At 46.6% G+C, this 118,656-nt stretch overlaps 1 protein-coding gene and 1 non-coding gene across 2 annotated transcripts; one reads left to right on the forward strand and one right to left on the reverse strand.

The window, feature by feature from the left end:
* Positions 1-34,483: 34,483 nt before the first annotated feature.
* On the forward strand, positions 34,484-96,401 carry TMEM51 (transmembrane protein 51). The gene is made up of 4 exons (XM_045165683.1): positions 34,484-34,765; positions 86,673-86,735; positions 91,632-92,153; positions 95,265-96,401. The coding sequence occupies exons 3-4, from the start codon at positions 91,816-91,818 to the stop codon at positions 95,671-95,673; spliced, it is 747 nt and encodes a 248-aa protein (XP_045021618.1). The 5' UTR covers positions 34,484-34,765; positions 86,673-86,735; positions 91,632-91,815; the 3' UTR covers positions 95,674-96,401.
* On the reverse strand, positions 74,030-74,102 carry TRNAG-CCC. The gene has a single exon. It is a non-coding gene; the product is annotated as a tRNA-Gly (tRNA).
* Positions 96,402-118,656: the final 22,255 nt, after the last annotated feature.

Genomic DNA, 118,656 nt, shown 5'->3' on the forward strand with positions numbered 1-118,656 from the left:
CCCACACATCACAACTAAGAATCCACATGCCAAAGCTAAAAAAGATCCCGCATGCTGCAAGGAAGACTGAAGATCCACGTGCCACAGCTAAGACCCGGGACAGCCAAATAAGTAAATATTTTTAAAAAATAATGTTTAAAAACGTGGACATAAAAGAAACAACATGAAAGCAGGGTCTGTGAGGAAAACAAACAATCCAGGAAGGGGAGAAACTTGCACGAGATGCCCGCTAGGTGGGCAGGGGGCCAAGCAGGCAGGTTCATCGGCACCTTCGTACTCCGGAACTGTCCAGGGTTGTGGTTTTGCAGGCATTTAACCGAATGAACTCCAGCACTGAGGGGGTCAGCAGTGCCAGGCTGACTTGCTAAAGATGGTCCCCCTTTCACAGATGCAGCCCCTTGGGTATGTGGAATCATGGGGTGCAGTGTACATTCATGGGAAAGCAGCCAGGAGCATCACCGAGGTCCACCTCCAAACCCGAGCGGACAGGTCCTCTGAGGCCAGGTTACCCAACACCACTCGGACTGTGCCTGCCACACCCTCAGACCAGCTCTACATTAGTGATGTCACGTCTTACCAAGCACCCCAGACAGGGGTGAGGAGGGCTTCAAAACAACAGAAATATGTTTCTCCGAGTTCTGAAGGCTGGAAATGTAAGATCAGGGTGGTGATGCAGCCAGGCTCTGGTGTGAGCCCTCTTCCAGGTGGAAGACAAGTGTCTTCTCATTGAGTCCTTGTCAGGCAGAAGGGGCGAGGGAGCTCTCTGGGGTCTCTTTTATAATGAGGGCACTAATCCCATTCATGAAGGCTCCACCCCCATGACCTAATCATCTCCCAAAGGCCCCACTGCCAAATACCAAGACACTGGGATTAGGCTGGGGGTGCAAACATTCAGTCTGTAACATATAAATATGTATTTTAAATATGGCTCAGGCCCCACATTGCTACTTATCTCTGTGAAACCACAGCCCTGGGATTTTTTTTTTTAAGATTTTTTTCATTTAGATCATTTATAAAGACTTTATTGAATTTGTTACAATATTGCTTCTGTTTTATGTTTTGGTTTTTTGGCCTCGAGGTATTTGGGATCTTATCTCCACGACCAGGGATTGAACCCACACTCCCTGCATTGGAAGACAAAGTCTTAACCACTGAACCAGCAGGGAAGTCCTGCCCTGGGATGTTGACTTTATTTTTTCTAATATATCAACATACATACATGTACACATGTACATACAATGTATACGTTCCTATATGTAACAAGCGTGCCATAACTATGTAAATGGCTGTCACAACAAATGTTTGCCTGTGTTTCCCCCATGGTTAGATCACACTCCATGAGGGGTACAGGTGAGGCACTGGGAACCACTCATGTTCTACTGCACAAGAGTTCTCACTCAGCGACTGAAGATTTCCGTGACAGCAACCTGGTGATTATTATGCACACCCCCATTTTGCTCCCCAAGACCTCTGCCTCCCAGATACAGACCCCCAAGCCTTCCCCTTGGTTCTTCCTCAAGGTCTCCTCTCCTCTCACTTCCATCTCCTCCTCTTCTGGACATCCCTTTCATAAATATGTCACTGAAATGAAACTCCCAACAGATCTAAGCCATCTGTCCAGTAGACTGTTAACACAGGGCCCATTTCCTAAGGGCCAAGTGGAACTAATGGTAAAGAACCCGCCTGCCAATGCAGGAGACTTAAGAGACACAAGTTGGATGCCTGAGTTGGAAAGATACCCTGGAGGAGGGCATGGCAACCCACTCCAGTGTTCTTGCCTGGAGAATCCCATGGACAGAGAGCCTGTAGGTCTCTAGTCCATAGAGTCGCATAGAGTCAGACACCACTGAAGTGACTTAGCACATACACAGGCCCTGTGCTAAGTGCTCTGTACATTATTTATCGTATCAAGTCTTCCAACAAATGACAGACAAGACATTGGCCTAAGGTCACAAAAGCAGCAACAGTAAAAGTAGGACACGAACCTAGATGCTTTCAACTACTATATTATATCCTTGTTTAATCTAGATGGTATGTTTCTAATAACATGGCTGAATAGAACATTGGGGGGTTTGGGGTTTTTTTTTTTCTTTTTTTAAGGTCCACATCCCACAGTTGGCTCACTTATCTTATGAGCTGCTGAATCAGTGGTGTTCAAGTCAAGTTGTCACTGGAAAAGTCTGGTTAAGAATTCAGATTCCGAGGACTTATTCCAAACCTAGTAATTTAGAATTTAGAGGTAGGGCTTGGGGATCTATACTCCAAAGCTAAATGGCAAGTTTTCTGATGGAGGTGTGGAGTGGGGCTCGAGCAGATGTATTTTTCAAAACCTCTTTGTGTGATTCTGTGGCACCGCCAGAAGTTGGGACCACTGCCCTGGGTTAAAAGCCAGGGTAGATGCTGGGCTTCCCTGGTTCGGTTCGGTTCAGTTCAGTTCAGTCGCTCAGCCGTGTCCTACTTCTTTGCGACCCCATGAACCGCAGCACGCCAGGCCTCCCTGGTGGTACATTGGTAAAGAATTTACCTGCCAATGCAGGAGACACAGGCTCGATTTCTGGGTCAGAAAGATCCCCTGGAGGAGGAAATGGCAATCCATTCCAGTATTGCCTGGAGAATCCCATGGACAGAGCAGCCTGGCAGGCTATATACAGTCTGTGGTGCCGTAAAGAGTCGACTGAGCCAGAGATAGTGTTTGGGCCATTATGACCTGCAGTCCCACAACTCGCCACCAGATGGCAAGATGATACACTCCTCACCACAGCCCCGCCCAAACCAGGAAAGAGCAAACCAGCACAGACTGCCCAGCAATCCAGGCCCAACAAGCCAGCTGCAGGGGGATCCCTGCCCCCTCCTGCAGCCCGAAAAGGTCCGCTCTTCTTTCCACACAGAAGACAAGGAACACATCTTCAGTGGGATAAGCAAAATTTGGAAGCTGGCCTCAGGATAAATTTGCCACCTGTTGATCCACCCAGATCCGCTCCCACCCAGGAGACCACCACCACCCTCCCCCCGCCCCCACTCCCCAGCAGAAGTACAGCTGCAGTAAGGGGCCAATGCCAACCAGGAGGCCTGCCTCTGTGATGCAACTTCAACAGGAGGCACCAGCTGTTTCCCTTCTCCGAGAAAGTCCCAGGTGGGTGGCCTCCAGGAGCAGGACACAGTGGTGAACATGTGGGGAGCAGCCATCCATTGTTCCCAGGGTGAGAGGGATAAAAACAGCCTCTGGCGACTGTGTGAGCAGCCTGGAGGGAATTAGACACACGGCTGTGGTGCCTGAGGAATGTCCATAAACTTCACCTTGTCCAGCACCTGCCTCCTCCTCATGTTCCTGCAGAATGAATAGGCCTTCCTCCTGGCCTCTGGGTGTGCCAAGGAGGACCTCTCCCTCTTGGGTGCCAGGATGCCACAGGGACAATCAGGCAGCTGTGTATGGGGTGTGGGGTGTGGGGAGGGAGACACCTCGGGACAAATGAAGACAGGACTGTGGAAGGACTATAGGAGAATTTATGGCCCCCAAACCTCCTAATCCCTAGAACATGTGACTGTGTTACCTTATGTGACAAATAAGGAATCAAGATTGCTGGTGGAACCGATTGCTAATCAGGAAACCTTAAAACTGGGAGATTATCCTATTTTAGGATTGTCCAGTTGGACCCACTGTAATCCTGTGGGGCCTTAAAAGATGATGAGAGAGACAGAAAAGGAGAGCTGACGCATTGGAAAAGACCCTGATACTGGGAAAGACTGAGGGCTAGAGAAGGGGCAACAGAGGATAAGATGGTTGGATGGCATCACTGACTCAATGGACATGAATTTGAGCAAACTCCAGGAGATAGTGAAAGACAGCCTGGTGTGCTTCAGTTCTTGGGGTTGCGAAGAGTCAGACACAACTTAGCGACTGAACAACAACAAAGACCCATGTCAGACTTCTGCCCTACAGAACTCTGAGTGTGTTAGTCACTCAGTCGTGTCCAACTCTTTGTGACCCCATGGACTGGAGCCCACCAGGCTCTTCTGTCCATGAAGTTCTCTAGGCAAGAATACTGGAGTGGGTTGCCATTCCCTTTTCCAGGGATCTTCCCAACTTGGGGATTGAACCTGTGTGTCCTGTATTACAGGCAGATTCTTTATTGACTGAGCCACCAGAGAAGAACTCTAAAATGATGCATTTTAGTTGTTTAAACTGCTAAATTTGGGAACTGATACACCAGCCCTAGGAATCTAGTACACTGAGCAAGGCAGCATACCACAGTGGATCACACTTGATTCACATTTCAGGCAAGTGGGGCAGGTGAAACGGCCTCCAGTTTACAGATGAGGTGCAGTGAGGTTGAGAACTGTGCTAGTTTTACATCACAGATAAAGAGGAAAAGCTGGCATCAAACTGTTTCTGCCTCACTCCAAGCCTGTGTTCTTTCTAATGCACCTGATCTCAAATCGATGCCCAGGTGCAGCAGGCAGCTCCTATAATGGCTCCAATGGCCCCACTTCCTGGTGTTCATGCTCTCATCAAATCCCCTTCCCAGGAGACTTCCTGGTGTTCATGCTCTCATCAAATCCCCTTCCCAGGAGACTTCCTGGTGTTCATGCTCTCATCAAATCCCCTTCCCAGGAGACTTCCTGGTGTTCATGCTCTCATCAAATCCCCTTCCCAGGAGACTTTCTGGTGTTCATGCTCTCATCAAATCCCCTTCCCAGGAGAGTGCCTTGCTTCTAAGAATATCGTTGTTGTTCAGTCACTCAGTCATGTCCAACTCTTTGCGACCCCATGGACTGTAGCACACCAGGCTCCTCTGTCCTTCACTAACTCCCAGTGTTTGCTCAAATTCATGTCCATTGAGTTGGTGATGCTATCTAACCATCTCATCCAGCAAAAAGGATGGGATGTCACTCCTGAGGCTAGGTTATAGAAGACTGAACTCACTCACTCTCCACCTCTCTTCTCATTCTCTGTCCCTTCTTTGCTCTCATCGACGATGCCACCTGCCAAGTTGTCAGCTGAGCTACAGACAGACTCATATGGCAAGGAACTGAGTTCAGTCTCAGACCAACAGCCAGCAGGGACCTGAATCCTACCAATGAATGAGCCTGGAGATGGCTCTTGCCTCATGGAGACCTGAGCTGAAGCGGCCTCAGCTGGCGCCTTCATTGCAGCCTGTGAGTGAACTTGAGCCAATGTCCCCCAGCTAAGCCGCACCTGGATCCTGACCCTTAGAAACTATGAGATAGTGACTGCTGTTTTTCCCAGAACCACCAAGTTTGGAGAAACTTCGTTACACAGCAGTAGATAACTAATACACCAAGGGAATAATGATTTACAGGAACACAGCACTTCCTTTCCAAAATGTACTTAAAAGTTTGATAAAAACTGATAAATGGCATCTAATTGGTGTGTGTGTGTGTGGGTGCTCAGTCACTCAGTCGTGTCTGACTCTTTGCAGCCCCGTGGACTGTAGCTTGCCAGGCTCCACTCTCCTTGGAATTTTCCAGGCAAGAATACTGGAGCAGGTTGCCATTTCCTACTCCAACTGGTAGCTAACAGAAATTTATTATTATTATTTAACACCAAAAACATTTTGTATTGAAGTATAGCCAATTAACAATGTTGTGAGCATTTCAGGTGAACAGTGAAGGGACTCAGCCATACACATACGTGTTTCCATTCTCCCCAAACCACCCCTCCCATCCAGACTGGCACATAACATTGAGCAGAGTTCCGTGTGCTGTACAATAGGTTTTTGTTGGTTATCCATCTTAAATAGAGCAGCGTGTACATGACCTTCCCAAAGTCCTCAACTGTCGCTTTTCCCAGGCAATCATGAGTTTGTTTTCTAAGTCTGTGAGTCTCTTTCTGTTTTGTGTAGCTAAGTCCATTTGTGTCATTTAACAGAAATTAAAAACAATAGCTCATCTTATATAGTGCTTACTAGGTGCCAGGCACTTTTCTAAGTTCTTTAAATATAATAAAATTCATTCAGTCCTCACAGCATACCCACAAGCAAGTATTCTTAGTATCACATTTTACAGATGAAGAAACTGAGGCATGGAAAAGTTAGTTTGTACTGTATATATTAAAGCAAATGTGAGCGCATTGCCATTCAGATCATCATTATTGTGAAAATGTTAAAACAGACGTTGTGAAAGAATTCGATAACAAGCATAGGTATACTTGTCATCTGGATTGTACTATTTACCTTTTTTCTATACTTTCTCTATCACATATCTATCTCTTATGCCTGTACCAATCCATCAATACATCTGATTTTTTAAAATTAATTCATTTATTTGGCTGTGCTGGGTCTTAGTTGCGGCCTGTGGGGGTCTAATTCCCCTGACCGGTGCTCAAACTTGGGCCCCCTGCACTGGGAGCGCAGAGTCTTAGCCACAAGACCATCAGGGAAGTCTCGATATTTTATGCACTCAAATGTGAGTGTCTAATTGAGAAGACTGTAAAAGTTGCATGAATCTGTTTAAGATAAACCGCAGTATTGCACAGCAAGTCTGTGCCTGCCAGGCTGTGGCTCCAGCTCTGCCCCTTGTCCCGGGGGCACCCATCCTTCTCTGGGCCCCGCCTTGTTCCTGGCAGGGCAGAGTCTGAGACATGGCATCACACGGAGCCTGGGGTTTCCAGCCACAAGTGAGCTGGTGTGCCTGTGCGAAAATGTTGCCCAGGACAGAGGCCACCAACCCTCACAGCGCAAGGCTGGGGACACAAGCACCCCAGGCTTGAAACACAGGGACATTCGAGGGAGCCTGGGGCAGGTCGCAGAGCTCCAGGCTAACATCTCAGCACCTGACCCGAGAAAACCCGCACACCATGCTGCATGCCCTGTGTTTAATGTTAAAGAGGCATCCTCCTCCCTCAGGAAAGACTGGCCAACATCTGTCAGTCACTTCCGTCATGCCAGGCACTGTGATGGGCACTGGCCTTTCATCGAGAGAATAAGAGTGACCTGGCTGCTGCCCTCATGGAGCTGACAATGGAGGCAACAGGTAACAAAGGTTTTAATCTTCCTCAAGCTTTCAAATTTATTATTTTAAAAAAATTGTTATTGGAGTATAGTTAGTTTACAACATTGTATTAGCTTCAGGTGTGCAGTGAATCGGCTGTACATACACATATATGCACTCTTTCTTAGAATCTTTGCCCACGTAGGTCATTACAGAGTGTTGGGTAGAGTTCCCTGTGCTCTACAGTAGGTCCTTATTGGTTATCTATTTTATAGTTATGTTTTCTATGTAGTCATGTATCTAAGTCACTCCTAATCTCCCAATTCATCCAAATGACATTTGGGATAAATGTCACCAAGGCACAACCCAGCAGGTTTGAACTCCACCTTTCAAAAAGGAAAAAATATTTTCCATTCTTTTCTTGATTTCTGCCCCGAACTCTTGCCAGGTGAACCACTTGCAAATGATGGTCGGGAGCGCAGTTAGCAGTGACGGGTCCCAAGGCTATGCAGGCACAGAGATCATTTTCCCTGCCCCAGCCGGGCATATGCAGCCGCTGGAGCACATCCTCTGAATTGCAACTTCTGGTTGTAGGTCTGATTCTGACGGAAATGAGACTCTCCTTAGAGGATTTGTGGCAACTAAGACCCTGCCCATGAGCCTGCCTGCCTGCCTTCAAATATCCGTGCAGCCTCTTACCAACTGTGAGACCCTGGACATGTATGTTACCTCTCTGGGCCTCAGTCTGCTCATCTGTAAAATGGGGTGGCAATAACCCTTCCTTCCTGGGTTGTCATGAGGATGAAATGGCAAGGGACCCATAGGCCCTGGGACACGGTCTCCCCCAGGTGGTTGTTAAGGTCTATCAGTTACAGATCTTGTAATTTTTCTTCTCACCCTTGTACTGTTGTCCGAGTGAGCCCTTGTAACCAGCTGGGAGATTCCTGCCTCTGGGGCTATGGGGGTCATCTCCAGGCTGAGGCCAAAGAGCTGGAGCAAGGTGAAAACAAGATGCTATTCTCTGAGCCCCTCAGGAAGGACTGTGACGAGAGGAGGTGGGATGCAGGTCGACTGGGAGGAGCAGGGCCTGGGAGGCGGCCCTGGGGTGGCCCTGCCAACACTCCTCACCTAGGCCTCCTGCCCTGTCTTCAGCACATCTGTGCTCCTGGCTCCTCTCCAGCTGCACCCTGAGCCTCTGAGCCCCTCAGCCGAAGTGGCCTTGTCAGGGAGCCGCTGCAGGCATAGAACCAATGCTCTTCAGGAATCTTCCAGAATCATCCAACACAGGAAGACCCCTCACCAGCCAAAGCAGCAGAGGGTCCTGGGACCAGCTCTTTGTCTCTTGTCTGGGCCAGCCCCGGGACGTGGGAGATGGCTAGTGGGGCCCCTGCCTTTCTCATGGACAGTGGGGCATGTGGTCTGACAAGCTGACATCACAGGTGAGGGGATTGAGGTCCACAGAGGAGACATGGCTTGGCCAAGGTCACACAGCTTGCACGAGTCAAAGCCAGGTATTAAAAAAAAAAAAAAAAAAAAGCCAGGACTAGAATGAAAACTTTGGTCCTTACTCTTCTTAGTCCTGGCAGAGAGAACAGCTCTACAATCATCACTTAAGGAAGAAATCCCTAAAGCAGTGGTGGTCACACTGTGCTCCACAGAACCCCAGAGGGCTCTGAGGAAACCCACAAGCACAGCTAGGAACATGCGATCCACAACTCACCCGACCAGGAGGTACTTTTAGACAGTCCATGGAGGCTCAGTGACAGCTGAAAGGGGATGGGATTCAGCACCCAGGGACCTGCCTTCACCCCTTACCTCCTGCATGGCCTTGACGTAGAGGAGAACCCAAGCTCAGTTGCCTCATCTGGAAGGCATTTAAGAATAGTCGTATCTTTCTCTCCCTGGGTTGTGGGGGGATGAGCTCACCTAAAGGAGAATTATGAGCAGCAAAGCCTTTAAATCCCAGCATAAAATAATCACAGCTGAGTTCACCGTGTACCCACCCATGCACTAGAGTTCAGAGTGGGGAGTGGTTCTAGCTGAGAAGGGGGCAGATGGAGGCAGAGGAATAGTTTGGAATTCTATTTGGAATGAAAGTAGGTCACGCTGTGATGAGGCTTCCCGGGTGGCTCAGTGGTACAGAATCCACCTGCCAATGCAGGATACGTGGGTTTGATCCCTGGGTCAGGAATATCCCCTGGAGGAGGAAATGACAACCCACTCCAGTATTCTTGCTTGGGAAATCCCACAGACAGAGAAGCTACAGTCCATGGGGTCACATAGAGTCAGACATGACTGAGCACGCATGCACACACACATACTATGACACACACATCCATTCATCAAATGCTTATCAGATGTCCTTCTCTGGGTGGGATCTCAAGCTTGTCATGGGCAATAAGGAAACCCATGGGATGCAGTCCCTCCCTGCTCAAGGAGTTTATGTTCTACCAGAGAAAGACCTGTGGGCAAATCAATTCCCTGGAGAGTAATGGACACTCTCCTAGGGCCCCAAGGCTCAGAAAAGGACAAAAAAAGAGAGATGCCCTGGCCTTCTGGGGCTCGCCAGTGTGCCTCATATGCATGTCTGGGATGACAGAACAGCTGTTTTCTTTAACCAGAATTTGAGAAACATACAGGCAAGAGGAGAGGGGTGTCAGGGCCAAGTAGAAAGGGCCATGCACTGGTGGTCAGAGCAGGTAAGTTCAAGTCCAGCACCGCCTCTGATCGGCTGGGTGACCCTGAGCACAGGAGCTGCAGCCTTTGCTGGCCTCAGCTTTTCACCCAGAAATGAGAGCATCTGGACAATGCAGCCCTTCCAGCCCCGACTATGGGGATTCAAGAAAAGATGGTGTTGTTACAATTAGGACGCTCGGCCAAATGGACTCGATGGCTCAGCTGGACTGCATTCCTTAGGGAGACAGTGGTGGTGGGGGTGAGGGGCAGCCCCTCCCTCAGCTCTCTGCCTTTGTCCCAGAGGTGTCCTCTGCCCCGCACAAGCTCATCCCCAACATCTCCTTGTAGCTCTTCTTGAGAAGCGGTGGCCCCGTAATTAATGTTTATAACACACAGCACGTGGGGCTGCCAGGTTACTTAGCACAGTCAGGAGTGGGCAGAAATGACCTGCATGTGGTTGCCACCTTGGGTTCAGCTGAGGGTAAACAGTTGGGCTGCAGATTGTGGGCCCCGTTATGCATGTCAGCCACGAGGGATGGTCATTATCAGGATGGTACCCCTCCCTGCCACCTGATAAATGTGCTTGTCACACACAACTCATTTGCTGTTCTAATATTATCCTAGTTTGGGAAATAAAATGGACGCGAAGACAGAACATGGAAAAACAAAAAAGATAAACGCATTATATGCCCAAAACTTATGGATTAGGAAAGAGATGTAGATGTTTTTCTAATGACACAGATTCTATTAACTCTGAATCAGTATTTTTTTTCCTACCTAAAATGTTAGATGAGTTATGTAAGTGATAAGTGATACCTGTTATTCCATTTCAGCACTTTCTACAATTATTCATAGGACTTGAATAGATCTTTGTGAGCTAGCTTAGAAAATCACCTTGGTTTTAATAACATGGTTGCTGTAAGAAAATAAATTTGATTCCCAGTCACCCACCTATCAAGGAATCTTTGGAATAGAACTAGCTCCCATAAAACTTTCTTGGATATTACAATCAAGAGAATTCAGTGTACAGTTGTGACTAGTATCATTGGGTGAATAAGGACAGAATAACTTTTCCTCCCTCAGGTAGCCGTTCTGTTAAAGAAGGTCCACATCTGGGAGAGGAGAAATAATTCTCACGTCAATGCAGAGGCAAAGTCTAATTTAAAACCTTCCAGGGAAGACGCTGTTAGTTTCATAGGAACGTGAGACTATCAAATAGTTAAACTGGGGTCCTTCTACAGGGGGTTACGGCAATTTCAAAGATTCACAGATGCATAAAAGAGAACTTGGATCTGGTTCGCACTGCAGAATGGTAAAACAGTGCCTGTGATATTCATTCACACAGCCTTCAGGTGGCCCGCAGGTGTGCCCAGCCGCTCGCCTCTGCCCAGGAGCAAGCAGCCTTCTCTGTCGACTCCAGGGTGCCAAGCTATGATGGAAAGCAGGGGACCCTCAAGCCAAAATAAGCATAGGAAATGCCTGGCTGGTTGTTAGACCTGCAGATGCCTAACTCGAGACACACTGAAGTAACCGAGTGGTTCTTAGTCCTGGAGGCTAGGTGCAGGAGAAACACCTGGAGAGGTTTTTATTTTAACCCTAATATTAGGGTCCCAAACTCACAGATTCTCAATTGGTCTGCGGTGGGGCCCATAGTTACTCTTTAAAAGATGATCAAAACATCCAGTCAGAGTTGGACACCACTGATTTTTCAATCCAAACTCCCTCTCAATGTAAGAGTTTCCTAAGACGCCTTCACAGGTATATGTAGCCGAGTTCCCAGACATCCTGCCTCTTTCTTGCCACTGAGACCAGATTAAGTCCTCTGTAAATGCTGGCTGCTATTGTTATCATCATTGTTTGGTCATAGCTGCAAGTTCAACCCACCTGGCCCCATATCCCAGGTGCCATGACCCTGTGGTTTGGATGGAACATGGGAGCTAGGCTAAGCCAATCAGAATATTGTTCCATTCTCCTACCTGCACTCCCCCCATCCACTCCCAGTGACTGGTTCAGCAATGAGCATCTGGCCCAATCAAAGCGAAAAAGATTTATATTGACACTGTTGGCCAAGAGAATCTCTCTTTCTCCCCCTTGTACCTGGGAAGATGTCAGCCCTAGAGCAACCAGGGACACCATGATGAAAGAGAGATAAAGGCAACACAGAAAGCAGGAGAGCTAAGAGACGGAGACCTTATCTAGATGATGTCATTTATGCCCTGGATCCAGCCATACCGGAAGCAGGTTATAGTCACAGACTTTACCTTTCATTTTCTGTTTAAGTCATTTTGTGATTGGTTTTCTAAGACTTGAAATGACATAGATATCCTATTGCATTACCTAACATCCCAGCTCACTCACCGGACCATTCCCAGACTGGTATCAGCCTAGAAGGGGGCTTCTGCCCCTGAGCCTCCTATTGGTGAATAAAGCATTTCTACATGATTACAAGCATCTCAGGTGCTAACTACCTGCCAAGCTACACTTCTTCTCCATTGCTGTGCTCAGCTCACATGTCAGGACACCTCTGGGTCATCTTGAATTATGATGATCAATTGTTCCAACCTGCCCAGCACTAAGGGAGGGTCCCAGGATACAGGACTTGAAGTGCTAAAACTGGGGAAGTCCCAGACAAATCAAGGAGGGTTGGCCACCTAATTTGTATTGGACAGAAACTGCTGGGGCCACTGGATGTTGGGCTCTAACAGCTGCCAACACAGCTGGGGCTGCCCCCACAGGGCTGACCCATACCAGAGGGAAGAGAAATTCTACCAGACCTTTCATCCTGCCAGCCTGCACCCCAAACACCCACCAAACCCTGACACAGCCACCTCTAAGACAGCAAGCCCAATACAAATAGCACACAAATGCATCCTTCCCACTGAGGGGAAACTCACTTCCTCACAAGGCAATCTATTTTTGGTTGGGAAATGTAAGGTGTTAAAAATAACAAGATCATGTATATAGATATTTTAGCACATCTGTAACTCTATTTCTGTTTTGTAGATAAGTTCATTTGTACCCTTTTAAGATATCTCACATATAAGAGATATCACATAGAGTTAAAGATAAAGAAAGCAACTTGTTACTGAGGAGTAAGGGGGGAGAGATAAATTGGAAGATTGGGTTTGACAAACACACAATACTATATCTCAAGTAGATAACTGATAAGGACCTTCTATACAGCACAGGGAACTCTATTCAATAATCCGTAATGGCCTGTATGGGACAAAAATCTAAAAATGAGTGGATATATGTATATGTATAACTGGTTCACTTTGCTGTATACTAACAGCAACGTGTTTGAAAATTGTTTGAAACTAACAAACACAGCATTGTAAATCAACTATACTCCAATACTAACAATACTAACAATAATAAAAAATTTTTTGAAGATTTTAGAACAGTATCTGGTATGCTGTGAACGTTAAATAATGACGGTAGCTGATACTCCTGCTCAAAACAAAAACTGATTATCTGTTTTCCCAGTTAGCAATAATTTTATGGTGCTTCCTATATGCCAGGTCTTATGCTAAATACTTGCATGATATTGACTTATTTAATCCTCACAGTAACTTCAGGAGGTAGGTATTGGCATTGTCCTAATTTTACAGGACAGGAAACCCCGAGACTTACCTCATGAAGACTGACTCTGTCAGCCATTATCCTGGAGTCAGCCTCCCCTTCAGGCCTGACTATTGTATACTCATTCAGCAAACATTTAATTGAGCTCTTGCTCCATGCTCGGCACTGTGTTAGACACTGGGGATATTTCACTGAATCTAAAAGTCCCTGGAGCTTACAGTCTAATGGAAAAGACAACAATAAAGTAGGAAATCAATTGCAGAAGCTGCTGTCCGCAGGTTCCATGGGTAGAATTTTGCTTCATCAGAGAAGCCTCAGCTCTGCTTATATTCTCTTCAACTGATTGAATCAGACCCACCCAAACTATTTAGGATAATCTCTTTTACTTCAGGGGCCTTGCTGGTGGTTCATACAGTAAAGAATCTGCCTGTAATGCAGGAGACATAGGTTCAGTCCCTGGGTCAGGAAGATCCCCTGGAGAAGGAAATGGCAACCCACTCCAGTATTCTTGCCTGGGAAATCCCATGGACAGAGGAGCCTGAGGTCACAAAGGATTAGACATGACTGAGCGACTAACACACTTTTATTTAAAGTCAATCATTGTGAACTTTGATAACATCTATAAACATGCCTGCAGCAGCACCTATATTAGCATTTGATTGAATAACTGGGGGTAGAACCTGGCCAGGTTGACACACAGAAGTGACTTCACCAAGCCTCTGAGAAGGTGTGGCATGTTTAGGGTTGCCAGATAAAATAGAGGAAAACTTAGGACCCAGTTAAATTTTAATTTCAGATAAACAATGAATAATTTTTTTGTGTGTATGTATGAAAGAGACAGAGAGGAAGGAAGGAGAGGAGGGAGGGAGGAAGGAAAGAAGGGGGAAGAAATAGCCTTTAAGCCTACCTGCACATAAAGGCTTGGAACTCTGAAGCAACCCTGGGAAGGAGTGTGGCATATAAGGACTGGTGCGTGCGTGCTAAGTCACTTCAGTCATGTTCTATTCTTTGTGGCCCTATGAACTGTAACCCTCCAGGCTCTTCTGTCCATGGGATTCTCCAGGAAAGAATACTGGAGTGGGTTGCCATTTCCTTCTCCAGGGCATCTTCCCAACCCAGGGATCGATCCCAGGTCTCTTATTCTCCTGCACTGGCAGGTGGGTTCTTTAACCACTAGCTCCACCTCAGAAGCTCCAAGGACTGGTGGCCCCTCTCATTCATCAGACAGCCATGAGTTTGGAGAATGTTTATTGAGCACCTATTATATGCTAAGTTCCAAAAGCTGCAGCTAACACTCACAAAGTGTTTCCATGTGCCAGGCACTCTTCTAGCTGCCTTTTAAGTTAATTCATTAAATATACACAACAAAATAGGGGTAGGTGTAATTCCCATTTTATAATGAGGCAATCAAAGCAAAAAAACTAAAACAGTATCCACAGTCCCAGAGTAGGTAACTGGTAGACCTGGGCTTTGAACCCAGATAGTTTGGCATTAAGACCCATATCCTTGATGGCCTATGTACCAGTCAGGATTCAGAGAAGCTGAACCAGTAAGAGATTATATATACAATATATAACATATATATTACATGTGTGTATGCATGTATGTACATACAGACAGACCAGGGTGGAAGGAGGGGATGGTTTCAATTTTGCCAGCCACTCATCTCCTTCCATGCCCAGTTCATTACAGGCCATGGACTGGGAACATGGTCCAGGAGTTGGGGACCCCTGCTTTAAATATACATATACATGTATTCGGCAGGGAAGGTACATGCTGTCCTTCCCAGTGCTGTCCTCCACCATCCCCCCACTGTCGGTCACACAGGGTCAGCCCTCTCTCATGTCCAGGAAATGGCCCAAGGGCGGTGGATGCCATGAAGAGGGGTCACTCAGGCCATCCCAGAGGCTCTGCTACACTTTCCTGCTAATCTGCCCTCTAGGTCCTGAGCTTGGTACTTGAGGAACTGATAGTCAACAAGTCACTTGACTTGTTGTTCAAGTGACTTCTCCACCCAAACACACACACACACACACACACACACACACACACACACACACACTGACATTTACTTGGCTGAAGGGCTCTATCCCATGTTGGAAGGAGACACAGTAAGACTTTCCTTGCTGACTATAGGAAAGGGAAACTGAAAAAAGGATCTAGAAGAATGAGAAAGACCTTGTACCTGAAACTCAGTAGTAGCCTTCTGTGCAAAGTGCATATGCTCTGCATTTAAGGTGCAAAGGTCTCTTGCCAGGACCAACGCTCACCTGCTGGAAGTCCTGTTGGTGTGACATCAAAACATTACCAGGACCTGTCTCCCTCCACTGTCCCTGCCTGGCCAAGCCCCATCATCTGTCACTGAACTATCGTCATAGCCTCCTAAATGGTGTCTCCCTGCTTCTGTCCTTGTTTTCATCTATATTCTCCACGCAGAAGAATATAGATGTTTGCGACCTCATGGACTGCACCACACCAGGCTCCTCTGTCCTTCACTGTCTCCTGGAGTTTGCTCAAACTCATGTCCATTGAGTCAGTGACCATCTTATCCTCTGTCATCTCCTTCTCCTCCTGCCCTAAATCTTTCCCAGCATCAGAGTCTTTTCCAATGAGTCAGCTCTTTGCATCTGGTGGCCAAAGTATTGGAGCTTCAGCATCAGTCTTTCCAATGAATATTCACGGTTGATTTCCTTTAGAATTGACTGGTTTGATCTCCTTGCAGTCCTGAATATAATCCCTTTCTCTCAATTTATAGATGAGGCCCCTAGAGGCCAGAAGTCATGTTCTGGGCCCTTTAATTTACCGGTTGTGAGGTTTTCATCACTTCCCTGGGCATCAGTTTCCCTACCTGTAAAATAGGAAGGAGAGATTTGATCATCTCTGAAGACTACAGGACAGTCAACACTTCAACAGGCACCATCAGGAGGGGAAAGGGGATACTTTCTTCCAAGATTCAGAGAATCTCTCATGCACATTGCCAGGAAAGATCAGATGAGATATTGAAAGGGGAAATGCTGTTGGCAAGTAACCAACATCTTGTCAAATCTTCTAAATGGGATTGCTGTGGTGGGGTGCCCTCTCTCTCCTTTCTGCTTCTCAGACCCTCACACCTGCAACCCCAGAGTACCTATGTCAGGGGAGGGAGTGGGAGGGAAGCACAGTAGTGCCTTTTCCCTTATTTTGAAGCATTTTCAAACAGAATGTCTATAAGGCCTGGAATCACTCCAGAGTATATGCCTGACAGAAATGAGAGCTTCTATGCACCAAAAAATAGGTACAAAATGGATCATAGCTGTTTTATTCTTAATTGCCCCAAGTTAGAAAAAACCTAAAGTCTATCAACAGAAGAATGAAATATCAATTATAGTATAATCAGACCATGGAACACTATACAGCAATGAAAAAGAAATAAAGTACACCCCTACAAAAACCTTACCTGGATCTCCCAGACACAATACTGAATAAAAGAAGTCAGGCAAAAAAGAGGACATACTATATAATTCTGTTTATTTGAAGTTCAAAAACAGGCAAAATTTATTTACAGTGATGAAGGTTAGAATTAAAGTTGCTTGGGGCTGTTTGGACTGGGACAGGGTAAAAAGGTAGCCTTCTTGGGTTCTGGAACTGCTCTCGATTTTGATCTGGGTTGTTGGTCCATGGACATGAACTTAAGTAAAATCTCTGAGTTTTACTTAAAAATTTAAGAGTTTTACACCCCCACTGAATATAAATTATGCTTCAGTGAAAAAAAAAGAAGAAATAAATATAAGCAACCCATCTCAGGGATCAAACCCAGGTCTCTTGCATTGCAGGCGGATTCTTTACCAGCTGAGCCACAAGCAAAGCCCAAGAACACTGGAGTGGGTAGCCTACCCCTTCTCCAGCAGATCTTCCCAACCCAGGAATTGAACTGGAGTCTCCTGCATTGCAGGCAGATTCTTTACCAACTGAGCTATCAGGGAAGCCCAAGAAGAAATAAATATAAGTAAAAAGCCTGGAACAAAGGAGGGTTCCAGAACAAGGAGATTCTTGGCCACCCATCTGTAGGGGATTTCCACAGATTGGGTGGCAATTTCCACCACCCTTGTCAGCTCATAGGGTCACTGACTCAGAACTCAGCATATCTGGTCACTGCTTCCCCCTTCTGAGAAGCCTGGTCCCCAGAAGCCAAGAGGGCATAGGAGACAGCTGCTTCTGGGTCTAGGCTGCGTCACTTACCCACTACACTCCTACTCTTTCCCATCCCCCACCCTCCTTCCTGAGGGCCAAAGCCTTAGAGAGGGCCCCCTTCTTCCATCTTTTGCTGGTTTCCCTCCTCTCCACCTCCCCTCACAGTATTCCATAATCCTGGATGAGATGGAGAGAAAATCCCAGCCTGGCACTCCCCTCCTGGACTTTGCGCGTCTCTGGGTGAATTCTCCAGAGCATCTACAGTTGGTTCTCCAGTACCAACCAAGACACTTGAGAGGGACTTCCCTGCTGGTCCAGTAGTTAAGAATCCCCCTTGCAATGCCAGTGGGCAGCTAAGCCCACGTACCCAAACTACTGAAGCCCACATATTCTGGAGTCCACCACTATAACTAGAGTCTATGTGCCACAACGAAAGTTCCTGCATAACGTCCCAAAGATCTGGAGTTCCACCACTAAGACCCAACACAGCCAATTAAATGAAAAAATAAGACTGGAGAGTTGAATTCAACTACCAGGACGAGGTCTTTGGTACTCAAATCAGAGGTCTGCTGGGACCAGTGACTCCTGCCTCAGGGCAGAGACCCCATTGACTCACCCCCTTTCTGACCCAGAATGGTTTCATTCACATTGGGAATTTCTCTCCAATAACAGCCTCTTTGTACAGAACAACTTTTCATTGCTTGCTGCTTCATTTCACAGGCATCATCTTGTCAGGATTGTTACTGACCCCATTTTACAGATGAGGAAGTTGAGACTCCAAAAGGATAGATGACTCACCCAAGGAACTGCAGTCAGTAACTGTAGAGCCAGGACTTGAACTCAGGCAGCTCAACTACAGGGCCATGTGCCCAGCACCAAGCTAGACTACCTCACACAGGCACGAGTCTAAATATAAGTGCTGGGAAATTCATGGACAGAGGAGTCTGGCGGGCTACAGTCCATAGGGTCTCAAAAGAGTCAGACATGATTTAGTGACTAAACAACAATATAAGGTGAAAGAAATGGGTACATTTCTAACAGGAAAAGATCATGATCCCAATTAAAAGAAAATTTGAAACTCTGAATTACATTGAATTGTGTAGAGAAAACCACTTTCTCCCTTTCTGGCCAGAGGACAAGTTAGCCTGATGGTGCTGTCCAAACCAGGTCCACATGCCAAGCTAGCAGAATGCAACCTCTGGGAAAATCCAAAGCTATGGGGTAGGTCTGTCTTTTCCCAGGGTTGCATGGACTCATTGTCCCCAGCCCACTGGCTGCAGAAAGCCTCAGAGCAGAGCCCCTGGCTGAGTGGAGGGCTGGAGGTACAGACAGTTTATCAGGTGCTCCTGTGCATCAGAGATGAGGAAGGAATGAATGCCTTCCTGCCCAAGCGCTTAGAGAAAACAGCTGCCCTCTGAGCCCCAGTGACTAGCAAGCTCTTGGATTGCTCAGGGCCCTTTGACAGGTGACAGCCAAGGGACATGGGGTGAAGCTCTGCAGAGAGCTGAGCAGAAACCCAGGGCACCTTCTAGGCTCTGCATTATAATTGGATTTTCCAAGAAATGGCTTTGTCCAGCTTTTCAAGCTGCTGATTTACAAACTGACCTCAGCCACCATTTACTCTTCCCTGTAACTGGATCTGCCAACTCTCAGACTCGGTCTCTTGTTTCAGCCTTCCATTTTTATCCCTGCTCTTCTCCAGGGGGTTGAGCTGCCTCTGTTGTCTGGACTCTCACTGCGGTTAAAGCGGCGCGACGAGGGTCAATATACTTCTCTATGTCAATAACGGCCTCCTGTCAGTCACAGACATTCTGCCAATCGTCTAGGGGATAGGCGGGCCTTGGAAAAGTTCGACCAATGGCCTTTCACTTTGGCCCAGGTGCGCTTGTGACTGGCCGTGACCCTGTGCAGAAGGGCAGGGACACGGGGTGCAGTAAGCAGGAAAGGTGTTGGTGAAATAAAGGCATACCTTTGTGATAACTGAGTGGCTAAGAGGATAGGCTCTGGCTTCAAGTTCCAGCTCTGCCCCCCACGAGCTGTTGACTTTAGACAAACACTCCTTTTCCAATTTGAGGTTGAAATGAGATAATGCATGTAAAGTGTTTAGCACAGCACCTGGCCTATACAAAGATGATGAAGGGTTACGTTTTAACGGATGGTATTCTTCAGTCCCAGTTTTTCTTATTGTTTCAAGATCCTCTCCACCCATAAAATTCAGGCAGCTGGTATCATAGGTCTGCAGGAAGCGATGACACAGTGAAAAAAGAGAGCTAAAACAGTCCTTGCTTTTGAATTTTGAAAGCCTAGGAAGTCAGGGAAACAGAATGGACAAGTGTGTGCAGACAGCAGAATAGCTTGAGGGGAGGGGCGGGGGGACAACGCAAAGGCTGGACTAGCAAGGCTTCCTGCCTCTTAAGACAAAAATAAAGCTTCCCAGAGCAGGAGGAAGACGAGACTGAAAGCAAGCAAGACAAACCGAGAATAAGGGCCCTGGGGCTGTGTCCCATGGTGTCCCACAGGGAAAGACCCTGTGGAGCCAGGGAGGGCAGTAGAACCTTAGAATAGTAGGTTTTATCTGGCAGGTATATCTGAGTTCCATAATGTTTCTCTGCACCAGAAAGGGCAGGAGAAAAATCGTCCCGGGGGACCCAAAAGTGGCAGAAGTATGGAAGAGTGCGGGTTGCCATCTCATGTGTTTACACGGACCAGCAGTTTTTATAAATGAGTGAATCCAGACTGGATGCATAATAGGAAATCTGCAGTGAATCACATGCCGGGTCTAAAGGGGCAGCTGCGACAGTTCCAAGATTGTTGCCGTATTGGGACCAGTGCTCAGAGCCCTCAGCTCCAGATGGCTAGATCCTTATGTGAAAACTCCTAGATTTTCAAAGACTGGCAACTAATTTTTTTGTAAAAACATTTTTGAAAATGTGCTATTTCTTTCTTTTTTTTCCCTTCTACTTGTATTCAGATACAATTGACAGGGACTTCCCTGGTTGTCCAGGGGCTAAGACTTTGCCTTCTAATGTAAGGAGTGTGGGAGCTAAGATCCCACATGACTTGGGGCCAAAACACCAAAAGAAAGCAGAAGCAATATTATAACAAATTCAATAAAGATTTTTTAAATGATCTACATCAAAAAACCAACAAACTTTAAGAAAAAAATTTTTAAAAAGATACAATTGACATACAGCAATGGATAAGTTTAAGGTGTACAGCATAATGATTTGATTTACATAATCATGGACTGATGCCCACAGTAAGTTTAAGGAACATCCATCATCTCATATAGACACCAGGAAATACATTTTTAAAAAATACTATATAGGCCAAATCAAACCTATCCGTGGACTACAATATGAATCAGAAGATGCCAGGTAGGGGCTGGTCTCCCTGCCAGGTTTTCCCTGGGCCCAGCATGGGGTGGGAGTTGGGATGAGGAATGGCTCAGTGGGGTTTGCAGGGACCAACATCCAGCAGCCAGTCTAGGTTGAAGGCATTGGCCCCCGATATGCTCCTAGAGTGGGGCGAGTGGGGCAGCGCTACACAAGGCTCTCAGAACTTAGAAGCAACCCCAGCAAAGAGGGGAGGTGAACATGTCTGCACCTGGCAGAACAGGGGCTTGTAAAATAAATTAGACTGAGTCATGGAAAAATAGTTACATTTCCTGCCAGCTCCAGTTTGCGGTCTGAGTCTCATCTCCTCTGGTGATTTGGATTGGCCAACCAGAGGTATAGATTGGTATAGAATTTAAAGACTCAAGACACAGTTTTCTATAACAGGTTAACCTGGGGCATGCTCTAATGCACATTAATGAAGTTTCCTTTATGTACATTTGGGAAGGTCCCCTGGAGGAGGAAATGGCAACCCCCTCCAGTATTTTTGCCTAGAGAATCCCATGGACAGAGGAGCCTGGTGGGCTACAGTCCATGGGGTTGCAGAAAGTCAGACACTACTGACCAACTAATATGAATACTATACTGTTTGTGGGGTTTTTTTGAGAATTCTTTTCTTCCTTATGTCTCTATATATTAATTTATTTTACTTATATATTATTTGGGCTAAAATCTTTATTTCAAAATAACTAGATTCACAGGAAATTTTTTAAAAATATTTGTATTTAATTAATTATTTATTTATTTGGCTGCTCTGGGTCTTAGTTGTGGCATGTGGGATTTTTAGTTACAACATGTGGGATCTGGTTCCCTGACCAGGGATTGATCCTGGACCTCTTGCATTAGGAGCGTGGAGTCTTAGCCACTGGGCCGCCAGGAAGTCTCAGAAAGTTTGTGTGTGTGTGTTTTTTATGTACAGGAAGATCTTGTGTGTTCTTCACCCAGCTTTCCCCAATGGTAACCTTTTGCATAATTATGGTATAATAGCATAGTCAGGGGAGAAGGCAATGGCACCCCACTCCTGTACTCTTGCCTGGAAAATCCCATGGATGGAGGAGCCTGGTAGGCTGCAGTCCATGGGGTCGCTAAGAGTCGGACACGACTGAGTGACTTCACTTTCACTTTTCACTTTCATGCATTGGAGAAGGAAATGGCAACCCACTCCAGTGTTCTTGCCTGGAGAATCCCAGGGACAGGGGAGCCTGGTGGGCTGCCATCTATGGCGTTGCACAGAGTCGGACACGACTGAAGAGACTTAGCAGCAGCCGCAGCAGCAGCATAATCAGGAAGGTGACATTGGTACATGTTTTACATGTATTTATGTGTGTGTGATTCTACAGTTTTATCACACATGTAAATAAATATGATCACATGGGATCAATCAAGATCTAGAAGTCTTTCATCACCAGAAGCTCCTTTACACAACCATTCCCTCATCCTCTCCCCTCAGTTTAGTTCAGTTGCTCAGTCGTGTCTGACTCTTTGTGACCTCATGGACTGCAGCACGCCAGTCTTCCCTGTCCATCACCAACTCCTGGAGCTTGCTCAAATTCATGTCCATCGAGTTGGTGATGCCATCCAACCGTCTCATCCTCTGTCGTCCCCTTCTCCCCCTTCTCCTCTTTCCTATCCCCTGCCAATGATTTTCATCTGTAATTTAGTTATTTTAAGAATATTATATCAATGAAATCGTATAGTATGTAACCTTTTGAGACTGGCTGTTTCTACTCAACATGATTCCTTCAGTTCTGTCCAAATTGTTGCATATATTGACAATTTGTTCATTTTAATTGCTGCATGGCATTCCATGGTATAGATACACTACAGTTTAACCATTCCCCTATTGAAAAACATTTAGATTGTCTCCAGTTTGGGGTTACTATGGATCCTTAATGAATTTAAAGCTAGTTTAGGAAATGTCAGCCAGGGCAACTGTGTTCTGAGTTTGGACAGGGTACAATGTTTTCTCTGGCCCCTTAGTCATAGAATTTTGCACAGACTTTCATTGGAAGCCCTAGGAGGAAGTCAGGGCAGAGATTCATTCAATAGACACAATTTTCTTGAACACTTACTATATACCATACATCATTCTAGATATTGGAGTTACAGTAGTGAATGAAACCAGTTAAAACCCCTCTCCTTATATATTATTCCCACTACACATAGATGAAAACTGTGATCTGTTCACGGTCACACAGGTAAGAAATGTCAGAACTGGACTTAAACCCAGGTCTTCTGATTTCTGGGCCACTGCTTTTCTGATTATATTTCTCTGTTATCAGACATCAATATCAGGGCAAAAAGCACATGCTGGAAATCTTGTATGTAATGTTCTAAACAGCAGTTCTTAACTGGGGTCGATCTACCTGCTGGGACATTTGACACTAGAGTCATTTTTGGTTGTCACAGCTTGAGAGAGGGTAGCTACTGGCATCTAGTGGATAGAGTCTCAGGGAGGCAGCTAAACATCCTACAATGCCCAGGACAGCGCAAAACTCTGGTCTAAAGAGCCATAAGAGTCATGGACAAAGATAACGGTCACCCAGGCAACAGCGTCATATTGAATTTCCACCCAAGCAGACACAATTATGTACTTGACAAGCATGGTTATAGCAGGTTGGAGGGTGATGGGGGGATGCCTTATGAAGTAGCTACAAAGAACCATCACCTCCACTATCTCAGTACTAGGACGCTTTTCTGCAGGAAATGAGGGTGCAGTGAGAGCTGAAATGGTGAAAGACAGAGACTGCTAGGTGGGCTGCCTAAAAGAGGATGCAGAAGGACTTCCCTGGTGGTCCAGTGGCTAAGACTCCACAGTCCTAATGCAGGGGCCCGGGTTCGATCCCTGGTCAGAGAACTAGACTTCGCATGCCACAACTAAGAGTTTACATGCCACAATTAAAGATTCCGTGTGCTGCAACTAAGACCCAGCACAGCCAAATAAGTACATTAATTAAATACATACATTTTTTAAAAAGATGGACTTCCTTGGTGGTCCAGTGGTTAAGAATCTGCCCTCCAATGCAGGGATACATGTTCTATCCCTGGTCTGGGGACATCCCACGTGCTGTGGGGCAACTAAGCCTGGCGCCACAATGAAACCTGAGCACCAGAGCCCATGCTCTTCAGTAAGAGAAACCACCACAATGAGAAGCCTTCGAACTGCAGCTAGAGAGTACCCTCTGCTCACTGAACTAGAGAAAGCCTGTGAGTAGCAACAAATACCCAGCACAGTCAAAAATAAATAAATAAAAAAAGGATACAGAAAGGGCAGGAGTATTATTTCTCTGCTCCACACTCTGCCTCCTCTATGTCTCCTGAAGACCCTTGTTACCCTCCTTCACATAGAAATATACAAGAGGGCAGAGCTCAACCATACAGCCCTTTGAGGGACAGCAGCTCTCACGAAGGACCAGGCCTGGGCAGCGGGCAGCGGCGATCTCATCTTCTCTGGCACCTGCTGAAATGGCCTTGTTTCTGTCTCGCAGAAGACCGTTGTTCCCTCCTAGGCCTCCTGGAAGCCGTCTCTGGGCCCAGCTTCTCTCTCTTCTCTCTGCTTCTTCTGCCCTCTTGGGCACACTGGAGGCATTGGCGGGGCCTGGCAACCCCCTGCAAGGCTGTCTTGGCCCCTCTGCCAATCACTCCATGTGACCACCCCGCTGCTCCATTGCCATATAGGGTAAGCGGAGACATTCTCCCAGAATGTCTCGACCCCAACCCACACTCTCTCATCCAGACAGCACAGGGTCGCTGTTTCAGCCACTGCTCACTTCTCTGGAGACCCAGATAGAGCTCTGTCCCGCTACCTGAGCCCCCAGCCCACAGACCCTTGACCTTATCTGGGTTGGGGGAAATGGCTCTAGGGTCTCAGTCTCCAAACCTTTTGTTAAAAACATAAATATTATTCCCAGGGACCTCCAGGACTTCCATTTTAGAAACTCAAAGTCCATGTTCTTGCAACTCAAACTCCTGATTCTCGAAATTCACAAGTGTTTCTGCTGAACTAAGCTTTTACCAAAGTAAAAGGCACCAAGATCTGGAATGAGCAAAAGGGAGAGAAACCAATGTCACTAAGTATTAGCCCACTGCGGCAGCCTGGGCGAGATGAATGGGCCACCAGAACCCTGGCAGGTGTGGAAGACTTGGCTGTGCTCCTCCTGGGGGCCCCTCTCCTCTAGGGAAGCTGAATCTCTGTCCCCAGGTTCATCTTTCATCTTCTAAACCTGAATCAAGGAGTCCCTAAGGGTATCATAAACACCACTTACATGAGAGCCAGGGTAGAGAAGTAGGTGAGAGCATGGGCTCCAGTTATGTTGGGGTCATAGGCAGACCCCACCACTTACCAGCTGAGTGAGCTTGATCAGGTCATTTAACTTCTCTGCATCTCAGTTTCCTCATCTGTGAAATGGGGGAACTATAGTATCTTCCTTATGTAGTTATGAGCATGATTAAATAAGGCAGTTCCAAACTGGGAAAGGAATATGTCAAGGCTGTATATTGTCACCCTATTAACTTATATGCAGAGTACATCATGTGAAATGCTGGGCTGGATGAAGCATAAGCTGGAATCAAGATTGCCAGGAGAAATATCAATCACCTCAGATATGCATTTGACACCACCCTTATGGCAGAAAGCAAAGAGAAACTGAAGAGCCCCTTGATAAAGGTGAAAGACGAGAGTGAAAAAGCCGGCTTAAAACTCAACATTCAAAAAATGAAGATCATGGCATCTGGTCCCATCACTTCATGGCAAATAGATGGGGAAACAATGGAAACAGTAACAGACTTTATTTTCTTGGGCTCCAAAATCACTGCAGTTGGTGACTGCAGCCCTGAAATTAAAAGATACTTGTTCCTTGGAAGAAAAGCTATGACCAACCTAGACAGCATATTAAAAGAGACATTACTTTGCCAACAAAGTTCCGTCTAGTCAAAGCTATGGTTTTTCCAGTAGTCATGTATGGATGTGAGAATTGGATCATAAAGAAAGCTGAGTGCCGAAGAATTAATGCTTTTGAACTATGGTGTTGGAAAAGACTCTTGAGAGTCAATCGTAAAGGAAATCAGTCCTGAATATTCATTGGGATAATTGATGTTGAAGCTGAAATTCCAATACTTTGGCACCTGATGCAAAGAGCTGACTCATTGGAAAAGACCTTGATGCTGGGAAAGATTGAGGGTGGGAGAAGGGGACAACAGAGGATGAGATGGTTGGATGGCATCACTGACTTGATGGACATGAGTTTGAGCAAGCTCTGGGAGTTGGTGATGGACAGGGAAGCCTGGCATGCTGCAGTCCATGGGGTTGCAAAGAGCCAGACACGACTGAGCAACTGAACTGAAGTGAACTGAAATGAGACAGTACTTGTAAATTGGGTAGAATAGTGCCTGGCATATAGTCAGTGCTCTGTGGCTGCTATTATTACTTACTTATCCTAGAAGTGAATGTTTTTCCTTGAAATCCAAGTCCCACAGGGCCCTTGTGTTTGCTGCTCATGGTTTCAAAGCAGTTAGTTAACAGGAATAGGATTAGGACATCTGTGCTTGGTCTCTGGCCCTCTTCCAGGCTGCTTGCAAAAGCTTCAAAAGGGTTCTCTTAGGGTCCTTTTGTTGTACGAAATGGAAACTCATCAGACTAATTTAAGCAAAAAGGAAGCTTGGTAAAACAGGAATACTGCTCAGCCTTAAGAACTAGAAGGCTGGCAGGAATTCCGGAAGCATCTCTCTCCCACTCTCTCTGCAGAGGGTTTTTCTGCTTTGGCAAGTACCAGCCCAACACAGAGGTCTCCCTGTACCGACAGAGGCCACTATAGTGCCTGCTGAGGGCTACCAACCACCACTGACTCCCTCCTGTTGGCAGAGCCTTCATTTGGTTCAGGTGTCTGCACCAGCCCCAACTGACTCCAGGTACATTCTGAACATCTACTCCAGTCTGGACGGTCCTCACTGTGATGGATTTAGGAGCAGGCATGTGACTCATCTGGGCTTCCCAGGTGGTACTAGTGGTAAAGAACCTGCCTGCCAAGGCAGGAGACTTAAGAGACAAGGGTTTGATCCCTGGGTTGGCAAGATCCCCTGGAGGAGGGCATGGCAACTCACTCCAGTATACTTGCCTGGAGAATCCCATGAACAGAAGAGCCCGGTGGGCTACAGTCCATAGGGCCACAAAGAATCGGACACAACTGAAGTGACTTACCACACATGCACGCATGCATGTTACCCAGCTCCAGGAAGGGAGTGATCAAGGAAGTTTGCTGGGAGCTTCTGGGAAAGGTTTCATCATTGATGGGAAAGGGACCCACCGGAAGAGACAGTGACAGAGCAGGGAGCCTGAGGCAGCATGAGTAACGAGCCTGAGCACATCAGAAGGGCCCGTACGATTATGAAGTCCCTGTGAGTCCTTGTAGAGGAGCCTGGACTTAATGCCAACGGCAGAGGGGAACCACTGCCCCTGTCTGTGTTTCACACTGCTGACCCTTCAACAGGGAGAATGGATCCAAGGGGAGAGCTTGGGAACAGGATCCCAGTTAGGAAGTAGCTGGATGAACCGACTGGTTATGAGATCTGGAGAAAGCTTTTCTGCAGGGTGGGGGCACAGAAGAATATGGGGTGAAGAGGAGAAAGAATTGCTGGTTCTCTGTGCTCAGGGGTCCCGAGAACCTGCACTCCAAGCCATATCTTCAACAGCTCCATTCTGGGCCATCTGACCTGTCTACACAGACCCCATTAAACTGGTAACTCAGGGACATGTGTATTTCTTGAATGAAAAAATTTCAGGAAATATGATGAAATGGTTTTATTTTAACAAATGGTCCAAGGATCCAATTTCACTTTGTACTATATGAGTACAATTCCTCACTACACAGACCTGATTCAACCTCCAGAGAGGTTGGGCTGGTATGTCACGGATGATACATGCACACAAGACACATCCTTTCCTGGTGGGTGTGAGCCACTCCAGGCGAAGGCCAGGTTACCAGCACCGGTATGTGATTTACTGCTGACCTTGGTAAGAGTCACAAGGTGAACACATTGCTCAGATTCTCAGAGTTTATAAATGAGTAAAGGTGAGGAGAGGGGGTCACCTGCTTAGAGCCGAGCAAGGGAAGAATGGCAGGTGGGGAAAGACCATGGCAAGAAAGAGAAGACACGGGGGCAGGCTAAGGAGGGTGTGTTCTTGGTGAACCATACAGGTGGTTCCTGGACCCTCTATTTTTCTAAGTTTTATTATTAAATATGTTGTTACTGAAAAAATAATAATTACCTCCCCAGCACACACACACACACACACACACACACACCCCTCTCCTAAATTTCTAAGGATAATTATGTTTTGCTTTGGGTTGATCCCTCCTGAACACTTTTTGTGCTCAATCAAATATATGTGTCTCCATCTCTCTTATTTTTAAAAAAGGTTTATTTATCTATCTATCTTATTTTATTTTTTACTGTGACGGGCCTTTGTTGCTGCATGCGGGCTTTCTCTAGTTGCAGCAAGTGGGAGCAGGCAGGGGCTACTCTTCATTGCAGTGTGTGGGCTTCTCATGGCAGTGGCTTCTCTTGTTGCAGACCACAGGCTCTAGGCATAAGAGCTTCAGCACCTGCAGTACACAGGCTCAGTAGCTGTGCACTTTGGGCTCCAGAGCAAGGGCTCAGTAATTGTGGTGCATGGGCTTAATTGCTCCATGGCATATGGAATCTTCCTGGACCAGGGATTGAACCGGTGTCCCTTGCATTGCAAGGCAGATTCTTAACCACTGGACCACCAGGGAAGCCCTCTCCATCTCTTTCAAAAGCCATTTGTGTGGCCTCAAAATGCTTGGCCTCTTGCTTTTCTCAGTTAATGATACATCTTAGATATTCATCTCCGTGAGGTAACTCTAGCTCCTTCTCTCTTCGTGACTGCATAGTATTCCAGTATGAGCCTGGGCTGTAACTAATTTAGCATATCTCCTTTTGGTGGCATTTAGGTTGATAACAATTTTTCATCATTATGAATAATCATGAATGAAAATCTTTGAACACACCTTCATAAGCACATGTGTGAGTTTTTCTACAAGATGACTGCTTCCTCTAGGTGGATTTTTCAGCTTACTTTATAATAGACTGAGGTCTAGTCACCAATTAGAGATAGTCTAATACTTTAAATTAGTTACTTGTTCATTCAGGCAGAGCAAGTCAAAACGAATGCCATGAATGCTCAGAACAGTATGGAACCCTCCTAGAATCTAGACTTTCAGAGCTGGACAGGCTAATGCTCCAAATGACTCATGTTCAGATACCTCTGGACCATTTACATTTTGGTTCACCTGATCCTCATATTGGTCCTGAAAAAATAGGTATTATTGGAATCACTCTGTTTATAGATGAAGAAACTGAGGCTCAGAGAGAATGAGACATTTGCCCAAGGTCACACAGCTCATAAGTGATAGAGGATTCAGACAGCAGAGAGGTTTCATGTAATCCTGCCTTCTTTCTAAATTCATGATACAGGTTGTATCACGGTGCCTCGTATGAGAAGAGCTTTACAGTGAATAGTTAGTTGAAGAGATGTGTGAAATAAGCATCTACCTACATGGCTGAGTTTATTACTAGATTATTAGGATTATTAGATTCTTACTGCTACTGTAATAGATTACCATAAACGTTATGGCATAGGACAACATGGTGTTCAGTTCAGTTCAGTTCAGTCACTTCGTCATGTCCAACTCTTTGTGACCCCATGGACTGCAGCATGCCAGGCTTCCCTGTCTATCACCAACTCCCAGCACTCAAACTCATGTCCATTGAGTCGGTGATGTCATCTAACCATCTCATCCTCTGTTGTCCCCTTCTCCTCCTGTCCTAAATCTTTCCCAGCATCAGGGTCTTTTCCAATGAGTCAGCTCTTCACATCAGGTGGTCAAAGTATTGGAATTTCAGCTTCAGCATCAGTCCTTCCAATGAATATTCAGGACAGATTTCCTTTACGATTGACTGGTTTGATCTTCTTGCAGTCCAAGAGACTCTCAAGAGTCTTCTCCAACACCACAGTTCAAAAGCATCAATTCTTCAGCACCCAGCTTTCTTTATGGTCCCATTCTCACATCCATACATGATTACTGAAAAAACCACACCTTTGACTAGGCAGACCTTTGTTGGCAAAGTAATGTCTCTGCTTTTTAATATGCTGTCTAGGTTGGTCATAGCTTTTCTTCCAAGGAGCAAGGGTCTTTTAATTTCATGGCTGCAGTCACCAACTGCAATGATTTTGGAGCCCAAGAAAATAAAGTCTGTTACTGTTTCCATTGTTTCCCCATCTACTTGCCATGAAGTGATGGGACCAGATGCCATGATCTTCGTTTCTTGAATGTTGAGTTTTAAGCCAGCTTTTTCACTCTCCTCTTTCACTTTCATTAAGAGGCTCTTCAGTTTCTCTTTGCTTTCTGCCATAAGGGTGGTGTCAAATGCATATCTGAGGTGATTGATATTTCTCCTGGCAATCTTGATACCAGCTTGTGCTTCATCCAGCCCAGCATTTTGCATGATGTACTCTGCATATAAGTTAAATAAGCAGGGTGACAATATACAGCCCTGCTGTACTCCTTTCCCAATCTGGAACCAGTCCATTGTTCCATGTCCATTTCTCACTGTTGCTTCTTGACCTGCATACAGATTTCTCAGGAGGCAGGAAAGGTGGTCTGGTATTCCCATCTCTTTAAGAATTTTCCATAGTTTGTTGTGATCCACACAGTCAAAGGCTTTAGCATAGTCAATGAAGCAGATGTTTTTCTGGAAATTTCTTGCTTTTTCTATGATCCAACAGATGCTAGCAATTTGTTCTCTGAACATGAGGTTATTATCTGACAGTTATAGAGGTCAGAAGTCCAAAATTGGTCTCACTAGGCTAAAATTTAGGTGTCAGCAGAGCTGTGCTTCTGCTTGGAGGTCTAGGGGAGAATCCATTCCTGACCCTTCTCAGCTTCTAGAGACTTCCCACATGCCTTAGCTCATGGTCCCTTCCAGCATGAGGGGAGCATTGCATTACTCTGACTTATGCTTTCAGCCGGAGAAGGCGATGGCACCCCACTCCAGTACTCTTGCCTGGAAAATCCCATGGACAGAGGAGCCTGGTAGGCTGCAGTCCATGGGGTCGCTAAGAGTCGGACACGACTGAGTGACTTCACTTTCACTTTTCACTTTCATGCATTGGAGAGGGAAATGGCAATCCACTCCAGTATTCTTGCCTGGAGAATCCCAGGGACGGGGGAGCCTGGTGGGCTGCCATCTATGGGGTCACACAGAGTCGGACACGCCTGAAGCAACCTAGTAGTAGCAGTAGTAGCGTTCAGCATCACATCTTCTCTGACCCTCCTGCCTCCCTTATAAGAACCCTTGTGGACTTCCCTGGTGGTCCAGTGGTTAAGAATCCACCCACCAACATAGGGGACATGGCTCAGTCCCCGACTGGGGAAGGTTCCACATGCTGCAGGTCAACTAAACCAGTGTGCCACAACTACTAAAGCCCACGTGCCCTAGAGCCCTTGCTCTATAACAAGAGAAACCACTGCAAGGAGAAGCCCCCGCTCACTGCAACTAGAGAAAGCCCAAGAGCTACAGTGATGACCCAGTGCAGCCATAAATAAACAAACAACCCTTGTGATCGCGTGAGGCCCACCAGGATAATTCAGGACAGTCTCCGCATCTCAGGATCCTTAACTCAATCACATATGCGAGGTCTCTTTTGCCATGTAAGGTAACATATTCACAGTTCTGGAGATCAGGCTATAACATCTTTGGGCAGTCATTACTCTGCCTGCCACACAGGGTTCCTAGCATAGCGGTTAAGAGAAAATATGTACCTTGGTTCAATTCTTGGCTCAACTACTTGCTAATGGATCCAGGTACATAACTTCTCTGAGTTTTAGCCTCACCTGAAAAACAGGAGTAATAGAACTCTCCTTCTAAGGCTGTTGTAGCGATTGAATAACACAGTGCTTGTAGAGCACTTGAAACGTAGGGCTCAGTAGATGGTGTAACTGTCATCGTCCCCTCTGCCTATTATGGTAACAGTAACAGAAACGCCACCTTTTGAGATTTATTTTTCTGGCTCTTTCCCCAAAGGCATTTCTCAGGCCCTTGTCAGCTGACAGAGGGATACGGTGGTGGTTCCATTGTCAGGCTCCTCAGTGGGATACAGAGAACCTGGGAAGATTCAGAGATACTCACCACCTAGAGGGAAAAGGCCTGGAGGGGAGGGTGGCAAGGAGAAATACGCTTCCTTTGCCAGCTTCTGGCTTTTGCCTGTGGTTCAGCTTTGAGAGTTTCTCCAGCCTCTCCCCAGATTAACCAGGCTGAGCCTGACTAAAAGGAACACTCTGAAGATGATATTCTCAGATAAATGAGACCTGCCCAGTTGGGTGTGCAGCAGAGCAGGGCGGACCCAGAGTCTGATCCTGGCATGGAAAAGTACTGAGGCCCTTTGCCTCTGGGTAGGAGCTAAAGCAGCTGTCTGAAATGATCACCCCGAGCCCAGGCCTCTCCAAAGTTAGTCTTGCAGAGTGAAATGAAAACCAGATCCCTGGTCTTATCTGAGGACTATGTGACTGTTTCCCATCACTTCTTTGGAGCCTGGAAGGTTCCCAAATTCATTGTCTAAACTTTGCAATGGATACACACAGCTTTCAAATGGAAGCCTGTTGTACAGGTCCCTTCTCCACATATGTTCTCCCCATTTGCTAAAATAATATTATTTGGAGTCTTCATTCATCCAGTAAATATTTATTAAGCACCTGCAGGGAGTCAAGCAAAGACTGTTGGGAGCACAGCAGTCCCTGTCCTCAGAAGAGGAGACTGACTTGTAAAGAATTACATCACTATGCAGAGTGCGACAATGGTGTCTTCTTCCTGAGTGACAGACTGGAGACGCAGGGGAACTTGTCTTAGGGCCCAGAGCATGATGGGGCATTTTTCTATAGTAGGGAGAGAAGAGGCTCTGGAGGGGACGAATTTGGGTCAAGCTCCCGATACTCCTCATTTGCCTAAAGTGTGACTTTGGGCAAATGACCTCATCCCCTTAAGCTTCAGCTTTCTGTTCTATAAAGTGAGCATCTGCAGGGTTGTTTTAAGGATTAAATAAGATGGTGCAAGGGAAGTGGGTGGTAATTGGGTTCTTGGTCCACAGTAAGGAAATGAAGAATACCAGTTATTGATATACTTAGGGAGACTAATTACTGTTTCCCTAAATGCCTTTCCCTCCTCAAAATCACAAGACAGCCCCAAACTGACCTCTTCGTAGACACTAAGGTCCTATTGAACTATTATCATCCATGTTAAGACCTGGAGAAGGAAACTGCAACCCACTCCAGCATTCTTGCCTGGAGAATTCCATGGACAGAGGAGCCTGGCGGGCTACAGTCCCTGGGGTTGCAAAGAGTCGGACACGACTAAAGGACTAACACACACACATGCATGTGAAGAAGCAGCAATGGGAAAAAAATACCCACGTGTAACCACTCTGTAGGTATACACACATGAGAATCATGTGTACCTATGAAGCTGGCAGTTTGAAAGTGAACCTGATTGCAATTTCCACCAGGGTATCTGTTTTCCATCCTGGACAGGGCAGATTCCCAGTAGGAGGCGCCTTCTGTCCTCAGCTAGATTCTCTGACACCTGGCCTATCAGCTTTTCTCAGGATTTGAACTTCAAAGGGCTGGACACTAGGAGAAAGGGACCCCGACCTGACCTCTCTTGGAAAGCAAAACAGTCTAAGATTGAAGGAGGAGGAGGATGGCTACCTGCGTGTTTAGAATCGGGCTGGGTCCCAGAAGCGCAGGTCTAGGGCGCACCTCCAGGTAGGGGGCAGAGGTGCCCTCCGAGCTGTGGTTGACCCTGCCCAGACCCAGGCCTCGGGCAGCAGCTCTGAAGATCTAAGCAGAGGAGGTTCACCCGTCTGCCACCTGGTCTGCAGGACACCAACCGGAGCTTCCATGCGCAAGTTCTCGGCAAAGCTGGAGACAAGACGCCAGCTGGGAAGGCACGAGCCAGGGCGCCCCCATCCCGGGCACGGGCGCAGGCTCCTGGAATGGGCTCCACCCCGACCAAGGCTCAAGTGTGCGACCCGGAGGGCGCTCAGGGGACCCGGGGTGCGGGGTGGGGGCAGGTCGAGGGCCCGAGATGACTCGCTTTTCAAAAACTGGCTTCCTCCTTTCCTACCTCCGCCCATCAGTCACCTTGCAGGGACCAGCCCTGGGAGGTGCGGGCGGGGCCCAGCGCCCAGACCCTGCCTGAGGGTGAAGAGGGAAGGGCAGCCTCCCCAGGACGGGGCGGAGGAGGAGGGGAGGCGGGGAGGCCGGCGCACCGGCTCGCCAGGTGAGCGCCCCACCTGGAAAGGCGCGGCGGGGCGGCCCGGCGGAGCTGAACCTCTGCACTCGCACTGGGTCTGGTAGGGACTCTCTGGTCTCCTTAACACTTAAAACCCGGACTCCCGGCCGACACGCCCTTCCCACCCGGCGCCACACGAAAGCTGCCCCGGGGGGCAGGGGCAGGCTGCTCTCTCCCCCCCATCCTGGGTTAGCCAACTTCTTGCGGTCCAACGCCCCCGGCCCGCACTCCCCCAGCCGTTCCAGGGAGTGGGTTTCTTCTCTTCGCAGCTGGGGCTCGGTGCCCTGGGGCTCCAGGTGGCCCCGAGGGCAGAGGGGGAGGGTCGACTGGTGGGCGGTGCCTCCCGGGGCCGGAGGCCACTCGGGGCCGGCACCGCCCTCCGCCTCTCTCGGTCCCTCCCTCCCGCACGCCGGCGCTCAGGGGCCGCGCTTCCTGCGTCCCCATCCCAGTTCGAGAGCTGGCGGCTCGCTCTCCGCCACCGTGCTCCTTCGACCGAGCCTCCCCTGATCCCCCAGCCCCGGGATCGCGGCACCCTAAGGAGGCAGCCTAGGGGAGGGGGCCGGGGTCGTGGAGCCCCCAGCCCCCGGCCGCCGGACGGAGACCAAGCTGGAACCGCCGCCGCCCCGGTGAGTCTGCGCCTTCCGCCCCGCCGCGCCTGGCGGAGGGACTGTTCACCACGGGGCCCCGGAGGCAGTCGACGGCTGTCCGGGTCTTCCTGCCCGGGGTCTGCGGCAGAGGAACTCCGTACTCGCATTCTCTGGAACACCCGGCTCCCGGGCATCGCGCTGGGGCCAGCTGGCTTCGGCTGAGAGGAGAGAGCCGGCCTCCGGGCTCCCTGTTGGGGGTGGGGGGGACAGGTGCCATCCGCCTGTCAGTTCCTAACCCGTAGCCAAAGAGGCATCTTCCCCTGGTTCTTAGGGCAGAACTTCTCACTAGGTCCCAGAAAACTACCCTGTCGCTGCCCGAACGAGGCCCTTTCCCCCATCCCTTAATCCTTTTTGGAAATGGAGACTTTTAAAGGATTTAGGTTCGTGAGTGTGTGTTTTAGGTACTAGAGGCAAAGGGTGACGAATGGGGTGTGAGCAGAGTAGGTGTAACCAGGTTTCTTCATCTACAAATGAAGACCCGAACGCCGGGTCTGATTATCAAGGATAGTCACTTTCAGAAAGAAAGCTTTCCTAGCCGAAGGACGAGGGTGCAGAAAACCTGCACGTCCCTGCGGTTTCCCCGGTCCCGCCCGGGACTTTCCAGGTGGGTAGCGGCCCCGGGCACCTGTGCTGCGCCCAGAGAAGCCTGTGTGGTCCCGGGTCGGGTCCCTCCTGTCTTTGAGGGTGGTCCAGAAGCGCGGAACCGAGGCGTGGCCAGAGCGCGGTGGGCGGGATCGGAGCCAGCCTGTTGGGCCGCAGGAGAGGGATTGGCGTCTGAGATTGCTGGCTTCTGGCTTTCGTTTTGAAGGGATCGCTTGAGAATGGCTTTCCTAGTCGGCTGTGGGACTGTGGAAGGCCTTCGCACTTTGCAGACGTCACACGGGGATCTTGACCTAGGTTGATGGGGCCAAATGCAATTGGCAGGGAGCCCCTTTCCCTCCAAATGTGTCTCTTCCCAACTTGCCCAGAAGTACCGCCCAGACCGGGAGAAAACACGGAAGACAGAAGAAGGGGAGGGGGCTGACTGTGATCTGTTCCTTAGGTGTCCTGAACTGACAGTGTTTCAATGATTAGGGCCTCTTGAGCATGACAAAGGCCCAGGCCTGCCCCGAGGGTACAAGGCCAAGGGGCCTCAGAGAGCTCCCAGTCTAGTGAATAGTAAATGGCAAGTGTATTAAAGAGGTGGCAGTAGAGTCAGACCCCACCATTTCCCGGCTGTGTGACCCACCGTGGGCTGTCACAGCCTCTGTGAGCCTCAGTTTCTTCACCTGTATAATGGGAATGATAACCTAAGCTGTGGGACATTCATGCCTATCACATGGCAAGTACTCTGTAGGAAGCTGTGGTGCTGGGTTAGGGAGGAAGAGAGGAAAGAAAGAAACTCAGGAGTGAGGCATGCCAGGAGATGCTGCTAAGAAAAGAATGTTGGGATATTAAATAGTGAAGTGGAGTCTCCTGGAGGGACGGGGTAGGAAGGGTGTCTGGGCATATGGAACGGCACCGGCAAAGGCATGGAGGTATGAAGGTGCACAGGATGTACTAGGAGGTGCTCAGGTCATGGCAGGTTTATGGGAAGATGAGGGGAAGCAAAGGGAGTGGAGGATCTGGGATGAACTGGACTGGAGAGGCAGGGCCAGGTCATCACAGGTAGGACTTTATTCAGTAGACATCTTGGAACCACAGAGGTGGACTGCATGCCTATGTGCGCCAAGCAGTGTCCTGGGTGCTCAGCATACATCACTGGACAAGAAAGACAAAGAAAGATGCAAATTCCATTCAGGTTCTTTAAGCAGAAGAGTGATTTGGTCCTGTTGATGAGTTCGGAAGATAAACCTAGTTGCGTAGGAGTTAGGTCGGAGTTTGGAGAAGGTTGATAGGAGAGAGGAAGGAGGCTGGCCTGCAGGTTGGTGGGGGCAGAGGGAATGACCTGGGGCCCCACACAGGAGGCAGAGATTAACATGTGCTCTTAACATGTGACCACTGCTCAAGGGTGAGATTTGTGGATGTAGGGTGAGGCTCAGACTACCAGCCTGTCTCCCGCCAGAGTGAGGTGGTGGGATCTTGGCAGGGTCCAGGCTGGTCCAGCTGTGGCTTTCCAGCTCTCCATCTCTAGAAGTCATGGGGCCCAGGCGTTTCTGTGTATGTGCAAGGAATGGCAACGCTGAGAGCAGAGCCAGCAGGCCATCTGCTGTTGGCATTTACACTGGACAGCCTGCCCCTTTGGGGGACTCCTGGGTCATGGTTCTGGTAAATGTTCTTCCCTCCTTCTGTGGGGCTGGTAGTAAAGCCCTCCAAGCCCTGGGGCTGGAGAAGATTGGAGCTCCAGGACCTTTGACTCTGGGCTTCTCATTTGAGGCACTGAGAAGACTTCTCCCTAAGTGCTGGGGAAGTTCCCAAACTTCAGATGCCTTCTGACTGGGGACGAGGTGAAGGGTCTGCTTCTGGCCACTGGCTTTTGCTTTCACTTTTGTTGTCTGCTCTGAATCTTAGAGTTCTTTTTCCAGTTGACAGCTATTAGAGTACCCATCTTCTAAGTCTCCTTTACTTGGAAGTGGACCATGCATGGTCTTTCACCTGCCACAGGAGGACCTGGGTGTGTCCTCTCATTTGAGGAGAGGGGAAAGAACTCACCCAAGGGCACACAGCGAGTCAGCAGCGGAACCTGTCACCCAGGAGATTGGCCACAGTAAGGTCAAAGGCTTGTTCCAGGCCCTGGGTTAGTCCAGGGAGGAGGATGTCTCAACATCTGTCTCGCTCCTCCCCAGTTTGGACAGGTGGCCCTGTTTAGCCTTGCGATGCTTTTTCCTCCCTTCTGGATTGAGCCTTTGGTGCGCCGGCCACCCTTGCTGGGAGCTCCGGCTCCACAAATAAACGGGTCACTTCTTTGGCTTTGCCTGCTCCAGGCCAGACTGCCCTACCCTTTGGAGACAGCCCCAAGACACTGACCAGAGGCCATGATCTGGGGGTGGGGGGTTTGCTGAGAGCCTTGGGCTGATTCTCAACTCCTCCCTCCTCTCGGCCCCAAGCCCTGTGTCAGGATTCTAGGCTGGGCCTTCGCATTCTACTCTGAGTTGTTTACTCAGGCTGAGCAGCCGAAAGTTCCCTTATTCTCTCTTGCCCTAGATTCATCAGGCTTAGCAACCCTTAAATCTGAGTGCTGGTTCCTTTAGCTCTTAGAATATTAGAGCCAAAAGGGAACTTACAAATGGGGAAATTGAGGCCCAAGGAAAGGAAGTGACAGGCCTGAGATCAGAGCTAGGGCTAGAACTCAAGTTTCCTGATTTTGTCTTGAATGATTTTAAGGATGATTCTTGAAGGAAAAAAAAAAAAAAGAAATCAGAGCACACACCCCCTCCAAGAACTCCTCTCTCTGTATATTCCACACTGCCAGGAATTTAGGGGGAGACCCACAGTCACATGTCCAGAAGGAGTAAATGCTAAGGCCCCCCCAAAACAAGGAATATATGTATCTTGACATTTTCAGGACCTATCTCTTCAAACTGACATTCACACCAGGGACTAAGCTAGTGATTAAACTTGCTGCTCCCTGAACCATACTTTATCATGTGCCCCTGGAGAGACAGGCTCTTAAAGTTATTTTTGCCCCCAGATTACAAAGGAAGTACATGCTTATTGTAGAAAACTTGGAAGGAATATATCATGAGGTGCTGACACCCACTGTCCATACGGTGGTGTCTTATTCAGACTTTTTTTTTAGCTTGCTTGCTCTGCTATTTCATACTCTAGTTTTTCAACTCGTAATTATAATGTGTACTTTCCTTGTGACAACTTTTTCACACTGGTTCTAACCTGCCAGTCTCATGTGGTCCTACTATCTGATGGCTGGAAGGTACTTAGGAGGCCAGAATTTTGAGTTGGCTCTGACAGAACTCTCCAGTACCCTGAATCCTATGCACACATGCATGCTCAGTTGCTGAGTTGTGGCCAACTCTTTGCTACACTAAGGACTGTAGCCTGCCAGAGTCTTCTGTCCATGAGATTCTCTAGGCAAGAATACCGGAGTAGGTTGCTACGCCTTCCTCTGGGGGATCTTCCCAACCCAGGGATCGAACCCATGTCTCCTGTGTCACCTGCATTGCAGGCATATTCTTTACCACTGAGCCCAAATTTTGTAACCCTATGCAAATTACTCACCACTGTAGGACTTCCAGGGGCCATTTCTCTGGATCACCATGGGTGTTGGGGAAAGGGTCGTGTTTACCAGATCTAAAGCAAACATTGTCAGCAAGCCTCTTAAAAATGGAGGACATCAGTTATCAGGGTGGGGCAGGGTGGATGTGATCCACAGATTATAGGAGGCAGGGAGAGAGCTTTGTTTCTTCCAATCCTTTGCTGTGTTGGTTTCAACCTAGCTCCCACCCTGTTGTCATCACCCCTTCCCCAGATTTCCCCAGGACTAGGCACCAGGGCACCAGACAAGTAAGACGGTAGGTGTTGCACTAGGCACCAGGCACCAGACAAGTAAGACAGTAGGTGTTGCAAGAGGGCATCAGAGGGCAAACACACTGAAACCATACTCACAGAAAACTAGTCAATCTAACCACACTAGGACCACAGCCTTGTCTAACTCAATGAAACTAAGCCATGCCCGTGGGGCAACCCAAGACGGGCAGGTCATGGTGGAGAGATTTGACAGAATGTGGTCCACTGGAGAAGGGAATGGCAAACCATTTCAGTATACTTGCCTTGAGAACCCCATGAACAGTATGAAAAGGCAAAATGATAGGATACTGAAAGAGAAACTCCCCAGGTCAGTAGGTGCCCAATATGCTACTGGAGATAAGAGGAGAAATAACTCCAGAAAGAATGAAGGGATGGGGCCAAAGCAAAAACAATACCCAGCTGTGGATGTGACTGGTGATAGAAGCAAGGTCCGATGCTGTAAAGAGCAATATTGCATAGGAACCAAGGAAGGTCAGGTTTGAGTCAAGGCAAATTGGAAGTGGTCAAACAAGAGATGGCAAGAGTGAATGTCGACATTCTAGGAATCAGCGAACTGAAATGGACTGGAATGGGTGAATTTAACTCAGATGACCATTATATCTACTACTGCAGGCAGGAATCCCTCAGAAGAAATGGAGTGGCCATCATGGTCAACAAGAGTCCGAAATGCAGTACTTGGATGCAATCTCAAAAACGACAGAATGATCTCTGTTCGTTTCCAAGGCAAATGTTTCAATATCACAGTAATCCAAGTCTATGCCCCAACCAGTAATGCTGAAGAAGCTGAAGTTGAACGGTTCTATGAAGACCTACAAGACCTTTTAGAACTAACACCCTAAAAAGATGTCCTTTTCATTATAGGGGACTGGAATGCAAAAGTAGGAAGTCAAGAAACACCTGGAGTAACAGGCAAATTTGGCCTTGGAATACAGAATGAAGCAGGGCAAAGACTAATAGAGTTTTGCCAAGAAAATGCACTGGTCATAACAAACACCCTTTTCCAACAACACAAGAGAAGACTCTACACATGGACATCACCAGATGGTCAACACCGAAATCAGATTGATTATATTCTTTGCAGCCAGAGATGGAGAAGCTCTATACAGTCAGCAAAAACAAGACCAGGAGCTGACTGTGGCTCAGACCATGAACTCCTTATTGCCAAATTCAGACTTAAATTGAAGAAAGTAGGGAAAACCACTAGACCATTCAGGTATGACCTAAATCAAATCCCTTATGATTATACAGTGGAAGTGAGAAATAGATTTAAGGGCCTAGAACTGATAGATAGAGTGCCTGATGAACTATGGAATGAGGTTCATGACATTGTACAGGAGACAGGGATCAAGACCATCCCCATAGAAAAGAAATGCAAAAAAGCAAAATGGCTGCCTGGGGAGGCCTTACAAATAGTTGTGAAAAGAAGAGAAGCAAAAAGCAAAGGAGAAAAGGAAAGATATAAACATCTGAATGCAGAGTTCCAAAGAATAGCAAGAAGAGATAAGAAAGCCTTCTTCAGCGATCAATGTAAAGAGATAGAGGAAAACAACAGAATGGGAAAGACTAGGGATCTCTTCAAGAAAATCAGAGATACCAAAGGAACATTTCATGCAAAGATAAGCTCAATAAAGGACAGAAATGGTATGGACCTAACAGAAGCAGAAGATATTAAGAAGAGATGGCAAGAATACACAGAAGAACTGTACAAAAAAGATCTTCACGACCCAGATAATCACGATGGTGTGATTACTGACCTAGAGCCAGACATCCTGGAATGTGAAGTCAAGTGGGCCTTAGAAAGCATCACTATGAACAAAGCTAGTGGAGGTGATGGAATTCCAGGTGAGCTATTCCAAATCCTGAAAGATGATGCTGTGAAAGTGCTGCACTCAATATGCCAGCACATTTGGAAAACTCAGCAGTGGCCACAGGACTGGAAAAGGTCAGTTTTCATTCCAATCCCAAAGAAAGGCAATGCCAAAGAATGCTCAAACTACCGCACAATTGCACTCATCTCACACACTAGTAAAGTAATGCTCAAAATTCTCCAAGGCAGGCTTCAGCAATATGTGAACCGTGAACTTCCAGATGTTCAAGCTGGTTTTAGAAAAGGCAGAGGAACCAGAGACCAAATTGCCAACATGTGCTGGATCATGGAAAAAGCAAGAGAGTTCCAGAAAAACATCTATTTCTGCTTTATTGACTATGCCAAAGCCTTTGACTGTGTGGGTCACAATAAACTGGAAAATCCTGAAAGAGATGGGAATACCAGACCACCTGACCTGCTTCTTGAGAAATCTGTATGCAGGTCAGGAAGCAACAATTAGAACTGGACATGGAACAACAGACTGGTTCCAAATAGGAAAAGGAGTATGTCAAGACTGTATATTGTCACCCTGCTTATTTAACTTATATGCAGAGTACATCATGAGAAACACTGGACTGGAAGAAGCACAAACTGGAATCAAGATTGCCAGGAGAAATATCAATAACCTCAGATATGCAGATGACACCACCATTATGGCAGAAAGTGAAGAGGAACTCAAAAGCCTCTTGATGAAAGTGAAAGAGGAGACTGAAGAAGTTGGCTTAAAGCTCAACATTCAGAAAACGAAGATCATGGCATGCGGTCCCCCCACTTCATGGGAAATAGATGGGGAAACAGTGTCAGACTTTATTTTTCTGGGCTCCAAAATCACTGCAGATGGTGACTGCAGCCATGAAATTAAAAGACGCTTACTCCTTGGAAGGAAAGTTATGACCAACCTAGATAGCATATTCAAAAGCAGAGACATTACTTTGCCAACAAAGGTTTGTCTAGTCAAGGCTATGGTTTTTCCTGTGGTCATGTATGGATGTGAGAGTTGGACTGTGAAGAAGGCTGAGTGCCAAAGAATTGATGCTTTTGAACTGTGGTGTTGGAGAAGACTCTTGAGAGTCCCTTGGACTGCAAGGAGATCCAACCAGTCCATTCTGAAGGAGATCAGCCCTGGGATTTCTTTGGAAGGAATGATGCTAAAGCTGAAACTCCAGTACTTTGGCCACCTCATGCGAAGAGTTGACTCATTGGAAAAGACTCTGATGCTGGGAGGGATTGGGGGCAGGAGGAGAAGGGGATGACAGAGGATGAGATGGCTGGATGGCATCACTGACTCGATGGTCGTGAGTCTGGGTGAACTCCGGGAGTTGCTGATGGACAGGGAGGCCTGGCGTGCTGCGATTCATGGGGTCGAAAAGAGTCGGACACGACTGAGCGACTGATCTGATCTGAGGCACCAGGGTGGCAAGTGCAGGTCCCTAGAAAAGTCAGTATTTGGTTTGCTCGTCTCCAGGCCCTGGGTCTTGGAGAGTAGCTATTTCAGTGGCAAAGATGTGCAGAAAATGTGTTACCACCAACTCAGGTGATAAGGTCCGGCACTCCACCCTGGGGACAGGATTTCCTGGCATCTCTCATCTTCTAATAGGGTCACAGCTTTACTGTGTGCCTGCTACATGCTCAGTTGTTCAGTCATATCTGATTCTTTGTGACCCCACGGACTGTAGCCCACCAAGCTCCTCTGTCCATGGAATTTTCCAGGCAAGAGTACTGGAATGGGTTGCCATTTCCTACTCCTCGGGATCTTACCAATCCAGGGATCAAACCCACATCTCCTGCACTGACACTTTACCACTTAGCCACCAGGGAAGTCTAAGAGCTTTACTAATGCCAATACTAGAAGTGATCTCAATACTGCTGCTGCTAAGTCGCTTCAGTCGTGTCCGACTCTGTGTGACCCCATAGACGGCAGCCCACCAGGCTCCCCCGTCCCTGGGATTCTCCAGGCAAGAACACTGGAGTGGGCTGCCATTTCCTTCTCCAATGCATGAAAATGAAAAGTGAAAGTGAAGTCTCCCAGTCGTGTCCGACTCTTCGTGACCCCATAGACTGCAGCCCATCAGGCTTCTCCGTCCATGGGATTTTCCAGGCAAGAGTACTGGAGTGGGGTGCCATCGCCTTCTCCGGATCTCGATATTAGAGATCATTAATACTAGAAGTGATCTCAGAAGTTCCTTAGGCTGTGCTTACAGACTACGGGCAGTGACTTATCCGTAGGTTTGAAAATCAGTGAAACGGTTTTCCACTGTCTCTTTTGAAATGAGATCAGATCAGTCTCTCAGTCGTGTCCGACTCTTTGCAACCCCATGAATTCCAGCACGCCAGGTCTCCCTGTCCATCACCAACTCCCGGAGTTCACTGAGACTCATGTCCATCGAGTCAGTGATGCCATCCAGCCATCTCATCCTCTGTTGTCCCCTTCTCCTCTTGCCCCCAATCCCTCCCAGCATCAGAGTCTTTTCCAATGAGTCAACTCTTCACATGAGGTGGCCAAAGTACTGGAGTTTCAGCTTTAGCATCATTCCTTCCAAGGAAATCCCAGGGATAGAAGAAAGTAAACTAGTAAGCAATGCATCTTCTGCCATGAAAAGTATTCTTCAGTGAAACTTTCATCTCAGTTATTTGTAGGCAGCTAGGCAGCAGGGTAAGAGCCTTGGGCAGCACTGCTCTGGCTCACCAGTTTTTATTCTGTGATCCTGGAAAACTTGGGATTCCTTGGATGGGTCCCAGAAGCAACTCAGGGGTTTATGGAGGGCCAGCTGGAAAGAAACCCTGCTTACAAATATTCCAGATGTCACGGTGCAAAAATCCCTTTAAAGAGATTTTGCAACTTTAAATAAAGAAAATTGCTGCTGGTCAAGCGGCCTCGATTCTTAGAAGAACCTGAGGCCAGCAAACAGGGTGGCCTTTGCGGGGCAGGTGGGCTCTCAGGCTCACTTGACAAGGGTCTCCAGATGAGGTACGAAAGTCAGTAAAGTCAGAGCTCCTGGCTGAAGACACAGGTTGGCCCTGCAGCCTGAGTCTCCTCTGAGCCACATTGGTATGTTCACTAGGAACTCATGTTTATCATAAAGCCTGTAACTGTCAGGCCAACGGTCTAGCTTAAATTGTCACAGTGCACAAAACAGGCACCTGTTCAATGCCAGCATTTAAAACACATCACAGGGTTGGTTAGATAGCATTACCAGACTTGAATTTGGGTAAACTCAGGGAGATAGTGAAGACAGGGAAGCCTGGCGTGCTGCAGTCTGTGGGATTGCAAAGAGTCAGACACAACTTAGTGACTAAACAACAAGGGTTCATTAAGCCTTTTGGCATTTCTTTTTTTGATGTCCCCAGAGCTTCCCTAATGGGAACATCCTATAGGCAGTGGGCCCAAGGTCACCCAGCAAATCTTGGCAGAACCAGGATGAGAATTCACTGGGTGAGTGAGGTCCTTTTTAAAGATTGTGATCCTTTTTAAAGGCGTGGGTCAACAGTGGCCTGCCGTGGGGTCAGGGACACTGACTGTAGCAGTCCTGGGAGGCATGGCATGCTGGCATAAGTCCTTTTGGAGGAGTTCGCCATTACCCCACTCCAGTATTCTTGCCTGGGAAATCCCATGAACAGAGGTACCTGGTGGGCTATTGTCCATGGGGTCACAAAAGAGGACACAACTTAGCAACCAAACAACTTATGTGATGTATTGTTCTGGATGTCTCCAGAAGGTTCTACTGTTTCTTCTATTTAAGACCTAGAACCACGTGGCTCTAATGCTTGGTGGATTTTGTGTCTTTGCCACTTTATCTTTTTCACAGCTGGTCTGGAAGAGACAGAGTTTACTTACCTTACTCTTGGTCCACATTTTCCCCACGCACAGCCGGGCTTATGTTGGTTAGGGTGTGGGTATGGTTTCTTGAAACTTGGGAATGGGGGGAATGTGATAAAAAAACAAAACGCACCTCAACTCCAAATATTCAGCTTCATTAGCTGCAGTGTGCTGGGTAGAGATATGTATGGGAGTTGTCCTTGGGTGATTGCTTTCAAACACTGACAGATGCAAATTCTACTGTGGAGTGGGGAGGAAGTTGTCTTTGGCTGTCACAGCCTGTCATGTAAATAAATGTACTGTTAGTACTGTGTCTTCTCAAAGCTATGGTTTTTCCAGTAGTCATGTATGGATGTGAGAGTTGGACTATAAAGAAAGCTGAGCACCAAAGAATTGATGCTTTAGAACTGTGGTGTTGGAGAAGACTCTTGAGAGTCCCTTGGACTGCAAGGAGATCCAACCAGTCCATCCTATAGGAAATCAGTCCTGAATATTCATTGGAAGGACTGATGCTGAAACTGAAACCCCAATACTTTGGCTACCTGATGCGAAGAACTGACTCATTTGAAAAGACCCTGATGCAGGGAAAGATTAAAGGTGGGAGGAGAAGGAGACGACAGAGGATGAGATGGTTGGATGGCATCACCAACTCAATGGACGTGAGTTTGAGTAAATTCCAGGAGTTGGTGATGGACAGGGAGGCCTGGCGTGCTGCAGTCCATGGGGTCGCAAAGAGTTGGACACGACTGAGCGACTGAACTGAACTGAACTGAGTGCTGTGTCTTGATCACAGAGCTGGTGGAAAACCAAAGAGGCCAACTCTGCCCCCATAGGTAGGCCAGTCTTCCCAGGAGTCACCATGACAATACAGCTGTCCAGTGACGAGGAAACCCAAGAGCTTGAAGGAGGCCGTTTAACCCACTGAGAGAGTCAAGGAACGATTTTCAGAAAAGGCCAAGTCTAAGCCGAAGCTAGAGGGGGAATGGAAGGTCAGTGACTGTGCCTGGCAGAGGCACAGCCTGTGCAAAGGCTCAGTGGCATAAGACAGTTATGGCATAATTCACATGGGCTGGCACTAAATTCACATCCAGTGAATGGGGAGGGGTGGGGAAAACCATTTACTTGATTTCTTTCATTCAACCAGTATTCACTGAGTTCTCTCTACCGGCCACGTGTTCCGGGTTTTGGGGTGAAGTGTTGCATAAGTGAGACTCACTCCCTGCTCTCCTGGAGCTTACACTTTGTTGGGTGGGTAGGGGAGAGGGGTCAGTAAGTTAGGAAGCATACAAATGAAATAAACCAATAATCACATCAGGCAGGGAACTAAAATCTTTGCCACTTTGCTACTGTCTGGTCTTCCCTGTTGGCTCAGATGGTAAAGAATCCATCTGCAATGCAGGAGACCTGGTTTCCATCCCTGGGTTGGGAAAATCCTCTGGAGAAGGAAATGGCTACCCACTCCAGTGTTTTTGCCTGGAGAGTCCCGTGGACAGAGGAGCCTGGTGGGCTACTGTCCACAGGGTCATAGAGAGTGAGACGAGAGTGAGCGACTAACACCTTCACTTTCACTTTACTGTCTGCAAGGTCAAGTCTGGGCTAGGCCCCTTCACTGTCAAAGCTCTGAAGACTCCGCAGCCCCAGTGCTTTGGTCAGAAGGAACCAGGAACCACTGCCTAACTCACTTTCCTCCTCCACAGCCGCCCATAGCCCAGACGTTGGTGGCTCTTTTGCCTGGACTGCTCTCTGTCCCAGTCAAAGCTAAAAGAAAATCTAGCGGGTAGGGGGCAGTGTACATAACCCAAGTGCACATTTCAAAACTAAGAAATTCACGTTGCTACTGACTAAATGACAGACTTTATTCGGATCTCACCAGTGTCCCCACTGTCACATTTCTGCATCAGGATCTAGTCATGATACCACCTTGTACTCAGTTCTAACATCCCCTTCATCTCTACTGATCTGTGACCGTTTCTCAGTCTTTCCTTAAATTTCATGACCTTAAAAGCTTTGAGGAGTGCTGATCAGTGCTTTGTAGGATGTCCCTCACTGGATTTGTCTGATATTTTTTTGTGATTAGACTGGGGTTTGAGGTTTGCAGAAAGATTCCTGCAGAGGTGAAGTGTTCTCATGACATCATGTCAGGATTTCCATGGTATCAGCATGACTTTTGGGAAATGTTAACCATGATCATTTGGTCAAAGTGATGCATACAAGATTTCTCCACTATAAAGTTACTCAGGCCCCTTTTAGGAAAAGGCTTTTAAAGCATTGTAGTGAAAGATCAAATTATAAAAGGAATTCTAGAAAGTGATTGATAGATTTGGCACCTAAAATTAAAAAACTTTGATACAGCAAATATTAAACTGCAGCAATATTTGCAACACAACCAGACAAGAGGCTGTTTTCTGGACACAGACAGGATCTTTTCTACTCAGAAAGAAGAGACTAAGGGCTTCCCCGGTGGCTCAGTGGTAAAGCATCCACCTGAAATGCAGGAGATGCAGGTTTGATCCCTGGGTCAGAAAGATCCCCAGGAGTAGCAAATGGCAACCCACTCTAGTAGTCTTGCCTGGAAAATTCCATGGACATAGGAGGCTGATGGGCCACCAGCCAATAGGCCTCAAAGAGTTGGACACGACTGAGTGGCTGAGCACATCCAACATAAGGAAAGGCTAAATGCCCTAGTCAAGAAATGGAATAAAGAAGAATTGCCATTGCCCATAAGCACATAGGAGGAAAAAGAAAAAAACACATTCAACCTCATCATATTAAGAAAAGGCTGGGACTTCCCTGGTGGCCCAGTGATTAAGAATCTACCTTCCAATACAGGGTATGCAGGTTCGATCCCTGGTTGGGAAACTAAAATCTCATATGCCACAGGGCAACTAAGCCTGTGCACCACAACTCACTGCAGCGAAAACCCAGCACAGCCAAAATTTTTTTTGAAAAGGAAAGAAAATTGCTAACTAACACAATGCCACCTTTCACATGTGAAATTTTTACATGTTTTTAAAATTAAAAAATTTTAAACTAAAAAGGGAATGCTAATATGGGGAGGCGTGCTTTCAGGAGCTGATGAGGAAATATAAATTGGAGGACATTCTGAAAACACATATCAAAGCTTGAAGATACATAGCAGTTTCAATACCAGGAATTTATCTAGAGGAAACATGATTGTATAAGAAGTTAGTTTCAACAGTTATTTTTTTTTAATAATAACAATAAAATTAGAAACCAACTGTATGTCTGGCAGTAGAGAATTGGTTAAATAAATTAGGGGTCTGCCATGTACTGGAATAGTCCTCAACCACTAAAAGTTGCAGTTCAGATGAATACTGAGGATGTGCAAAAATTGTTCATTATATATCAAAAAAATTTTCAAGGTCACAAAAGCATATTGCATTAAGATCTCATTTTTGTAAAAGAAATAAGTCTATTTGCAAATAACTCCAAGTCCAGCACCATCATAGATAGTATCAGTAGTTAACAGAATAACATCCATTACTCAATGGATGATTTTAATTTTCTTTGTGCTAATCTAGATTTATTCATTTTTGTTTAATAAACAAGCAGTGTTTTATGACAAGAGAAAATATTTTACTTTTACAAGTCTTATAGGGTTTTTGCAGATCCCCTGAGGGTCACTCCTAGGTAAAGTACTTTGTGAGCCATAGAAAGTGAAAGTGAAAGTCGATCAGTCAAATCTGACTCTTTGTGACCCAATGGACTATACAGTCCATGGAATTCTCCAGGCCAGAATACTGGAGTGGGTAGCCTTTCCCTTCTCCAGGAGATCTTCCCAACCCAGGGATCGAACCTAGGTCTCCGACATTGTAGGCAGGTTCTTTACCAGCTGAGCCGCAAGGAGGATTTGCAAATATTAGCCATTATTCCAGGTGATTCTTTTCCCGTTTTTAACTTTGAACATCTGGGTCTCCTTTCCTAGGCTTCAGTTTAGTTCGATTCAGCCACTCAGTTGTGTCCAACTCTTTGCGACCCCATGGACTGCAGCATGCCAGGCTTCCCTGTCCATCACTAACTCCCAGAGCTTGCTCAAACTCATGTCCATCAAGTTGGTAATGCCATCCAACCATCTCCTCCTGCCTTCAATCTTTCCCAGCATCAGGGTCTTTTCCAATGAGTCAGTTCTCCACATCAGGTGGCCAAAGTATTGAAGTTTCAGCTTCAGCATTAATCCTTCCAGTGAATATTCAGGACTGATTTCCTTTAGGATTTACTGGTTTGATTTCCTTGCGGTCCAAGGGACTCTCAAGAGTCTTCTCCAACACCACAGTTCAAAGCATCAATTCTTTGGCACTCAGCTTTCTTTATAGTCCAATTCTCACATCCATACATAACTAAAGTCTCTCACTGTTTCCATTCTTTCCCCATCTACTTGCCAGTAAGTGATAGGACCAGATGCCATGATCTTAGTTTTTTTAATGTTGAGTTTTAAGCCAGCTTTTTTACTCTCCTCTTTCACTTTCATCAATAGCCTCTTTAGTTCTTCTTCGCTTTCTGCCATAAGTGTGGTATCATCTGCATATCTGAGGTTATTAATATTTCTCCCGGAATCTTGATTCCAGCTTGTGCTTCATCCAGCCCAGCATTTTGCATGATGTACTCTGCATATAAGTTAAATAAGCAGGGTGACAATATACAGCCTTGACGTACTCCTTTCCCAATTTGGAACCAGTCTGTTGTTCCATGTCCAGTTCTAATTGTTGCTTCTTGACCTGCATACAGATTTCTCAAGAGGCAGGTAAGGTGGTCTGGTATTCCCATCTCTTTCAGAATTTTCCACAGTTTGTTGTGATCCACACAGTCAAAGGCTTTGGTATAGTCAATAAAGCAGAAATAGATGTTTTTCTGGAACTCTCTCGCTTTTTCGATGATCCAGCAGATGTTGGCAATTTGATCTCTGGTTCCTCTGCCTTTTCTAAAACCAGCTTGAACATCTGGAAGTTCATGGTTCACGTACTGTTGAAGCCTGGGTTGGAGAATTTTGAGCATTACTTTGCTAGTGTGCGAGATGAGTGCAATTGTGCGGGAGGCTTAGGAAGCTGAGATAGGAGTTAGGCGGGAACCACAGCAGCTCACTCATCTGTCAGTATGAAGGCTGTCTATTCGAGGCTGAATGTCTGTGTTCCCCCAAAATTCACATGTTGAAGCCTTAACCCCCAATGTGATGGTATTAGAAAACAGGGCTTATGGGAGATGATTAGGTTTTGATTAGGCCATGAGTGAGACTGTCTTCCTGGGATTAGTGCCCTTACATGAAGAGAAAGAGAGAGATCTCCTGGAAAGGCCATATGAGGACACAGTGAGAAGGCTGCCATCCACAAGCCAGGAAGTGGGGCCTCAGCAGACATCAAATCTGCTGACACCTAATGAAATATTAATAGCACCCTCCTCTGCAACGTGGAACATCAATGACCTGGTTGAATACCCAGTAGAAACAATTTGCCATTTCTCCTTGACTGATATTTTGCATTTTCCCCCAACTGATATGGATTCAACTCTGCCAGGAAGTAAGTTGACTTTTCCCTGCTGACCACTTCCCCCTTCCCTGTGTCACAAAAGAGGAAGTAACGATGGCTTATGTATATAGTTCCTAACTTAAATAACTTTTTACTAACTTTTTAATTAGAAATTAATTAGAAAATATTTTTATACATGATAAAAAAAAATTGAACAATATAGAACCATAGCCAATGAAAAAATGTAAATCTCCCTCCCATCCCAGACCCCTGATCCCTTTTCCCAAAAAGAACCATGGTTCATAATTTCTTGTATATGGTTCCAGAAATTTTCTATGCATATAATGATACTTATAAAGGCAGTTTTTGGATATTCTCCTGGAAATCAAACAATAAAACATTATAGTTGTCTGGATCATTTTGAAATTGTTGGATGTTAGACTTTTAATAACTCATATCATGATCCTCAGAAGAGGGTTAAGGACCCACTAACCACCTGAGATTTCCTGTCAGACCTTCCATCTCTGCATTTTTTGTGGAAGGTCAGTAGCTTCCATAAGATTTTTTAAAGGGGTCTACGTACCAAAATAGAGGGGTGGGGAGAAGCATGGCCAGTAGTATAAGAGAAACAACCTTTTACAGATAAACAGAAGATAATGGGGGATACAGGTTCTGAATTTATGTATCATTGGTGATTAACTTTGTGATTGGAAGCTGATGGAGCCATAGGTTGAACAGAGAAGTGTGCCTGGCTGAGCCACCGGGGATGAAATTAGTGGAGTTCTTCAGTCCTGAGTGTTACTGCTAACTCATCGCATGTGGGGAAGTTAATGTCTGAGGCTTTAGAACACTTGTATGCTCTTGCCCAGTTACTCAGAACTGGAATAAAGTTGTCCACTGGGAAATTCTCACGGACGGGAGCAAGACAACTTGCTTCCTAACAGAGAGTTTCAGGCTGAAAAATAATTCAAAATGAGTTTAGGGAAATTCCTGGGAGGCAGAGCCATATCCAGTGGGTCATGAAAGTCCCAAATGTTTGGGGAAATATCCTTCATGGGGTCAATATCCTTGATGGAGTTGTGGGGTGGGGGATGGTAGGAAAGGTAACCAAGTTTTACATCACCCCCATTTTGGGTTGGCAGGCTGACTAGCCAGAAGGTCTGACCTTACAAGGTATTTCTAATATTGGTTTAAATGTTTGTAGCAATTGCGCCAGAGACTCTTGTAAGCATTTTGCATGTACTAACCCCTAACTCCTTGATCCTCGTAATAGTTCTACAACGTGGGGAAACAGGTCGGAGTATGGCAGCTACTGTGCAAACAACCCCACATCTCACCAGCTTAAGAGACTTAGTAGGTCAGGACCTAATGTGTTGGGTGGGCGACTTAAGATCCACCAAGTCATTCAGGGCTCCCCGGGACTCCCCATCGTGCTGGGTTACCGCCATAACAGTCTCAGCTGAAATGTCCCTGTTTCTGAGAGATCTTCCTACATCACCTTGCCTGAAGCACCATGTTCCCCCTTTACTGAGTGACTGAATTGAACTCAACTGAACAAAAAAAGACAGAAAGTAGGGGTGAAAATGACTTCCTCAAGACGGGTGTGAGTGGCCAGTTGCAGTTGGCTGAGACCAGTGCCTGCCATCAATGGCTCAGAGGAGAGCTGCTTCCTGCTGGCTGTAGGGGAGGGGAATCAGCTGGATGTGGGAAAGAGGCATGGCCTTCCTGGTTAGCTGGAGGGAGGGCAGGAAGCCAAGGCCCAGAGTCTCAGTGTGCAGAGGCTGGGAGACAGACCCATGTGACCTGAGGCCGACATCAGGACTGTTTCCCTTGGATGTGTCCCTGGATGTGTTGCACCGATCTTGCTCCTGCTAGAGAGCAGGTTTTTAATCCATGCTGATACCACTGGTGCCTGGTACAGAGCCCTGCACCCAAGGCTCCTTCATTCAGGAACACCAGGAGTAAGGTTGAGAAAGCATGAGGCAGTTCACACCCTCCCAGGAGTTTGGACTTTGTCCTGTAGGCTATGAGGGACTCCTTTGATGTTTTGACCTACACAATGGCTGGAGGGCTGTGTGGCTGCACTTATAGGCTGAGAAAGCCTTAGAGAAGCAGGGTTTTAGTAATCAACCAGGCCTGAGAAATAGGAGGGGGAGATGGGTGGGGCAGGAAGAATCTCTGCAAAGAGAGGCTTTGAGAAGAAAAAAGAAACAAGTTTGGGGACCAACGGAATGTGGAAGTGGGCAGCGGCTACAAATACACTTGTCTGAAAGGATATAACAGCGGGCCTTGAGAGTGTCGGGCCAGAGATAAGGCGGCAGGGAGTGGTGGGGATTGTGGCAAAGCACAAGGCAGGCCTCTTGCATAGGAGACAGTTGCATCTCAGCACCAGCTGCCTGTTACATGTGTGAATCAGGCCCAGGGTTGCCAGGTTTTCAAGTTTTATGAGATCACCATGTTCTCAATATTGACAGCTACTCTATAATATATAAAATAAATAAAACTTCACGGGCCAAATAAGACATATCGGTGGGGCAGATATAGCTCCCCCCGACCCCCCAGGTAGCCAGTTTGAGACCTGGATATGTGTGTAGGTTGGGAATGGGGTGAGGAGGGGAGAGAAGGCTCAAGGACACTGAAATTTCCAGCCCAGGTCACTGGGAGAATGGTGGCCTTTCACACTGTAATTAGGAAGTCTGGAGGTGAAGTCTGTGGGGAAGGACTGAAACAGGAGGGAAGCAGTCAGGGTACAACCTTTGAAAGAATGACATAGGCCGAGAATGCAGCATAAACTGATTAGAATTGAATGGGTCCATGATGGCAGACAAGTCAACTCCTCAGGATACGCTCACCGTAACACATCAGCAAGCTAAATACATACCCAGAGGTGCCATGACAGTTCTAAGACCAACCATCAAAGACCAAAAAGTGAACAGTGGCCCAATTCCTGGAAATCTCTGCCCCCTTCCCCAAAACAGTTGGAATAATCCTCCCATTCATTAGCTTGTGAAATTACCCAGCCCATAGAAGCTAATTTCACCACATTTTGCGGCTGCATTCACTCTCTGGGACAGCCCTCACTCTTGTCTGTGAAGTGTGTTTCTCTCCATGAAAATGCAAAAAGATATGACACTGGAAGATGAGCCCCCCCAGGTTGGTATATGTCCAATGTGCTACTGGGGAAGAGCTGAGAAATTCCAGAGGGAATGAAGAGGCTGAGCCAAAGCAGAAACGATGCCCAGTTGAGGATGTGTCTGGTGGTAAAAGTAAAGTCCAATGCTGTAAAGAATTGTATCAAGGAGAAGGCAATGGCACCCAGTACTCTTGCCTGGAAAATCCCATGGACGGAAGAGCCTGGTAGGCTGCAGTCCATGGGGTTGAAAAAAAAAAAAAAAAAAGAATTGAATCAAGGTAAATTGGATGTGGTCAAACAGGAGATGGCTAAGTGAACATTGACATTTTAAGAATCAGTGAACTGAAATGGACAGGAATGGGCAAATTTAATCCAGATGACCATTATATCTACTATTGTGAGCAAGAATCTCTTAGAAGGAATGGAGTAGCCTTCATAGTCAACAAAAGAGTCAAAAATGCAATAGTTGGGTGCAGTCTCAATTTGTTTCCAAGGCAAACCATTCAACATCATAGTAATCCAAGTCTGTGCCACAAGAAGCTGAAATTGAACAGTTCTATGAAGACCTACAAGACCTTCTAGAACTAACACCAAATAAAGATGTCCTTTTCATCACAGGGGACTAGAATGCAAAAGTAGGAAGTCAAGAGATACCTGGAGTAACAGGCAAATTTGATCTTGGAGACCAAAATGAAGCAAAGTGAAGGCTAACAGAGTTCATCCAGAGAATGCACTGGTCATAGCAAACACCCTTGTCCAACAACACGAGAGACAACTCTACATGTGGACATCACTAGATGGTTAATATCGAAATCAGATTGATTATATTCTCTGCAACCAAAGATGGAGAAGCACTATGTAGTCAGGAAAAGCAAGACCAGGAGCTGACTGTGGCTCAGATCATGAAAACCTTATTACAAAATTCAGACTTAAAGTATAGAAAATGGGTTTCCCTGGTAGCTCAGCTGGTTAAGAATCCACGTGCAATGCAGGCCCAGTTCAGTTCCTGGGTCAGGAAGATCCCCTGGAGAAGGGATAGGCTACCCACTCCAGTATTCTTGGGCTTCCCTGGTGGCTCAGATGGTAAAGAATTCACCTGCAGTATGGGAAACCTGGGTTCAGTCCCGGGGTCGGGAAGATCCCTGGAAGGGGGCATGGCAACCCACTCCAGTATTCTTGCCCAGAGAATCCCCATAGACAGAGGAGCCTGGCAGACTATAGTCCATGGGGTCACAAAGAGTCAGACACGACTGAGTGACTAAGCACAGCCCAGGGAAAACCACTTGGCCATTCAGGTATGACCTAAATCAAATCTCTTATGATTATACAGTGGAAGCAACAGATAGATTCAAGGGATTAAATCTGATGGAGTGCTTGAAGAACTATGAGAGGTTCATAACATTACACAGGAGATGGTGACCAAAACCATCCCCAAGAAAAAGAAATGCAAAAAGGCAACACTGCTGTCTGAGGAGGCCTTACAAATAGCTGAGAAAGAAGAGAAGCAAAAAGCAAAGGAAAAAGGGAAGGATATACCCAACCAAATGCGGAGTTCCAGAGAACAGCAGGGAGAAATAAGAAAGCCTTCTTAAGTGAACAATGCAGAGAAATAGAGGAAAACAACAGAATGGGAAAAACTAGACATCTCTTCAAGAAAATTAGAGATACCGAGGGAACATTTCATGCAAAGATGGCACAATAAAGGACAGAAACAATAAGAACCTAACAGAAGCAGAAGAGATTAAGAAGACGTGGCAAGAATACACAGAAGAACTGTACAAAAAAATCTTCATGACCCAGATAACCATGATATTGTGGTCACTCACCTAGACCAAGACATTCTGGAGTGTGAAGTCAGGTGGGTCTTAGGGCACATTACTGTGAACAAAGCTGGTGGAGGTGATGGAATTTTCAGCTATTTCAAATCCTAAAAGATGGTGCTGTTAAAGTGCTGCACTTAGCATGCCAGCAAATTTGGAAAACTCAGCAGTGGCCACTGCTGAAGGACTGGAAAAGGCCAGTCTTATACCAATCCCAAACAAAGAATGTTCAAACTACTGTGCAATTGCACTCATTTCACATGCTAGCAAAGTAATGCTCAAAATCCTCCAAGCTAGGCTTCAACAGTATGTGAATCAAGAACTTCCAGATGTTCAAGCTGGATTTAGAAAAGGCATAAGAGCCAGAGATCAAACTGCCAACATCTGTTAGATCATAGGAAAAGCAAAAGAATTCCAGAAAAACTTCTGCTTCTTTGACTACGCTAAAGCCTTTGTGTGGGTCACAACAAACTGTGGAAAATTCTTAAAGAGATGGGAATATCAGACCACCTGACCTGCCTCCTGAGAAATTGTATGCAGGTCAAGAAGCAACTGTTAGAACTGGACATGGAAAAATGGACTGGTTCAAAAATTGGGAAAGGAGTAAGTCAAGGTTATGTATTATCACCCTGCTTATTTAACTTACATGCAGAGTACATCATAAGAAATGCTAGGTGAATCACAACCTGGAATCAAGATTGCCGGAGAGATATCAATAACGTCAGATATGCAGATGATACCACTCTAATGGCAGAAAGCGAAGAGGAACTAAAGAGCCTGTTGATGAAGGTGAAAGAGGAGAGTGAAAAAGCTGGTTTAAAACTCAACGTTCAGAAAGCTAAGATCATGGCATCTGGTCCCACCACTTCATGGCAAATAGATGGGAAAACAATGGAAACAATGACAGACTTTATTTTCTTGAGCTCCAAAATTACTGCGGATGGCGACTGCTGCCATGAAATTAGAAGACATTTGCTCCTTGGAAGCACAGCTATGATAAACCTAGACAGCACATTAAAAAGCAGAGACATCACTTTGCCTACAAAGGTCCATATAGTCAAAGCTATGGTTTTTCCAGTAGTCATGTATGGATATGAAATTTGGACCATAAAGAAGGCTGAGTGCCTCAGAATTGATACTTTGGAACTGTGCTGCTGGAGAAGACTCTTAAGAGTCCTTTGTACTGCAGGGAGATCAAATCGGTCAATCCTAAAGGAAATCAACCCTAGATATTCATTGGAAGGACTGATGCTGAAGCTCCAATACTTTGACTACCTGATGCAAAGGACCAACTTATTGGAAAAGACCCTGATGCTAGAAAAGATTGAAGGCAGGAGGTGAAGGGAATGACAGAGGATGAGATGATTGGATGACATCATAGACTCAATGGACACGAGTTTGAGCAAACTCTGGGAGATGGTGAAGGACCGGGAAGCCTGGCATGTTACAGTCATGGTGTCACCAAGAGTGGAACACGACTTAGTGACTGAACAACAACAGTAACACATCAGCAAGCTCAATCACACACCCAGAGGCACCATTACAGTTCTAAGACCATCAGAGACCAAAAAGTGGGTGGTGGCCCAATTCCTGGAAATCTTCACTGCTTTCCCCCAAACAGCTGGAATAATCCTTCCACTCATTAGCCTGTGAAATTACCCACCACATAAAAGCTGACCACACCACATTTCAAGGCTGCACTCACCCTCTGGGATGGCCTACACTCTTGTCTGTGAAGTGTGTTTCTCCCAAATAAATCCACTTCTTACCTATCATTTTGTCTCTCACTAAATACTTTCTGCAAGGAGACATCAAGAATTGAGCTTCATTAGATCCTGAAACCAGGTCTGTGATCTTAGTTGAAAGATCAAGGATTTTGGCTGGATTCGAGTCCGGGCCACATAGGTTCAAATACCAGTCTGAGGCCAACGTTTTCAAGATGATGGTGAAGTGCTGTGGACGTCAAATGACACAGGAGGGCTCAGGCTGGCAAAAGGAGTTTTTCTGTGGAAATAGCTGGATTGCCCAGGTCGTTGGTTAGAGACTGGAGGGAGGGCCTGTGAGTGTGGTTATTTGGTGATGGATATGACAGTGGTCTCTCTGGGACCTTCTATAAGGGGATCATTCTGTTTTGGATTTGGAAGAAGGTTTGTTTATGATTTGCACCCTGTTAGGAGTCAAAGGCGGAGAAGGCGATGGCACCCCACTTCAGTACTCTTGCCTGGAAAATCCCATGGACGGAGGAGCCTGGAAGGCTGCAGTCCATGGGGTCACTGAGGGTCAGACACGACTGAGCGACTTCACTTTCACTTTTCACTTTCATGCATTGGAGAAGGAAATGGCAACCCACTCCAGTGTTCTTGCCTGGAGAATCCCAGGGACGGGGGAGCCTGGTGGGCTGCTGTCTATGGGGTCGCACAGAGTCGGACACGACTGAAGTGATTTAGCAGCAGCAGCAGGAGTCAAAGGAGGCTTCCTGGGTGGCTCAGTGGTAAAGAATCTGCTTCCCAGTACAGAAAATGTGAGTTTGATCCCTGGGTGGGGAAGATCCCCTGGAGAAGGAAATAGCAACTCACTCCAGTATTCTTGCCAGGGAAATCCCACAGGCAGAGGAGCCTGGCAGGCTATAGTCCATGGGGTTGCAAAAAGAGTTGGACACGACTTAGCGACTAAACAACAACGAGGTAAACCTAAGAATGCTTGCTATGTTACAGCCTTTGAGACACAAGTTCAAATCCTGGCTCAGCCCCTAGCTGTCCAGTACCTTGGGTGGAGTCTCTCCAGGGGCCCCCCTTTCGGGGATCTCCATCCCATGGGGATGATAGTACTGGCATTGACGGGTTGGGAGGAGGTGTCCCCAGCTCCCTCCCAGGCCCCCCTGCCCCACATAGAGTACTAAAATAGTTGTTTTCTGGCAACCCTCATTCCCCGGGACCCCAGCATCCTCTCCTGGAACAAGGGGCTTGCATGGGGTGCACACAGGGTCCTTCCTGGTTCCCTTCATCCCATCTGGGCCTCGTGAATTCCCCCCTCCCCCAGTGGGGCTGCCCCCTCAGCCACCTAGAGCCGTGGCATACCCTCAACATCCGGAAGAAACTCCCTTCACTGCTGGGGACTCAGCCCCCTGGGAGGGGTCCTGAGGAACAGTGAGTGGCCTCCTCCTGGTTCAGGGCAGCCGGAGAACATCCTGAGGCTGTGGACTCCGATTCTGGGTAGTTTTGTGTGACAAGGGCCCTGTCTTCATGCAGCTTCTAGCCTCTGGCAGGATGGAAGGTGCCACAGGCTACTGAGGACTATCACCAGACGACAGTGTCTGTGGTAACATTTATTGAGTACTTAATGAGTTGGCCAAAAGGTTCGCTTGCTTTTTTTCTGGAAGATGGCTCTAGCAGCATTTAGTTGTCTTTGACTTCATTCAAAACGATTGTTAGATTGCATTGTAACCACTCCCATATCAGCGCACATTAAAAAAACTTATCAGAACTGTGACTGTTTACTTGGTTGTTTTAATATTGAACATGGGCGGGGGGAGCAACATTTTTGGCATACTTGGCTTTATTATTTTGGAAAAGGTCAAAACAAAACTGAAAAGCAAAGTTTTTGTGCAATGTATGGAGAAGTTGCTGTGACAGATTGAACATGTCAAAAGTGGTTTGTGAAGATTTCTCACTAGATGATGCTCCATGGTTGGATAAACCAGATGAAGTTGATAGCAATCAAATTGAGACATTAATTGAGAACAATCAGTGTTACACCACATAGGAAATAGCCGACATACTCAAAATGTCCAAAGCAAGCCTTGAAAATCATTTGCACCAAGCTTAGTTATATTAATCAATTTGACGTTTGAGTTCCACGTAAGTTAAATGAAAAAACCCTTTTTGACCATATTTCCGCATGCAGTTCTCTACTTATTAATAATGTACCAAAGATGTTCCATTTTAAGACGAATTTTGACAGGCAGTGAAAAGTGGATACTGTACAATAATGTGGAAAGGAAGAGATCAAGGGGTAAGTGATATGAACCCCCATCCACACCAAAGGTCGGTCTTCTTTCAGAGGAGGTGATCTTGTAAATAGGTGGGACTGGGAGTCCTCTATTATGAGCTCCTTCCAGGAAACCAAATGTTTAATTCAAACAAGTACTGCTTCCAATTAGACCAACTGAAAGCAGAACTCAATGAAAAGCATCTGGAATTAGTCAACAGAAAACATATAATCCTCCACCAGGATAACGCAAAACCACATGTTTCTTTGATGACCAGGCGAACACTTACAGCTTGACTGGGAAGTTCTGATTCATCACACTGAAATTCACCAGACATTGCACTTTCGGATTTCCATTTATTGTGGTCTTTACAAAATTCTCTTACTGGAAAAAAATTTTAATTCCTTGGAAGACTGTAAAAGGCACCTGGAACAGTTCTTTGTTCAAAAAGAAAGCTTTGGAAAGATGGAATTGTGAAGTTGCCTGGAAAATGGCAGAAGGTAGTGGATACTTTTGAACTGTGGTGTTGGAGAAGACTCTCGTAGGAGATCAAACCAGTCAGTCCTAAAGGAAATCAGTCCTGAATATTCATTGAAAGGACTGATGCTGAAGCTGAGGCTCCAATACTTTGGCCACCAGATATGAGGAACTGACTCATTGGAAAAGACCCTGATGCCGGGAAGGATTGAAGGCAGGAGGAGAAGGGGACAACAGAGGATGAGATGGTTGGATGGCATCACCCCCTTGATGGACATGAGCTTGAGTAAGCTCTGGGAGTTGTTCCTGTTGTGGGCAGGGAAGCCTGGTGTGCTGCAGTCCATGGGTTCACAAAGAATTGGACACAACTGAGCAACTGAACTGAACTGAGTGGATACTTAAGTCCCATGACAATACACTAAGGCTTGTTCTATTATGATGCCCACTTCACAGAGGAGTAAACTGAGACTCAGTTAAGTAGCTTGCTCCCCTCCCTCCCTGGGTTGCAGAAGCTGGGCCCCCCTGACTCTCAGGAGACCTCACTGTTTAGCTCTAGAGAGCTAAGCACATGGATTATTAGGAGCATTGTGGACAAGGTGGATTCAAGCTGAGATCCAGTGGAGGGAGAAAATACTTGGAAGGAACAGCCAGGTGCACAGCACAGCCTTGTGTTCTGTGCCCGCATTCTGTGCCCTGGGGAGTATTTCTCAGTTGTCAGCAGTCACCACTGCGCCCCTGAACCTAAGATAGAAGCAAGATAAAGTCCTAGTGCTGCATCAGTACCAACTGATGGTGGTAAAAGCCCTACACACTTGAGCTCATGACTTCTCTGGCAGCTCCAGTAGACAGACACACTTTTTATTATTCCCCTTTCATGACTTTGAGCTTCCCTGGTGGCTCAGACAGTAAAGAATCTGCCTGCAATGCAGGAGCCCCAGGTTCAATCCCTGGGTCAGGAAGATCCCCTGGAGAAGGAAATGGCAACCCTTGCCCGTACTCTTGCCTGGGAAATTCTATGGACAGAGGAGCCTGGCTGGCTACAGTCCATGGGGTCGTAAAAAAGTTGGACACAACTTAGCAACTAAACAACAGCAACCGCACGATGGACTTCTGAGCCAAAGAAAGGAACCAAATGAACTACAGACACGGATAACACTGTGGATGAACAAAAGCAGCAGACAGAGCACACACTCTCTTGGTTCATTTATGTACATTTCTCGTGCAGGCAGAACTAACCTGTAGTGACAGAATGCAAATCAGTGATTACCTGGGCCAGGGGTTGAGTGGAGGAAAGCACACACAGGGAACTTTCTGGGAATGGCTTGTGTCTTGATCCCAGCAGTAGTTACATGGACAGATGTTGTTAAAACTTATCAAACTGTACACTAAGACCTATACCATCTACGAGATGCAAGTTACACTTTAAGTAATCAAGTAAATGAGCAGATGCCTCCACCCCAGCCCTGGCAACTCAGAGTCAGCAGTCTTGGGTGGGGTCCGGGGTACCTGCCACAGACAGCCTCAGCCCTGGGTGGGCACCCTGGACTCTCATTGCTGAAGTCTCTTCCGGCCAGGACAGTTGAGTCTTAGAAGATGTTGAGCATTTTACTGTTGGTCTGTTTGTAAGCATAAACCTAACTCGGGTCAAAGTCTGGTCCTGGGACAGACTCCTGATAGTTGGCAAGACCGGCTCTAAGCCATGCACAAAGCACCCTCAGTCGCTGGACTGATCCTGGCTGTGTACCAGGCATCACAGGGTCTGCTGTGTGGGGGCAAGAGGGCGGGACTCCTGCCCAGGGCTGCGGACATCTGCCTGGTGCTGGACAGCAGGCAGAACTAGACAGGCCCTCTCTGGGTTCTGTCTCCCTGCCTGCGGGAAAAATCATGACTTTGGCTGTGTGTTGAGGAGCTGTTGTGTTATACTGTTCGTGTACTCGTTGAATTTTGTAAGAGGATGCTCTTAGGATGTTTCTTAGGTGCCTCAGCTCAGATGTGGGCTTAGGTCCCACATCTCCGCAGTTAGCTATGTCTTTGTGCAAGTGACTTAACTCTCTCTGCTCCTCGTCTGTGAAATGAAGAAGATGGCATTGTCTCATGGTGCCTTGGGCAGGGGAGGCACAGTAAATGTTGACTGTTACAACTATTATTACCTAACTTAATGCTTATAATAACCTGTGGGTATAGGTGCTATTCATATGCCCATTTTACAAAGCCAAAACTGAGGCTTAGAGAGCTCAAATCAGTCTGCCATCAGACTTGTGGGGATCGGTGCAGAAGCATCCCCCCTCCCCCATCCTGGAATGAGAATCCATCGCTGGTTAAACAAGAGATGTGTCCTCCTTCAGGAAGGCTGTGTGTACTGGTTCTGAAAGGGGGTTCACATCGTGGCTCGAGCAGCTGTGGAATGCTGGGCAGGCTGCTTAACCGCCTCAGTTTCCTCGTCTCTAGAATGGGAGTGCTAATCCTGGCCTTAAAAGGCTGCTGTGAGGATGGAATGAGTCAGTATGTGTGTGTCACCCAGAGTGGCACCCTGCACATGGTCAGCCGTCAGTTTTATTTACCGCCCCTGTGAGAGCACGCACATCTCTCCAGGGCAGCCTGTGGCAACAGGAGGAATCAAAAGCCTTTTGAGCCACGTACAGGGAATCTGAGGCTCTGCGGTTGAACCCTCTCATGGATTCTCTCATTTTAAATACTCAAAGCCTTGTTCCCAGCCTTGTCCCAGGGTCCTAACCATCATGTTTACTCCACTGGAAGAGATTCAGGGCTGACAGTCACCGTCACGTCTAAATGGATGGTGACAGGCTTCTCGCCTCACTGACGCTGGTTCTCAGATTGGGGGATTGGGTGGTAGCAGGTGCTGGACAGGACTGAGCTCAAGGTGAACAGACAACCCTTTTGTTCATTGACTTTGTGGGTTTTTTTTTTTTTTTTTTTGCCTGCATCTGGGAACCACAGTGTGGGTTTCTTAAGCTGTTCTGTTTCCTTTGGGTTGAAAACAAAATAAAAGGCAGACCATCAAACCGGAACATCCTGATGCCTGCGCGAGACTCCGAGAGGACTGGTTTATATTAAAAAATGTGTGACCTCACTAAGCTGAGAGCAGAGGGGCCACACAGTGTGGTGTGTCACTTCTGAATTCTAACCCCTGTGCTCTTCCTGGCCTGAGTTGGAGCCAGTCTGCCTCTCAGCGCCTCAGTTTCCTCATCTATTAAATGGGTACAGTTGTGGCACCCACATCTTGGGGCTGCTGTGAGATCAGGCTGTCAAGGTCTTAGCACAGTGTCTGGCACACAGTACAGACTCAACAAGCATGAGCCAAAGGGATTATAGATTTGCCAGCCCCGCTCTGGGTTGAACTGTTCAAGTTCTGGATATCTCACCAACTGGCTGTGTGACCTTGGGCTAATTACTTCACCTCTCTGAACTTCAGATTCTTAGCAAAAGTGAGACCCCATGATACCTGTGTAAAAGCTTGTCCTGAGGACTAAATTAAGGAAGATAACTCCTAGAGGCAGCCTGGCACTGTCCTTAGGATATTCAAGTGATTGTGCTTACCATGCAAGCTGGGGGTACATGGCCTTGACTTTCAGGGAGGTCGAACAAAGTCATAAGCATCTCCCAGTGATGCTGGGGTGCCTGGTCCAGCCCCAAGTGAGAAGGAACTTGGTTGGTGCTTCTTAGAGTGAGGGAGAGGCCACCGCAAAGGGCCTGAGAAAAACACTAATCTCCAGGGATGAACATCAGTTACTTACCAGGTGGTGGTGAGGGGTAAAGGAGTGCCAGACGGCAGCGGGCACAGAAATAGCAACCGTTCCTTAGCTTGTGTGGCCACTGGGTCTTCTGTGTTGGGCTTGTTTCTGGACTCATGTCTGGAAGTAAAATGTTTTATAGCAGCAGTCTTTGGGAACATATGGATAGACAGAACTTGCTTACATGGATTCTGAATACAAAGATGTCATTTACCCAAAAAGCACATGAAGGGATTAGGATTCCCCAAAAGCAGAATTCTCTATAGAAGCACTCAAGGAAACTCTTCTCCATGTCAAGCGCCTCTCGTGCATGTAAAATGTGGTTTGATTTATGAATAAGAGGGCAGGATTGTGCAGTGGTAGCAGGTATAGTCACAGGGTCAGATTTCCCAGGTGGAACCCCTGCTCTGCCTGTTACCACCCATGAGACCATGTGTCATGTACATCTGCTTCCTCATCTGCAAGATGGGGATTATCATAAATAATACCTATTTCACCTCATCAGTTTCAGGAGAAATAAACCAGATAACCCATGTGAAGAAGAGTTAATGCCACATAGCAGGGGCACAATACTTGTGGCTATTAGTAATTCCAAAAATATTTACAGAGCATCTTCTATGTGCCTGGTGCTCTCTGCCCTGTGTCTGCCCTCGTGGAGCTTATTCTAGGGTGTGGGATATGGTTCAGGTGGAGGGAAAAGTCAGGCAAAACATAACCTAAACAAACAAGATGAATTCAGGTTGCCATCATAGCTATTTCCCAAACCAGCAGGAAGCTAAGATGCAGGATCACGTAGGGCGACTACTTGCACACATTCGACTTTGAACACCTCGTTGTGATAGTGATGTTTAAGTGACAGATGAGAAGGAGCCAGGGTTGAGGGGCAAGGTGGTTGGAACATGGGATGGGGGCAAGGGGAAGCCTGGAGCAGCTCTTCACAGACTTGAGATGCACCTTGCACCACCTGTGGACATGCAGGTGCTGCTCCAGCGGGCCCAGGTGGACCTGAGGTTCAGGTTCGCTAACCAACTCCAGGGCATTGAAGACTGCCGGTCCACGGACCACACTGTGGCCAGGACCAGAAGACAGAGGGAGCCAGGGTCCAGGTGGCAGAGCACCCGGAAGGCCAGTGGGGAGCTTGGATTTCATTCCCGAAGACAGTAGGAAGGCGGGCAGGAGAGTGACATGGCTGAAGGACACTTCCAGAAGCTCATTTTGGCTGCTGTGTGGAGAAGACTTGCTGCGGTCAGGGTGGCAGCAGGGAGACCCGGCAGGAGGTGATACGGTCACTCAGGCTGCATCAGAAGAGGCAGGAAGTAGGTTTATTTGAGCACTTTGGGCGAGTAGACTGACAACACTTGAATGAATACAGATACTCATTCTGTATTCAGTGTTGAGTATAGATATCCTTAATAATCTTTTTTTCCTTAATAATCTTAATAAATATTCTTCATCTGTGCTTCATTTTTAAATATTTTACATCAATAGTCTAGAGCAGTGGTTCTCAGCCAAGGGTGTTCTGCCACCCTCCCCCCACCCCTAATCCAAGGAACATTTGGCAATGTCCCAGCTGGGATCAGGTGCTTTTTGCAGGACTTCCTTGGCAGTCCAGCAGTTAAGGCTCCCAAAGCAGGGGGTCGGCGTTCGATCCCTGGTCAAGGAACTAGATCCCATACCACGTGCCACAACTTAAAAGCCTGCATGCTGCAACTAAAGATCCCTCGTGCCACAACTAAGACCTGGTGCAGCCAAGTAAATAAAAAAGATGCTCCTGGTATCTAGTGGGTGGAGACCAGAGATGCTGCTAAATAGCCTATGATGCACAGGACAGCACCCCAGCAAAGAATTATTGGATCCAACATGTCAGTGGTGCTGAGGGGGAAACCCTAATGTAGAGACATACAAAATCAGATGTGCACAGCCCCCTCCTCTCACCCCAGCCCCGCACCCCAAAGAGAACCACTGGTACCAGTTTGCTGCACAACTGCCCAGGCAGTATTCTGTGCATACACAGTATACAGATTTCCTGTAAATGGTCTCAGCCCAGAAGGGATGCTAGGGAAATGCTTAGAACCCAAGGGCACTGAGATGGGCACGGAGGACGGCATCTGTTTGTTTTGCTAAATCTATTCTGTTCTCACACACCGAAGGTCACGCTAGCCAGGGGAGAGGTGGGGAAGTGAACGAAAGCCTTAGTCAGTCAGTCAGTTCAGTCGCTCAATCGTGTCCAACTCTCTGCGACCCCATGGACTGCAGCACGCCAGGCCTCCCTGTCCATCGCCAACTCCCAGTTTACTCAAACTCATGTCCATTAAGTTAGTGATGCCATCCAACCATCTCATCCTCTGTCGTCCCCTTCTCCCGCCTTCAATCTTTCCCAGTAGCAGGGTTTTTTCCAGTGAGTCAGTTCTTCAATCAGGTGGCCAAAGTATTGGAGTTTCAGCTTCAGCATCAGTCCTTCCAATGAATATTCAGGACTGATTTCCTTTAGGATGGACTGGTTGGATCTCCTTGCTGCCCAAGGGACTCTCAACAGTTTTCTCCAGCACCACAGTTCAAAAGCATCAGTTCTTTGGTGCTCAGCTTTCTTTATAATCCAACTCTCACATTCATACATGACTACTGGAAAAACCATAGCTTTGACTAGATGGATCTTTGTTGGCAAAGGAATGTCTCTGCTTTTTAATCTGCTAAGTTGGTCATGGCTTTTCTTCCAAGGAGCAAGCGTCTTTTAATTTCATGGCTGCAGTCACCATCTGCAGTGATTTTGGAGCCCCCAAAAATAAAGTCTGACACTGTTTCCACTGCTTCCCCATCTATTTGCCATGAAGTGATGGGACAAGATGCCATGATCTTACTTTGCTGAATGTTGAGTTTTAAGCCAACTTCTTCACTCTCCTCTTTCACTTTCATCAAGAGGCTCCTTAGTTCCTCTTCACTTTCTGCCATAAGGGTGGTGTAATTTGCATATCTGAGGTTATTGATATTTCTCCCAGCAATCTTGATTCCAGCTTGTGCTTCATCCAGTCCAGCATTTCTCATGATGTACTCAGCATATAAGTTAAATAAGCAGGGTGACAATATACAGCCCTGATGTGCTCCTTTCCTGATTTGGAACCAGTCTGTTGTCCCATGTCCAGTTCTAATTGTTGCTTCTTGACCTCCATACAGATTTCTCAGGAGGCAGGTCATGTGGTCGGGGATTCCTATCTCTTAAAGAATTTTCCATAGTTTGTTGTGACCCACACAGTCAAAGGCTTTGGCATAGTCAATAAAGCAGAAACAGATGTTTTTCTGGAACTCTCTTGCTTTTTCTATGATCCAACGGATGTTGGCAATTTGATCTCTGGTTCCTCTGTCTTTTCTAAAACCAGATTGGACATCTGGAAGTTCACAGTTCACGTATTGTTGAAGCCTGGCTTGGAGAATTTTGAGCATTACTTTGTTAGCGTGTGAGATGAGTGCAATTGTGCAGTAGTTTGAGCATTCTCTGGCATTGCCTTTCTTTGGGATTGGGATGAAAACTGACCTTTTCCAGTCCTGTGGCCACTGCTGAGTTTTTCAAATTTGCTGGCATATTGAGTGCAGCACTTTCACAGCATTATCTTTTAGGATTTGAAATAGCTCAGCTGGAATTCCTAAAGCCTTATACCTCTATAGGAGAAGGCAATGGCAACCCACTCCAGTACTCTTGCCTGGAAAATCCCATGGAAGGAGGAGCCTGGTAGGCTTCAGTCCATGGGGCCGCTAAGAGTCAGACATGACTGAGCAACTTTACTTTCACTTTTCACTTTCATGCATTGGAGAAGGAAATGGCAACCCACTCCAGTGTTCTTGCCTGGAGAATCCCAGGGACAGCAGAGACTGGTGGGCTGCTGTCTGTGGGGTCACACAGAGTCAGACATGACTGAAGTGACTTAGCAGCTATACCTTTATAAACTGATATTCTTTCTTTTCTCCAAAGAGCACTCTGAAAACTGCACGTTGTAATGCAGGCAACCTCTCTAACTGGGACTAACTCATAGAGTCCAGGATTTCAGCACAGGATGACACGCTGAGATAATCTAGTCCCACCCAACTTCTTATTTCACAGATGGGAAAACTGAGGCCCAGGACTTTTTGTAAATAGAAAAATCCTCTTATCAGTCTCTGCTTCATTTACTGGGACTTTAATTTCAGACTTCCACTGTAATGCACAGTGACAGCTTATGTTCCTGATGTGTTTTCTTGGAAGTGTCCGTATGTGAGGTTGGTTACAGTGGCTGACGAAGGGGATGTAGTTTAGCAAACTTGGAAAGCTAAGGACAGTGTCCCCTTCATGGATCACAGCCTTGTCATGGCAAAGAGGCTTGCATAACTCAGTGAAGCTATGAGCCATGCGGTGCAGGGCCACCCAAGATGGATGGGCCACAGTGAGAAGTTCTGACAAAGAGATCGAACTAGGAAATCAACCCTAAATATTTATTGGAAGAACTGATGCTGAAGCTGAAGCTTCAATGGCTTTGGCCTCCTGATTCAAAGAGCCAACTCGCTGGAAAAGACCTAATGCTGGGAAAGACTGAAGACAAAAAGAGAGGGGGACAGCAGGGGATGAGATGGTTGGATGGCATCACCAACTCAATGGACATGAATTTGAGCAAGTTCTGGGAGACAGTGAAGGATAAAGGAGCCTGGAATGCCACAGTCCATGGGGTTACAAAGAGTTGGACACAAACTTAGTGACTGAACAACAACAGTGTATTAAGTTTCCCTGAAATCAGATTTATTTTTGAGTGTGTCCTATAATCCAAAATTATCTCCTACCTTTTTTTTTTTTTTCTTTTTTTTTGACTGTGCCATGTGGCATGCAAGGTATTAGCTCCCCAGCCAGGGTTCATACCCATGCCTCCAGTATCAGGAGTGTGGATTCTTTACTGCTGGATCACCAGGAAAGTCCCTCTCTGCTTTTAAAGGATGGCCATAGCAAAGGGGAGGAGTTTTTCTGTTCAGATTTGTTTGGTTTCAGTGCCCTTAAAAGGTGGAAGAGAAAGGTTGCAACCCAATGGCAGTCTTCTTGAAAGAGCAGGAGGGATTTTACTGGTCTGTGAACTCCCAAGGTCTAGGAAGTACTGGTTTAATCCCTTCACTGGCTGAATTGAGGGCAGGGCTTGCTGTCATTTTCCAACACCCACTGAGGAGACTCACAACTTTGGGGAGGTCGATTTTAATGCAGTCTCAGGTATGGCATGTTCCCCTGAGGGGTCATCCTCCCATCACCAAGCTCCTGTCCTTTACGAGGCTGCAAGGAGCCCCCAAGTGGAAAGCGTGATCCCCGCCCATGCAGGGCTCCAAGCGAGGACCCCATGGACCTCGGAAGCCAGCTCTGGCAGCAGAGGGGGCACCCACGCCTGGAATCCACTGTGGTCTCCATCGCCCAGCCCTCTCCCGCCCCCCTCCCCAAAGGATGTGAGCCCCTGCCTGGCTGACTCCTTGCAAGAAAAGTGATGACATGCCTAGACAGTGTATTAAAAAGCAGAGACATCACTTTGCTGACACAGATCCATATAGTCAAAGCTGCGGTCTTTCCAGTAGTCATATGTGGCTGTGAGAAGTGAAGTGAAAGTCGCTCAGTCGTGTCCATCTCTTTGCAACCCCATTAACTATATAGTCCATGAAATTCTCCAGGCCCGAATACTGGAGTGGGTAGCCTTTCCCTTCTCCAGGGGATCTTCCCAACCCAGGGATGGAACCCAGATCTCCCACATTGCAGGCGGATTCTTTACCAACTGAGTTGTGAGGAAAGCCTGGATGTGAGAGTTGGACCATAAAGAAGGCTGAGCACTGAAGAATTGATGCTTTAGAGAAGACTCTTGAGAGTCCTTTGGACAGTAAGGAGGTCAAAGCAGTCAATCCTAAATGAAATTAACCTGAATATTCATTGGAAGGACTGTTGCTGAAGCTGATGCTCCAGTACTTTGGCCACCTGATGGGAAGAGCTGACTCATTGGAAAAGACTCTGATGCTGGGAAAGATGGAAGGCAAAAGGAGAGGGGGCAGCAGAGGATGAGATGGTTGGATGGCATCACCGACTCAGTGGGCATGAATTAGAGTAAACTCTGGGAGATAGTGGAGGACAGAGGAGTCTGGCATGCTGCAGTCCATGGGGTCACTGAGTCGGACATGACTGAGCAACTGAACAGCAACTGGGTAGTGAGAGAGGTGGGAACCTTAGTGAGGAGGGGCCACATTAGGAAGACTCCCTGGGCATCCTCCATATCTGTTTTCCCAGATCTTTCAGGTGGAGGGGAGCCTGAACTCGGAGCTAAGGGGTTTGGCTTAGACTCTTTGGCACTGGGGAGCCCCTGAAGCTTCTGAGCAGGCGAGAAACAGAATAAAAAAGGCTGTTTCCTGGAGCTCAAAATGGCAGCAGCCAATTCCAGGAATTTGATTGGAAGTGGGGCTGGGACAGGAAGCCAGGTGGACACAGGCCAGTGTGAGGGCTGCCTCTGGAGTGGCAGCAGTGGAAGCCGAAAAGGAGGAAGCAGAGGAGAGGGCGGAACTCAGGCCAGGATGAGGGAGAGCCCTAGTCCTGGATGATCAGGGTTTCCAGCGCTGATGGGGAAGATGGTGGGTTTGCCAGTGGGGGAGACCACAGAGGTCACAGAGCCTCTCCCAGCCCAGTAACATCATCTGCAGAGATCGGGTCATGGAGTCGGGCAGGGGGCGGGGAGACGGGTATGCAATGAAAGTGTGCCTGGAAACCACGCAGGCCGCAGGGGAGCAGCAGACAGGTGCCAGGGAGCTGTGAGCAGGGTCATGGGGGTCCATGGAAGGCTCTTGACAGCCAGTGATATGATCATATTTGCCTTTGGGAACCAGCCCCCGAGAGCAATGGAGAGAGGGCAGGCTGGGCGGCAGGGAGACTATGCAGGAAGCCTCTGTGGCCAGTTGTCAGGTGAGGTGTGAGGTCGGCCTGGGCCAAGCGGGAGGTGATGGGCCCTCCTGGAACGTGGCCACCCCCACCCCAGAACCCAGCTTGCTTTCTGTCCCCTTTGTGCACAGGCAACCAGCGTGATGAATGGAGGGTGGCAGGCATGGTTCCTGGCGACCCCGCTCTGGGGCTCTGTCTGTCACCGTGTCTGTGCACACAAACCACGCCCTGGGCCGGCCACTGCGACAGTTACCGGGACAGCAGAGGCCTGGCTGTTTGACCAGAGAGGCAGCAGCTGCCTCGTGGGAACATGAGGCCCAGCACCAGATCTAACTTTCCTTCCAAAGAACTCCCCCCCGGCCCACCTCCCAGCTCCCCATCCTGCCTCGGCCCCCAGCAGTCTCCCCGCCACTGGTTTCACTGGGGACCCAATCTTCATTTCTGCTGCCTCTCCTCTCTCGTCTCTCTCTTCCTGTGCTTTCACGGTGCGCACGTCATTTTTGCTCACTTCTCTCCCTTTGGATTATTAATGCCTCTTTGTTCCTTCCTGTCTCCCTCCCCAGGGTGTCAGCTCTCCTAGTTTTTCTTCTCTTTTGCCTCCTCTTGCTGCTGATGGCTATCTCAGTGCCCGGCACAGCGCCTGGCCCACAGGGCACAGATGGTGTCCCCTCGGGCATGGCGGCCTGTTCCCTGTCCCCACATGCCCTTGCAGTGCATTCCCTTCCTCCTTCCTTTTCTCCCGTGTGTTTATCCGTTTGCAAGATGGACCTTATAACCTTGGCAGTGACATTTTCAAGGCAGGCTTGGTTTTCCTGCCCTCTATTTCCTGCTGACTACCTAGAGGCATTCCCAGCCCAGTGATTTATGACAGTATCTACCAGGTAGCATCTTCTACGGCTATGTCCCAGGGACAGATTTGTCAGCTTTTCACCCCTGTGACGGTGTCCTTCCTTGGTCACACCCACAGTCACAGGCCTCTCTTAGCGACTGACTCTGACAAGCATCATCAGAACATTCCAGCCAAGGAAACAGACCCAGTAACCCTGGAATCAGGCCTTGTCTATCCCCGCAAGCTCCAGAACTCGCACTTGTGGCCTGACACTGCTGTCTGGGGGGACGTGGGTGGGGGATGCCAAGGGGTGGGTGGCTCTGTCAGCACCAGCTTGCCTGGGAAAACGGGAAGGTTGGGGGCCACTGGCTAATTTTATCTTTTAGTCATTATTTATTTAAAAAAATTTTTTTTTATCGGGCAAAAAGGGTATGCATTGGTTCATGTAGCAGAAACATTGGTAGGGAGGTATGAGGGCTCACCCTGGAAGGGCAGTGGAAACTGAAAAGGAGGAAGAAGACGAGAGGGTGGTACTCGGTCCTAGATAAGGAAGGGATTCATGGGTTCAAGTCTTGCTCACTCTGTGTCACAGGTCTCCTTTCTTCCATGCTGGGCCCCTCCTTGAGCAACCTCTCCCCTAGGAGGACCAGATGGCCACCAACAAGGAAACTACACCTTGTCCTTCCAGCATACCCGACAGGAGAGGGCCCCTCAGAAGAGGACAGGACTCCCCCAACCAGTAGTTCCTGAACAGCGGAGATCTGAGTCTTATTGGTCCTATCTGGGTTGAGGCCCCACCCATTGGCAAATAGGAAGATCTGATAGGCCAGACCTGGTCACACCTATTCTTAGAGCCAGGAGAAGGGGGTTGGGCACTCAGCATTGTGCACCCCTCTAGGAAATGGCAACCCACTCCAGTGTTCTTGCCTGGAGAATCCCAGGGACGGGGGAGCCTGGTGGGCTGCCGTCTGTGGGGTCACACAGAGTCGGACACGACTGAAGTGACTTAGCAGCAGCAGCAGCAGGTGTTACTGGGCAGCCTGGTTCCCCCAGTCCAGTGTGGTCCTTCCTCTGGACCTCCAGTGACCCTCTTTGGGAGTGACCAATGCAACAGGCTCTGGATCACTATTCGAAGGGTCCCTGTAGAGACTTCTGGAATAATAGGCACCACTCATGTTACCTGTTTGGGATTTTCCTATTTGATAGTGGAGTTTTATAAAGACAGGGCATCCCTGTGCGATGCCTGTCACCGGCTGGTTTCTCTGGTATGCCTGTTGCCATGTCCCCACGCACCTGGACTACTGCCTGGTGGGCTGTGGGTGTGCAGTTAGTGTTTGCAGAATCAGTGGCTGGAGGGGGACCACAGGCCTTGCTCCTGCCCCTCAGGGCCCACCCTCACCGGGCAGCACCATCCCTCCATCCCTGCCCAGCTTTCAGAGCCACTCAGCTATTTTATCATCATTATAATTATTGATGGTGGTGGTTACTCTTGTGACTGCTTCAGTTCAGTTCAGTCACTCAGTCATATCCGACTCTTTGCGACCCCATGGACTGCAGCACACCAGGCTTCCCTGTCCATCACCAGCTCCCGGAAGTTGCTCAAACTCATGTCCATCAAGTCAGTAATACCATCCAACCATCTCATCCTCTGTCATCCCCTTCTCCTCCTTCCTTCAGTCTTTCCCAGCATCAGGGTCTTTTCCATGTGCCAGTTCTTCACATCAGGTGGCCAAAGTATTGGAGCTTCAGCTTCAGCACCAGTCCTTCCAATGAACATTCAGGACTGATTTCCTTTAGGATTGACTGGTTTGATCTCCTTGCAGTTCAAGGGACTCTCCAGAGTCTTCTCCAGCACCACAGTTCAAAAGCATCAATTCTTCAGTGCTCAGCTTTCTTTATAGTCCAACTCTCACATCCATGCATGACTACTGGAAAGACCATAGCTTTGACTAGACGGACCTTTGTCGGCGAAGTAATGTCTCTGTGACTGCATGGCCATTGTTTTTGTTCAGCCTAGAAGTATCTCCCAACTCAGGGAGCAATGTTTTGTCTTGTTTTGTTTAAAAAAAAAACAAACAAAAAAAACACATTATTTTCTATTGGGGTGTAGCCAATGAACAATGTTGTGATAGTTTCAGATGAACAACAAAGGGACTCAGCCATCTATCTATGTGTATCTGTTTTCCTCCAAACTCCCCTCCCATCCACGCTGCCACATAACATTGAACAGCGTTCCCTGTGCTGTACAGAAGGTCCTTGTTGGTTATCCATTTTAAATACAGCAGTGTGTGCCCGTGCATCTCAGACAGCAGTCTTGATCACCCTCACCTGCTCTGCCTACCTTTGCTTCAGGGATAAGGTTCTGTGCCAGAATGCATGGTGTCACGATTCCTTAACTGATCCTCAGATCTAAACACCCTACAGGGTGGTCAAAGGGCTAGACCTGGCAGATACTTAATAAACCCCTGTGGTGTCCAGGCCCCTTGTGAGGCAGAGACAACATGTCAGAGCCCCTGGCCTAAGGGGACAGGGGACATGACTGGAACACCACAGATGTGCTGGAGACTATGACACCCACTGTGAGGCTGCTGGGTGGATGATCCAGGTTTGGATCTGGTCAGAGCCAGAATCTCTGAAACCCAGTTTTGTTTTGTTTTTTATTTGGTGCCTCAATTTTCAGTCTTAGTTGCAGCATGTGGGATCTAGTTCCCTGACCAGGGATCGAACCTGGGCCCCCTGCATTGGGAATTCAGAGTCTTAACCACTGGACCACCAGGGAAATCCCTGAAACCCCAGAGCCAGACTCTCTGACTGGTCACCACGCTCGGCCCTCTTCCCTCCTCTTACAGTGAGGAATGAGAGAGCAGCCATGGAGCATGCTGGTGATTTGGGTGACAAAGATGATATGTGACAGTGTCCAGCTCAGTTCCCCGGACCCAGGAAAGAGACTGAGTGTGGATGTTGGGTCACAACCCCTAACACAGTGCTGTGGCAGGTCAGAGAGGGACAGAGTCCTTGCACGTGAGACATGGCTTCAAGCAGCCCATGAGCCCTGGGTCCCAGGGGCTGAGCAAGGTGGGGAGGGGTGCAAGGTCAGCAGTCAGCCTGGAGCCTTAGTTTCTAAGCAGGTTACTTAAGACCCTGACTTGCGTCTGTCACTGAGTCGTCCTGGACACGCCCATCCCAACTGTCCATCATCAGCAAATCTCTGATTCTGATGTTGGACAAAGGACTGCTATATTCATGGAAGCAGCATGTAGATGTTTAAAAACTCACTCTTTAGAGCATGGCTTGAGAGCAGGTGAGAGGAAGGATTTTAGGGGGACTCTGGACTCAGACTGTCTGGTTCACAGCCTCGCTCTGCTACTTATTAACATGAGGCTTTGGGCAAATCACGTAACCTCTCTGGGCATCTGTAATGCAGGGAAGATGGCAGCATGTTTAGGAAGATTAAATGAGATAATCCAGGGTCAGAGTAAACATTCAATGCATGTTAGCTGTTCTTATCATGATGGAAAGATGCAAGCTTCTGAATCAAAAGGCCTTCTTGTAAAACGTGTAAAACCTCCCCCCATTTGTAATGACACACCTTGTCTATATCCAGGTGCTCCTGATACCTGACTGAGGATGCTTTTTCTGGCAGAGCATTGGTGAAAGGCCAGTGAACCCCTGAAATTGTATAGGAGAGTGCCTAGGTGCCCTTATGGTATGCTGAATAATGAAAATATGAGTGAACAGTGATCCTAAAGATGTCAGCTTCCTAATTCCAGAGCCTGTGAATGTGTTGCCTTATATGGTTATAGGGCCTCTGCGTATTCACCTTATCCAGACGGGCATGATGTAGTCACAAGAATCCTTGTGAGTGGGAAGCAGGAGGGCCAGAGTGAGAAGGAGATGTGACAAAGGTTGGAAGATGGGAGGAGGGACCAGAAGCCAAGGAATGCTGGCGGCCTCTAGAAGCTGAGCAGGCAAGGGACAGATTCTCTCCTGAACCCTCCAGAAGCAATAAAAACCCTGCTGACACCTTGATTTTAGACTTCTGACCTCCAGAACTGTAAGAAAATGAATTTGTGTTGCTTTTAAGCCACTATATTTATGGTAATTTATTATAGCAGCAACAGGAGAGGAATAGCCCTTCTCAGGGTTGGGGTGTGGGGGGTTGGCACATAGGTGTTCATCAGCTTTTCAGACTATGTTGACAGTCAGGTGATGAACAGTCACTGGTCCCCAGCATCTCACCTTGCTCTGGGAGCCCCCTGCTGGGTGTTACTGCAGCCTCCTCACCCCATCCTTGGGCGTCCATGATCTCATGAGCATATCTGAAATGCAGATGTATTTTTCATCACTGATTTAATCTCTGGAAAGGCCTCTGAGAAGCCCCATAGAATGTGTTAGTGCCTCAGTCATGCCCAACTCTTGAGACCCCATGGTCTGTAGCCCACCAGGTTCCCCTGCCCATAGAATTCTCTAGGCAAGGATACTAGAGTGGATAGCCATTCCCTTCTCCAGGGGAATCTTCCCAACCCAGATCTGCCTCATTGCATAAAGATTCTTTTACCATCTGAGCCACTGGGGAAGCCCCGGGGGTTCCTCAATCACAGCTATTACAGGTGCCCACAGAGCATGCCTCCCCCAGTCCTCAGTAGCAGCTGACACTGGCTTGGGGCCTCATCTCCAAGATGCTGCTGCCTGTCTGGACAGAGAAACGGGCTCTGATTCCAGCAGCAGGAGCCATGGCACTGATGTTATAACCCACTGGCCAGACCTTGGTCATATGGCACAGCTAGCTGCCAAGAGGCCGGATAATGCTGTCTTTACTCTGGGAAGCCATGGGAAACTGACCATCGGGAGTTTTCTTAACAGTGGAGGAAGGGAAGAGTGGATATTGGGAGCCACAAACAGGCAAAACAAAACCATCCTACTGAGTGTCAGGCTGGTGAGTTGTCACCTGCTCTCAGGAGGTGACCTATGCTTAGAGGTGAGCTGTGCCCTACGGGTGACATCTCACCTCAGCCATCTGAGTCTGGCACATCCCTGAAAAGCCTGGCCCCTTTCCCCGCCCTAAGCTGGGTCCTGATTGGCACTTACAGATCAGAGGGCAGAGAGGAAAGACAGCTGAGCTGCACACTCTGAGGCCCCCGAGAAATCGTTTTGCATCTCAGCAGTTTCACTGGGGCTTCCCTGTAGATGAGGAGGCCTCTACAGTAGATGACTGGGCCTCTGCAGGATCACCTGTTAACTGCAGAGGAAGCAGATGAGCCTTTTTCAGTTCCTGGGATGATCTTTTCAGTTCCTAAGAGACTTTAAAACCTGGGGCGGGGGAGGGGCTTTCCTGGTGGCTCAGTGGTAAAGAATCCACCTGCCAAATGCAGGAGACGCAGGTTCGATCCCTGATTCGGGAGGATCCCACATGCCGCCAAGCAACGAAGCCCGTGTGCCACAACTATGGAGCCTGAGCTCTAGAGCCCTGGAGCCTCAACTACTGAGCGCACGCACCACACCTACTGAAGCCCATGTACCCTAGAGCCCATGCTCCACAATGAGAGAAGCCACTCCAGTGAGAAGCCTGCACACATGGCAACAAAGAGTAGCCCCCGCTCACAGCAACTAGAGAAAGCCTGCTCAGCCATGAAGGCCCAGCACAGCCAGAAAGAAATAAAAAGCCTGGGGGAGTGGGTGGTGGTGAGTGTGGGCTAATAACATGCTGGGGAAATCCAAATGTCATCCTTCCCTCTCTGCACCATGTCTTGACACTTACTGTATACCCAGCATAGTACACTTAACATGAATGAGACAGTCACTCCTCAACCCTGTGAGGTTAATTCTGTCTGTTCTGATCACCTCTAGAAAGAGACGGCTTTCACTCCGACCCTTGCACTGATTATGCCTTGGCCTCTCTGCAGAGTCAGGGAAGCAGCCCAGCCCTCACAGGGAGAAGACGTTGGAAAGCATGAATGAGCTATGTCGTGAAGGTACTAAGCTCTAGGCCAGGGGTAGTTCTTGTTTTGTCTCCCAACGTGCAAGAGGTGTCAAGGCCCCCAAAGCAAGCCCCCTTCCCCAGGCTGTTTTTGTCCTTCCCCTCTCCTGCAGGCTGCCCTGTTTTAACCTCTATTCCAGTTTTATGATTAAACATTGGTGTCAATTATTTACAGTCTGTCCAGATGAGTATCAGGGTTCCAGGGGACTGAGTGACTCACACGGGGGAAGTTAGTTCTTATGGAGGGGAAATGAGAGGAAGGAAAACAAGAAATTCTACTTCCTGGCCGCGGAGGCTGAGGTCGGCCTAGGCAGGGCTTCCGGTGGATGGGGTATAGGGACGGGGCTCTCTGTTGGAGTGTGGGGACTGAGAGACCATGGGTAGTGGGGCATGCTAGCTCTGGAGTCAGACATAACCAGTCTGAATCATTACTGTGCCATTCGCTGTGTGTCTTAGAGTAGGTACCTTAACTTCTCTGAACTTCAGTTTCTTCATCTGTGAAATGGAGATTATTCTAGATACTTTCTCATTAGAGTTTGGGGAGAAAAAGCAAGATAGTAAATAATAAATTAAAATGTAGTTATATTAAATAGCAATGATAAATTATCAATATTAATGTAAAATATTCTAAATTTTATAAATAAAATATTACATGAAATTAATTTGTTGTTGCTATTTAGTCAGTAAGACATGTCTGACTCTTTTGCGACTCCATGGACTATAGCCTGCCAGGCTCCTCTGTCCATGGGATTTTCCAGGCAAAAATACTGAGAGAGTCGATTCCTAGGCAGATTGATAAGAAGTTCAGGGTCCCCAAGGAGGAGAAAGGGGTCTGGAGCTCTCGAAATGGAGATTGGGAGTCTGAAATTCTTAAGGAGGAGAAAAGGACAAACATTTTTTTCCTCTGCATTCCTTCAGATCAGATCAATCGCTCAGTCGTGTCCGACTCTTTGCGACCCCATGAATCGCAGCACGCCAGGCCTCCCTGTCCATCACCAACTCCCGGAGTTCACTGAGACTCACGTTCAAATCAGTGCTGCATTCCTTAGTCTTAGTCAATTACACAACTCAGTTTAAACTCTGTACTAGGGATGATACAACAACAATGTATCTGGCTGGAGGACAGTTTCTCCTTCCTGAAAATCTTCTGACTAATTCTGATATCTTAGAATGTATATTATGGGAGTGGGTCTGGAGGATCTTTCTATTGTTAAATTCTAATCTTGTTATCCTAAAATGTAAATTGCTGGAGTAGGTCTGGTAAAATTTTCACAGACTTGAGACATTCTTTTGATTCATTGTAATAACTAATTAAAAGGTATATAACTCCATTGCTAACACTAGCAAGGGGGTACTCTTTCTGCCCCCTTCTGATGTCTATGTCAGAAGCTTTCTCTATCACTTTTATATTTTAATAAAACTTTATTGCACAAAAGCTCTGAGCGATCAAGCCTCGTCACTGGCCCCGGATTAAATTCTTCTCTTCCGGAGGCCAAGAATCCCGGCATCTTTTCCTGGGTCAGCAACAACCTTTCAGTACTGCACTGGGTTGCCATGCCCGCCTCCAGGGGATCTTCCAAACCCAGGGATTGAACCCAGGTCTCCCACATTGCGAGTGGATTCTTTACTGTCTGAGCCACCAGGGAAGCCCAAGAATAGTGGGGTGGTAGTCCACTCCAGTACTCTTGCCTGGAAAATCCCATGGATGGAGGAGGCTGGTAGGCTGCAGTCCATGGGGTCGCAAAGAGTTGGACACAACTGAAGCAACTTAGCAGCAGCAGCAGCAGCCTATCCCTTCTCCAGGGGATCTTCCCAACCCAGGAATCGAACCAGGGTCTTCTTCATTGCAGGCAGATTCTTACCAGCTGAGCTACTGGGCACTTGGTAAGTGCTTAGGAAATATTTAAGGGTGTTGCTACAATTCCAAAATGTAACTGCTGGAGAAAGAATTGAGTGTGTCAGGTGATTTTCTAAAAAATCAGAAGCAGGTAGAGACAGGGAGCTGGAGATGGCGGCTTTGGCTAAAATGCTGCCAGTGGGAATCACTGGTGGAAAGTGGAGAGGAGGGAGTAGGGAGGGGGTTGGACGGCTCAACTGTGTTCCCAAAGGGCTCTTGGCAGAAGGTTTGGGAACCACTCCTATGGAGGCAACATTGCTGTAGCTAAAAAAGAAAATGTCCACATATGGGCAGGATAAACTTTCTCAAACTGTGTCCTAATCTCCAGAATCAGAGCCAGTCTGATAAAGGCCTGGGAACAGGGAGGGTTTGGATCTGCAGGATTCATCGGCCCTCAGAGGTCTGTCTCCTCCACACACCTCTGTTTGGTTGTTAAAACCCCCTCACAGAAAGACTACATAAAATAAACATCTGCCTTGCTTTGGCCTCACAGTTTAGGAACTTTAGCTTTGAGCCACCAGGAGAGCCTGCTGATACAAGCCTGAGAGTGTTTGCCTTTTATCACACTTTCTGTCCAAGCAAAGTTAGAACAGGTGCTGACTTGGCTCACGAGCAGAATCGTGGGTTAACCTGTAAACCAGGTCAAAGAGTGCCAGGATGCCCAGCCTCCCTCCAACCCAGTCCCACAAGGAATGGGTGCAAAATTCACCAAGTGATTGGTTTGGTCAAGAGTAAGGAACTGTGCCTGATTAAACCAACTGTTAGGTAAGTAAACAGCCCAAGTGTTGGCAGGTGCCATAGAACATGAATGCTGCTTGTATTCATTTCCTGTGGCTGCTATAAGGAACTACCACCCCAAACTTGGGGATAGAAAACAATGCAGATTTATTCTCTTGCAGTCAGGTTCATGGGCTAAAGTCAGAGGGGCTAGTTGCTTCTGGAGGCTCGGGAGAGAATCCCAGTCCTTGTCTTTCCCATTGTAACAGCCCAGGGAGGTAGATCCCAGCGTGGTGGTGGTGGTGGTGGTAGTTCGGTCGCTAAGTCGTGTCCGACTCTTGCAACCCCATGGACTGTGGCCCGCCAGGCTCCTCTGTCCATAGGATTTTCCAGGCAAGAATACTGCAGTGGGCTGCCAGGGGATATTCCTTCAGGGGATCTTCCTGACCCAGGGATCGAAACTGCATCTACTGCATTGCAGGTTCCTGCATTACAAGGGGATTCCTTACTTCTGAGCCACCCGTCCCCTCTTACAGATGAGGCAACAGGAGGAGAGGGGTGAGAATTCACCTTTCTAGGTAATGATTCAGTAGCAGAGCTGAGATGCAAATGCATCTTTGGCCCAGAGCCCACTCTGGGAATCCCACCACGTGGAAGGTGGAGTTGACCCTTGCAGTCGCCGTCCATAGTCCCTGATTTTAGAAGTTCTCCCCTCAGCCCTCCTCTACTATGTGCTGCAAAATGACTCTTGAGAAGGAAGAACCAAAGGACTCTAGCTGGTATCCAAAACAGCCTGCTACACAAGGACAAACGGTGTGTCCAGACTGTGCCCAGGTTCACACGAGCCTGTCTGGCAGCCGGGGGTGAGGGGCAGTGAGGTGAGATTCGCTCCAGGCTCTCGTCTATCCCCCTAGTCCTCCCACCTTCCCAGACTCGGAGCTGCACCTCGGATGCCTGCGCTTCTGATCCCCAGAAGGTCAGCTGTGACGTCTCACTTCACTTGCTCCTCGTGCCCAGAGGATAGCCTCAGTGGTGGGACCACAGACCCAGCCCTGCTGCCCTGCCTTGAGTGGAGCTCATCGGGCTTGGCTGAAAGGCTGCTTTTCCATCACCCCACAGATGAGGAAGACCTGAACAAACAGCTGGGCTCAGGGCCACCACCTCTAAGCTATGAGGCCTGGGACAAGTTTCTCAACCTCTCTGTGCCTCAGTGTATTCAGTGATGATGTGGACAAAGGTGGGGACCACCTCGTCTTGTCGTGGGGCGGGATAAATGAGCTCACTTGTGCAGAGCGCTTAGTGTGAGCCTGGCATGCAGTCAGTGTCCAGGAAGCAGCAGCAGATATTTCATAGTTGCTGATGGTGGGCTGGGGCTGAAGTCTGGGAGGCCAGGTAGGCTGGTCAGTGCCTGTGTTCAGCCCTGCTTGCCAGAGCAGGAGGCCATTGTTGGCGCATTCCCAGAGCCTGGAGAAAGAGTCAGGCTCGCTTTGATGGTGACAAGAGCTCTCAGACTCCATCCTGGCAGGGAAACACACAGAGATATCACATTTCCCGAGAAATACTGAGTGTGGCGGGAGCCCTGGAGATCAGGTCCTGGTGCCAGCCCTGTAAGTAGGGTCACATTCCAGCTGCCTGCTTAGTTTGTCTAAGTTTCTTGAGAAACTTAGACAAAAACTTAGTTTCTTGACACTGAATCAAGGTCCCGAAGAAAAGATACCCGGTTTGTTAACTTGCTCCTTCTGTTTATGGCTCCTGGAGTCTTCAGAATAAGTTAGTCTTCCTTAATTTCACCAACACTTAGTGGATTAGCAACGAGACTGAGGACATCAGACCTTATAAAAATCACTGATGTCTTATGTGGGGGAGGGGAAGCTGCCTCTTTTCTCTTCAAGAAGTGGTGCATCCTGGGAGGTGTCTGCTCCCCTTTATATATATCTGCTCCCATATATATGTATGCTTAGTTGCTCATTCATGTCCAACTCTTTGTGACCCCATGAACTGTAGCCTGCCAAGCTCCTCCTCCATGGGATTCTCCAGGCAAGAATATGGGAGTGAGTAGCCATTCTCTTCCCTAGGGGATCTTCCTGACCCAGGGATTGAACTCCGGTCTCCTGCATTGCAGGTGGATTCTTTACCATCTGAGCCACCAGGAAAGCCCATCTCCTCCCCCATCTCTGTGCAGTTTTCCAGACTCAGCCCTTCCCACACGACACTTTATCTCCTCCTGTCCCCAGACTTTGCCCCAGTGAAGTTTACAGATGCCTCCAGGCCCTGCAGAGCTGCTGCTTTATCCTCCTCCTTCCAGCCCCCTTCAAAGTGAATTGGTTGCTCTTTCTATAGGCTCTTTGGATATGCCCTGTTTTAGCAGTGCTGGGTAGTGATGAAGAGCATGGGCTTTAGAATCAGATATAACCTACTCCTGCCTTGTACTAGCAATGTGGCGTCTGACCAGTTATGTTCCCTCTCTGAACTTCACTGTCAATGGAACTGCTGCTGCTGCTGCTGCTGAGTCACTTCAGTCATGTCCGACTCTGTGCGACCCCATAGACGGCAGCCCACCAGGATGCCCCGTCCCTGGGATTCTCCAGGCAAGAACACTGGAGTGAGTTGCCATTTCCTTCTCCAATGCATGAAAGTGAAAAGTGAAAGTGAAGTCGCTCAATCATGTCTGACCCTCAGCGACCCCATGGACTGCAGCCATCCAGGCTCCTCCATCCATGGGATTTTCCAGGCAAGAGTACTGGAGTGGGGTGCCATTGCCTTCTCCGTAAATGGAACTAATAACTATTAAATGATTGGGCACGGAAAGATCTCAACAGAGGGCCTGGCACAGAGTCGGCATTCAACACACGTTCCCTCTCACCTGATGCTGACTTCCCTTCTAAGAAGAAGAGTAACCTGTCTTTCTGCTGGACTGTGAAAGTAGTCTCACCCATCTGTGCATCCTCCAAAGCCCCCGGCGCACAGTAGGGACCCATGAGTTGTTGGGGCTAGATTCTTTAAAAAGCCAGTTTAAAAGAAATGCACACCTGTTACCCCTGATGCTTTGGTGATAAAGTATCTCCAGGGGTCAACTGTACATCGCCCATTTCTGGCCTATGTGCACCCCCTCCCCCCTCGCCGGGAGTGGCCCACAGGGACTAGGCCTTGTGGGAACTGATGTGGTATAAGGGGAAAGAAGTGGGCTTCAGAGTCAGATTTGATTGTGCATCTTGACTCTGCCGCTTTCAGCTGTGTGGCCCAGGGCAAAATGCTTAACCTCTCTGAGACTCAGAGGTCCTGGGGCTAATCCTCTTTAAAAGGCACCTCTGAGGCTTGGATGCCTTTAGAAAGGGTACCTGTCTCCTTCTTGAACTGTTCCTATTATTATCCTTACTCTGTCTCTCAATGCACTCAGTACCCTTTCTTTTTCATTATCCTATCAGCTCTCTCTGGCTCAGGCAGCCCTCCCCGCTCCTCTGCCTTTATGACTCATTTGCACAGTGCTCTTCATTTTTTCCCAAGTGCACAGTCTACAAGAACCTGTCCTAAAAGAACAGGAACCTGACACTCTCTGACCTTAGGGGAGATGGCCTGAAACTCCCAGGAGGGACAGGGGCTGCGGCAGAGGTTGCTCAGAGCCTTTCTTCCAGCCCCCACCCCCTCCCCGCGGCAGGGGACTGGAGCTCAGTGACAAAAGTGATTGTGAGCTGAAACTTGGCAGAAAGGGCCTCACTGAATTCTTCCTTTGTGACGGAAATGTAGCACAGCCTGGTCCCTTCGAATGGAGCCGGGGATCCCTTTCCCAATTATGCAGCTTGGCAGAGAGAGGTTGGGGCGCAGGGAGAATGGTCAAGGAGCCTCTTTGTCACGGGGGCTGGTTATGCTGCCAGACACCTCCGACTGCTGAGATCTCCTCCCCCGGGTAGGCTGGACACTTCTGGAACTGTGTCTTCCAGGGCCAGAGAGCAGAGCTCAGAGGCCACATGAGGGTCCAGAGCACAGCCTAGGTTTCTAAACTGTGTTCCAGAGAATTGCTGGGATTCAGCGGGAGAGGGGCAAGGGAAGGCTTGCCCATCAACACTTGGGACACTGTGCTGTTTCAGCCAGAGCAGTGCTGTCTTCTGTTGTTCGATTTTATTTAAATTGTTATCTCTATACTGTCTCTAGGGCTTCCCTGGTGGCTCAGCTGGTAAAGAATGCAGCAGACCTCTTGCAATCAGGAGACCCAGGTTCAATCCCAAGGTCAGGAAGATTCCCTGGAGAAGGAAAATGGCAACCCACTCCAGTATTCTTGCCTGGGAAAATCCCATGGATGCGGGGGTCTGGCAGGTCCACGGGTTCACAAGAGTCAGACACGACTTAGCAGCTACAGCACCCCCACATACAGTCTCTGTCTATACGCTGAAAAGGGAAAGCGGAAGTCGCTCAGTCGTGGCCGGCTTTTTGCGACCCCATGAACTATACAGTCCATGGAATTCTCCAGGCCAGAATACTGGAGTGGGCAACATTTCCTTCTCCAGGGGATCTTCCCAAACCAGGGATCAGACTCAGGTCTCCCACATTGCAGGCAGATTCGTTACCAGCTGAGCCACTAGGGAAGCCCGCGTCTGTATAGAAAGAGATTCTAAGTGTGGACTGGTGATAAGTATCCACCCCCCTCCACAACTTGGGGCTCAGCCAGGTGAGCACTCAGATGTCAGAGCCATGGTGGGGCTCAGCCCTCTCTTCCCCTCAACTCTCCAGGGAAATCCCTTGATCTGGCTGTAGCTAGTTAGCCAAGGATGTGTGTGGGAATAAAGACAGCAGATGCCCAGGTTGGAGGAGCAAAGCTCAGGGTGCTCACCTACCTGCTAGGAAGACCAGGGGCCAGCTGAAACCTCAAACCCCACCAGGAAATACTGACAGAGTCACTGTCTTGGGTCAGAATGGAAGTCGCATTTAGCCTGGGTGACTTTCCTGTGTTGTTGGGAAATCATTTGCATAAGGACATAAGACTTGGATATCCTGAAAATTAGCTCTATCTAATCCTGTCCCCCTCGGTGCCAACCTTGGACTAGGCATTTTCCCTAATGGATACAGGATATCAGTTAAACTTTTTAACTTGCTAGATAGTCATTCATTCTACAATAGTTATTAAGCACCTGTTAATAACTAAGAGTTAATAACTAAGTCTGTTAATAACAAGACTGTGCTACAGTCTTGACACAAGGTGCCGAGTGCTGGGTATACAGAAACGAACAAGGCGAATGGGACTTTTCTGTCAAGGCATTTACACTCCAGTGGGGAGACAATAGGAAAGCAAAGCAAGGCTGTTGTAGACTGAGGTAACATCATCCATCCATAGGAAGGAATGTCATAAGGACCAAAGCATGGGGCTTGAGAGTAGCTGGGTAAGGGAGAGGATAGTATAGTATGATCAAAGAAATCCTCGCTGAGGAGGTGGCATTTGAGCTAAAAGACAGAAGCGGTAAGGAAATGGATAAACAAAAAAGACAGGTAGATGGGAGGGAGGTTCAAGAGGGAGGAGACATATGTATACCTGTGGCTGATTCATGTTGATGTATGGCAGAAAGCAGCACAATATTATAAAACAAATATCTTGCAATAAAAAAAATTTTTAAGAGATTTTAAAAAACGGTGGGGGAGGAAGTTTATAAAAGGAAGACTAGAAAAATAAATACATCATGCTCAAATCCAGAAAAAAAAAAAGACAGGTGGAAGAGTTTCAGGCATCGGGAACAGTAAGTGCAAAGGCCCTGCAGCAGGATGTGCTTAATGTGACTAGAAACAGACAGAAGCCCCCTTAGGTTGGTGAGTCAAGAGATAAGATATGAGAGAGGCAAGAGCCCAGTCCAATCTGGTGGGATTTGAAGGCCACAGCAAAGGAGTTCGAATTTTATGCTAAGAATAATGGAAAGGTATCAACCCTCAGAATCTTCTACTGTAAAATAGTCCAGCCAATCAAAAGAGTATATATAGGTGTATATATATGTGTGATGTTTAATGAATAATTTAATGAACACCCAGGTACCCTTCACTATTCCTCCTCGACACCATTTCTCACTCCTCCAGGGAAATACCTGTTGTCCTCAATTTTAATTCATAATTTTGCCTTTCTTCCTAACAATTACAGAGATAAAGCAATACATTGCCTGGTTTTGAACTATATGCTTTCCTGTTCAACCTCACATGTTGTCAGAATGGTCCGTGCTGGTGCATGGAGCTGTGGTTTATTCCTTTTCTCTGCTGCATCGTACTCCAGTGGACCATAACTGCATAGTCAGCTACTTTCAGGGTTTATCTTTTCTCCTGGGACATGACATTATTCAATTTTCTAATGTTGAATCAACTATGCATTATTGGGATAAACCTTTTTGAAAAATGTGGTTGGATTCCATTTACTGATATTTTGTTTAGGATTTTTGTTTCTGCACTGGCAGATCAGCTTCACCTGTCATTTTCCTTTCCTGCCTTGTTGCTTTTGGGGTCAAGATTGCACATTCCTCATAAAGTGACCTGGGGAGTGTTTCTCCTTTTACTCTCCAGAGCACTTGTATAGGTTGGAGAAACCCATGGAAAGATTTCATCAGTGTGACTGCCATATCATCATCCTTTTGCAGCCCCACTCTTGTTAGAGTCTTGGCTTCTTTTGATATAACTTTTCTTGCATGTGCCTTCTCCCCCAAAAGCAAAGAAAATACGTGCCTCCCACATGAGTACCTCAACTTGACATGCTCACAGCGTTCTTAGAAAGCTGCTTTTCTGGTTTTTTACAGGTGGGTCCTTAACACAAGATTTTAGCATGAAGAGTTGTCAACTGCCTCCCCAGCTAACCACAGGTAGGTGCCTCTCTTAACTGGTTCACAGCTTTCTTGAAAACCTAAATACAGGATCATTCATTCATCTCTTAGGGCTGCCTCGAACCTGAGCTGTGATGGACCCAATTCCTGGGTCCCAAGGTGAGTCTGGGCCAGCTGGGCCCCCAGGCTGCTCACCAAGGCTGCTCTGTTTTAAGGACATCTTGGAAACTATGTGGCCCAAATCCTCTAAGCACAAAATTAGCTTCTTTCCATCATTTTTGAAAGGGAAAGAACAGCATGCTAAATATAACGTGGGTCAACAAGCCAGAAACAAGATAAATAGCCACCAGCTGCATGTTGGGGAGCTGGGTCTCCACGCCCCACAGTGAACCTTCGAGGTCTTGGTTTCCAGAGGGTGGGAGGAACCAGCAAAGGATCTGAAGCTACCGTTGGACACAAAACCCTGCCGCAAACCCAAAAAACAATTGCCTTCATTTTGTTTTCTTTTTTGAAAAACAACACATTTCTGTGTTTTCTAGTTATTACCCTCCCAAGAAGAAAAAGAAAATAAAAACCATTCTGACCCCAGCACCCAGAGAAAATAACTATAAACATTGTGACTTGTATCATTTGAGTGTTTTGAAATTTAATATAACACATTCTGTGGTGTCTCTCCCAAGCTTTTATTCCCCACTATCATCCTTTCTTTTCAGATGTTCTTTTTGTAGTGCTCCCCCACCCCGCCACTCCATAAAACTTTAATACCAGATAGGCTGAGTATCTATGTACCATGGAGGACCACAAACTTTGTAACAATTAAGATTATTTTACACCATCCCCAAGAGCCAATTTTCCCCCCTTGTGGGTGAGCTCACCCCATGGAGAATGCAGGCTTTAAATAATATTAAATAACAAACCTTCCTGTAGGAACTCACTGTGTGCTGGTCACATACTGTTCTGGGTACTTTATGTACATTTACTTGTTGACTTATCATAACTTTCCTATGAGGTTGAGTCCTAGAGAGCTTTTATCTGTATCTTAACAGTTGTGGAAACTGAGGTACAGAGAGGTTAAGTCATTTGTCCAAGGTCACTCAGCTGGGAAGGTGCAGAGAGCCCAGGCAGCCTAGTTCCACAGCTCACACTTAACCACCAAGCTGTGTTGCCTTAAGACAACACATTCTAACTGTAAAAAATTCAAACTACAGAAATAGAGTATGTAGGTCTTTTGTCTCTAAAAAATACAAAAATAGAGTAAAAGTTACACTTCCTAGGCCCCCTTCATCCCCAGAAACAATCTTTGGCACAAGTTTGGAATGTGTCTCTCATCTGGGATTTTACATATATGTTTACATATATGAAATATATTGCCTCTTTATTTTAACATAAGGAAAATCATTCAGCCTTTTCCCCTATACATTCATATGAATAATACATGCCCATGTATAGAGCTTTATAAAAATTAGGATCACACTGAACATACTCTTATTTGATTTTAAAATGTATCATCAGCTGCTTTGAGACCATAATTCAGTAAGTGCATATTTTATTTAACCAGATCCAGACTACTGACTGTTGAAGTAGTTTCTAGTTTCCCACTGCTCTCAAGTTAGGATGAATATCCTTGCCCTGTACATAATTCTTAGAAGTTGGAATGACAGAGCTTGAGGGTATAAACATTTTTGAAACTTTTGATCCCTAAATGCCAAAACTTGCCACCCAGAAAAACTATGAAATCGCCCATCCCAACACCCTCACCCACACTGAGTATTAGTGCCTGTTTTCAGTCATTGACAACAGGCCAAGAATGTGTTCATTCTGACGTTTTCACTCTGCCCATGTCCCTCATCAGGGGCCTGTTTTACTCATGTGACAGCACAAGGCAAAACTTGAATTGAGAATGAATGAGAGCGAGGAGCCAGTTAGGGTCACATGGCCACATCACTGCTTTAATAAACAGGTTGTCAGCTCCCTGGTAAGAGGCCTGGCTGTCCAGCCCTGAGCAGGTGCTCAGTAAATAGTTTCTTCTTCTCTCCTGCTTCCAGCACAAGGCTCAGGCTGCATCTCTCTACCACTGAGCCCCCCAGTTCTGACCTTTGTCTCCAATCCATTTGGCAGAACTGAGGCATTGCTAGGGCTAAGAAACCCCTCATCCTTCCCTTCGCTGGCCATGAGTGATGTGAGAAGCACACCGCCTTGTGTATACAGTAGGCGATTAGCAGCTGGCCTCACTGCAAGTGTCTCCAACAGGATTCTTGTTCAGCGTTCTGCACGCACACACGTGCATGGTCATACACCAGCACACGGGCATGTGTGTGCATGTACGTACACACTTGTGCCCACCCATATAGTATAGCACATTCAGGAGGCAGACCCTAATGTGTGAAGTGGGGCTTCTCTCTCACAAGATTCTCCATATGCCCTCCAGCCTGAGTCAGGACCCCCGGCTGCCTGGTGCCACAGTTCCTGTACTTTCTTCTCAGTATTTTTTTAATTTTTAAAATATTTTATTGCTTTATTTTTGGCTGTGGTTCTTCGTTGCCGCGGGGACTTTAGTTGCAGCGAGAGGGGGCTACTCTAGTTAATGTGGCAGGCTTCTCACTGCAGTAGCTTCTCTTGTTGCAGAGCCAGGCTCTAGGGCACATGGGCTCAGGACTTGAGGCCCACGGGCTTAGTTGCCCCGTGACAGCTCGAACCCATGTCTCCAGCATTAGCAGGCAGATTCTTGACCACTGAGCCACCAGGGAAGCCCTTTTTAATATTTCTTAATGTGATAAAAATCATATAAAGCATACTCTTGTAACCACATTTAACTATGCAGTTCAGTGGCACTAAGTACATTCACATCGTTGTGCAACTCTCACCATTATCACCATCATCCATCTCCCGAATTTTTCATCTTCTGAAACTGAAACCCTGTCCCCATTAAACACTAAGTCCCCATTCCCCCTCCCCACCTCCACCCCTTGGCCCCTGGCATCTACCAATGTACTTTCTGACTCTATAAATTTGACTATTGTAGGTACCTTATATAAGTGGAGTCAGGTGGCGCTAGTGGTAAAGAATCTGTCTGCCAACGCAGAGATGTAAGAGATGTGGGTTTAATCCCCTGGAGGAGGGCATGGCAACGCACTCCAGTATTCTCGCCTGGAGAATCCCATGGACAGAGGAGTTTGGTGGGCTACAGTCCATGGAGTCCCAAAGAGTTAGACACAACTGAAACAACTTAGCAGCCAATGTAATTGGAATGCCTTCTTAAGAAAGCATTAAGTTATATTTAACTTAATATATGTCCTAAAAACAGATTATGCCTAATTTTTTCTCTCTCTCTCTCCCTACTTTATTGTTATTCCCTGTGGACTGTTCTCCTGCTGGCCTGAAACCTCCCCGCTAATCCTTAATTTGTTCATCAGTATTTCTCTAGTACTGAACACTGTTTAGCGGGTACATGTGAAATATTTGTTGAGTGGGAGAAAAAAAAAGAAGGAATGGACTTCAAGCTGATAGAGGATGTTATCCCAATTATTTTTAGAGTATTTTTGAACAAAGTGGCCAGTTTCAGACGGAGCCCAGTGCTTGATGAGAAAATATCTCGGCAGCATCAGATTTCACATGGCCTGGTTAGCCATCTTTTTGCAAGGAGCGGAAAGAATGTGGAATGGCAAATTGGGCCTTGCCCATCTAAACAGCTGTAAAGTTTTACTGTTCTGCAAAGATTTCTGTGGCAGGGATAATGTATTGAGGAGTAATTAGCCAGGAGCCTCATTCGCTGGTCCTCCAGCTCCCTGAAAGTGTTCCAGTCTCAAACCTTCAAGTCACTGGCTTATCAGGCTCCCTCTCCCTGCCAGCAAATTGTTATGGACTCCCAGCTGATTGATCCCATGAGCACAAGGTCTCGGAGCTGCTTCACAAGAGAGGGTTTTTCATCCAGCTGGGCACAACAGCTAAGATGATGAATGTGCAGGTTTCTGCCCCTTTAAGAAAAGCAAAACTCGGAACTTCCCTGGCAGTGCCGTGGTTAAGACTCCCTGCTCTGCATACAGGGGGCACAGATTCCATTCCTTGGTTGGGGAACTAAGATCCCACATGCCACACATGCCGTGCCAGCCAAAAATAAACAGAAAAGCACCCTTTAAGAGAGAAGGAAAAAAAAAAGGTAAAACTCCATGTGGCTGAAAAGAAGCATGCCTTGCAGGACAGCTTCCTCTGGCTATTTCATTCAGTTGATTCAGCAGGCATTGGGGGAGGGAGGGTGCTGCTATGTTCCAGGAGCAAAGTGGAAAAGAAGTGGTCACAGAAAGAAAGAGATTTGCCACAGAAGATCCTGGGGGCTTGCGGGAGACACAGAAGGGCAGCTGAGCAGGGCTGATCAGAGAAGGACAGAAACCCTGGAGGGAGTTTGCGAAGGGGAGTGAGGTGCAAGATGAGTGGGAGAGGCAGGGTCAGTTGAGCCCGCCATGAGCAGGATTCCAAGGAGCCTGGATTTTGTGCTGCAGACAATGGGTGCAGACAATGGGAAGCTACTTTGACTGGGTCATATCATGACTGATGCCGGTCAGCCAGGCAATATTGACATGGCTCAGGAAGCCATGGTTCACTCTTGCCGTAGCTGGTGAGAGGGTGAGATTGTACTGCACTTCACTAAATCCCACAAAATATCTGGATGACCTGCAGCTCTGACCTTTCTGGCCTCCCGCAGGGAAAGGTCTGGCTTCTCCTTTTCAGGTTGGGGAGGCAGATCACAGAAGGAGCAGGGCACGTAAGACGTCTGGAATGCATCAGAGGCAAGCCCAGCCCTGGCCGTGACTCAGTCCTGCCTCCCCCTACCCCTCAACCCCCCCGACCCCGCCCCTAGTCAGGAGCACAGCCACCGCATTCAGCAGAGCGCCTTGAACCAGAAATGACTTTGCTCTCTCCTCTCTGCTTTCCTCGCAGACCTCCCGGACGCAGCCGTCCACACAGGATGCCTCGTGTTGGCTTGCAACCATCCCTCGAGAGTCCAACCGCCGTTTTTTTAGTGTGGCCCTAGGGCTTTCGTTTAGGACGTTTTGTTGCAGCTGCTGCTTTTTATTTATTTATTTTCTCTCTTTGAACCTGGACCTTGCCCCGCTTTGCTGGCATGATGGCCCAGTCCAAAGCCAACGGCTCGCACTATGCGCTGACCGCCATCGGCCTGGGGATGCTGGTCCTTGGGATCATCATGGCCATGTGGAACCTGGTCCCTGGGTTCAGCAATGCAGAAAAGCCAGCTGCTCAGGGGAACAAGACGGAGGTAGGAAGTGGCATCCTTAAGAGCAAGACCTTCTCTGTGGCCTACGTGCTGGTTGGGGCCGGCGTGATGCTGCTCCTGCTCTCGATCTGCCTGAGCATCCGGGACAAGAGGAAGCAGCGGCAGGGCGAGGAGCTGGCACACATCCAGCACCCGGGGGTCGAACCACACGCCCACGAGGAGGACAGGTGAGGATGGCCGACCAGACCCAGACGGGGGATGGACACGCACACCCACACGCATACCCACAGGCTCAGGACTCAACAGTGGTGAGAACATTTTAATCTAAGGGGCTGTCTCCCATGACCGCTTCTGTGAAACAGTTTATCGTTTTACAAATGACTTTATCTTTTGATCCCAGAGTTTCCCAAATAATATGGTTTGAATGAATGATTACAGTTGTGTCAAGATTCTGACACACCCTCCAGGGGATCTGCATGGCACCTGGGGTGGCCGGAGCCTGCCCCCTGGAAGCTAGTCCGTTTACCCCCAGTGTCCTGGATGTTTATGCTTTGAGTTGAAAGGTTGGGAAGCAAGGTTCTATTTGACAAAAAATGCTACAGACACATTTAAAAAGCAAGTGCTAAATTGGGGGCATAAGATAAAAGTTGATACCCCAAGTGTAAAAAGAGCACTACTTGTATAAAATAGATAACTGATGAGAACCTACTGTATAGCATGGGGTGGGGTAGGGGGAAGAAGGCACAGTCTGTTTGTAGGACAGATATTAAGTTAACCTTAAAAATGCTTTCCAATATACAGCAGATGCAAATACTGTTTGATTCCACTTATACAAGGCACCTAGAGTAGTACCTCACATTCATAGAGTTAGAAAGTACATTGATAGATGCCAGGGCCCAGAGGTTGGGGAGGTGGGGGGTTGGGGTAGAGATGGGGAATGGAGACTTAGTGTTTAATGGGGAGAGTTTCAGTTTAGAGAGGTGAAAAATTTGGGAAATGGATGATGGTGAGACAGGCACAACACTGAATGTACTAGTGCCACTGAAATACACAGTTAAAATAGGGTTAAAATAGTATGCTTTATATTATGTGACTTTTATCACAATAAAAAAAATTTTTTAAAGATCCCTTACAAATAAATGTTAAAGAACACACAGTTGGAAAATGGACCAAGAACACGAACAAGCATTTCACAGACATTCAAATGATAGTTGTTCAGTCTCATTAGTCAGGAAATACAACCAACCAACAAAAGGCATTGTAATTTTTTGCCTATCTGCTGGCCAATGTAGACTGTCCTCCGGGTTAAAGATTTGTCAGGAAGTGGGTTGCTAATGAGGGGCTGGTTGACATAACCTTACTGAAGGGGAATTCACTGTAACCGGCGTTTTAAAGATGTGTGCGCCTATCAGTTATCTTCCTAAGAGCTTATCTTTGGGACACAGTCACACAAGTGCAAAGGGGTCTGTACTCATAGATTTATCAGAGCATTGCTGAAAATAGCATAGACAGATGTGACTACTAAATATCCATCAGTCGAGCTAAATTATAACATGCCCATTCACTAGAATTCTCTGCAGCCACTGCCAAACTATATTTGCTAATGTGAATCTGTATCTCTGAGAAAAGGAGGTTTATAACACAGCATGTTAAGGTCTTCATCACATCAGACATTGTGGCTATGGGACTAGAGAAGGATCTGGAAAGGTGTATAGCAGAATGTTGTTATTGTTCAGCCGCTAAATCGTATCCAACTCTTTGCGATCCCGTGGACTGAAGCACACCAGGCTTCCCTGTCCTTCACTATCTCCCAGAACTTGCTCATACTCAAGTCCATTGAGTCAGTGATGCCACCAACCATCTCATCTTCTGTTACCCCCTTCTCCTGCCTTCATTCTTTCCCAGCATCAGGGTCTTTTCCAATGAGTCGGCTCTTCCCATCAGGTGGCCAAAGTATTGAAGCTTCAGCTTCAACATCAGTCCTTCCAATGAATATTCAAGACTGATTTCCTATAGGATTGACTGGTTTGATTTCTTTGCAGTCCAAGGGACTCTCAAGAGTCTTCTCCAATACCACAACTCAGAAGCATCAATTCTTCAGTGCTCAGCCTTCTTTATGGTCCAACTCTCACATCCATACATGACTAATGGAAAGATCATAGCTTTGACTATATGGACCTTTGTTGGCAAAGTGATGTCTCTGCTTCTTAATATGCTGTCTAGGTTTGTCATAGCTTTTCTTTCAAGGAGCAAGTATCTTTTAATTTTGTGGCTGCAGTCATCATCCAGTGATTTTGGAGTCCAAGAAAATAAAATCTGTCACTGTTTCCACTTTTTCTCCATCTATTTGCTATCAAGTGATAGGACCAGATACTATGATCTTAGTTTTTTGAATGTTGAGTTTTAAGCCAGCTTTTTCACTCTCCTTTTTCACCCTCATCAAGAGGCTCTTTAGTCCCTCTTCACTTTCTGCCTTTAAGTATCATCTGCATATCTGAGGTTGTTGATATTTCTCCTGGCAATCTAAGTATTTTTATATTCTTTATCAAATTTTTCTGTAGTGTTTGAAGTTTCAGTAAGAATGTCTTATCTTTCTAGTGGGATGGGAGATGTTTTTATTTTGGAAAAATTAAACAAATTTTCTGAAAGTAAAAGATAATCAGGCATATTCTAGAAAACTTGGGAAATACAAAAAAGAGCAAAGAAGGAAAACTAGTCACCCATCATTAAAGGTATGACCAAGTCACTTAACCTCAGTGTATCTGTTTTCCCATCCATAAAATGAAAAGTGTTAACCTCCCCTGCTTTTTAGCCCAAATGTAACAGCATGCCAGGTGGGCTATTCTGATGCCCAGATGGGCGTCCTTTGACCATAGACAACATAAACATACATGAAACAGGTGCCAATTTGAAGCAAAATGGTTGTTCCTGGGTAGAGAAAGAATATCTGGAATATAAAATTTACATGTATCTCAAATTATTCTGTAATTTCCCATCCATAAAATGGGTATACCAATATTGGGCTGGCCAAAAAGTTCATTTGGGTTTTCCATATTATCCAGTGGAAAAGCCCAAACAAACTTTCTGGCCAACCCAATAGTACCTAACTCATAGTGTCTTTAGAAAGATGACATTAGTTTATATGTACTTAGAACAGTGTCTGGCTTGTAGCCAATAGGTGAAGTGATAGCTCTTATTCCTCCTTGGATACACCTGTTGTTAACAAGGCTGGTATCCAGGGTCCCAGTGGCAACGTGTGGTCTGGGATCCGTCTCTTTGTGATCGTAAGTGACTCGAGCACATGCTAACCATCCCATGTCTGTGTTGCTATCTTGCAGCCAGGAGGAGGAGGAAGAGGCCTCCTCACGGTACTACGTCCCCAGCTACGAGGAAGTGATGAACACAAACTACACAGAAGGGAGGGACGCGGACCAGAACCCCCGGATGAGCATCTCTCTCCCCTCCTACGAGTCATTGACGGGGCTGGATGAGACGAGCCCCACCACAACCAGGGCCGACGTGGAGACCAGCCCAGGGAACCCCCCTGACAGGCAGAACTCCAAGTTGTCCAAACGCCTGAAGCCGCTGAAAGTGAGAAGGATAAAATCCGAAAAGCTTCACCTCAAAGACTTTAGGATCAACCTGCCGGACAAAAACGTGCCTCCTCCCTCCATCGAGCCTTTGACACCCCCGCCACAGTACGATGAGGTCCAGGAGAAGGCCCGTGATGCCCGGCCCCCCGACTGATGGCCCCTCCTGGGCAGATTCCCTCCTGTTTCTCGTCCTCTGCACCAACAGACCCCGAATGAAGCCACTTCAGCCACAGTTGAGAAGCGGAGGGGCCAGGTGTGTACTTGGCTATTTGGATGGGGCCAGGAGCTGAGGGCGTTCTAGGACTGGGGAGTGACTCTGGGGTCCCCAGGACCTCCGGCTGCAGGTACATTGGAAAGAGCTGCTGCCTCGGATCTTGTGAAGCTGTGACCCCATCCAGGGAAGCAGTGCCGGCATCTTCCCCTTTGTCCTTCCTTGACATTGAATTGCTGGGGACAACACTCCTCCTTCTGATTAGGAAAGGATACGTAGCAACTGCCTTAGATCATGGCTTTGTTTTGCTTCCACTAGGACTGTTTTGTTTCCCAAAGAAAATAAGTTATGTCTTCACTTTCTCCCTGGAGTCCTGCACTGTGGTAGGAAAGATGACCGGCTCTACAGAAAGGACACGCCCATATCATGAATTAAGCTGAACAAGAGGCTGGATGATTACATGGAGGTGAGACCCAGGTGGGGTTCTCAGAGCCCTGATGCCATCGGTTGTTTTGAGGCCTCAAGACCTGAGGATGCATAAGATCCTAGTCTCATTGGTAGACTTTTCCTAGTCTCTCCTATGTATTGGCAAAAAAAAAAAGGAAAGCCATCCGAGATGTTCTGTTCCTTCTAAAATGAGCTTTTTGTAATAAAATATTTTATATGTCGTACATTTGGTGCTAGATTACCTTAACAGCTCTTCCAACACTGACTTGCTTAGGGAGAAATCTCACCAATGAGAACAACACTAGCTAATATATCCTGAACACTTAGTATACGCCAGGTGCTATGCTAAGCACTTCACATATTTATCCCTGTTCAACTGTACCCAGGCCGGGTATTGGGCTTCCCAGGTGGTGCTAGTGGTAAAGAATCTGCCTGCCAATGCAGGAGACACAAGAGATTCTTCAGTCTCTGGGTCGAGAAGATCCCCTGGAGTAGGAAATGGCAACCTGCTCCAATATTCTTAACTGGAAACTTTCATGGAAAGAGGAGTCTGGCAGGCTACAATCCATGGGGCCGAACACAACAGAGCACACACCCACACAAGCCAGGTATTCCTACTGTGGGTTAGTTCATGGAGAATCGGGTTAATTAAGGGGCCCCATGTCACACCACTAATAAGTGGCAGAGCTGGGATTTGAACCTAGGCCCCAGGGCCTGAGTTCTTCCACAGTGTACTGTGCCACTCAGTGGAAAGGGCTCCTTCAGACTTTAAAAGAGGATTTGTGTGTCCCAAGTGCTGAGAGCGTCCCTGTCAACCCACATGCCCAACAGAAAATTCTGGATATTTAGACAGCAAGTCCAAAGTTCCCTTTCTGGGACGTGGTTAAGTCCAATGGTTAAGACTCCATGCTTCCAATGTCAGAGGCATGGGTTCAGTTCCTGGTTGGGGAAGTTCCACATGCCATGTGGCATGGCCAAAAATAAAAAACCAAAATAAAACACAAAGTTCCCTTCCTGGTGTTGATGAGCCTGGAGCTGGCTGCTAGGGGTCTGTGTGGCTAGGAGTGTGGCTGGGAGAGCAAATTCTCAGGCCCTGAATGTTTTCCTAAAAGCTCCTGTGGGAGGGAAGGAGCAGCCATTAGAAGGTCAAGCACCTTCTTATAACAGAATTGGCCACAGTGCTGAAATCCCAACCTTTCATTTCCTCATGTAAATTTATAAACAGGAAGCTACAAGGGTCTGCTTGGTGACCTGGGATACCTGGAGGCCTGGTCTGGTCCCAGCCCACCCCTGAGCCACCCAGGGCCTCTCCGTGTAACTCTGGGCTGGACTTGCTCTTCATCTACTCCTAATGCTTCTCCCTGATTGGAGGACAAACAGGAGGAAAAAAGAAAGGGGAGGAGCAAGGTTCCAAATGAGCCAAGAAATGACCTTCTAGGGACTTCCCTGGTGGTCCAGTGATTAAGAACCCGCCTCCCAATGGAGGGGACACAGGTTCGATTGCCTAGTTGGGGAACTAAGATCCCACATGCCACAGGGCAACTGAGCCCACACATCACCACTATGGAGCCTGCATTCTAGAGCCCATGGTCTACAAGAGAAACCCATGTGCCACGATGAAGATCTAGCACAAGCAAAATAAAAAAGTAAGTGACCTTCTACAAGAGCTCTTGATCTGGTCTCTGGTAGACATCTGTCAGGGGGTCTACCCAGCCTAGACCCTCCTCAGGAGAGAAAGACATTTGGGGCTTGCAGTAGGTTGCTCTGTGGCCCCAAAGATCTCAGGCTCTAATCCCTAGGACCCAAGAACATTACCTTACAAGGTAAAGTTTTGCAGATGCGATGAAATTAAGGATTTTTGACTTGAGCTTATCGTGGATTATCCAAGTGGGTCCATCCAGAAGTATGCCTGGAGAGACAGGAGGAGATTATATACACAGAAGAGGAGGAGACAGTGACCACGGAGGTAGAGACTGGAGTGATGCATCTACAAGTCAAGGGACACCCACAGCCACCAGAGCTGGAAGAGACATGAAATCACTCCTCCCTAGAGCACTCACCTTGATTTCAGCCCAACTGATGCTGACTTGGGGCTTTCGGCCCCCAGAACCGTTAAGAGAGTAAGTTTGTTGTTTTAGACCACAACGCTCATGGGAATTCATTATAGTGACTTTAGGAAACCAACAAGGGACTCAATCTTAAACTCATTAGAAACCAGCCCTTGCTTTGCTTCTGGGCTCATCCTATAAGGCACGAGTGCTGTAGGAATTGGGGGCTTCCTAGGTGGCACACAGTGGTAAAGAATCTGCCTGCCAAAGCAGGAGAAACGACATGTGGCTTCGGTCCCTGGGTTGGGAAGAGTCCCCTGGAGAAGGAGATGGCAACCTGCTCCAGTATTCTTGCCTGGCAAATTTCATGGATAGAGGAACCTGATGGGCTACAGTCCATGAGGTTGAAAAAGAGTTGGACATGACTGAGCGTGCGGTGCACACACACACACACACACACACAGAAATTTTTGTTTTTGTATGTTTGGAAATGATCAAGTAGAAAATTATTTTATGTTGCTCAGAGAATAGATTGTAGATACTTAGTAGGTAAACTATGGAGCATGGATGCACCTCTGTCTAAAAGCAAGGCAGAGAGAATGTTAGCTGGGAATGTAGCAATAAGTTACCTGCAATATTAAATTAAAACCAAAGCAGGATGTCACTTTCACCTCAAAATTCCCCAAGGCACACTCATCCTGTTTGTTCAGACTTATCAGAGCTTTCTATCTTTTGACTATTAAAAAGAGAGCTATAAAGGTGAAGACCAGAAGAAAGACCCTGTTCTCTCCATTGTTGTTTTTGTTCTTAAGGAAAATATAAGAAAGGCAGGGACTTCCCTGGTGGTCCAATGACTAAGACACCAGGCTCCCAATGCAGGGGACCCAGATTTGACTCCTGGTCAGGAATCCATTAATAGATCCCATATGCTGCAACTTAAAAAAAAAAAAAAAAATCCCACATATTGCAACTAAGAGCCAGTGCAGCCAAATAAATAATCTTTTATAAAAGAAGAAGAAAGGCAGAGAAGCAGGGCAGGGGGGAAAAGTCAAGAAGCCACCCACCTGTTCTTGGACCCTAACTGGTCCCAGGGCTATGAAAGAGCAAAGAAAATTCCCCATTACCGCTCCCACCCCACCCAAAAGAAAGAATCTCAGCAGCCATGTCAGTGTCCTGTGACTTCCACCCTCTCAAGTCACAGCTGGTAGGTATGTGTTCACCTGACCTAGGAGAACCAATCAAAAGCTAGGCTAGGCTAGGCTCATCTCTCCCAGGTCCCAGAATGGAGAGGCTGGCTGGGCGATGTGGTCTCAGGGATTCAGTCAGTTCAGTCGCTTAGTCATGTCCGACTTTTTGCGACCCCATGAACCAAAACACGCCACGCCTCCCTGTCCATCACCAACTCCTGGAGTCCACCCAAACCCAAAGTCCATTGAGTTAGTGATGCCATCCAACCATCTCATCCTCTGTCGTCCCCTTCTCCTCCTGCCCTCAATCTTTCCCAGCATCAGGGTCTTTTCAAATGAGTCATCTCTTTGCATCAGGTGGACAAAGATCTGGAGTTTCAGCTTCAGCATCAGTCCTTCCAATGAACACCCAGGACTGATCTCCTTTAGGATGGACTGGACGGATCTCCTTGCAGTCCAAGAGACTCTCAAGAGTCTTCTTCTCCAACACCACAGTTCAAAAGCATCAATTCCTCAGTGCTCAGCTTCCTTTATAGTCCAACTCTCACATCCATACATGACCACTGGAAAAACCATAGCCTTGATAAGTGAGTGAAGCAGGGCAAGTTGCTCAGCAGAGAGGGAAGCTGAGTGCTGAAAGAGGCAGAGGTGAAGATGAGACTTCAGAAACTGTCTCTGGATGACTTTCTGGTCCTTGGTCCTGGTCCTTGGTTAGCCCTGCTTACGTCTGCTCCTGGGTTCCACAAAAGATGCTGTGTCATGCCAGTAAATTCCCCCTTTTAAGCTCTAATCCTAAATTTAGCCCAAGTCCTTGAAGGCGGGCACTGCCTTTGCATCGTAGGCAGTGCTGGTCTCACAGTGGACACTCCACTTGGTCTCGGTTCTGATTTTCACTTTTCTCAGACTGGTTACAGTGCTGATGAAGGGGAGCCACAAGCAGATGACAGATGCAGAAGATCATGTTGGAACATGACTGTAACTTCAGCCCAGAACACTGCCTGGTGTGTATGTGTGCACAGCTAAGTCAGCTGGGTGCACCCACAGATACATATCGAGCTCCACAAATCCCTTATGAGCCAGGTACCATTCTGGGCTCCAGGGATACAGCATGAAGCCCTGCTCTCTATGGGAAAGGTTCTTGCTTGGACAGTGTTTCCCAAAGTGGGTCCCCTGGCCTTGGGTGACAATGATCATGGTGACTTTGGACTGGCTACTTGCTCTGGATGTAATAAACTTGAAAACCACCAGGCAGCCAGGTGCACAGAGAAAGCTGGTCTGCAAGAAGAGACGTGAAAATGGTCCATAGAAAGAGAGATCAGCTGGCTGGCCTCCCCTGTCCTGGGTTCTCCTTTGTCTGACCTCATTCACTGCCCTTTGGGTCTATAGGATGCCCCAGGCTGATTTCAGTAAGTACTATTTTTGCTGAAATGAGTTGGAGTGGGATTCTGTTGCTTGCTGCCAAATGTCCTGGGATACCTTGGTTCCTGGGCTTCCTAGGTAGCTCAGTGGTAAAGAATCTGCCTGCCAATGCAGGAGACACAGGTTCAAACCCAAGGTAGGGAAAAATTCCCTGGAGGAGGAAATGGAAACCCACTCCAGGATCCTTGCCTGGGAAATCCCATGGACAGAGGTGCCTAGAAGGCTACAGTACATGGGGTCGCAAAGAGTCAGACATGACTTAGCGATTGAACAACAACAACAAAGCCTTGGTTCTGGATGGACACATGTGAGATGGCAAAGCCAAAATAACCCTGCAAGTGCAGAGCAAAATTGAAAATGCAACACAGCTTTATCCCTGGAAATGGATGGATCAATCAAACCACAGGCCACAAAGGACAGTACTCAAAGAGCCCTTCTGAGGATTAATGGTCTCATTCGTTGCCTTAAGGGCCCTGACAAGGCCCATTTAGCTTCTAGGACAAATCAAGCTGAGTATTTAAGTGTAGATGTATGAAAGGACAGCCTCTGTTCTGTCTGCAAGCTCAGAGGGTGAGAGATGGGCTTTCAATCAGGGAGGATTTTGTTTTAATCCAAGCATTGCTGCTTCCTAGAAGGATGCGTGCAGGCTAAGTTGCTTTAATCATGTCGGACTCTGTGCAACCCTAGGGACTGAAGCCCACCAGGCTCCTCACTCCAAGGGATTATCCAGGCAAGAATACTGGAGTGGGTTACCATGTCCTCCTCCAGGGGATCTTCCCAACCTAAGGATCAAACCCACATCTCTTAAGTCTCCTGCACTGGCAAGTGGGTTCTTTACCACTAGAAGGATGATCTTGGGCAAATAATTGGATCCTTCTGAGCTTTGATCTCCATACCAGCAAAATGGAGGTGACTCATTTTGAGATGAGTGCCGGAGAAACACACAGGTAAAGTGCCGAAGCTGCAGCTGCACAGACAGTGGGGGCCACGTGGTGGCTATGACTAGATCACTGTCCCCTGATGGAGAACTTGAAGATCCAAGCACTGCTCCAAGCATGAGCCTCACAATCATTTCTCTTTTTTTAGATTTTAATTTATTTAATTAAATAAATAAATGATAGGCTGCGCTGGGCCTCTGTGACTGCGGGCAGGCTTCCTCTAGTGTAGTGAGTCGGGGCTACTCTCTAGTTGCAGTGGCTTCTCTTATGGCAGAGCATGGGCTCTCGGGCTCTCAGGCTTTAGTAGTTGTGGCTCATGGGCTCAGTAGTTGTGGCGGATGGGCTTAGTTGCCCCACAGCATGTGGAGTCTTCCTGGACCAGGGATTGAACTCTTGTCCCCTGCATTAGCAGGCAGTCCTCACAATCATTTCTGAAAACAGGTCTGGGGACAATTCACCAGGTGCCACCAGTAGTTTGTAAGGAATCCTCCCAGAAAGCCATCTCCAGGGAAACAGCTGCAGGGATGCATAGGTAAGGCCAGTTGAGGAAGTCCTGGGGTTAGCCTTGCAAAACTTGGTCTTCAAGGTAGATGATGGCAACTCCTATTGCACAGAGTGGACAAGTCAGTCCACTTTGTTTTCAGTCTAATGGCGAGTTGTCAGTGTATTCAGAACTGAGTGGCTGGTACTAAGAATGTGAGCACAGCTCTAAGGGTTTTAGCCACCCTCTTCCTGTTTGAGTCCCCAACTGTATTTCCCTGGATTATAATGGGTAGAAGGGGAAAACATCCTTGATGAGCTGTGTTTGGGAATCCCCAAGTTAAGCAAAGTCTACTCATTCAACGTATTTTTATGGAGAACCTACTATGAGCCACATGCACATAGTAGGGATAATCTGCAAAAAAAAAAAAAAGGTGGATCAAGTCCTGGCTGACACAGAGGCCATATTCTGGGTGGAGGGAGGACAGATAATAAACAAATAAATCAAAATACGATGTCATGGCAGAAAACTAAAAGGATGTGAAGAAAAATGGGGCAGGAGAGGATCACCAATCTGGGTCATTAGGAAAAGTCTCCAAGGGAAGTAACACTAAGGAAAAGTGCAGAGTGAGCCACATAAATATCTGGGTGCAGAGAATTCCAGAAAATCTCTCCTACACTTGTGCACATTATGAATCTCCAACCGGATGCTGCAGCACCTTCCAAACCCATTTGGCCACTGAAACTTTTCTCCCCACAAAGCATCTTTCAAGGTCAGCTTTCACAGAACATCCTTCAAGGAATAGTGATTGAACCAAACCCAATATTCTCTAGGGGGAGAAACAGGCCCAGAACAGACGAGAATCGGCCAAAGTCCTATAGCTCACTGATGAAGCTGCCCATCAGCTCTCTCTCTGTGCATTTAGATCAGATCGCCAGCCAAGGCAAGCCACCGAGATGTCCCAGCACCTGACGGCAGCAGGCAGAGCCAGGTTGATGGGCCCAGGATGGGTCCCTGTGCTTAGAACACCCAGCACAGACCTCCTCATGTCCACTTCCCGGTAGGGAAGCTTGTGCCTCTGACGGGAAGCCTGCATCCCCTCGAGAGAGCCTCACAGTGGAGCGGTGGATGCTCTCCAAAGTTCTTGCCACCTGTGAGGGTGGTGGTTTGCGAGACACAGCCAGACCATTCAGAGGCGCCTTTCACATTGAGCCGACAGGGGAAAGCCATTCCCCCATCTCTTTGCAGCAATGCAGTTGGTCTAAAAAACGATATCCTAGAGCATCTGAAGCTGGATGGTACCTGACAGTGAGCAGCAGCACATCAGGCTCAGATCCTCCAATAATCAATGGAAGGCAGAGGTCAGGAAGCCTGCTCTCTTTGGACACTGTGAAGCAAGCTGACCAAGACAGGAAGGGAAAGACATAGAAATACAGATTGTGCAATACATAGATACAAATTTATCCAGAAAAGCCACCAGAGAGAACACATATACACCCATATCAGACACCTTTCAAATGTAGCCCTAGCAGCAGAAGTTTCCTCGGAACCAAGCCAGCTGACTGCTGTGTGACTCATCAGACCCTCTGGAACTCTGCAGGTTCCAGGAAGGCAGCTAGGTGGATGACTTGCTGATACAAGCGACCCACTCCCAGACGCAACATGAGACAAAAGATTATCAGCTCCCAGTGACACTGCTAAGGATTCAAGCCAATGCCAGAACTGAATATTTTTACCTCAGATCAGTGGTTCTTAAGCACTGGATTGATTTGCACCTCCCCTCCTAGGGGGCATTTGGCAAATTCATGGCTGGAGTGGGGGCTGCTGCTGCTGCTAAGTCGCATCAGCCGTGTCTGACTTTGACTGACATCTAGGAGAGCAGGGATTCTGCCAAGCACCCACCAATGCATAGGCCAGTCCCCACAACAAAGAGCTGTTCTACCCCAAAGTCAACAGTGCCAAGGTTGAAAAACTCTGCTCTGGACAAAGGAAAATCCATCCTCCTGGGCAGTGAGGACTCGTGTCATAAAGCCTGGCTCCCCAGTGTCAGTTACATCAAGAAGAAGCAGGAGGGACTTCCTGGTGGTCCAGTGGCTAAGACTCAGTGCTCCCGAAGCAGAGGGCCTGAATTCCATCCCTAGTTGGGAAACTAGATCCCACATGCCACAGCTAAGACCTGGTGCAACCAAACAAATAAATGTGTGTGTGTGTGTGTGTGCGCGCATGCACACGCGCATGTGTGCATGTGCTCAGACACGTTGTCGTGTCCGGCTCTTTGGGACCCCATGGACTGTGGCCTGCCAGGCTCCTCTGCCCATGGAATTTTCCAGGCAAGGATACTGAAGTGGAGTGCCATTTCCTACTTCCAGGGATCTTTCCGATCCAAGGATGGAACCCACGTCTCTGGTGTCTCCTGCATTGGTAGGTGGATTCTTTACCACTGGCACCACCTGGGAAGCCCCAAATAAATAAACAGATAAAAAATAAATATTTTTTAAAAGAAGCAGGAAACAATCATGCTTGGAAATCAGCCTGAGCGTGGTACTTACCATTTTTAAGAACTTTAAAGAACTGTCACTTTTACAAAGATTGTTTTCCGATCCATGCCCAATGCAGACTATAAATTGAATTCTCCAGGGCATGATATAAACAAATATCTCTTCCCTTTCTCCTTTTCTCTATTCCCTAGTCCTAACTCTGTGCATTGAAACCTGGAATTTATTAACTATAATATAAAAAATGTGAGAAAGAAAATAAAGTCAGTAGTAGTTACAAACTCAAGTCAACTTTGAGAAATTTTAGATTATTTAAAAGCCTACTTAGAACTAATGGAAGGGTATGTAATAAAACAACTAGAATACAATTTGGGAAGCAAAAGTTATGGCAATAGGTCTTCCTTATCAGGGAAAAAAAAAAAACAAAAACAATGTCAAACAATACAGCATGCATCTCAGAGATAAAGTGAAAGTCATTCATTTGTGTCTGACTCTTTGAGACCCCATGGATTGTAGCCTGCCTGGCTCCTGTGTCCGTGAGATTCTCCAGGCCAGAATACTGGAGTGAGTTGCCATGCCTTCCTCCAGGGGATCTTCCCAACCTAGGGATCAAGCCCAGGTCTCCCTCACTGCAGGCAGATTCTTTACCATAAACTGGGCTCAATACTGTATACAATTTGGGAGGTGGGTGGGAACTTTAAACCCAAGAAAATGTTCTTAGTGTTTGTCTTCAAGATGTCTTATTTCAGAATGCATCCTTGACAATTGTGTTCAGTGAAGAAAAATCATCAGCATCTACTTTAACAAACCACAAAAGAGAGAAAAATGATATAATAAAGTGATACTAAGCTCTTTCTTTCACTTTTTGGGTAAAACTTGACAAGCTCTGAATATATGTGTTGATAAAAGAAATTGTGTGAATACTTGATATGAACAAGTGAATAAATGTACCTGCCTTATCTAAATGTTGCCTCTTTCAAAGTTGAACAACAACCACAAAAAAGACAAAAGCTGCATTTTTTTGTTCCTGACAAATTGTCTGTTCTAAAAATCAGATCCAAAGTATGAGTCCATAAATTGACTTTCTGAACAGAAAAGGACACATTGTTCTAGCAGTTGCCAATGATAAATTCATTTTAGCACCAAATGGTTCCTTTTAAATCAGCACAAATACACCAGAGAACAAGATATAGGAATATACATCTCACAGGCGATGCTGTGAGCAGAAGAGCACGATAATTTGAATGGTAATGCTTAGTTTGTTGAAAATATCCACTCAATCAATTAAAATAGCAAATAGGAATTGAGACCCCCCCCCTCCAAAAAAATCTAACTGCTATTTAGGATAAAATTTGTTTTTAATGTTTATTTCCCAAGTTGTTTTTTTTTTTTTTTAAGTTTAAGACCTAAGATTTTTCCATTGGCCTGAAAGCAGTAAAAAATTGTCCATTAATCTCCCTTAGGCCAATAATAGAAAGGTCTCAAGGGAAAAAATAGGAGCCAGAAATAAGATTGAAGGAGAAACAGTAAGGAAAGGCTCATTAAATGACCAAATTCTATAGATAGGTTGTAAGCAGACTGGCCCATCGTCCTTCTACGTGTGCAGCCAAATTCTCAGACGTGTACACTTTTATATGTACTTCTTTTCATTGAATAAACATAGCAGTAAAAGAAATATGATTTTATCTCTATGGATTGCTTCAAGTCAGGGTTTCTCTGCTGCTGTTGCTGCTGCTAAGTCGCATCAGTCGTGTCTGACTCTATGCGATCCAATAGATGGCAGCCCACCAGGCTCCCCCATCCCTGGGATTCTCCAGGCAAGAACACTGGAGTGGGTAGGGTTTCTCTACTTTGGCATTAATGACATTTGGGGCTGGAGAGCATCTATATGAAGGGGTGAGACTGTCCTATGCATGGCAGGCTGTTTAGCAGGATCCCTGGCCTCTACCTACTGGATGCCAGTGGCACTCCCAGGTGTGACAATCAAAAATATCTCTAGACAATGTCAAAAGTCCCTTGGGAGGAAAAATATCCCTAATTGAGAGCTACAGCTTTAAGTCTACTGGGGGAAAATGAAGTATTAAGAAGCAGAAAAAAAAGTAGTATCACTGGGTGGTAATTTCCATGTTTGTAAAATAAGAAAGAACATGAAAGTCGCTCAGTCATGTCCAGCTGTTTGTGACCCCATGGACCATACAGTCCATGGAATTCTCCAGGCCAGAATAGTGATGTGAGTAGCCTTTCCCTTCTCCAGGGGATCTTCCCAACCCAGGGATCGAACTCAGATCTCCCACGTTGCAGGTGGATTCTTTACCAACTGAGCCACCAGGTTGTAAAGGTTGTAAAAGATGTCGGTAACTGCATTTAGTTACAAGGCTGGAAGGGTTTCCCAGGTGGCACAGTAGTAAAGAATCCACCTGCCACTCCAGGAGACACAAGAGACATGGGTTTGATCCCTGGGTCGGGAAGATCTCCTAGAGAAGGAAATAGCTACCACTCCAGTATTCTTGCCTGGAAAATTCCATGGACAAAGGAGCCTGGCCAGCTACAGTCCATGGGGTCGCAAAAGATAGGACACGACTGGATACACACGTGACTAAACTATAAAGTTATATGTGGTGAAAATGCTATAAAATGGAGTTTTGAGTGGGAATGGTGCTAGAGCTTATTTTGTCCAACTTCCTTGTACCGGGAAGGAAAACTAAGACACAGAGTTGTTTGTCTAAAGAACACACCAGTGCAATATAAACATAGGTGGTTACAATTCATTACCATGTGGCTTCCACCTGGAAAAACAAAAACACAGAGCCAACCTGCATGAACCCCTGAAGTAGCGTAGTGTGAGCCTCAAACCAAACAATGACTTCAGTGGATTGAAACACATCAACACCTTTTTAAATCAAAGATTCCTAATGATGTTTTTAAAAACTCACTGGTCACTTTGGCAGTTGCTTCTTAATTTGAATATTGACACATAAAAGAAAAGAACCAATCTCTTAGTCTGCTTTTCCTGAACAACTTTATTTTATGATAAATAAACAAATGGTTGATGAAGGACTTTAGCTAATAATTACCAAAGGAATAACAATCAGAAAAAAAATCACAAGTTTGTGACCTCAAAAGAAATAACAGATCCAAGGAATGATCTTCAAAGGATACTAAAATTATTAGGTAAAACGTTGATGAGCTCAAGTGTCCACTGATGGGTGAATAAAAACAAAATATGATGTCTACACACAGCACAGAAACAGTGATATTATTAAACCTTAAAAGGAAGGAAATTCTGACACGTGCTACAACATTAATGAACCTTGAGGACATTATGCTAAGTGAAATTAGCTAATGACAAAAAAAGGCAAATATTGTATAATTTGTCTTATGTGAGGTACTTAGAGGAGTCAAATTCATAGAAATAGAAAATAGATTGATGGTTGCCAGGAGTTGGGTAAGGGGAAAACAGAGGGTTGTTGTTTAAAGGGTACAGACTTTGGGTTTTACATGATGAAAAGGTTTTGGAGATTGGCTACACAACAATATGAATATCCTTAATTTGAGTGAACTGTATATTTGTAAATGGTTAAGATGGTAAATGTTATATATGTATCAGATCAGATCAGTCACTCAGTCGTGTCCGACTCTTTGCGACCCCATGAATCGCAGCATGCCAGGCCTCCCTGTCCATCACTAACTCCCAGAGTTCACCCAGACCCACGTCCATTGAGTCAGTGATGCCATCCAGCCATCTCATCCTCTGTCGTCCCCTTCTCCTCTTGCCCCCAATCCCTCCCAGCATCAGAGTCTTTTCCAATGAGTCAACTCTTCGCATGAGGTGGCCAAAGTGCTGGAGTTTCAGCTTTAGCATCATTCCTTCCAAAGAAATCCCAGGGCTGATCTCCTTCAGAATGGACTGGTTAGATCTCCTTGCAGTCCAAGGGACTCTCAAGAGTCTTCTCCAACACCACAGTTCAAAAGCATCAATTCTTCAGCGCTCAGCCTTCTTCACAGTCCAACTCTCACATCCATACATGACCACAGGAAAAACCATAGCCTTGACTAGACGAACCTTTGTTGGCAAAGTAATGTCTCTGCTTTTCAATATGCTATCTAGGTTGGTCATAACTTTCCTTCCAAGGAGTAAGCCTCTTTTAATTTCATGGCTGCAGTCACCATCTGTAGTGATTTTGGAGCCCAAAAAAATAAAGTCTGATGCTGTTTCCACTGTTTCCCCATCTATTTCCCATGAAGTGATGGGACCAGATGCCATGATCTTCGTTTTCTGAATGTTGAGCTTTAAGCCAACTTTTCACTCTCCACTTTCACTTTCATCAAGAGGCTTTTTAGTTCCTCTTCACTTTCTGCCATAAGGGTGGTGTCATCTGCATATCTGAGGTTATTGATATTTCTCCCTGCAAGCTTGATTCCAACTTGTGTTTCTTCCAGTCCAGCGTTTCTCATGATGTACTCTGCATATAAGTTAAATAAACAGGGTGACAATATACAGCCTTGACGAACTCCTTTTCCTATTTGGAACCAGTCTGTTGTTCCATGTCCAGTTCTAACTGTTGCTTCCTGACCAATAATTAAAAATAAAAATTTTTTAATTATTGGGGAAAGAAAGACTGATGGGAACTTTGTAATGCCTGGGTCAGTCTTTTAACCCAGCACCAACCTTTCAATCCTAATATTGTTAAAAATGGGATGCCCAGGCACTTCCCTCATCCAGTGGTTAAGACTTCACCTTTCAATGCAGAAAGAGCACAGGTTCAATCCCTGGTTGAGGAGCTAAGATTCCACATTCCTCCTGGCCAAAAAAACCAAAACACAAAACAGAAGCAACATTGCAACAAATTCAATAAAGACTGGTCCACACCAGTTAATAAAAATGGTCCACACCAAAAAATTATTTAAAAAAAAATAATGGGATGACCAAATGTGTGCTCATGGTGTGATGCAGGAAGGATCACACAGCACCACCTAAGAAGGTGTCAGTCTGGACTTTGATCTAATCAGACTTCTAGATCTAACTATTAGTTAACAGGAAACAAGGGGAAAAGAAGAACAAGTTAATTGAAACCAAGAGGAAGCGATCAGCCAAATCCAGGGTGTGAATGTTCTACAGAACAAAGGAACCAGTTTCTCCAACACATCAGTGGCTGAGGGACAAAAAGGTCAGGGACAGGGAGTTGCTGTTATAGATTAAAAGACATTTCAGAGACAAAACAACCAAATGTAACATGTGGATCCTGTCTGAATCCTGACTCTAACCAACAGTTAAAAAGATATCTCTGAGAGAATCAGGAAATATGAGCATGGACAGAATACTGGATGGTATTCAGGAATGATTACATTTTTAGCTGTGATATTGTTGAAGTGTGGATAATACAAAAGGAAAAAATCCCTCCTTTCTGTTAGGCAGCCTTTATGGGTGATCAACCCTGAATATTCATTGAAAGGACTGTTGCTGAAGCTGAAGCTCCAATACTTTGGCCACCTGATGCAAAGAGTTGACTCAGAAAAGACCCTGATGCTGGGAAAGACTGAAGTCAGGAGGAGAAGGAGGCAGCAGAAGATGAGATGGTTAGCTAGCATCATGGACTCAATGAACATGAATTCGAGCAAACTCTGGGAGGTAGTGGAGGACAGAGGAGCCAGTTCACAGGCAAAGAAGCCTGGTGTGTCACAAAGAGTCAGACACGACTTAGCAACTGAAAAACAACAAATAGGTGAAATGACACAACTTGTTTTAATCTAGAAAAAAATTTTAAATGATGTACAACACAATTCATCTCAAACAGACTCAATACTTTCTACATTCTAGAAGGTGATTGGAAAAAAAAACTTGTTCGATAGGAGGCTACAGGAGAGTTGCATGGAAGAGGTTGAACCTGAAATGGTTCTTACCTTTTGGGGAAAAAAAAAAAAAAAACAATCAAAAAGGAAGAAAATATAAATTAAAGAAGATTGGGAAAATGTTGACGCTGGATAATGAATCCATGAAGTTAATCACACTCTAGTTTTGTATGTATTTCCAAAATCCCATTATAAAAAATAATTTTTATGATCCTTTGTATTTCTGTGTTGTCTGTTGTGATCTCTCCATTCCATTTTCATTTCTAATTTTATTGATTTGATTTTTCTCCGTTTGTTTCTTGATGAGTCTGGCTAATGGTTTGTCAATTTTATTCATCCTCTCAAAGAACCAGCTTTTGGCTTTGTTGATTTTTGCTACGGTCTCTTTTGTTTCTTTTGCATTTATTTCTGCCCTAATTTTTAAGACTACTATCAGCAATTATATGCCAATAAAACGGAAAACTTGGAAGAAATGGACAACTTCTTAGAAAAGTACAACTTTCCAAAACTGAACTAGGAAGAAATAGAAAATCTTAACAGACCCATTACAAGCATGGGAATTGAAACTGTAATCAGAAATCTTCCAGCAAACAAAAGCCCAGGTCCAGACGGCTTCACAGCTGAATTCTACCAAAAATCTAGAGAAGAGTTAACACCTATCCTACACAAACTCTTCCAGAAAATTGCAGAGGAAGGTAAACTTCCAAACTCATTCTATGAGGCCACCATCACCCTAATGCCAAAACCTGACAAAGATGCCACAAAAAAAGAAAACTACAGGCCAATATCACTGATGAACATAGATGCAAAAATCCTTAACAAAATTCTAGCAATCAGAATCCAACAACACATTAAAAAGATCATACACCATGACCAAGTGGGCTTTATCCCAGGGATACAAGGATTCTTCAATATCTGCAAGTCAATCAATGTAATACACCATATTAACAAATTAAAAAATAAAAGCCATATGATTATCTCCATAGATGCAGAGAAAGCCTTTGACAAAATTCAACATTCATTTATGATAAAAACTCTCCAGAAAGCAGGAGTAGAAGGAATATACCTCAACATAATAAAAGCTATATATGACAAACCCACAGCAAACATTATCCTCAATGGTGAAAAATTGAAAGCATTTCCCCTAAAGTCAGGAACAACACAAGGGTGCCCACTTTCACCACTACTATTCAACATAGTTTTGGAAGTTTTGGCCACAGCAATCAGAGCAGAAAAAGAAATAAAAGGAATCCAGACTGGAAAAGAAGAAGTAAAACTCTCACTGTTTGCAGATGGCATTTTTCTCTACATAGAAAACCCTACATTTCTCTACATAGAAAACCCTAAAGACTTCACCAGAAAATTACTAGAGCTAATCAATGAATATAGTAAAGTTGCAGGATATAAAATCAACACACAGAAGTCCCTTGCATTCCTATACACTAATAATGAGAAAATACAAAGAGAAATTAAGGAAAACAATTCCATTCACCATTGCAACAAAAAGAAACTTAGGAATATATCTACCTAAAGAAACTAAAGACCTATATATAGAAAACTATAAATCACTGGTGAAAGAAATCAAAGAGGACACTAACAGATGGAGAAATATACCATGTTCATGGATCGGAAGAATCAATATAGTGAAAATGAGTATACTACCCAAAGTAATCTATAGATTCAATGCAATCCCTATCAAGCTACCAAGAGTATTTTTCACAGAGCTAGAACAAATAATTTCACAATTTGTATGGAAACACAAAAAACCTCGAATAGCCAAAGCAATCTTGAGAAAGAAGAATGGAACTGGAGGAATCAACCTGCCTGACTTCAGGCTCTACTACAAAGCCACAGTCATCAAGACAGTACGGTACTGGCACAAAGACAGAAATATAGATCAATGGAACAAAATAGAAAGACCAGAGATAAATCCATGCACCTATGGACACCTTATCTTTGACAAAGGAGGCAAGAATATACAATGGAGAAAAGACAATGTCTTTAACAAGTGGTGCTGGGAAAACTGGTCAACCACTTGTAAAAGAATGAAACTAGAACACTTTCTAACACCATACACAAAAATAAACTCAAAATGGATTCAAGATCTGAACGTAAGACCAGAAACTATAAAACTCCTAGAGAAGAACATAGGCAAAATGCTCTCCAACATAAATCACAGCAGGATCCTCTATGACCCACCTCCCAGAATATTGGAAATAAAAGCAAAAATAAACAAATGGGACCTAATTAAAATTAAAAGCTTCTACACAACAAAGGAAACTATAAGCAAGGTGAAAATACAGCCTTCAGAATGGGAGAAGATAATAGCAAATGAAGCAACTGACAAACAACTAATCTCAAAAATATACAAGCAACTCCTGCAGCTCAACTCCAGAAAAATAAACGACCCAATCAAAAAATAGGCCAAAAAACTAAACAGACATTTCTCCAAAGAAGACATACAGATGGTTAACAAACACATGAAAAGATGCTCAACATCACTCATTATCAGAGAAATGCAAATCAAAACCACAATGAGGTACCATTTCACACCAGTCAGAATGGCTGCTATCCAAAAGTCTACAAGCAATAAATGCTGGAGAGGGTATGGAGAAAAGGGAACCCTCTTACACTGTTGGTGGGAATGCAAACTAGTACAGCCACTATGGAGAACAGTGTGGAGATTTCTTAAAAAACTGGAAATAGAACTGCCATATGACCTAGCAATCCCACTGCTGGGCATACACACTGAGGAAACCAGAATTGAAAGAGACACGTGTACCCCAATGTTCATCGCAGCACTGTTTATAATAGCCAGGACGTGGAAGCAACCTAGATGTCCATCAGCAGACAAATGGATAAGAAAGCTGTGGTACATATACACAATGGAGTATTACTCAGCCATTAAAAAGACTACATTTGAATCAGTTCTAATGAGGTGGATGAAACTGGAGCCTATTATACAGAGTGAAGTAAGCCAGAAAGAAAAACACCAATACAGTATAATAACTCATATATATGGAATTTAGAAAGATGGTAACAATAACCCTGTATGTGAGACAGCAAAAGAGACACAGATGTATAGAACAGTCTTTTGGACTCTGTGGGAGAGGGCGAGGGTGGGATGATTTGGGAGAATGGCATTGAAACATGTATATTATCATATGTGAAATGAATCACCAGTCCAGGTTCGATGCATGAGACAGGATGCTCAGGGCTGGTGCACTGGATTGACCAAGAGGGATGGTATGGGGAGGGAGGTGGGAGGGGGGCTCAGGATGGGGAACACGTGTACACCCGTGGAGGATTCATGTTGATGTATGGCAAAACCAATACAATATTGTAAAGTAATTAGCCTCCAATTAAAATAAATAAATTTATATTAAAAACAAATAAATAAAATATTAACTGTTGGGAAAAAAACCCCACAATTTTTATATAGGCAATCTCAAAGGAACAGACAGACACACAAAACAAACAGAGTAAGCTCCAACCAAAGCAGAAGAAAATGAAGAAGCCACGGCTTCCTGAGAAAAAAATCCCTCTACCAATTTGAGGGGTTAATAAGTGCAGGAGGGAGTGACCACCAGCCCCTTCCCTAGTGGTAGTGGCTAAGACTTCATGGCTTCAGTGCATGGTCAGGAAATTAGGTCTGACATGATTCAACAAAAACCCAGAGGAGTTAAAGAAATAAATAGAAATAAAATATCTTTTAAAAAAATAAGTGCAGGAAACAGGAGATTAAGCTTGGGGCCTTTGCAAAGTGAGTTAGCCAAGTCTATGATTCCCATTATTAAGTTGGCACCCTCAAAGATGCTATACACCTGAGCAAGAGGAAAGCTTACAAATTTTTTTTTTCCTGAACTTTCAGAAAAGGGAGCCCATGAAAACCTGTCATTTTCAATGTGGCTCTGGAGGGGAAAATTAATAATGGCCACAATAATAATGGGCTTCCCTGGCAACTCAGCGGAAAAGAATCTGTCTGCCAAGGCAGGAGAGGAGGGTTCAATCCCTGGGTTGGGAAGATCACCCAGAGAAAGAAATGGCAACTCACTCCAGTATTCTTGCCTGGGAAATCCCATGGACAGAGGAGCCTGGTGGGCTACAGTTCACGGGGTCACAAAAGATTCAGACACAACTTAGTTACTAAACAACAACAAAACAATAATAATGATGATTATCACCCTGAGGATTTGTAAACATATGGGTCTGGGGCTCAAGTTCATACTCAGTGTATTTAGCGGGAAAACTCTAAGATGAGAAAATAAATATCAGTGGTCACAGGTTATTAGCATCCCCTGCATTCAGTTGAACAAAAGTCTTCCTAGAGGAAAGTGACCAAGAATCAGACCCCGCAGGATTCCCACAGATTCAGTTCAGTTCAGTTCAGTCACTCAGTCGTGTCCGACTCTTTGCAACCCCATGAATCGCAGCACACCAGGCCTCCCTGTCCATCAGCAACTCCTGGAGTTCACCCCGACTCACGTCCATCAAGTCAGTGATGCCATCTAGCCATCTCATCCTCTGTCGTCCCCTTCTCCTCCTGCCCCCAATCCCTCCCAGCATCAGGGTCTTTTCCAATGAGTCAACTCTTCGCATGAGGTGGCCAAAGTACTGGAGTTTCAGCTTCAGCATCATTCCTTCCAAAGAAATCCCAGGGCTGATCTCCTTCAGAATGGACTGGTTGGATCTCCTTGCAGTCCAAGGGACTCTCAAGAGTCTTCCCCAACACCACAGTTCAAAAGCATCAATTCTTCGGTGCTCAGCCTTCTTCACAGTCCAACTCTCACATCCATACATGACCACAGGAAAAACCATAGCCTTGATTAGACGAACCTTTGTTGGCAAAGTAATGTCTCTGCTTTTCAATATGCTATCTAGGTTGGTCATAACTTTCCTTCCAAGGAGTGTGTTTTAATTTCATGGCTGCAGTCACCATCTGCAGTGATTTTGGAGCCCAAAAAAATAAAGTCTGACACTGTTTCCACTGTTTCCCCATCTATTTCCCATGAAGTGATGGGACCCGATGCCATGATCTTCGTTTTCTGAATGTTGAGCTTTAAGCCAACTTTTCACTCTCCACTTTCACTTTCATCAAGAGGCTTTTTAGTTCCTCTTCACTTTCTGGCATAAGGATGGTGTTATCTGCATATCTGAGGTTATTGATATTTCTCCTGGCAATCCTGATTCCAGCTTGTGTTTCTTCCAGTCCAGCATTTCTCATGATGTACTCTGCATATAAGTTAAATTCTATCAAAAATTAAATCACAATCAAATTACTAAACATCTGAGAAACAGTAAAAGCTAGAGTAAGCAGAAACAACAAACAAGAGATTGAGATACTCCCCATCTCCGCCCAAGGATTTCAAATGCTAGAATTATCAGAAAACAGATTCTACAATCACTATGTATTCAGTACTTTTTTAGAAGAAAGTTTTTTTAAAATGAGTAAGGAATGAGATTATAAAAAACGGCCAGGCGTTTGACTTCAGGACTTTGCGGAAGCACAGGAGAGCTCTTTGACCCCCTGTAATTTTGGCACTTCTGTTCTGGTGGGAAAAACAGGTTTATGGAGTCAAATTATTCTGGGGATAAACATTCAAGTGCTTCCAGAAGCCAAAGAGGAAATGTGAGCAGGGTACTGGGCAGAGAGAACACAGGCTGTATCTAATGAAGGCAGCCTCTCCTCAGCTCCAGTAGATTGTTGATCTATATGCAAGAAGAGAGCCTAGGTACTGCCAAATGTTCCTGTTTTCTCCAAAAAAGCAAAATACAGATGTTAATGATCTGAACATGTTGGCCACTGCAGTAGACATCTGAAACTTTTGTCACCTAATAACAATTCACCTCTCTTCTAAAATATTATGGTGTTATGATCCTTCTTTAGGGACCTACTTTCTCCAAGTCTCCATCCAATCTCTTGGAGATGGTATTGATTCCACCTCTGGCAACATGGATGGGCATGTGATTCAAACTCAGCCAGTCAGAGCACAGCAGTCTCCTAGGCCACAATAATTGGCTCAGGAATGGGCTTATGACCCACCCGGAGAAAATGAGAAGCAGTGAGGCCTTTGGGATAACCTTAGGAAAAGAGACTCATCTTTCCCCAAGGAATTCAAAGCTGAGAAGATGGAAGGGCTGGAGCTATGGCAGCCTTTCTGTAACTATTATACAGAAATTCTGTCTAAGGTTGGATCTACATGGCTAAAAGCATTCTTGAGAACTAGAGAGAGGCAGAGACCGAATGGTGAAATCATTTAGGCTTGAACCCAGAAGTTCCCTCTAGACTTTTCATTTATGGTAAACAGTGAATTTGCTTTCAAGTTGAAGCCAGTTTGAATTGGTTTCTCTGTCACTCCACAGAAAAAGGCTTATCCCTTCAGCAACCAATTAAAAGTTTTTTTTGTTTGTTTGTTTGTTTTTAACATGCTGGAAAAGCCAAACAAATGCATCTGAGGGCCGATCTTCAGTCTGCAGTCTCAGCACTTGGCCACCCCCCCCCGCCTTTTGTACTTAGCTTCTCTTACTAGTCACCTTCTAGCCTCCATTCCTGCTGCCCCTTCCTTGTACCATACTCTTCTTTCCCTCCTCTACCTCCTGAATCCCACTCATCCTTCAGAACTCAGGTCAGGGCTTCCCTGGTGGTCCAGTGGTTAAGAATCCGCCTGCCAGTGCAGGGGACATGGGTTCAATCCCTGGTCTGGGAAGATTCTACATGCCAGGCAACTAAGTCAGTGCCACAACTACTGAAGCCCGAGCACCTAGAGCCCATGCTTCACAACAAGAGAAGCCACTGCAATGAGAAGCCTGCACACCAAAACTAAAGAAAGCCTTCACACAGCAACGAAGACCCAGTGCAGCCAAAAAAAAAAAAAAAAAAGCACCTCAGGTCAAATCTTCCTTTTTTCCTAGAGCCTTTCCTGACACCCCACCCCACCCCCAAACCCCACCCCACTAAATGCCTCCCCCTCCATCCACAGGTCCCTCTGACCCCCTGATGAGCACTTAGCCCTTCTGATCTGAATCACCCAGCAACATTCCTGTCTCCCCTGCTTCTTGACTGTGATCCAAATTTAGACCCAGAGTAGAAGGGATGATCTTTGAGGCTTAAATTTCATAAAACAATCAGTTCTTAAGAGAAGTCAGAAAACATGGTGAAAGATGAGGATTTGCATGAGGGATTAGAAAGAAAAGAACAATTGTTCTGGGCAAAAGAGAGTGTCTGTGTGGAGTGCGGTGAGAAAGGAGGAAAAATTGGACATATTTAGACCAAATGAAATGATTCAGAGGAAACCTGAGAAGAAAAGTCTAGAGCTGCATAAAGTTGATCTGCCTGGAAAGAAAGATAGAAAGCGTGTGACGGGAATGACCCAAAACGACGACAAAATGCTCAAAATCGGTGCGCTGTTCACATGAGAAAAGAATGCAGACAGCACCAAGACCCTGAGAAACCTCTAGAAAACAAGAGTGAAGGTGACAGGGGATAAGGTCATCTCAAACCAGATAAACGGGGAGACTTTCTGTTGGTTGAGAGGCTTTCTCAAAAAGTAGGGCTCGTGTTGGCTTGCCACTGCCGGGAAGTCAGGGCACCGAGGCCTTCTGGAATTTTCTGTTCAACAAACAGACACCGGGAGGGCTCCAGAAGGCCAGGCAGTTGCCAGTCGTACCATAATGAGCTACTATAGGTCAAAGGTCAAAGCAAGCAGTGTGTCTGTCAGTTTACGAGTTGCCCCAGGCAAGCATTGCCTTGCTTCTCACGTTTAAGGACCATGGGGCCTCTTACATAGTTCCCATGCCTCCTACCTGGGGACCAATCCTTTCTTCCTGTGATGAAATACCTAAGCTGAACAGCAACCAATTGCAGCGGCTCTTAACCTGTGTTGGGGAGAAATCTGGTTGAGGCTCTGGGCCCTCTTCCCAGGAAAATGCACACAGGCTCAGACACATCAAAGTTAACTCCCCATTTAAGCAGCTTATACCCTCCCCCGGGCCTGTCTCTTGAACAACAGCTCCTAAACTTACTCACTTAATCAAGAAAGTATTTACTGAGTGCCAACAACA

The sequence above is a fragment of the Bubalus bubalis genome, chromosome 5 (genome assembly GCF_019923935.1).
Source record: "Bubalus bubalis isolate 160015118507 breed Murrah chromosome 5, NDDB_SH_1, whole genome shotgun sequence".
NCBI lineage: Eukaryota > Metazoa > Chordata > Mammalia > Artiodactyla > Bovidae > Bubalus > Bubalus bubalis.

Coding starts and splice junctions, on each gene's coding strand:
- TMEM51 (XM_045165683.1), top strand. CDS start 91,816: ATGATGGCCCAGTCCAAAGCCAACGGCTCGCACTATGCGCTGACCGCC. Junction 92,154..95,264: donor CACGCCCACGAGGAGGACAG/GTGAGGATGGCC, acceptor GCTATCTTGCAG/CCAGGAGGAGGAGGAAGAGG.